Here is a 141,880-nt window from a genome sequence, read left to right as displayed (position 1 = left end):
TCTGAGATAATCTGCTGGTGTAGAAGAGGACACCTTGACGAGGACATCTCTTTGAGGTTGGACATCCAACCTTGGGAAGGCTTGCAGAAGATGGGGAGATGCTGCAGACCTTAGCACGAAAGAGGTCAGGAATCACCAGCGAGGAGCAAAAAGGGCTTTTGGGTGGTGCCTTGTCCCTTCCTGCTCAGCCAGGGACAACCACACCATGCCTGGACCCCAAGAGTGACCAACCCTGTGCTCATGGATCAGTGCAAGGATGTAATTCCCTCTGTGGGAGCTGCCACCTTACATCTCTCTGGCCAAAATAAGTCACTGGCCAAGGGTTATCTACAACGCACCACAGCAGAGATGGACTTTCAGACCCTCCAGAGAGCCCACCCTGTGTTTTTGGACTGTTGGACTGCTTAAAAATCGCTCCAGAAACTCACAATTTTGTCTCTCGGCTAGCGCTTCAACTTAATTTCTCTCTGCAGCTTTCCCAAGGGCACTGCTTAAAATCCACCCCACGTCATCCCATGGTGCTGCCCCCAGCACGACTCTCCAAATTGCCCCCCAAGCAGCCTTCCTGGCCACCTACCTGCCAGCCAGAACAGGGTACCCACAGTCTCAGCCAGCCAGCTCCTTCTCGCCATGCTGAGCTCCCCAGGACCAAGTCGTTGGGGAAAGGGGAAGCTGAACTTGGTTTCCTGCCCGTGACGCATCCCCCGGGGCATGACCCAGCGTCTTCTCGGGGAGGAGAGAGCAGAAAGGATGAGCTGGGTGGTGGTAGATGGTGGGTATTGCCGTGTTGGGTGCACACACATGGGGTGCCTTCATCCCCCACCCCAAAAAGAAGCTGCTTCGTCATGGTGTTTTCCACCATGTTTGTGGCCGCCTGTTTTTGGGTGGCTCGGGGTATGTCACAACTGTCCCCAGCGGGACACACCATCTCCCAGCAAGTTTCCAGCATCCTTGGGTGAAAAACAGCTCCCCCCAAATTTCTCCACAGCCTCAGCCCCAAGGTTCCGGTAACAATCCTGCTTTGCAGTACAAACATGCAATATCCTTTCAGTGTCACTGGGAAGAACAGTGTTTCCTAATTTCTCCTTTTTTTGGGTGTGTATCTCGGACAACAGACCGAGATGCAACACAGCTGCTGACGCGGAGGTGCTGTTTCCAAAGCCCTGGGCTTGTGAAGGAAACCTAGGGGATCTCCAGAGTTATTAGATACTTTTGCCTGCTAAAAACCAACCTTGGAGCTCCACCACCTTTGCTTGATTAAAGCCACTTTAGATGTCCACTGGGAGGAGCTCAGAGACTTGGCTAGAGCGGAGCTGAGGCTTGTAGAACCCCTGTCTGCCCAACGAGCAGTGGGAGACAGCTCTTCAGCCCAGCCTCCTCTGAGCCTGCGTGGGTGGAAAGGGGTCTACATGGTCGTGTGCGCATCTTCCCCTGGGCCAGACCCTCCCAGCCCCATGTGTCCTCCCCGTTTTCTGCACAATCATGGGGTTTATTCCCTGCCCTCCATCCCCGGGGCGTTGGATTCACCTTATTGGGATCTATCATTCCCTGGTGGGTCAAGCCGGCTCTGTGGGGCAGGCAGGGAGATGATGTCCACCAAGGAGAAACTCTGAAGCCAAAGGAGTGCACCTGCCAGAAATTCAACAGGAATAAACCCGTTTCTTCCCTTTCTCTCCTCTCCTGCGTGTTTCTTTTGCGTGTCGTTCACTTTCGGTTTCCTTTTCAAGTATATATTTGTATTTCCCTGTCTGTGATTCTCTTGTCTGGTAACCCAAGGGTAGAACATGACTTGTTGGGCAGGGCTTAGGCTGGATGCTGGGGACAACACGGGGTGAGGTCCTACAAGGCTTTCCAGTGGTCTGCATCTTTTCTAGCCGTGAACAACCTTCGGAAAATCAGGGAGAAAATGAAAATAAAAAAATCTTTAAACAGCAGAAAACAGCTACAGCTCATCCCAGTCAACGGACAACGCAAGAAATTTCCCGAGTGTTGAAAGAAAAATGCAAACAACAATAAGCCAGAACCATTTTAAAGGTAATTTTCCCTAGACGCACCCAAGCTGATTCCAGAGAGGGTGTCTGAGGGGGAGCAGAGCCGCCTCCTCAAACGCTGCATTATGAAGGGACGGCTGGTTTCCTGCCGCAGCTATTTTTTTTTAACCCAGTAAAACCACCGACAAAAGGCCAGGGCTCGTCTGTCTTCTAGAAATAGCATAACGGTGGGGTTTGCTGGCGGAGTCACGCGCCTCCAGTGTCTCAGGGCTTGAGGAGGGGTTTAGCAATGCAACTCCAAAGCCCCGGTGCTCTCGTGGTGCTTGGGGCGGGGGTGTCCCTCCTTTAGGGTTTGGGGAACCGTTGCAGCTTGGGGCTGAGCTGGGAAGGTGGAACCTGCTGGGGTGCAGGCACCTGAACGCCAATTCGTTCTCTTCTGGCTCTGTCCCTCTCTCCAGAGGATGCTGTTGACCGCATCGATCCTTGCCGTACCTGGCAGGGGGACGCGTGGTTAACCGGACTGCCCTCCCCATCAGGGATGCGGGATTTGTGGATGAGGAAGAAGCTGCTTTTGGACAATTTTGTGGGGGGGAGGGGGGGTGTCAAAGCTCCCATCCTGACCCAATTCGGGTACTGTCACTCCAAAGCCTATGCTGTGCTGACAATGCCTTCCTAAGCAGGGTGGAAACATGCAGCCTGTCGTATTCATCCCCCAGTGCAGAACACAGCCAGCGGGGGCCATGGCCATGCAAAGAGCTGGTCCAGTTTCCAGCCCTCTGCCCACAGCCACCAATTTTTTCCCTTTGCTTGGAGATTTGCAGCTGCTGCTGCTGTTTCCAGTTCTGCTTCAAGGCCAGCTCGCGCCCAGCAAAGCCTGCTGGGGACACGGGCCTGGCTGAAGGAGCGCTTGGGTTGATGTTGGGGAGCGGGAGGGAAATCTCCTTTTGAAAGAGAAGAGCCACTGCTGTGCGTGCAGAGGAGTGGTCTGGCCAAGCGGTCGCGTGGTCGACTTCTGAGGCTGCAGAGCGAGCGGGAGGCGACTACCTCGCTGCTGAGAGAGCTGATGTGGGAAAGGGAGGGCTTTTTTTAGAGCAAGGTGACCTGAGGCCCAGCCGCTGCAGCGAGGAGCAGTGTCTGGGCTGGGCTGAGATGGTGCTGAGTCTGGCTGAGCCCGTCCTCCACGGGGGGATTCACTGTCCCCTCTGGGGAAGCTCTATTGCGCAGGCAGATAAACCATCTTGTGTGACACGTGCCTGGGGAAGGGGACGGACAGAGCTTTGCATTTTTATTGTGCTGGAGTGACATGGAAATCCCGTTCCTGACGGGGCCGGCAGCTGTCATGTTGGGTGAAAAGCAGCTTTGTGCCTGCGGTGGTCTGTGAGCAGTGCAGAGAGAGAGGTGGCATTTGGGACACGGGGTGGCTCTTCACTGGGGGCCCTTCAGTGCCGGGATGCAGAGCTGTGAAATGGGTAAGGTGAGGCAAAGCATGGAGAAAAAGGGGGAAAGAACGGGAGAAATTCAGCCGGTGAATGTGTTGAAAATCCAGAAGGGCTGCCCTGCCTGCCACTGCGAGGACGTGGGGCCGTGGTGAGACAGGGTCACCCCCCTGGATCCACAAACCCACCCAGAATCGGCTTGGGGAGGAATCAAGCAAGGAGACCGGGAGATGCATGATGGACGCTCACGGGTGGGATGGTGCTTGCCCGGCAAGAGCTCAGCAGTGGGGATGGGGGCACGGTCATCTGGATGAGCCGGGTCACTGTCCCTCTAACCACCCCCCTCTCTGCCCCACGGTGCAGGTGCCAGCGTGACCGCCCAGGACATCTGCAGCTCCCCTGGTGATGGTGAGCACAGGGAGGGGTTCAGAAATGGAGGTGTGAAGGGGGTGAGGAGCAGGTTTTGTGTCCTGGCTACAAGCCCTTGGAGGAGAGACTCTTCCCTCTCTGAGCCACGTCGTCTTGCAGCCCCACATTGAGGAACACTGGCCCACAGCATCCCTGCATCCCTGCCTGCCTTCCAGGTGACCTCCCTGCTCCTCGTCTGAGCCTGGATTTATCACATACTCATCCTGGCGACACGGTTCTGGCTGGGTGCTTCATCCTGACCGGTTCCCCTGCTACCCGAATTGTCTTCTGCAAGGATGGAGTGGAGGTGTACAGCCTGAAAGCCCAACAGGGGCAGCTGAGCTACTTTGTGCTGCTGAACGTCACCCTGGGCAGCGCAGGGACGTACGCGTGTGGGTACCAGCACAGGGACGTGCGCGTGTGGGTACCAGCACAGGTACCTCCCTTTGCAGGGAGAATGCTGCCCCCGAGGGACAGGCAAACACGGCTCGTGCTCCCGCGTCTGAGCGCAGGGAAATGAAAGCAGGGACTCTGCAGGCGCAGTGTCCGCAGTGGGGGCTGAGGCAGGGCCCCCGCTCGTCACAGCCTCTCGCTGTGGGAAAGGCCCTGCTGGCCACGGAAATGCATCAGGAGCGGCCCCAGGGGCTCTGCAAGCCCCGGGCCAGGCAGCTCTTGAAGGGCTGTCCCCAGCTGAGAGGAAAGCAGACGCTTCGAGGAGAGGCTGTTGCCGCAGCGCCCCAAAGATGGTGGGGCAGGTGGGACGTGCCAGGCTGTCTCCTTCTGGCCCTGCCTTCCTGCTGCTGCTGCTGGGTGAGTCGGGGCATCTCTTTGCCTGGGGGCTGAGGCCGGGAGGGGTGCTGAGCGGGGCAGGAGAGGGCACGTCCTGGGCAGCGGGGAGGATGGGGACAGGGTGTGCGGAGCAGCCGGGCAGCAATGAGGGGCAGAGTTGCTTGGATGAGGGGAGGAAGACGATTGCTTCCTCCAGTCACGGTGCAGCTCCAAGCAAAGGGCATATTTCTCCAACATCTCTAAGGACGTGTGGGTCACAGTGTGGGACTGGGCAGATGCTGGAGAGCCTTAGGGAGGCAGGGTCACCTACCTGTTACAACAAAACCAACCAAAATGGCCTAGCAGTGATTGTAAGCCAGGAGACTGAGAAGATGCCATGTGGAGGTGCATGGGTGGGAAGCTGCTCACCCAACAAGGACTCCGCAGGGGGGGACCAGGACAGGGGCACATGGGTTAGTCCTGTCACTGTCCCTCTAACCAAACCCCTCTCTTCATCATGCTGCAGGTGCCTGTGCGACCGCCCAGGACATCTGCAGCTCCCCAGGTGAGGATGAGCACAGGGATGGGTCCCAAAAAGGAGTGGTGAAGGAGTGGGACGGGAAGGGAGAGGGGGTTGATTCCTCAGGTCTGCACCCCTGGAGCCGAGTCTCTTCCACTGCATTTTGCAGTCCCCACAAACGTAACACTAGCCTGTGGCATCCCTGTGCCATCTCTCCAGGTGACCTCCCACCTCCCGATCTCTTCTTGAACACCTCCAACGCTCAGGAGGGAGAATGGGTTTTGCTTCGCTGCTCCATTGTCGGGCAATCTCCTACTACCCGAATCGTCTTATGCAAGGATGGGGTGGAGGAGTTCAGCCTGAAAGCCCAATGGGGGCAGCTGAGCTACTCTGTGATTCTGAACGTCACCTGGAGCAGCGCGGGGATGTACTCGTGTGGGCACCAGCACAGGGACGAGAACAACCGGGTGAGGAGCTCTGCCCTCAGCACACCACGGATCCTGACTGTCACAGGTGAGACGTGCACTGGCGCATGAGCAGGCTCCACACCAGAGTACTAATGACGCCAGCTGAGGATGCGAACCCCCTCGTACCCTGTGGGGTTTCCTTGGGCAGCTGGAGTGCTCAGCCAGCCTTTGAAACTGGGACAACTCTTCCCAGTCGTGGGAGAGCAGCCTGCTCCTCTCCTGCCCCAGCATCGTGGGACGGGCAGAGTGGTGGTGCCAGATCTAATCCAGAGCCACAGCAATGCATCGATTGATTTATCACGAGGGTTGATAGATGGTGGGTCCCCACAGGTGCTTAGTCTGTGCAGCACCTGGGAGAGCTGGAGACTCTCACCCTCTCCCTTTCTCCTCCCAGGCAGCACGTCCAGCTCCCCGGCAGGGCCATCCACCCCAGGTGAGTCATTCCCTCCCCACACACCCAGTGTCCCCCAGCATCGAGCCGAGGGATGCTGGGCTGCTGGCACCAGAATATGGGGAGGTTCATCAGCTGGGATTGTGCCTGGCTCCAAGGGCATCTCCTGCTCTCTGCTTCTCCCCGTGACGTCCTCTCTTCCCCAACACCTTCTGTCTCTCCCAGATCCCTATCCCCCAGTTGTCCACACCTTCCCCACAGGCATCGTTCTGGGAGTGGTGGCCGTCTCCCTCCTCCTCCTGGCTGCAGCCAGCTACTGTGCTGTGAAGAAAGGTGAGTGACTGGGGGAAACTGAGGGTAAAAAAATGAGGTGAAACATAGAGGGGAGTTAAAATGACCCATGCTTGTTCAGCATTGCTTGTTCACCCTGAGTGAGATGTGCAGGTTCAGCCCATCATCTTCATAGAATCATAGAATCATTTAGGTTGGAAAAGACCCTTGGGATCATCGAGTCCAACCATCAACTCCACTCTACAAAGTTCTCCCCTACACCATATCCCTTAACACCACATCTAAACGAGTCTTAAACACATTCAGGGATGGTGACTCCACCACCTCCCTGGGCAGCTTATTCCAGTGTCTGACCACTCTTTCTGGGAAGAATTTTTTCCTAATGTCCAGCCTAAACCTCCCCTGCTGCAGCTTGAACCCATTCCCTCTTGGTCTATCGCTAATTACCTGTGAGAAGAGACCAGCACCAGCCTCTCTACAATGTCCTTTCAAGTAGTTGTAGGGAGCGATGAGGTCTCCCCTCAGCCTCCTCTTCCTCAAACTAAACAGTCCCAGCTCTTTCCATCGCTCCTCATAAGATTTATTCTCCAGGCCCTTCACCAGCTTCGTTGCCCTCCTCTGTGCTCGCTTCAGCACCTTGAGATCTCTCTCATATTGAGGTGCCCAGAACTGGACACAATACTCAAGGGGTGGCCTCACCAGTGCTGAGTACAGGGGGACAATCACCTCCCTCCTGCTGGTCACACTATTTCTAATACAAGCCAGGATGCCACTGGCCCTCTTGGCCACCTGGGCACACTGCTGGCTCATGTTCAGCCGCTTGTCAATTAGAACCCCCAGGTCCTTTTCTGCCAGGCAGCTCTCCAGCCACACTTCCCCAAGCCTGTAGCGATGCATGGGGTTGTTGTGGGCCAAGTGCAGGACCCAGCACTTGGCCTTGTTGAAGCTCATACTGTTAGCATTGGCCCATCGGTCCAATCTATCCAAGTCTCTCTGTAGAGCCTCCCTATCCTCATGCAGATCAACACTCTGCTTAGCTTTGTGTCATCTGCAAACTTGCTGATGATACACTGTGTCCTTATCAAGGTCATCAATAAAGATGTTAAACAGAAACGGTCCCAACACCGAGCCCTGAGGGACACCACTTGTGACCGGCCGCCAGCTGGATTTAACTCCATTGACCACCACTCTTTGAGACCGCCCACCCAGCCAGTGCTTGATCCAGAAGATCATATGCTCATCCAGGCCATGAGCCACCAGTTTTTCCATGAGAATTCTATGGGGGACAGTGTCAAATGCTTTTCAAAAGTCTAGGTAGACAATGTCCACAGCCTTTCCCTCATCCAATAATCGGGTCATCTTGTCATAGAAGGAGATCAGGTTCGTCAGGCAGGATTTGCCCTTCCTAATCCCATGCTGACTAGGCCTGATCCCCTGCTTGTCCATTATATGAGTTGTAATGGCACTCAAGATGATCTGCTCCATGACCTTCCCTGCTGCCGAGGTCGGACTGACAGGCCTATAGTTTCCTGGATCCTCCTTTCTGCCTTTTTTGTAGATGGGCACTACATTTGCTACCCCCCAGTCCATTGGGACCTCCCCAGTTAGCCATGACTTCAGGTAGATCATGGAAAGTGGCTTGGCAAGCACGGCTGCCAACTCTTTCAGCACTCTTGGATGTAACCCATCCGGTCCCACAGACTTGTGCGCATCCAAGCGGCGTAGCAGGTCGTAGATCACTTCCTCTTTCATTGCGATGACCTCGTTCAGCTTCCCCTCCCTGTCTCCCAGCTCACGAGGCTGGGTGCCCAGGGAACGGCCAGTTCCACTGCTGAAGACTGAGGCAAAGTAGGCATTGAGCACCTCAGCCTTTTCCTCATCCTTTGTGACTATGTTTCCCTCTGCATCCAGTAAGGGAGGGAGATTTTCCCTAATCCTCCTTTTGTTGTTAATGAATTTATAGAAACATTTTTTGTTGTCCTTAACAGTGTAGCCAGGTTGAGCTCTAGCTGCGCTTTGGCTCTCCTAATTTTCTCCCTGCATAGCTTCGCTACATCCTTATAGTCTTCATGAGAGACCCGCCCGCTCTTCCAGAGGTCATAGACTCTCCTTTTGTTCTCGAGGTCCAGCCAAAGGTCCCCATTTAGCCAGGCCGGTCTCCTTCCCCGCCTACTTGTTTTTCGGCACACAGGGACAGCCTCCTCCTGTGCCTTTAAGACTTCTCTTTTGAAGTATGTCCAGCCTTCCTGGGCTCCTGTATCCTTCAGGGCAGCCTCCCAAGGGACTTTGTCCAGCAGTCTTCTGAACAGGTCAAAATTTGCCCTCCAGAAGTCTAAGGTGGCAGGTTTACTAACCCCTCTCCTTGTTTCCCCAAGAATCAGAAATTCGATCATCTCATGATCACTGTGCCCTAGACGGCCACCAACCTTTACTTGCCCCACAAGTTCTTCCCTGTCCACAAGAAGCAGGTCCAGGAGGGCACCTTCCCTGGTCGGATCACTTACCAGCTGTGTGAGGAAGTTATCTTTCACACATTCCAGGAACCTCCTGGATTGTTCCCTCTCAGCTGTGTTGTATTCCCAGCAGATAGCTGGGAGGATAAAGTCCCCCACAAGAACAACGGCAAGTGATCGCGAGATTTCCCCCAGCTGCTTATAGAAAGCTTCATCCGCCTCACTGCTTTGGTTGGGAGGTCTAGAGCAGACTCCCACAGCGATATCAGCTTTATCGGTCCTTAACCTAATCCAAACGCTCTCCACCCCATCATCACTATACTTGATTTCTGAGCTCTCATAGCATTCTCTAACACACAGGGCCACTCCTCCACCTCTCCTTTCCTGTCTGTCCCTCCTGAAGAGCTTGTAGCCATCGATTGTGACACTCCAGTCGTGTGAGGCATCCCATGACCTTTCTGTGATAGCCACTATGTCGTAGTTTCCCTGGTGCATCATGGCTTCAAGCTCCCCCTGTTTGTTGCGCATGCTGCGTGCACTGGTAGAGATGCACTTCAGATGTGCTAATGATTCCAGCACCTTTTTGTGAGTGTGGGCCCCATTTCCCACCAGACCCTTCTCAGGTGCTTCCATGATTTCTAAACGTCTGTCCCTTCTCTCAAATGACATGGCAGAGTGAGAGTCCTCGCTGGTCCACCATCCTTCAAGCCCTGGCATGCCTCCCTTGGGTTTATTACTGACAGGCCCAGTTATCTCCCCCTCCCCCCTCATATCTAGTTTAAAGCCCTGTCAATGGGTCTTGCTACCTCCTCCCCCCAAATTCTTTTCCCCTTCCAGGACAGGTGCGTCAGGTGTCTCGTATAACAGCCTGTGATCAAAAAACCCAAAGCCCTGCCAGTAACACCAGTCCCGGAGCCACGAGTTGACCTGTTGCCTCTTCCTGTTAATTTCCTCATTCGTGATTGCCACTGAAGGGACAGAGGAGAACACAACTTGTGTTCCTGATCCCTGAAGCTGCTGCCCCAAGGCTCTAAAAACTCTTTTGATCAATTTTGGGCTCCTTCTACCCACTTCATCACTACCCACCTGAGATATTAAGAGGGGGTAATAGTCAGAGGAGTTTACTAGGGCTGGAAGTTTGTCCAACACGTCCCTGACCCGTGCCCCAGGGAGGCAGCAGACTTCCCTGTGAAGTGGGTCTGGACGGCATATTGGCCTCTCCGACCCCCTCAATAGAGAGTCACCCACAACAACGACCTGTCTGCTTTTCCTTTTGGAGCCAGCTGTGATGCTGGCTCCATGGCGACTTGGTCTTTCTGACATTTCTGTCCTGGGTGTATCATCCTCCTCTCCAACAGCCAGTTCCTCCTGCAGGACTCCATGCCTGTTCTGCAAAGGTAACTGGGAAGGTGGGAGAGGCCAGGAGGGGATTCTTCTGCTTCCCCGAGCAGGGACCTGTTTCCATTCCCCCTCGTCTCTGCCATCCCCTCCTATTGCCTGGTGACGAGAGGGGAGGGGGTCCTCTGACTTGTGTGGGGCCTCACCCTGTTCCCTTTCTCTCCGGGAGCGGGTCCACCAGTCACTCTCCCTCTCGCATTCTCTCATACTCCTCAACCTTTCCACTTCTTCCTTCAGCTCAGCCACCAGAATGAGCAGATCATTTACCTGTTCACATCTGACACAGGTGTTGTCTCTGCTGCCCTCCATGGCGAGTGCCAGGCTCCGGCACTCTCTGCAGCCAGAGGCCTGGACACCCGTATGTTCGCGTGGGGCCTCTGTCTGGGTGCCCACAGTTTTTTTGACAGCAACCTTCGACCGGGCAGCAACCATGGCTGGATCTCTACATGCAAGTGACACCTTGTGACTCGACGGCCAGTTGGGGTGAGCACTGGCTGCTCCGTGCTCTGTGGCCAGGGACTAGTCCTGGCCCTCCCAGAGGCTTCCTATAACCTGGTGGCTTGATCAACCGGGGCAGGTGCTGCCTCCACCCAGGCTCCCTCAGCAGCCCGTCCACCAGCTGACAGCCCTCAGCACAGGCCGAGGGCTTTTGCCAGCTTCCAAAAGCCCGCAAAAGAGCTTTTCGTCGGCCCTTTTCACTGCAGATCCCTTCCCCAGCGCAGTCTTACCTGCCCTGAAGCTGGTCTCCCATGCTTCATGGTGCAGCCCAGAGCATGGAGAGCCGGGGCTGTGCAGTAACTCTGCCTCCCCGCCTCTCCCTTTCTTTTCCTTGCAGGGGCCTGCGGAGAGAGATGCCAAAGGTGAGCAGCAATCCCTCCTGGCTGCGGGGCTGGCGGGTGATGGAGATGCCAGGGGCATCTTGGTCCTTGGCCAGGGGCAGCATGGTCGGTGTCTATGGCTGGCTTCCCCCGGGGTGGAGGTAGGAAGGGATTGGGCTGTTCCTGGGCTTGACTCCAGCCGTGGACGTGATGCAAGAACACACCATCCATGGGAATGACCCAAATGGCCCCATCACCTCCTGGTCACAGATCCCAAAACCCTTTCTCTGCTCCTCTCCAGGCAGCAGCAGCTTCCCAGCCACGAGGCTGAAGCGACCGACAACAATGAAATACAGTGTGAGTACCTCCTCCTCCGCCCGGCTGACCTACGGTCCCCTCTGTCCTTGGGGACACCTTTCATGTGGGCTGGCTGCCCCCTGGCAGCGTCAGCAGCCTTGTGCCCATCCATCAGCCATGTCACAGCCTAAGGAGCTGAACAGAGTTACGGGGACGTGCCCCATCCAATTTCACCGTCTCCATCTCCACCCCTCAGTGTGCTGCTACGCGGCACCTTTCCCAATTCCACACACAGTTCCTACAATGAATTGCCAAGAGGGATGCGCAAAAAACAACTGCCCCTGAACAAGGGCAGATTTGTCCCGGCTGCATTGCACCCCGCTTCTCCCTTGCATGCACAGCCCAGCTTCTGCCTGCAGAAGAAAGGTGACAGCAGCCCAACGCTCAAGGTGACCAACCCCTTTTGCTGGCCAGGACTTCCCTGACACACTCGGGCCCCAGGCTGCAATCCAGCCCCTCTGGGCTTGGCGGTTTCCCCGCCTGCATTCTCACTTCAGCAGGATTTCTGCTTCAAAGCAGAGTGCAGCAGCGGAGGATGCGGGTCCATTGATGGTCGCCGGTGGGGAAAACATCTCCTTGCTACCTCTGAGAGCACAGGCTGCAGCAAAGGGGCCGTGCTGTGGGTGGGGGAAGGGGGAGATCTCCCCACCCTCCGTCTGCCTCCCTATTTGCAGGGTGACTGGTTTCGCACACGGGCGCGGAGCGGCAGAGAAAGGTCTGCTGGTTGGGCAAAGAGAGACAAAATGCTGGAGGGTGGGGGAAATGCAGCCAAACACCCAGATCCCAGTTCCACATCCCCAGCTGGAAGGGCAGCTGGCTCTGCTGTGCAGAACAGGGTGAAAGTGGGGGTAAACGGGGCAGGGGATGCAGTCCTCACCCCAGGGGATCTGCTGTTCAAAGGCAGGCCGGGTCTCATCCAAACCCACAAGGGGAAGCATGGGCTCAAAATGTCATTTCTCCCTCCCCAACAGATGCCACCATCGCCCACGTTGGACATAAGAGGGTGAGTCATGGCAGAGCTTTGGTGCCACCCCAGGGAGTGGGGCCCCAGGGTTGGGATAGAGCACGTCGGGGTCTCTGCCCAGGGCTTGGGCTGGGGAGTCCCACTGGGTTGTTCCCACCATGAACCCAACTGGTACGTGGATTTCTGCGTCCACCTGCCCACACCTTGATGAATGATTCCTGCCTTAACAATTAAAATCTGGGGGCATTCCAAGAGGAAAAAGAACAATCTTGGGAAAACAACAACAAAGAAGAAATGAGGGGTCACCTAGAAACACACAGTACTGCCCCAAACTGGCTATTATTTTTGCTAATTTCTTCCAAGCCTGGTGACCCAAAGTGCACAGCTCCCGTCAGTGCTCCTATGGCCCAGGACTAGGTGCTTGTGCAGGGTTCGGAGGCAGTAGGTGAAATAACAGGGTTTAATTTTTCCTCTAAAGCCTCGCGTGCAAGAGATGAACCCCACCACGACGTATGCCACGGTGAGCTGCTCACGCAGCCAGCCCAGATAGCACTCCAGCACGACGAGGGCACAGGGAGCCTTGCCCACCTCGGCCTTTTCTCTCGGGCAGAGAGCTCCCGCGCTGGGCAAAGGGAAAATGGGGCTGGTGTGCCCAGGTTGGGCTTTCCTGGGCTTTGCTGTGACTGGGAAGGGCTGTGTGTTGGGGGCCTTGGGGATGCTCCCCCAGCTCCTCACCTTCTCCACCTTGCCCTTCCCAAACCCACTTCCACCCACCAGGCAGCTCGGGTTTTACAGCCATCCGTGCAGGCTGACAGCGGGTTTGTCCCTGTCACCACGCACCTGCCATGTGCCACCCCTTCGCTTCTCTTCACCAGTTCTTGCTGGGGAATTGCCAGCGCTCGGCTTGGGAGGGCCATGCCTGCCCACAAGCCCTGTCCATGCCAACATGTCCACACCCAACCCTTCCACCGAGCCCAGCCCTTTCCACATGCATCAGAAATGTATTCCGGCAGACTTTCACCAAAAGCAGGTCTATGTCTTGCACTTGGAATGACAATGAATGATATATAAATGCATATCGAAAACATTACCGGTGTTGTGAATGTGTACGTGAGGACCCAAGTGAAGACATCTCCTTCCCACTCTACCGTCTAACAGGTGTGTACATAAACTGCCTGATACAGCTACGGGTGTGCTCTGCTATCTACCCACACCCACCCACAGATGGATAGACGGGCCCACAGGGACACAGGCCCTGATGTGCTCACACCTCTATGTCAATAGCTCTGTGCAAGGGTGATGTGGTTTTGCTGAAATGAACAAGAAACCTCTATGAATTTCTGCCACCGGTTCCACCTCTGGCTTACACAGTCCCTTACGGAAGGGGCTTGAGCTGCCCAAAGACAGCCGTAGAGATAGAACGGGGTGGCTGTCAAGATATGAAGGGACTGTGGAGATACCCGGGGATAGAAAGGGGAGGGTCTCTTGTCTAAGCTCAGCTGAGACGTCTACCAGAGCCTCCGAGCTTCATCTTTACCCTCTCCTACTGCCTCTCCTTTCTCATCTTGGCCATGCTTTCCTTCCCTAGACCGAATCCCAGCAAAAAGTAATTTCTTGCCCTCACCATACCCAAAATGCTTCATACAATTGGGATATTAACATTCCAGGCAAGGTCATGGGGACACCCATGCTATGCGGAGCACGGTCTTGCATCAAAATGGTCACCAGTTGGTAGCTACTGGTTTGCATTCACGCTGAGGCTTTAGCTAGAATGAGTTTTGCAGATTTCCACACTGGCTCAAGCTGTACTTCTCCAGCCCATCCTTGCAGAAGACAATTCAGATAGTAGGGGACCACGTCAGGATGGATCACCGTGCCAGAACTGTATTGCCAGGATGAGCAGAATTTAAGTCAACCTGGAAGGAAGGGTCACAAGGAAGGCAGGCAGTGATGCAGAGATGTACGGGCCAACCTTAGTGTTGGTGAGGCTGCAAATGCCTGCATCCTGCTCCCCTCCTGCCTCAGCATCATGGAAACTGGAGACTGGTGGTGCCGTATGTAATCCAGAGCCATACTCCCTGGCACCCCACCAGCCGGGAGTAAAACAGCTCTCCCAGCATGCTTCCAAAAATTCCCTCCAAGACAGAGGAGCAACAACAAGTGACAGCTTCTGAACAATTCCTTTATAATTCACCTCCCACAAACCCTCTGCCAACACACGTGACTCTGCCCTGGTCACTGCAACGAGATGCCCAGTGACCCAGAAACAGACCTTGGCTACTGGCACCACCCCAGGTAATGGGAAGTGTTGGAGTGATCCAGCACCTTAACAGCATCACTCCCTGAGGCTGGAGCCATCCAAACATCCCTCCGTGTATTGCCGTGCTGCAGGGATGGACCTGGCAATGGAGACGTTGGTATCTGTGAGCAGGAGGGGCATCTGTGGGTGTTAAATGCACCTGGAAGGGTGTGAGATTCCAGGGTCCTTGATCAGAGGAGAGAGCAGGGGCTGAGCAAAAGAGAGCAGAGCGATGGGAGCACGTCCCTTGGGCATGAGACCCTCAGTGACCAGACCCAAACTGGAAGCCCGGGGGTGGTAGAAGGTAGAAGTCCCACGTCACACGTGACATGGGGACAGCAGGGAGCCCAGGGAAGTGAGGGCATCAGATGACAGTGGGGAGAGGGACGTCTCCAGAGTGGCCAGTCCCAGTGGCCGAGTGGCTGCATCTCTCCAGGATGAGGGTGATGATGGGGGCAGAAACCAGGAGGAGCAGAGTGAGGGCAGAGCACAGGATCCAGATCCAGAGGGGTATGGCTGGCCCTGGAAGAGAGGAGGCTCACGGCATCTACAAGTACTGTCCAGGAGGAAGGAGATGCCTGAGAAGTGCTCACAGGGAATCACTCACCTCCGTGTGGGAGCCCTGTTCCTGGTGAAGGGCTGCTGCCTGTCAGAGAAATGCAGACCTTGTGAGTCTCACTGTCCTGCACTGGGACCATCCCAGACACCGAGCAGAAACCCCAGCTCATGTCTGGCTTCATCAGGCTCCTGGGGAACCACCCAGCTCATGCAACTCTCCCCGGTTTCCCTGATGTCAGCTCATAGAGTTACACGGGAGACCTTGGAGCATCCCTGGCGCATCCCAGGCTCTTCCAGCAGCCCCAGCCCTGGCTTTCTGATCCTGGGCACTGCCAAGTCCCATGTCTGCAGCAGAAGTGTGAGATGGAGAGAGACAGAGACCCCCTGGGAAGGGATATCACCCTAGAGACATCTATCAGTGGAGGCAACACAGTAAGAAGAGGAAAGGCCACCAGTGCCATGCCCTGCCTGTCCCAGAACGGAGCACAGCTCATCAGCAGTGCCCACACCACTGTGCTGTGTCTCACCCGTGACAGCCAGGTACCGGGGAGCGCTGAGGGCAGAGCTCCTCACCCAGTTGCTCTCGTTCCTGTGCTGGTACCCACACGCGTACGTCCCTGCGCTGCCCAGGGTGACGTTCAGCAGCACAAAGTAGCTCAGCTGCCCCTGTTGGGCTTTCAGGCTGTACACCTCCACTCCATCCTTGCAGAAGACAACGCGGGTAGCAGGAGCCTGGCGTCCAATGGAGCAGCCAAATGGAACCTTTTCCCCCTCTTGAGCACGGAAGGTGTTCAGAAAGAGTTCAGGAGCTGGGAGGTCACCTGGAGACATGGCACAGGGAAGGTGTGTGCCAGCATTCCTGCAGTCTCTTCTACAGGGTCTCACACATGGGGAATCAACTCCCTTTCTCGCCCTACATCCACCCGCGCACACCTCCCTTTTCTGGCCCATCCCTGTGCTCACCATCACCTGGGGAGCTGCAGATGTCCTGGGCGGTCACACTGGCACCTGCAGCGTGGGGCAGAGAGGGATGTGGTTAGAGGGGCAGTGACTGGGCTCACCATGTGGCCCTGCGCAGGTTTCCACTGCCGAGTCCTTGCTTGGCAAACACCTTCCCACCCACAAGTATCCATCTTATACCTCCTTGATGTGCTGTGTAGACACAAGCCCAAGCCAGTTTGGATGGCTTTGTTTTTCCAGACGGATGCCCCTGGGTCCCTAAAGCTCTCCAGTATCTGCCCAGTCTCACGATGTGACACAGACACCCTCAGAGGTGTTGGGAAAATGCACCCGTTGCTCGGAGCTGCACCGTGGCTGGAGGAAGCAATCGTCTTCCTCCCCTCATCCAAGCAACTCTGCCCCTCATTGCTGCCCGGCTGCTCCGCACACCCTGTCCCCATCCTCCCCGCTGCCCAGGACGTGCCCTCTCCTGCCCCGCTCAGCACCCCTCCTGGCCTCAGCCCCCAGGCAATGAGATGCCCCGACTCACCCAGCAGCAGCAGCAGGAAGGCAGGGCCAGAAGGAGACAGCCTGGCACGTCCCACCTGCCCCACCATCTTTGGGGCGCTGCGGCAACAGCCTCTCCTCGAAGCGTCTGCTTTCCTCTCAGCTGGGGACAGCCCTTCAAGAGCTGCCTGGCCCGGGGCTTGCAGAGCCCCTGGGGCCGCTCCTGCTGCATTTCCGTGGCCAGCAGGGCCTTTCCCACAGCGAGAGGCTGTGACGAGCGGGGGCCCTGCCTCAGCCCCCACTGCGGACGCTGCGCCTGCAGAGTCCCTGCTTTCATTTCCCTGCGCTCAGACGCGGGAGCACGAGCCGTGTTTGCCTGTCCCTCGGGGGCAGCGTCCTCCCTGCAAAGCCCTCCTGCCCCTCGTCCCCCACCCTGCTTTGCATCGTTTGGGCCAGAGCTACCCCAGCTGCTCATGCTCTGGGCTGTGCCCCATAGCTGGACTTCCCCAGCTCCTCATGGGACCAGCAAACGGCATCACCGTAACTCAAACCCTTTTGGATCTCAGTCCAGTGAATGGAGTCATTGGTGTGTGAGGCTTCAGGCTCCATGGGGGGAACGTTGAGCCTGGGGGGCATGTTGGGGACTGCTGATGTTGAGCCCATCCTCGTTTGCCTGGAGCCAGAAAACCCTCACTCCTTTGTCCTGGGAGAGGTTTTCAACCCACTTTCCCTGCCCAACAGATGGGTGCGTGTGGGGTGCAGAGAGCCAGGCACAGCCACCCCGTGGACCTGAGCATGGGATGAGGGGCTCAGCCATCCTCAGGTGGACACTTTTCCAGGAAACATCTGCTGGGATGACGCCATCAGGGAGGGAAATTTCAGATCACTTGGCACAGGATATGGCTCTTCACTCCCACGACTTCTGGCCCCACAAGTCAGGAGGAAAGCAGCTCCCCAATTCTTTCAGAGGCTTCACATAAAGACAGAGAAGAAACAGCAGCTTCGCACTTCTGAACAAATGCTTTCTATTGCGCCTCCCACAGACTTTGGCCGACCAAGGTGCCTCTGCATGGGGCATCATAACCAGTCAGCCACTGCGCCGTGACCTAGCCTTAGCTACCATCACAACATGGCTGATGGGAACTCGTGGAGGGGTGCAGGACCTGGAGACGATAGACCTGGAGACCATGGAACAGCCCTTGGCTGCTGGCACTACCCCGGTTTACGGGAAATGAGGGCATCAGAGGGCAATGGGGACGGGGATGTCTCCAGGATGCCTGGCTCCACTGCCTCAGTGGCTCCATCTCTCCAGGATGAAGGTGATGAGGGGGCAGATGCCAGGAGGAGCAGGCTGAGGGCAGAGCACAGGATCCTGACCCCGAGGGGCATGGCTGGCCCTGGAAGAGAGGAGGGAGGGTCACAACATGGACAAGACATGTCCAGGAAGAAGGAGATACCGGGAAGGTCTCGTGAGCAATGACTGACTTCTGTGTGGGAGCACAGTCTTGGGTGAGGGGCTGCTGCCTCTCAGAGAGATGCAGACCTTGTGAGTCTCACTGTCCTGCACTGGGACCATCCCAGACACCAAGTAGAGACCCCCAGCTCATGTCTGCCTTTTTTGGAGTCCTGGGGAACCACCCAGCTCCTACAATCGTCCAGAGATTCCCTGACGTTGGCTTGTCAAGGTGGAGCCCCAGGCTCCCCCAGCAGACCCTGCCCTGGCTTTGTGTTCCTGGGCACTGCCGAGACGGATGTCAGGATAAGAGCTGCATGTTGGAGGGGAGGGAGACCTCTGGGGGGGGATCTGTCTCTAGAGCATCCCTCGGTGGAGAAGGGACGCTCAGGTGGAGGAAGTACGCCAGTGTCTGCCCTTCCTTCTCTGGCACCCAGCTCTGTCCCCAGCAGAGACACTTTATGGCAAGTGCCCTGTCCTTCTGCCCACATCATCGTGCCATGTCTCACCTGTGACAGCCAGGTGCCGGGGAGCACTGAGGGCAGAGCTCCTCACCCAGTTGCTCTCGTTCCTCCGCTAGCACCCACACACTTAGGTTCTGCACTCCCTAGGGTGATGTTCAGAAGCACGAAGCAGCTCAGCTGCCCCTCTTGGGCTTTCAAGCTGTACCTGGGGCTTCATCCTTCACCTCCTCAGTCTCTTTGACACCTGCCTAAGCCTGTTAGTATGTTATGGGCCTGGGAACAAGGAGGGCAGCAGAGCAACAGCATCTCCAAGTAGAGTTTTGGCAGGTGAAGCCATTGGAGAGCAGGCGTGATGGCCCATCCAAGTAGGTGGAGTAGGACTGTGGTGGCCAACTCTGTGTCTGCATGGAGGAGGGAGGGAGGGATTTCGCCACCAGAACAGACTGTCTTGGCCCATGGAGATGAACAGCTGCCTCTGATAAGCCACAAGGAAACGCGATGTAACAGGCTTTTAGCTGTGCATTGCACATGGGCACGTGTGTCTTCCTAGGAGAAGAGAGATGGAAATCTGGGAGGCGTCTTCCAATTGAGATGGGTCAGGAAGGAAACATGAGTGCAGGAGGACGCTCATGTCTTTCTAGGGATCTTCAGTATCCCAGACTCTCAGGACTTCCTGGTAGAGGATAGTGAATCCCACCGTGGAGGATGGGCTCAGCCAAGCTCAGCACCATCTCAGCTCAGCCCAGCCACTGCTCCTCACTGCAGCTGCTGAGCCTCGAGTCACCTTGCTCTAAAAAAAGCCCTCCCTTTCCCACATCAGCTCTCTCAGCAGCGAGGTATTCGCCTCCAGCTCGCTCTGCAGCCTCAGACCGCTTGACCACACCACTCCTCTGAGCACAGCAGTGGCTTTTCTATTTTAGTAGACCCGAGAAGGCTTTGGAGTGACAGCACCCAAATTACGGCATCTCAAGCTCCAAGGCCATGTGGACAGCTTGCGCGCATGAGATGCAGGTGAAGGTGGCTGCATCGCTCAGCCGTACCATCCCGTTTGGCTGCTCTGCTGGTGAGGGATGGCTCAGCAGGATTTGTGGTGCCTGGAGACCTCCCTGCCCTACACCAGCACCCCGGGACCTTTGCTGAAGCCTTGCATGTGACAGCTCTGCTGGGACTGATGTTCCCTGGGGCTTTAGATCTGTGGAAGAGCTCTGCCCTTGCTCTCATCCCCCTGTTCCCTGTTGTTTTTGAATAGCAGTGCTGCTATGGCATCTGGCCAGACATAACCATAGAGCTTTTCTCGTGGGCAAGGTTTTGCTCCTCTGAGTCCTTCTGCTACCCAGAAGTACCTCCAAGATGAAGGCTGGAGGCATCACCTCCAGCCCTGCCTCCACCCTCCTTCCCCCTTTCCGTGAGGGAAGACGGGCTGCCTTGTGCTTCCCAGACAAGGTGCTGCCCTCCTGCCTGCACCCCAACCCCTCTACTGAGCTCCCTGGTGCACACCAAGGGCACTTGGAGTTTCACAGTGGAGAGCAAGTTGGCTGCCCGGCCAGTGCTGGGAGGCCTCTGTGAGAGAAACTTGAGACAAGGACTCTGGTCACTGAAGTGAGACACAGAAGGGTGTGAGTCAGGGTGATGCTGTTTGACATCCAGCTATGGGGGACAGCCCAGAGCATGAGCAGCTGGGGTAGCTCTGGCCCCAACGATGCAAAGCAGGGTGGGGGACGAGGGGCAGGAGGGCTTTGCAGGGAGGACGCTGCCCCCGAGGGACAGGCAAACACGGCTCGTGCTCCCGCCTCTGAGCGCAGGGAAATGAAAGCGGGGACTCTGCAGGCGCAGCGTCCGCAGTGGGGGCTGAGGCAGGGCCCCCGCTCGTCACAGCCTCTCGCTGTGGGAAAGGCCCTGCTGGCCACGGAAATGCAGCAGGAGCGGCCCCAGGTGCTCTGCAAGCCCCGGGCCAGGCAGCTCTTGAAGGGCTGGCCCCAGCTGAGAGGAAAGCAGACGCTTCGAGGAGAGGCTGTTGCCGCAGCGCCCCAAAGATGGTGGGGCAGGTGGGACGTGCCAGGCTGTCTCCTTCTGGGGGTACTGGTGGATGAGAAGCTGGACATGAGCAAACAATGTGCCCTTGCAGCCCAGAAGACCAATTGCATCCTGGGCTGCATCAAAAGAACCGTGGCCAGCAGATCAAGAGAGGGGATTCTCCCCCTCTACTCTGCTCTCGTGAGACCCCACCTGGAGTACTGTCTGTCTCCAGCTCTGGAGCCCTCAGGACAAGAAGGACATGGACCTGTTGGAGCGGGTCCAGAGGAGGGCCACGAAGATGATCTGAGAGCTGGAGCACCTCTCCTATGAAGACAGGCTGAAAGAGCTGGGGTTGTTCAGCCTGGAGAAGAGAAGGCTCCGAGGAGACCTTAGAGCTGAAAGGGGCCTACAGGAAAGCTGGGGAGGGGCTGCTTGCAAGGGCATGTAGCGATAGGATGAGGGGCAATGGTTTAAACTAGAGCAGGGTAGGTTTAGATTAGACATTAGGAAAAAGTTCTTTACAATGAGGGTGGTGAGATGCTGGCCCAGGTTGCCCAGAGAGGTGGTGGAGGCCCCATGCCTGGAGACATTCAAGGCCAGGCTTGATGAGGCTCTGAGCAACCTGATCTAGTTGTGGATGTCCCTGCTTACTGCAGGGGGGTTGGACTAGATGGCCTTTAGAGGTCCCTTCCACCCCAACGCATTCTATGGCTCTATGATTCGATGATTCTATGATCAGTGGGCGTAGGGGATGGCAGCTCCCTCTCAGGACTCGTGCCCCACCAGCCAGGATTAAAGCAGTTGTCCCAGCGCCCTTCTGAGAATTCATACAAAGACAGAGCAGCAACACCAAGCGACAGCTTCTGAACAAATCCTTTATAATTCACCTCCCACAAACCCTCTGCCAACACACGTGCCTCTGCCCTGGTCACTGCAATGAGAAGCCCAATGACCCGGGAATCGTCCTTGGCTGCCCACACCACCTCAGGTAAAGGGAAATGTTGAGGAGATGCAGGACCTTGACAGCATCAAGCTCTGAGGCTGGAGCCATCCAACCATCCCTCCATGTACTTCCTTGCCACAGGGATGGACCTGGCAGCGGAGACATTGGTGTCTGTGAGCAGGAGGCGCATCTGTGGGTGTTAAACGCAGCTGGAAGAGTGTGAGATTCCAGGGTCCTTGATCAGAGGAGAGAGCAGGGGCTGAGCAAAAGAGAGTCGAGCGATGGGAGCACGTCCCTTGGGCATGAGACCCTCAGTGACCAGACCCAAACTGGAAGCCTGGGGGTGGTAGAAGGTAGAAGTCCCACGTCACACATGACATGGGGACAGCAGGGAGCCCAGGGAAGTGAGGGCATCAGATGACAGTGGGGAGAGGGACGTCTCCAGAGTGGCCAGTCCCAGTGGCCGAGTGGCTGCATCTCTCCAGGATGAGGGTGATGATGGGGGCAGAAACCAGGAGGAGCAGAGTGAGGGCAGAGCACAGGATCCAGATCCAGAGGGGTATGGCTGGCCCTGGAAGAGAGGAGGCTCACGGCATCTACAAGTACTGTCCAGGAGGAAGGAGATGCCTGAGAAGTGCTCACAGGGAATCACTCACCTCCGTGTGGGAGCCCTGTTCCTGGTGAGGGGCTGCTGCCTGTCAGAGAAATGCAGACCTTGTGAGTCTCACTGTCCTGCACTGGGACCATCCCAGACACCGAGCAGAAACCCCAGCTCATGTCTGGCTTCATCAGGCTCCTGGGGAACCACCCAGCTCATGCAACTCTCCCCGGTTTCCCTGATGTCAGCTCATAGAGTTACACGGGAGACCTTGGAGCATCCCTGGCGCATCCCAGGCTCTTCCAGCAGCCCCAGCCCTGGCTTTCTGATCCTGGGCACTGCCAAGTCCCATGTCTGCAGCAGAAGTGTGAGATGGAGAGAGACGGAGACCCCCTGGGAAGGGATATCACCCTAGAGACATCTATCAGTGGAGGCAACACAGTAAGAAGAGGAAAGGCCACCAGTGCCATGCCCTGCCTGTCCCAGAACAGAGCACAGCTCATCAGCAGTGCCCACACCACTGTGCTGTGTCTCACCTGGGACTGCCAGGTGCTGGGGAGCGCTGAGGGCAGAGCTCCTCACCCAGTTGCTCTCGTTCCTGTGCTGGTACCCACACGCGTACGTCCCTGCGCTGCCCAGGGTGACGTTCAGCAGCACAAAGTAGCTCAGCTGCCCCTGTTGGGCTTTCAGGCTGTACACCTCCACTCCATCCTTGCAGAAGACAATTCGGGTAGCAGGGGAACCGGTCAGGATGAAGCACCCAGCCAGAACCGTGTCGCCAGGATGAGCATGTGATAAATCCAGGCTCAGATGAGGAGCAGGGAGGTCACCTGGAAGGCAGGCAGGGATGCAGGGATGCTGTGGGCCAGTGTTCCCCAATGTGGGGCTGCAAGACAACCTGGCTCAGAGAGGGAAGAGTCTCTCCTCCAAGGGCTTGTAGCCGGGACACAAAACACAAAACCCGCTCCTCACCCCCTTCACACCTCCATTTCTGAACCCCTCCCTGTGCTCACCATCACCAGGGGAGTTGCAGATGTCCTGGGCGGTCACGCTGGCACCTGCACCGTGGGGCAGAGAGGGGGGTGGTTAGAGGGGCAGTGACCCGGCTCATCCAGATGACCATGCCGCGGTCCCCACTGCTGAGCTCTTGCCGGGCAAGCACCATCCCACCCGTGAGCATCCATCATGCATCTCCCGGTCTCCTTGCTTGATTCCTCCCCAAGCCGATTCTGGGTGGGTTTGTGGATCCAGGGGGGTGACCCTGTCTCACCCACAGCCCCACGTCCTCGCAGTGGCAGGCAGGGCAGCCCTTCTGGATTTTCAACACATTCACCGGGTGAATTTCTCCCGTTCTTTGCCCCTTTTTCTCCATGCTTTGCCTCACCTTACCCATTTCACAGCTCTGCATCCCGGCACTGAAGGGCCCCCAGTGAAGAGCCACCCAGTGTCCCAAATGCCACCTCTCTCTCTGCACTGCTCACAGACCACCACAGGCACAAAGCTGCTTTTCACCCAACGTGACAGCTGCCGGCACTGTTAGGAAAGAGATTTTCATTTCAATTCAACACGACAAGAATTACAAAGCTCTGTCCCTCCTTCCGACCCATGCCTGTGTCCCACAAGACTCTTTCTCTGGGTGTTCAATCCAGAACATGGGTGAGAATTCAGTAAAAATAAAACAAAACCAAAGCAGACGTACATCCTCCTTCTTCTGTAGCCGCATCAGGGACATGAATACGGCGTTTGGGTCTGCTAAAAGGGAACATGGAGCCAGTGGTCTGGTCAAGCTGGTCGAGTATCCTGAAAGGTGTTTTATGCACAGCTTTTGGGCAGAAAAATCAAGGTTAGACAGGTCTGTGCACAGATCTTTGCCGAATGGCATGCAATACATGTGATTTCAACCTCTCTAATTATTTAACCCAGCTCTCCACAACGCCAAGTCCCCGTGCCCCACTCCCAAAACCTGGCAGCCCCAGCCCCATCCCACAGATGTGCCCAGCTCCGACTCACCCAGCAGTAGCAAGGCGACGGTGGGTAGATCTGTCATGGGCGCCCAACTTGGTGTACCCAACGGCCCCTTCCCCATCCCTTGCTGGCCGGAGCTGGCAGACTCAGCTTTCTGAGCAGCTGAGGAAGAGGCAGAAGAGGTGTCCACTCTGGGGTTTGCTGCACCTGCGAACAGCCTGTGTGTGGTCAGAGGCGCTTCCCCACGAAGAGGAGCCTGAAAGTCTATTGGCGTTCCTCTGCCGACCCTTGCGCATTCTCTCAGGCTTTTTTTCATGCCTGTCCTGGCTCATTCTCCTGCCTCTGGGGTGCCTGACTGCCCTGAGGTCACAAGAGCCATGTTTCTATGTTAAGAGACTGGGAACTAGGAAGGCAGCAGAGCAACAGCATCTCCAAGAGGCATTTTTGCAGGTGGAGCCATTGGAGAGCAGGCGTGATGGCCCACCCACATTGGTGGAGTAGGACTATGGTGGCCAACTCTGTGTCTGCATGGAGGAGGGAGGGAGGGACTTCGCCACCAGAACGGACTGTCTTGGCCCATGGAGATGAACAACAGCCTCTGATAAGCCACAAGGAAACGCGATGTAACAGGCTTTTAGCTGCGCATTGCACATGGGCACGTGTGTCTTCCTAGGAGAAGAGAGATGGACATCTGGGAGGCGCCTTCCAATTGAGATGGGTCAGATGCTCATGACTTTTCCAGGGATACTCAGCATCCCAGACTCTGAGGACTTCCTCATAGAGGACAGAGAATCCCACCGTGGAGGACGGGCTCAGCCAGACTCAGCACCATCTCAGCCCAGCCCAGACACTGCTCCTCGCTGCAGCGGCTGGGCCTCAGGTCACCTTGCTCTAAAAAAAGCCCTCCCTTTCCCACATCAGCTCTCTCAGCAGCGAGGTATTCGCCTCCCGCTCGCTCTGCAGCCTCAGAACTCAACCACGCGACCGCTTGGCCAGGCCACTCCTCTGCACGCACAGCAGTGGCTCTTCTCTTTCAAAAGGAGATTTCCCTCCCGCTCCCCAACATCAACCCAAGCGCTCCTTCAGCCAGGCCCGTGTCCCCAGCAGGCTTTGCTGGGCGCGAGCTGGCCTTGAAGCAGAACTGGAAACAGCAGCAGCAGCTGCAAATCTCCAAGGCAGGGGTCAAAAGTAGGTGGGGGTGGGCAGAGGGCTGGAGGGCTGGAAACTGGACCAGCTCTTTGCATGGCCATGGCCCCCGCTGGCTGTGTTCTGCACTGGGGGATGAATACAACAGGCTGTAAGTTTCCTCCCTGCTTAGGAAGGCAATTTTAGTACACCCGAGGAGGCTTTGGAGTGACAGCACCCAAATTATGGCATCTCAAGCTCCAAATCAGTGTGGACGGCTTGCTCTAGTTCTTTGCGCTACAATTAAATGATTTAAAACTCGTTCCGCTGGTTCCAGGGCAGCAGAATCGGGGTGGTTAAAGCTGTTGGGTGGCCGTGAGGCGTCTCGGTCATATGTAAAGCACCCATTGCGTGTTTATTTAATTAATTGGTGTTTAGTTGCATAAATTAACGTGGCAGTTGGGAGGGAACATGGAGGGTTTGATTAATTGAAGGAAGGAAAATAGAAAGAAAGGCGTCTTGTCTCTACCAACAGTATAAAAAAGGCTGATTTGTTTTGTTTCCGGGCCACCAGATTCCTGAATGTCTCTGTTTAATTTTTGCAGAATATTCATGTCCAGTAGAAAGAAAAAATCTATATTTTGGTTCCGTTTTTCTCTTGAAAGGCCCAATCCTCAGGTCTGGGCCTCCACAAACTCCTTTCCCCAAAGCAGAAGGCGGGTGGGAACGTTCTCCTTTGGCTTCTCAAGGCTTGTATTTTTAAAAATAGACCTCAAAGTAACGTTTTGATCTGGCCCTTAACGATTCCAAAGGGAAACCGGCTGCTTTCCAAAATCAAAGATGGGCCTCCCAGTGAGGCCGGAGTCAGCGGCAGCCCTGCCAGCTGGGAGGACTGGGAGTTCTTAACCAAAAAATCCTGAGGGCTGTTTCCTTTTCAAAAAAGAAAAAGAGGTGGGATGTTGCAGCGCTGAGTGATTTTTTAATTCCATAGAAAGGGATGAGTTTTGAGCAGTTTGGCTCCGGAGGCGGGGTGAGAGAGCAAGTGCCGGGAGGCAGCGGCGCGTTCACGCCTCATCGCTGCCAAAGCGATGCCAAAACCGCAGGAATTTGGAAAATACCCGGCGTCCCAAATCCCCGCTGCGGGTCTGGATTTAAACCCACGCCGACCGCCGGAAAGGCTGGGTGTGGGGATTCCTGCTCCGCGACGTGTTGCTGTTCCTGATTGATTCTGAAATCTCCAAGTTTTGGTGCAAGAAGAGCGTTTGGTCCAGGTTCTCTGGCACCAGGACGGCTCGCCGATGCTCCAGGCCGCTCTGGCTGGCGGCGAAGGCCAGGATGGGCAGGTCCTGCCGGCTCAGCCGCCCCCGCCATTCCCCCTCCGCCCACCTCTTCTCTCCCCGGCTCTCCATCCCCCGGCCCACACGGCGGAGGAGCAGGCGAGGGGGGATGTGGGGTTTACCCGGAGTTCCCCCCAGAAGAGGCGGGTCACGGCCCCAAAATGTCTGGAAGTTGGGCGGGGGGTGCGGTGGTTAAAAAACGTTCAAACCTGCACAAAACACGGCATGCTGGGATCCAGGCCCTCAACGTGCCGCATTCAGCACTGCAGTGTTTGTTCTTCTTTTTGGAGATTTACTGAGTATTTTTGGGTTAAGTAAGTGAGTATTTATTTTAGAAATGAGAAAGCCCGCAGAGTAAGACTATGGAGTAGAGAAATTTCAGACAATATATTATCAACAAGAACTTTTAAAATTATTCCTGGGCCTTTTTTTCTGCTTTTTTCTAGCAAAATGTTTTGAAATTTGATAGGTTTGTTTTACCGTCAGAAGACTTACAAAATTGAAACAAATGCATTCACCACCTCTGTCAAAACCTTAACTGCTTCTCTCTGTTCGTTTGTCATATGCCATCAATTAACCTGAGGTGCTTGAACTACTTAGAAGAAGGTAGCATTATTCTTTCTTTAGATGCATTGAAATACACACAAAGAATGCGAAAAGGTTCATGTCAAGCAGACTGTTAAAAGTGGGTTTTGTTGTTGTTGTTGTAGTTTTACATTTGGGCTACGTCAAATACGAACCGCTAAAGGAACGTTCAAAACTTCACGTCATGAAAATTGTCCGTAGTGACTCAGAGCAGTATTTCAGATTGCCAGTGAATGTTGCTGTGATGATCGTATTCTCAGCTGTGTGTTACCTAAAGCCAGACCTTATCTGCAGTAGTGACAATTGGGAAAAAACTTTTTTCTTTTTTTTTCCCCCTGCATAGGGAACACCAATTCAAGGAAGTAAACTCAGAGTGCCAGGATATCTGTCAGGAAGGGATTCCACTCTGGAGAGGGCAGCGGCATCCTGTCAACTGCCAGAGTTCGAGCTCGGTTTGCAGGTGAGTGTCTGCACTTCAGAGCTTGACCCACCGCTTGCTTTGTTTTCCACTGGAACACTTACGGTCACGTTAGCCTGTGAGGGAGGTGCCAGAAGAGTGGGAAGGAGTGAAAGTCCCACTGGGGTCTCATCACTTCTCAAATGTCATTCCCCTGCAGTCACTGACGAGGGAGTGGCTCCCCCAGAATGGATCCTCTTTCCCCCGGAGAAGACTTGCATGGACTGGCAGCACAGACAGGGAGCTGGAGCGGCACTCCACAGCCTGGGCAATATGTGCTTCCTCAACTGCGTGCTGCAGCGCCTGACGTACACCCCCCTCTGGCCAACTACCTGCTCTCTCGTGAGCACAGCCCACAGTGTGAGTACTTTTGGGACCATCTCCTTGCAAATCTCTTGCAACGTCCCTCTGAAGAAGGTTTTCTATGCATTAAAATGTCCCGGGCTTGTTGGGATGTTGGCAGCTCGCGAGAAGAGCAGTGGAGACTGTTCTTCTAACTTCAAGATCTCCATGAGGTTTCCCCTTGCTATGGATATTTTGCTCACCTGAGAAGCTTGTTTCCCTCCTACCCTCCCTCCCTCCGTCCCTCCCTCCCTCTTCAGGTCGTCAGCAAGGTTTCTGCATGATGTGCATAATGGAGGCGCACGTGAAGCGGGTCCTGTGTTCCTCAGCCAGTGCCATCCAGCCTTGGGCTGTGGTCAGTGTCCTCAGACGTAAGGCATTTCAGGTGTTTTTATGTGTGTTCTTCCCCTCTGGTAGGAGAGAAGAAGCAAGGCGAAGCTGGAGATGGAGGTGTCTGTGGAGGTGGAGGAGGCAATGGAGATGGATCCACCAGCAGCAGGACAGGCCCATGCTCCCCATGCTCTGTCCACAGTGTGGGAAGGTCTCCTGCCACCGGGCAGGATAAATAAAGAGTTGTGTTTATGTTTGTGAGACCCAGGCTCTCTTGTCAGTTGCTCTGGCACCCGCGGCGTTTGCAGAGTTGTGGTTTCCAGTGTCTCAGGGTTGCCAAGGCTGGAGGTGGCTGGGGGTGCTGGCACAGCTTCCACGGGGGCAGGGGGTCCCTGTGCACAGAGGGAGGTGACGGCACTGGCCATCAGCGGGGTTCATGGGCTACTGGAGAGCGGTGTCCCCAGCAGCAAAGCTGTCCCCAGCAACCTGCTTGTGATCCATGCCCTGCTGTCGGAAAGGTCAAAGCACAGTGGAAAACTTGTCCTCCTTGAATCCCTGATGCAGAGGTGAGAACAGCAGCTTCAGAAACACTCTCTAGCAAGGACCGAGCTCCGCGGTGCTTGCCTTCCCACTTGTGTGCCTCTGCCTCGGTGTTGCACTGGAGATCCCCGGTTCACCAGGCATCAGGAATAAATTTGACATTAAATTTACTCTTTGCATTTCATCCATGGTTTTGTGGTTCATCCTGCGTCCTGCCTGTGTCGTCTCACCCAAAGGTGCCTGTACTCTAATGGTGCCCGTGCCCCTAACGGTCTCTGTGTGTGCAACTGTCCTGTCATCTGCAGCTCTCCAGTGCAGACACGGTGTCCTGGTTCCGGTGGGGATAGGGTTAATTTTTCCTGGTATTCCATGCCATGTGAGCCACGCCCACCCTGAGCTGCCGGGGGAGGGGGCAGGAAGTTGCTGCTTAAAAGCGGGCTGGGGCGTCCCGGGTCCGGTCCGGCCGGCGAGCGGCGGGGAGCGGCGGTTCCGTAATCGCGTTTGTATATTCCCCTATCCGTGTTGTTGTTGTTGTTTGCCTGTTCCCTTTACTGTCCTGTTAAACTGCCTTTGTCCCAACCCAAGAGTCTTGCCTTTTCTTACGATTCTTCCTGTATTAGGAAGCGGCGAGCGAGCGGCACGTGGTTCTTTGTTGCCGTCTGAGGCTAAACCACGACAGTCCTTTTTGGCGCCCAACGTGGGGCTCGAAGGGTTGAGATAACTGGTCATCATGTTGCTTGGTTTGTTCTCATGGCTGTGTTACATAAATTCCTATATGGCTTATGTACTCCCTGCGATGCTGTTTACCATGTCTGGAAGAGGGATGAGGATTATCATTCTCCTGTCCTGTGCGTTATCTGTTTATGATATGATAACATCACTGTTCAGACGGCTATTTTGGGGTGTTTATGTGGTTTTGCTGTCCTGTCCGTACATTGGACACCATCTCTCAGAATTTGTTAATAATTTCCCCAGCCCTTTTGCCTCCCTTTTCTCCTTCGGGTCAGGTATGACAGCTTTTGAGAATTTTGAATATCCTTGGGATACTCAAACCAGCGTGTTCCTAGTGCTATGTCTCCTGAATACGTTCCAGGTCTTGTTTAGGGTTAAGCGACTATTTAAGACTACCACCCGGAGATCTCCTCCGAGGCTGGATAGTCAGGGGTGGCATGGCATGTGGGAGAGCATGGGCAGGTACCTAGAGAACTACTCACCTCCAATGGTCTGGGACTTCACCCCTGAACAATTACAGGACCCTGATAAAGTGGTAGAATATTTGAAGGGAAAATGCTGTGGCTATTTTAGAGAGGCACAACTCACCGCGCTGTGCTGGGCCCTGGCCAGTATCTACCAGGCACTGCTCAGAATTATGCAGCACCCTCAAGGGGAAGAGATGGAAACCAGACCGGCAGCCCCTGCGGCTGCTGCAGCCCCTGCGTCAGCCCCTGCGGCTGCTGCAGCCCCTGTGACGGACACTGCGGCTACTGCAGCCCCTGTGACGGACACTGCGGCTACTGCAACCCCTGCGTCAGCCACTGTAGCTACTGCAATCCTTGCGACAGACACTGCGGCTACTGCAACCCCTGTGGTAGACACTGCAGTTACTCCAACCCCCATAGCAGCCACTGCCACTGAACCAGGGAACCAACCCGTGCCGGTATCAGTTGCCCCCATACAGAAGAAGAAGTACACAAAGAAATCAGTTCGCTTAGTAAGAGATGATGATGAACCAGGGCCATCACGAGAGCAGGAGGAAGAGGCAGAACCAGAGATAATTACTCGATCCCTATCCTTGAGTGAGCTGCGGGATATGCGAAAAGATTTCAGCCGACTTTCAGGCGAGCACATTGTCACCTGGCTGCTCCGGTGCTGGGATAATGGGGCCAGTAGCCTGGAATTAGAGGGTAGGGAGGCCAGGCAGCTGGGATCCCTGTCTAGGGAAGGCGGCATTGACAAGGCGATTGGGAAAAAGACCCAAGCCCTCAGCCTCTGGAAACGACTCCTGTTAGGCGTGAGGGAGAGGTACCCCTTCAGTGAGGATGTTGTATGTCAGCCAAGCAAGTGGACTACCATGGAAAGAGGTATCCAGTACCTGAGAGAATTAGTCGTGCGGGAGATGATTTATTATGACTTGGACAATGCCGACTTACCCACAGACCCTGATGAGGTGCGATGCACAAGGCCCATGTGGCGGAAGTTTGTACGGAGCGCACCATCGTCATATGCCAACTCCCTGGCAGTAATGGAATGGAAAGGTGAAGAGGGACCAACGGTGGATGAGGTAGCTGGCCGGCTCCGGCGATATGAAGAAAGTCTCTCTTCCCCCCTTGTCTCAGCTGTGGAGAAACTGTCGCGGAAGGTCCAGCAACTTGAAGAGAATATGTCCTACTCCCCACCTGCACGGGCCAGCATCTCAGCTATTAGAAGCAGGCATTTCCCCACTCAAGAGAGAGAGTACAGAGGGTACACACCACGAGGCACCCTGTGGTTCTACCTGCGGGACCACGGAGAGGACATGAGGAAGTGGGATGGACAACCTACTTCGATCCTGCGGACACGGGTACAGGAGTTGCAAGGAAGGACAACCATAAAAGGGGATCCCTCCAGGAAAAGTGCCGCCCCAGTTTCCAGTGGGCCGTTCCCCAGACAAAGCAGAAGGCCTGATCTTGCTTCTGATCCTCTTGAAGGAACTTCCAGGTCATTTATGCAAGAAGTGAGTAATGGATACTATGACCAGTATTAGGGGGCCCCTGCCTCCGGCCAGGTGGAGGAAAGGGACAACCGAGTTTATTGGATGGTGTGGATTCGATGGCCTGGCACATCAGACCCACAGGAGTATAAGGCTCTAGTGGACACGGGTGCGCAGTGTACTTTAATACCATCAAGCTGTAGAGGGGCAGAACCCATTTGTATTTCTGGGGTGACAGGGGGATCCCAAGAGTTGACTGTACTGGAGGCAGAAGTGAGCCTAACTGGGAATGAGTGGCAAAAGCATCCCATTGTGACTGGCCCAGAGGCTCCATGTATCCTTGGTATAGATTACCTCAGGAGAGGGTATTTTAAGGACCCAAAAGGGTACCGCTGGGCCTTTGGCATAGCTGCTTTGGAGACAGAGGAAGTTAAACAGTTGTCTGCCTTGCCTGGTCTCTCGGAGGACTCTTCTGTTGTGGGGTTGTTGGGGGTCAAAGAACAACAGGTGCCGATTGCTACCACAACGGTGCATCGGCGGCAGTATCGCACTAACCGAGACTCTCTGATTCCCATCCATGAGCTGATTCGTCAACTAGAGGTTCAAGGAGTGATCAGCAAGACTCGCTCACCCTTTAACAGTCCCATATGGCTGGTGCGAAAATCTAATGGAGAGTGGAGGCTAACTGTAGACTATCGTGGTCTGAATGAAGTCACGCCACGGCTGAGTGCTGCCGTGCCGGACATGCTAGAACTCCAGTATGAACTGGAGTCCAAGGCAGCCAAGTGGTATGCCACGATTGATATAGCGAATGCATTCTTCTCAATCCCTTTGGCAGCAGAGTGCAGGCCACAGTTTGCTTTCACTTGGAGGGGCGTCCAATACACCTGGAATCGACTGCCCCAGGGGTGGAAACACAGCCCCACCATTTGCCATGGACTGATCCAGACTGCACTGGAACAGGGTGAAGCTCCAGAACATCTGTAGTACATTGATGACATCATTGTATGGGGAAACACAGCAGAAGAAGTTTTTGAGAAAGGGAGTAAAATAGTCCAAATCCTTCTGAACGCTGGTTTTGCTATAAAGCGAAGTAAGGTCAAGGGACCTGCGCAGGAGATCCAGTTTTTAGGAATAAAATGGCAAGATGGACGCCGTCAGATCCCAATGGATGTGATCAACAAAATAGCAGCTATGTCTCCACCAACTAGTAAAAAGGAAACACAGGCTTTCTTAGGTATTGTGGGTTTTTGGAGAATGCATATCCCAGATTACAGTCTCATTGTAAGCCCTCTGTATCAAGTAACCCGGAAGAAGAATGATTTTAAATGGGGTCCTGAGCAACGACAAGCTTTTGAACAAATCAAACAGGAAATAGTCCATGCAGTGGCCCTGGGGCCAGTCCGGGCAGGACAAGATGTTAAAAATGTGCCCTACACCGCAGCCGGGGAGAACGGCCCTACCTGGAGCCTCTGGCAGAAAGCACCAGGGGAGACTCGAGGTCGACCCCTAGGGTTTTGGAGTCGTGGATACAGAGGATCCGAAGCCTGCTACACTCCAACAGAAAAAGAGATATTGGCAGCATATGAAGGGGTTCGAGCTGCTTCGGAAGTAGTTGGTACAGAAGCACAGCTCCTCTTAGCACCTCGACTGCCGGTGCTGGGTTGGATGTTCAAAGAAAGGGTCCCCACCACACATCATGCAACCGATGCTCCATGGAGTAAGTGGATTGCCCTGATCACGCAGCGAACTCGAATGGGAAACCCCAGTCGCCCAGGAATTCTGGAAGTGATCATGGACTGGCCAGAAGGCAAGGATTTCGGAATGTCACCAGAGGAGGAGGTGACGCGTGCAGAAGAGGCCCCACCATATAATAAACTGCCAGAAAATGAGAAGAAATATGCCCTGTTCACTGATGGGTCCTGCCGTATTGTGGGAAAGCATCGAAAGTGGAAGGCTGCTGTGTGGAGTCCTACACGACGGGTTGCAGAAGCCAGTGAGGGACAGGGTGAATCGAGCCAGTTTGCAGAGGTGAAGGCTATTCAGCTGGCTTTGGACATTGCTGGGCGAGAAAAATGGCCAGTACTTTATCTCTACACTGACTCATGGATGGTGGCAAATGCTCTGTGGGGGTGGTTACAGCAGTGGAAGCAGGGCAACTGGCAGCGCAGAGGCAAACCCATCTGGGCTGCTGAACTATGGAAAGATATTGCTGCCCGGATAGAGAATCTGGTTGTGAAAGTACGCCATGTAGATGCCCACATACCGAAGAATGGGGCCACGGAGGAACATCAGAACAACCAGCAGGTGGATCGGGCCGCTAGGATTGAAGTGGCTCAGGTGGATCTGGACTGGCAACATAAGGGTGAACTATTCATAGCTCGGTGGGCCCATGACTCCTCAGGCCATCAAGGGAGAGATGCGACATATAGATGGGCTCATGACCGAGGGGTGGACTTGACCATGGACACTATTGCACAGGTCATCCATGAATGTGAGACATGCGCTGCGATCAAACAAGCCAAGTGTTTGAAGCCTCTTTGGTATGGAGGGCGATGGCTGAAATACAAATCTGGGGAGGCCTGGCAGATTGATTATATCACACTGCCACAAACCCACCAAGGCAAGTGCCATGTGCTCACAATGGTGGAAGCAACCACTGGATGGCTGGAAACATACCCTGTGCCCCATGCCACTGCCCGGAACACTATCCTGGGCCTTGAAAAGCAAGTCCTGTGGCGACATGGTACCCCAGAGAGAATTGAGTCGGACAACGGGACTCATTTCCGAAACAGCCTCATAGACACCTGGGCCAAAGAGCATGGTATCAAGTGGGTGTATCACATCCCCTATCACGCACCAGCCTCTGGGAAGATAGAACGATACAATGGACTGTTAAAAACTACACTGAGAGCAATGGGTGGTGGGACTTTAAAACACTGGGATACACATTTAGCAAAAGCTACCTGGCTAGTTAACCCCAGGGGATCTACCAATGGGGCTGGCCCTGCCCAATCAAAACTTCCACGTACCGTAGAAGGGGATAAAGTCCCCGTAGTGCTCATGAAGAATATGCCAGGGAAGACAGTCTGGGTTAGTCCTGCCTCAGGCAAAGGCAAACCCATCCGTGGGATTGCTTTTGCCCAAGGACCTGGGTGCACTTGGTGGGTGATGCGGAAGGATGGGGAAGTCCGATGTGTACCTCATGGGGATCTGATTTTGGGCGAGAATAGCCAATGAATCAGATTGTGTGCTGTTAATTGCTAAGTAACACTGTCACTGTATGTCCTCATTGCTATAATTGCTATCAGTTGTACTACAAGTAAGGCACAGGGATGATGGGATAAGAACTGATCTCAGCAGCTGGCGCCCAGCAGTTTCCTCAAGATCTACATCTTCAGCCCACGGACTGCGTGCATGAGCCACACCAGGTGCACCAGTCACAAGCTCCGAAAAATACAGCATGCAACAGACCAGCACCACCCAGCATCTCACCTGCCCTGAGAGACTGTTCTAACAGATGGAGCCCAAAGCCGTGGATTAAAAGAACTCAACGGACACTTTGGAGGGATGGCCCATAAACTAAGGGCATTATATGTGTGTATATATATATATAACAGGGGAAAGTGGTGGCAATTCATTGGAACCTGCTGGGCATGGCATAGATGGTATGGAATAAGGGGTGGATAATGTCCTGGTTCCGGTGGGGATAGGGTTAATTTTTCCTGGTATTCCATGCCATGTGAGCCACGCCCACCCTGAGCTGCCGGGGGAGGGGGCAGGAAGTTGCTGCTTAAAAGCGGGCTGGGGCGTCCCGGGTGCGGTCCGGCCGGCGAGCGGCGGGGAGCGGCGGTTCCGTAATCGCGTTTGTATATTCCCCTATCCGTGTTGTTGTTGTTGTTTGCCTGTTCCCTTTACTGTCCTGTTAAACTGCCTTTGTCTCAACCCAAGAGTCTTGCCTTTTCTTACGATTCTTCCTGTATTAGGAAGCGGTGAGCGAGCGGCACGTGGTTCTTTGTTGCCGTCTGAGGCTAAACCACGACACACGGTTGCAGATGCAGGTCATGGAGCTGGTAGCTCTGCAGATGCAGAAAACATTGATGTTTCAGATGCCATCGCAGGCGCGATTGCAGAGCAGGACACCACTGCAGATGTAGGTACCATGGCAGATGGGGACACCGTTACAGACGCTGCTGAAAATGCAGGAGCCGTATCGGAGAGCGCTGCAGACGCAGATGCCGTTGCAGGTGCAGATAGCCTTTCAGAGACGAGTACCATGGCAGGAATGGTTGCAGAGGCAGGGAGAAGTGCAGACGCCGTTGCAGACGCCATAGGAGATGGAGACACCGTTGAAGGTACGATGACAGATGCTGATAGAATTTTGGATGCAATTAAAGGTCTTGGTATTGGTATCTCTGCCTATGTTGGTATCGGTGTCCGTAATGGTATCGCTAGCAGTACCTGCCCGTCTAAGAGTGCCAGTATCTGCATCTGTGCTGGCAGAGCCATTGGAAAAGCAAATAGCCTTGTAGACTGCTAGGCAACGCAACAGCCAACCGTGACCGAGCTTAATCTTTAGTATAGGAAATGATTATATATCAGCCAGTAGACAGATTATAGTATTGTGGGAATTGATTAATAATATGCAGGTGGTAAGAACAATACTAAGCAATATACTGCTCAGTTGTCCTTTGTACAGCCCATTACCGTGGCTGGCTTAAAACCCAGTCAGGCTGAATCAACAGTAGATAGCAGGCATAAGACAGAATAACAGATAGGGAATAAGTGATTAACTTGGATAAGGTTGGGTATTTAGAAAATAGACATAAACTAAAGCATTGTGGAATAATTACTAAATTGGCTAAAAATATAAAAGTACAGCATTGTTCGCACATTAAGGCAAAGTATAAAATCAAGAGGCTTCTGAGGTAGAGAACAGCCGCAGCTGGCAGGAAGAATACAACACCTGTGGTTCCCTGACGAGGATGCTCATGAAGCTACAGGAGGTACAGGGCGGGATGCAATTATTCTGCGGCTTTACCTTATGATGTATAGCAGATACGGGAATGGGAGGATACCATGATACAGATAAGCTGCCAATTAGCTGCCCGCTCACCACCCTGAGCCAACGTTTTGTCAACTTTTCATGACATGCTGTCCTTTGTGGGAACTTTGCTCATTATAATGTCATTATAATACCAAAACACACCTCCATCCTGAAGGCTAACGCTTCCAAGGTGCAACCAGTCCTTCTTGAGTCTGCGCCCTGAATTTCTTGTAAACTCTACCTTTAATTGTGAAGCGAGAGAATTTTACACCAATCATAGTAAAAGTACGTATCACTAAAGTCACTCAAACTCCACCTTGAAGATAACAAATAGTATAAAAGTAGCCCGAGAGAGGGGGAATACCCAGGGAAGACACCATCGCGAAGAATTCCATCGCTGATTTCTGGGATTAATCGACAGGCTGAGCCTTTCTTCCCCCCCATAGGGACGCCTTTGGGTAAGACTTGGATCATACCGAGCTCTTTCTCGGGAAACTTAGAAATTTCTCTAGAGAATCTCTTTCCTACATTTATAGCCAGGCTGTATCGTTTATAACTTTGTCGCGTGTTTTGTATACTTTCATTTGCACGTGCTTTGCAGACAGTGTATTTATCACCAGCAATCCTAAGAACCTGTATACCTGTTGTGTAAATAAACTGCACTGTTTCAGTAGCTGGTCGTTTCGGTTTCTCACTGAACGCGACTAAAGACTGGAGAGTGGCCGTGCTAGTTCAGGAGCACGACTAGACTGAAGGTGCAGTCCACTACCAGTGTATCCAAATCGTAATAGTTTAATACATATTAAACACGACTGGACTGATAGTGCTGAATTGGGCATCACTCCGAATTTAAACCTAGCTGCACCTGGCCTCCCACCTCGGCGAGGAGTGTTAGAACGCAAGGGGGTTTATCTTCTGCCAAAACCACTTTGCCCCTTTCATGCAACAAGCCAGTAATTAATAGAATGTCTTAAGTTTCTAAGAATCCTACAGGTAAAGACCGTTTAAAGAAGAGAAGAGACTGTGGTGACCAGAGACCGCCCCGGTGAGCTGCAACCTCAAAAGGAGAACTGGAACGAGACGATGAAGAATCACCTGAGGCAGAGGAACGGTATGGACTTTTGAAGTTACTAAAGACTAGAGAGCTGAAAAGCTGTAAGGGAACACCCAGACCCTCTTGGAAAGAAATACCAATTATGTAATCTTTGTTTTAACTGTATATAAACGAGATTATTCCTTGTCAGTCTTTGCCACTCACTGAGGAGATGGCCCAACTCTGAGTCGTCAATAACGCAAACCTAGAGGTACCCACCGAGCAGTGAAATTCTTTAAGAGATTTTGGCGACCCAGATGGGACTCTAGGACACAAGAGAGGACAAGCCAGATATTCCTCTGGACAGACCCGCTTCCAGCACTCGAATTGCTGGCAAATCAGGCGAGTTCACCTAAGAGGCTTGGGCACGGGTAATTCCAGACAGAATTAGACTGGGATACTCTTGTGTTTAAACTTGCAATTTATGATATAGCGTAGAAGTAAAGATGGGGTCAACAGTCAGCGTTGAAAGGGGGACAGCCCTTGCTGAGGTTCTAGAGAACTGGAAAAAGATCTCCTTGGCACAGGTGTTATGGAAGCAAAAATTGATCACATTGTGCCAGGAGGAACGGCCATTCCTGACAAGAGCTGGAGGAGGAGGACCATTGGATTTATGGCCTCCTAAAGGGACTTTTAAACCCCATACGTTAAAATTTTTGAGGGTAATCTTAGAAGATTCAGGAAGTCAAGATATCGATTATTGGTATATTTGGTATAATTGGGCTCAACAAAGGAGGAAGACCCCCTTTCCAAAAACCGAGGGAAATCTCAAATTCGGCGAAACTGATGTGCCTGCCAGAAATGCTGGGCTGTACCCTATGCGTTTGGAATACATCCCAAACCCAAGGGCAGGTCCTGGTGCACCTGCCCAAGTCCCTGCGGTTACACGGGCTTTGGAAACAAGGTGATTTAGTAGCCTGGCAGTCTAAAATGCCTTGGCTGCGGGATGATGCTGAAAACTGTGCTCAATTATTATCAGGAGTTGTTACCGATTATACCCCCAATTGGAATGACACACGAACTCTGCTGCGAGAATTATTTCAAGCAGAGGAGAGAGAAAAAATTCTCCAAAAAGACAGAGAAATTGCCCAGAGAGGTCGGTCAAGGCTTAAATCCCTGAACTGAACAAGATCTCGAGTGGAATTTAACAACTACTGAAGGGACGAGAGCTCATGGGGCTGCTACCCAACAGGTACTAGAAGCAGTCCGACAAGCAGGTGAAAAAGTCACTAATTGGTCAAAAGTCCTAGAATGTAGACAAAAACCTGAGGAACATCCAAGTGATTATTGGAGTCGATTGAAAGGTACTTTATTAAAATACAGGGGCATGAATGGTGAGAATTTCCAAGAGCCATTAGCTACTAGTGTTTGTGTAGATCAGTCTGCTCCAGATATAAACAAGTATTTTAAAAAGCCTATGCCCGGTTGGCAGGGTGAAACATTAACCAAAATTCTAAATATTGCAGCTTTTGTTTTTGATGGAAGAGATGAGGAGAAGCAAAGACGAGAAGAAGAAAGGTTAAAATTTGAAAGAGAACGTGACCGAAAGGAGAAAGAAAGAGAAATTGGACTGTTGGCTGCGGCAATTACTCAAACGTATAACCCCAGGGGAAGAGGTTGGGGATTGCCCAGGGGAAGGGTGAGAGGGGGAGGACTGAGAGGTAGAGCCCCTCCTATCTCTCCATATGCCAACTCCCTACAATGTTTTTATTGTGGAAATTTAGGTCGCCTATTTGTAGGAGATTGCCCACTGAGACCTGTAGCGGGACTTGGAGGACCTCCACCTGCCAGACCTCCTCGACCTCATCCACAGTGAAAGATGATGCTCAGCTTCTCTGGGAACTAAAAGTACAATGGGATCCGTCGGAATCAAGGTAGACGAACGCGGTCAGATTTCTGCCAAGATAAAGGGTATTCCTGTTAATTTCTTAGTAGACACAGGAGCTACTCTGTCTATTACATTTCCAAATTCCCCAGGTTTCAAATGACGTGGTTATGATCAGGGGAGTGTTGGGGGCAGAAACAAAGTTTCTATCTACCCCTTTACCTCTAATATTAAGTGGAAAATTAGTATGGGGTAGACTCATGATCTCCCCTGATTCTCCTGTTTCCCCATGGGGACGAGATTTGTTGCAGGAACTTGGTACGCTTGTTACCTTGACTCCAACGGGAATTCAAAGGATAGTGATGAATTCTCAAGTAGCTCAACTGGATAATCAGGAGCAAAATAATTTAGATAACATACCACTTGCACTGGCTGCAGTTCCCACAGAATTATGGAGCACATCAGGAGACGAACTAGGATTGTTAAGATCGGCTGAACCAGTAGTAATTGAAACAAAAGGAGGGACTCCCCCTTTGATCGCACAGTACCCGATTGTAAATGAAGCTGTCCCTAGTGTTGAGAAACAAATTGTGCATTTCCTAGAGAAAGGAATTCTGAAAGAATGCCGTAGCCCTTATAATACCCCTTTTTGACCTGTAAGTAAAAACAGATTAGAGAAGGGTGGAGATCCGGAATACAGATTCGTTCAGGATTTACAAGCTGTGAATGAACACGTGATCGCTCCCCATCCTGTGGTACCTGATCCTAGCCTAATTTTAACACAGATACCAATTTGGGCACAATACTTTACAGTGCTCGATCTTACGGGAGCCTTTTTCAGTATTCCAATAGCAGAAGAAAGCCAATTAATTTTTGCCTTTACTTGGCAAGGGAAACAGTTAACTTGGACTAGATTACCTCGGGGGTTTACTAGCTCCCCCAGATTTTTTTCTCAGATTTTAAGAAATGATCTACAAGATTTGGTTTTTCCCGGCAAATCTGTTTTGGTACAATACGTTGATGATTTGTTATCGGCAAGTAAATGCAAAGATGATTGTATAAGAGATGCTGAATATTTGTGTATTCAACTTGTAAAAAAAGGACATCGTGCCCTGCGGTGGCAGCTGTCGTGCGGGGCACCATTTCTGCTACACAGGAAGGAAGAGCGACTTCCTTCCTAACAAGGGAAAATTGTACCCTGGGGATGACAAACTTTCATGTCAGTGCTACTGGCAGCCAAGGTTTTGGGGGAGAAGGTCTCCTGAGGGGCTGGGCTCGATCTGGTTCTGCATACTCTTGGGTCGGTAGTTTCCTGCCTGTGCTTTTGTGAAGACACCGTGCAGCTCATCTCCAGATACCGATGCCTTTCTTGGCAGGCCAGCGATGGGCTGTGGTACCAGATGGACGATTCGTCTGTGGTTCTGCACCGCACTGCAGAACAAGGCTGCACGAATAGAAAACTTCACACTTTGCAAGTAAGCAGGTGCTAAACTGATGAGTGCCATGGAAATCTACAACATCAAACCAAAATACGGTCTTTTCCTTTTTCTCCTGTAAAGTTGTTGATAGGGACTCTGCTGATCACCATCTTAAACTTCTCACATGACTAGGGTAAGATCACAAAATGGGTGTGGGTGGAGTGGACCTTGGGAGGTCTCTGGTCCAACCTCCTGCCCAAAGGCGGGTCAGCCCTGGGGTCAGACCAGGTGCTCAGGGCTTTGTTCAGCTGGGGCCTAAAACCCTCCAAGCATGGAGACAGCAACGTGCCCCACTGCCAGACTGTCCTCCTGCGGGCGAGGTGGCCCCTGGTCTCCAGCCTGAACTCCCTCGTTCTAGCTGATGCTGTGCACTTGCTAAATGTCACACTGGTGGCCCATTGTGACATCACCGTGTCGTGAACGGTGATGTCACGTGGTGCATTGTGACCTCACATCCCTGGCTGCTTATATTCGAGCACAGGCAGAGCCCGGTCCAGCCTGTCTCGTGCCTAGACTCCTGCCGAGCGTGCCTGCGAGGTGTGGAGTGCCGAGTGGCACTGCTTGGAGAGATCCCGTGGGCTAGGGCTCTGGAAGGCAAAGGGGCTCAAGAAAGCTGGTTGATATTCAAAGACCACTTCCTCCAAGCTCAGGATCGGTGCATCCCTAAGAGAAAGAAATCGGCCAAGGGACGCAGGAGACCTGCATGGTTGAGCAGGGAGCTTCAGAAAAAGCTCAAGTGGAAGAAGGAAGTTTATAATAAGTGGAAGAAGGGACTGACCCCTTGGGAGGATTACAAGAATGCCACCAGAGCGTGCAGGGATGAAACAAGGAAAGCCAAGGCCGCCTTGGAATTAGACCTGGCTAGGGACATCAAGCACAACAAAAAGAGCTTCTACAAGTATATTGGAAGCAAAAGGAAGACCAGAGAAGTTGTAGGCCCACTGCTGAATGAGGCAGGAGTCATGGTGACGGAGGATGTGGAGAAGGCAGAGTTACTGAATGCCTTCTTTGCTTCGGTCTTTTCTGCTCGGCCCAGCCCTCAGGAGTCCCAGGCATTGAATAAAGTAACAGGGAAAGAAGACGACTTCCCTTGGGTTGAGGAGGAGCGAGTGAGGGACCAATTAGATCATCTAGATATTCACAAGTCCATGGGCCCTGATGGGATGCACCCGAGAGTGCTGAGGGAGCTGGCAGAAGTCATTGCTGGGCCGCTCTCCATCATCTTTGAAAAGTCCTGGAGAACAGGCGAGGTGCCTGGGGACTGGAGGAAAGCCAATGTCACTCCAGTCTTCAAGAAAGGCAAGAAGGAGGAGCCGGGGAACTACAGGCCGGTCAGCCTCACCTCCATCCCTGGAAAGATGATGGAACAGCTCATTCTGGGTGTCATCTCAAGGCACGTGGAGGAAAGGAAAGCTATCAGAAGTACTCAGCATGGATTCACCAAGGGGAAATCATGTCTGACTAATCTGATAGCCTTCTACGATGGCATGACTAGATGGATAGATGAGGGGAGGGCGGTAGATGTGGTCTACCTTGACTTAAGCAAGGCGTTTGACACGGTCTCCCACAGCATCCTCATAGGGAAGCTTAGGAAGTGTGGGTTAGATGAATGGACAGTGGGGTGGATAGAAAACTGGTTGAAAGATAGAGCTCAGAGGGTTGTGATTAGGGGCACAGAGTCTAGTTGGAGACCAGTGACGAGTGGTGTTCCCCAGGGGTCAGTACTGGGTCCAGTCCTCTTCAACATATTCATCAATGACCTGGATGAGGGGATAGAGTGCGCCCTCAGCAAGTTTGCTGATGACACCAAGCTGGGTGGGGTGGCTGACACACCGGAAGGCTGTGCCGCCATACAGAGAGACCTGGACAGGTTGGAGAGTTGGGCAGAGAGGAACCTTATGAAGTTCAACCAGGGCAAGTGTAGGGTGCTGCACCTGGGAAGGAACAACCCCATGCACCAGTACAGGTTGGGTGCTGACCTGCTGGAGAGCAGCTCTGTGGAAAGAGACCTGGGAGTCCTGGTGGACAACAGGATGACCATGAGTCAGCAATGTGCCCTTGTGGCCAAGAAGGCCAATGGCATCCTGGGATGCATCAAGAAGAGCGTGGCCAGCAGGTCGAGGGAGGTCATCCTCCCCCTCTACTCTGCCTTGGTGAGGCCGCACCTGGAGTACTGTGTCCAGTTCTGGGCTCCCCGGTTCAAGAGGGACAGGGAACTGCTGGAAAGGGTGCAGCAGAGGGCTACAAAGATGATTGGGGGACTGGAACACCTCTCTTATGAGGAAAGGCTGAGGGATTTGGGTCTCTTCAGTCTGGAAAAAAGACGGCTGAGGGGTGACCTTATCAACGCTTATAAATACTTAAAGGGTGGGTGTCAGGAGGATGGGGCCAGGCTCTTTTCAGTGGTGCCCGGGGACAGGACAAGAGGCAATGGGCACAAACTTGAACATAGGAAGTTCCACCTAAACATGAGGAGGAACTTCTTTACCCTGAGGGTGACAGAGCACTGGAACAGGCTGCCCAGAGAGGTGGTGGAGTCTCCAACTCTGGAGACATTCAAAACCCGCCTGGACATGTTCCTGTGTAACCTGCTCTAGGTGACCCTGCTCTGGCAGGGGGGTTGGACTAGATGATCTCCAGAGGTCCCTTCCAACCCTATGATTCTATGATTCTATGATTCTATGAGTGAGGCTTCTTCTGGTGCCAGGTGGTACTTTTGGGGGGCTGCCGTTGGCAGCTCTCAGTGCCCATCCCAGAGCCCTTCCTTGTGTTTCCCTGGCCCCGCCTGGTTCAGGCGGCCGGGCACCGCGAGACGCGCTCGCAGCAGCGGAGGTGAGGTGTGGGGGAAACGTGCCCCCAGGGTAGCCTCTCTCCATTCCGCAGCGCGCAACAGCCTTTGGCAGCGCTGTTGCCAGCGACAGTGAGGGGGAGCAGCTCCTCGTCCTCAGCGCTCCCCAACCCACCGCGGAGCACAAAGATGGCCACGGAGACAGAGTGGAGCTGCACCATCTGCTGCGACACTCAAGATGGCATCGCTTATGTGCTGCCCTGTCTCCACCAGTTCTGCGTGGGCTGTATCCTGCGATGGGCAAGAACATCATTAACTTGCCCACTCTGTAGAGGACAGATAGGGGAGGTCAGGTTTTCTGTGCGGAGACACGATGACTATCTGTGGTGTGTCATCATGTCCCCCGAAGAGTCACCACAGGACAGCAACCAGGCAGGCAGAGCTCCCCCCGGCCTGGCCAACAGCAGCAGCCATCGTCCCGCGGCGTCTCCTCCACCCCCTTCACAGGGGACGCCGCTGTGGGAAGAGCAGGGGGCTGCAAGGCCAGAGGGCAGGGCTACAGTGGGTAGCCTCCTGCCTGAGATTTGGGCGGAACTTTTCCAGAGAAACAGGCATCTCCTCGACCCCGTGCTGCCCTGTCTGCGCTGGGAGCTGGAGGCACTGTTTCAGGAACAGTGGTGGCTGGCAGCAGGAGCAGAAAGCCAGATCCTGCAGGCCCTGTGCTTCTGCGGGCTGGAGGAGGAGGCCATGGTCCAGCAGATTCAGGCTGGCCTACAGGAACATGCGGCGCCACTGGTCCATGGCCTCATCGATGTCATCGTGCAGCAGTGCAGCGAGGAGGCCCAAAGGATGCTGCGCACCCTTGCTGCTGGGGAGGAGGAGGACAACGGCCATGCGGCCAGCCCCAGCCCCACCAGCCCCAGCCCCAGCCCCAACAGCTCCAGCCCCACCAGCTCCAGCCCCACGAGCTCCAGCAGCTCCCCAGAGGAGACTCCTGCCCCACAGCTGGCCTCCTCCAGCAGCCCTCCAGCGGCCTCCGGCGTGGAGGAGCACCCCAGCATACCACAAGCCGCTCTGCGCAGGGCTCCCGGCTGCCCCCCACCTGCCCCCATCCCTGCGGAGCAGGAGCAGAGCCAGGAGGAGCCAGGGGAGGCGACGGTGGCAGGTCCCTCTGCCCAGGGCGGCAGCCGCAGCCCCTCCGCTCCCAGCAGGAACCACTTGCCCGGGGGGCCCTGGCACCCCCAAAAGAGGAAGGACCCCAGCCCTCCAGACTCCCCCCAGCCCTGCAAGAGGCCACACTATCAGCGCCACTAGCGGGGCTCCAGCAACCCTCCCTTCCACAAAAAGGAAATAAACTCATTTCCACAACACAATCTCTGTGTGCTGCTTTCTGCCCCTTCTCCTGCTGCCTCTCCCTGTCCCCACTGCGGGTGGCACCAGCCTGCTGGGGGGCACGGCCATGGGCCCCCACAGTCCCCAGGCCACATCGCCGGTGCCTCCTCCCACAGCAAATCCTGCTGCAGCTGCGCACCCGCAGCGCACCCGGTGCCGAGGGAGAGCGGGCAGCAGGGGAAGCTGCTTTGGCCGCAGGTCCCATGCCCTCAGCCTCCATCCAGGCCCTCTCTCTGCCCAGCTGCCGGCACTTCTGCTCTGGTTTCTCTCCACTCTGACATCAGCCAGGCCAACCCCGCTACGGGGAGGGCTGTCAAGGAGGCACGGACAATGGGCAGAGTTCAAGGAAGAGTTCACTTGGAAGAGTTCAGGGCCAGGTTGGACGGGGTTGGGACCAACCTGATCTACTGGAAAGTCTCCTGGCCAATGGCGGGGGGTTGGACTAGATGGACCTTCAAAGGTCCCTTCCAACCTCAAACCATTCCATGAGTTAATGATGGGAAGGGTTCAAGGTCGGGTTGGATGGGGCTTGGAGCATCCTGGTCTGGTTGAAGATCTCCCTGTTCATTGAAGGGGGAAGGGGGGGTTGGACTCGATGGACCTTTAAAGGTGTCTTCCATCCCAAACCATTCTGGGATTCTGTGATTTTCCAAGCCAACAAGAGCCCACTCCCCAGCCCCGAACGCTCATCGTTCATCACCACCCAGCAGCGGTGAGGGCAGCGCCCAGAGGGGTGAGATGGGGGCTGCTGGGACCCCCAATTTCACTGGGATGGATCTTCTCCAGAACTTCAGGAGAACCCCAGCATGGCCTGGGCACATGGGGGCAGCCGTGTGTCAGCTGAGGTTGCCGGCTCAGAGGGTTTCCTCACCTGAGCTGCCGGTGGCTGTGCCAAGAGACACGTGGCTCATGGCGGTTGAAGCAGGATGCGACCCCAAACCCATCGTGTGCTCAGGTAGACCTCTCTCCTTGTGTCCTTCCAGGCAGCAGTCGGCGATGACAGGGGTCGACTCTGCCAAAGAGCGGGCCGTGACCGGCCAACAAAAGGGCAAACGTGTGTGCAAAGGCCGAGCAGCAAAGAAGAACCCAGAGCAGGCAGCAAAAACCCTGAGCTCTAGAGGAGGAGAAGGAGGGGAAGGAGGAGGACAAGGAGGAGGGGAAGGAGGAGGACAAGGAGGAGGACAAGGAGGAAAAGAAGGAGGAGGAGGAGGAGAAGGAGCAGGAGGAGAAACAGTGGAGAAAATCCTTGCGGAAGGCGCAGTGATGAAGAAGGTGAAGGTCAAGCCAGGAAGCAAAGCCTTGACCTTCGTAACACCCGTGTCAGCGAGCTCTGAGGCCAGCCTGGGTGAGGAGCCCACCGAGGGGCTCGGACAGCCGCCACTGAGACCAAAAAAGAAAAAAAAAGCAAGGTGGAGTCCTTAGGAATCCTGGACAGTGCTGGAACACCCTAAATACCTCTGAGTTTGGCCCAACCAATGGCCGAGGTGACCAGCTCAACACCACCCCGGTGCTGGAGAAGTGCACCCTGGGCTGGGGAGACCCTGTTTGGAATCATTAGGAAAGAGTTGAATAAAAACATAGGAGAGACGTTGCAGAAGAGCGTCAACTTTTTTAATTGCTCACAACTGGGATGGGGAAGAAGGGTTTTACAGTTGGCCATGGCTCTGAGATCAGCCCAGCCTGGTCCTGGAAGCAGGGGGCCACCTGAGGGACCTTTTCCATGGCCACTACAGAAAGGAACCTCATTCTGGGGGCAAGAGTGAACAAGCGGGCACTTGGAGCCATGTGGTGAAGATGTGGGTGTCCCTGGAGGAGGAAGCAGAGGATGAGAGGCCTGGAGGGCACCTACCTGCAGGGGCAGTGGAGACCACCCGAGCTTCCACCCAGGGCCAGAAGGGACCAGGGAAGGAGACAGAGCAAGGCTGAGCGCCTTGTTGAACCTCATGAGGTTGGCACAGAGCCACTTCTCCAGCCTGCCCAGGTCCCTTGGGATGGTGTCCCCTCCCTCTGGCATGTCATGGCTCCACTCATCCCGGTGTCATAAGGTGGTCCTTATTCCAACAGCTGACTGTTTTCCATTATTCTCCTGCCCAGCACCACCATTAGAAGACCGGCTTCATCTGCCTGAAAGCCTCCCCACAGGGACTAGCAGGTCACTATGAGGTTCCCAAGGCCACCTTTTCTGCAGCTTGAACAAGGCCCTTTCACTCAAGTTCTCCTCCCAGGCAAGTGCCCCAGCCCCTGAGCATCCAAAGGACTCTCCACTGAACTCGTTCCCACTTACACCCATCTTCCTTGCTCTGGTGACTTCTCTCTGCTCTGACCAGTAGCCCAGCAGCCACCCAGCTGCTCCCTCCCTGTTGGAGGCCCAACAATTAACACCGTAGCGTACAGGTGCTCTAACGAGTGGTGAGCCGGGGGAGACAATTGTGCGCCTCACTCTTTTGGCAAGGCTCCTCTTCCTATGCTCCGGGACACTGCTGGCCGACTTTGCTACCACTTTGCATGGTGGGACCATGATTTGCCTTCTGTCCCCCAGCACCACCAGGGCCTTCTCTGCAGAGCTACTCCCCAGCCAGGAAGTCCACAGGCCCTGCAGCCGCAGGCTGCCAGGCTAGGCCAGGTGCAGCATCTGGCCTTTGTCCTTCTTGTACCTCAGGAAGCTCCTGACAGGACAGTCACCCCACCTGTCAGGTTTCCCCTCAGTGGCATCCCTAAGACATAGGAATGGTCCTCCCCATTTAGTGCCATCGACAAACGCCGGGAGAGTTGCCTCCTCCGGGTCATGGATGCAGGTGTTAAACTGCACAGAGCCCAGCAGAATCCCCTCTGCAGCCCCACAACGCCCCAGTATGTCCCAGTGGCCTCAAGGTAGGGGATGAGCCCTTCACCACTGCTCTCTCAGCCTGATCATGCAACTGCTGTTTTACCCACCTGTTTCTCTGCCCATCCAGGCTGTAATATCCCAACTTGGGTAAAAGAATATTGAGGGAGATCATGCAACGAGTTTTGCTGAAGCTGAACCACACTGTCACAGAATGGTAGGGGCTGGAAGGGGCTGCTAGAGATCATCTATAGTACAACCTCCCTGACAAAAAGTAGGTTCACCTGCAGGAGGTTGCACAGGATCGTGTCCAGGCGGGTTTGGAAGATCTCCAGAGAAGGAGACTCCATCACCTCTCTGGGCAGCCTGTTCCAGCGCTGTCACCATCAAGGTAAAGAAGTTTTTCCTTATGTTCAGATGGAACTTCCCCTGGTCCAGTTTGTTCCCATTGCCCCTTGTCCTGTCACTGGGCACCACTGACAAGAGTCTGGCCCCATCCTCCTGACACCCACCCTTTAACTATTTATAAGCATCTTTTTACCAGACTGAAAAGACCCAAGTCCCTCAGCCTTTTCGCATACGACAGGTCTTCCAGTCTCCTGGTCATCTTTGCAGCCCTTTGCTGTCCCCTCTCCAGTAGTTCGTTCTTGAACCAGGGAGCCCAGAACTGGACACAGCACTCCAGGTGCGGCCTCAGCAGGGCAGAGTAGAGGGGGAGGATGACCTCCCTCCACCTGCTGGTCACACTCTTCTTGATGCATCCCAGGATGCCCTCGGCCGCCTAGGCCACAAGGGCACATTGCTGGCTCATGGTCATCCTGTTCTCCACCAGGACTCCCAGGTCTCTCCACAGAGCTGCTCTCCAGCAGGTCAGCCCCAACCTGTCCTGGTGCACGGGGTTATTCCTCCCCAGGTGCAGCACCCTACACTTGCCCTGGTTGAACTTCATAAGGTTCCTCTTTGCCCAACTCTCCAGCCTGTCCAGGGCTCGCTGGATTGTGGCAAGGCCTTCTGGCGTGTCAGCCACCCCTCCCAGCTTTGTGTCATCATCAAACTCGCTGAGGGTGCACTCTATCCCTTCATCCAGGTCGCTGATGAAGATATTGAACAGGACTGGACCCAACACTGACCCCTGGGGAACACCACTCCTCACTGCCCTCCAACTAGACTCTGTGCCCCTAAATCACGACCCTCTGAGCTCTGTCTTTCAACCAGATTTCAATCCACCCCACTGTCCATCCATCTAACCCACACTTCCTAAGCTTCCCTATGAGGATGCTGTGGGAGACGGTGTCGAAAGCCTCGCTGAAGTCAAGGTAGACACCGTCCACTGCCCTCCCCTCATCTGTCCATCCAGTCATGCCATCACAGAAGGCTATCGGGTTAGTCACACAGGATTTCCCCTTGGTGAATCCGTGTTGACTACTGCCCATAGCATTTTTTTCCTCCACATGCCTTGAGATGACACCCAGAATGAGCCGTTCCATCATCTTTCCAGGGATGGAGGTGAGGCTGACTGGCCTGTAGTTCCCTGGGTCCTCCTTCTTGCCCTTTTTAAAGACTGGAGGGATACTGGCTTTCCTCCAGTCCTCAGGCACCTCACCTGTTCTCTGGGACCTTTCAAAGATGATGGAGAGCGGCCCAGCAATGACTTCCGCCAGCTCCCTCAGCACTCTCGGATGCATCCCATCAGCTCCCATGGACTTGCGGATATCCAGCTTACTTCATCGATCTCTGACTTAATTCTCCTCAACCAAGGGGAAGTCCTCCTTCGTCTAGACTTTCCCTGTCACTTCCAAAGTCTGGGACTCCTCAGGGCTGGCCTGAGCAGTAAAGACCGAAGCAAAGAAGGCATTCAGTAACTCCGCCTTCTCTGCATCCTCTGTCCCCATGGCTCCTGTCTCATTCAACAGCGGGCCCGCATTTTCTCTAGTTCCCCTTTTGCCTCCAATACACTTGAAGGAACTTTTCCTGTTGGCCTTGACCTCCCTTGCCAGGTTTAGTTCCAAGGAGGCCTTGGCTTCCCTCATCAGTCCCAGCTGTTAAGAGCGGCTAGATGTTTGGGGCCATATAGACAAAAACAAGGCCACTTGGCACATGGAAAACGTGCACCTCCTGCCAACGCCTCCCCACATTGCATCAGTTCCAAAGATTCAATGTCCTACCAATCTTTTCAAAACTAAACCCGTTGATATGTTATTTTTCACACGCGTTAGCTACCAGCAAGCTTTTAGTGGTAGCTTTTTCCTGTCACTAATCTTTGCTAATGTTCAGCTAGAAACTGGAAATCTCCTCACATGGGGACAGTTTACTGAAAATGTTTTATTGTCATCAAAAAGTGACATAAGAGGGCTGTAATGCTTCTGCAAATCATTCCGCTGATATTTTATAACTGATACCAGCTGCTTCTGCCAGGCAACTAAACAAACCTTCAACTAGGACAATTTTCACAGTATAGAAAACTCCACCTAAACTAATGAACGGTGGCTAAAAATAAGATGCCCCAGTAAACCTTTCGTGTTGCATGGTCACAACTAACAACTCTGTACAAAATACTCACTTTTACAAAGCTCTGATGTGAAAATGAAATAATCAAGCAGCAAAATTGGAAGTGCAGCACAGGCTCTTTTGTGTCATTATTTGCAACGCCCACATTCGTTTACATTTTAGGAAAAATAGTACAGATCACTTGGGAATTCAGTCTTTTCTAAATTATCTGTCATTCTGTGTAGTGAGGGATTGCACTTTTTGGTCCTCTTTCTCTTTGCTCTTCTTCATTTTTTTCTTCTTGTGCTTGTGGTTTTGCCTCTTTCCCAATTCCATGTTGTTTCCAATGTGTTTCTTATGCTTCTTGTGCTGCTGCTTCTCTTTTTTCTTTTTCTTTTTCTTGCTGCCTTGATTCGCTGCTGAGCTGGCACTGCCCCTGTGGCTTCGAGTCTGACTCTCAGAAGGGCTTTGACCTCGGCTGCGGCTAACACGGCGACTGCTTAGACTTTGACTTCCCCTTGCTTCAGACTTCAGCTTCACAACGTCTTCAGCTGGGGCTGGGATATCACTACTGTGCTCCTCCATTGCCTCAACGACACTTGCTTTTGTATCTGGCTCTTCTTCTGTCTTTCTAACGGCACTTCCTCCAGTAGAACTACTGCTAAGAGGAAAAAAGCGTACATCAATAATGGCTGGGATACATGATCTTTTGTAACATTTTATAAAAGAGCTTTTCTTTCAATTCTCTGTCTTCAGCATTTCTTTAAATGATGTTCAATTAGGGGAACAGCCAAGAGAATGAACGAGTCCACTAGCCAACATGAGGAGCAATCAATTAATTTAGTGTCTTCCTACTCTACATTTAATTAACAAAGACACAGGATTATCGGATTGGGGTCTGTCTGAGCTGCTAATTCCTTCACATCCCACTTCTACCAATGGTAGATGAATTAGATACGTGTTCCCATTTCAACGTGGAAGCAAGCAATTACGGAGAGGTACACACAACCCAAATTTTATCCTCAAGTCCCATGTTCTTCTTTAGAAAAAATGACGTTTTAGAAACTTTTTAGAATATCAAGACACTGTCTAAGCCTACAGCAATGTCTTCAATGTTTTGAGTTTGCTTTGTCGTGCTTCTTTAGGTGCTGAAATGTAAGGAACAGCAGCCCCACACGAGATCACTTTCCTGTTTTTCACATGTCGCACAATGCAATATAGAAGACTCATCTCCAAGGTAAGAGCCGAAGGAGTTGGCACTGAGCTGGAAGCAGTGCAGCTGTGTCACCGTGGCACTGTGCTCAAAGCTAAAATCAGTACAGTATATTGGCAACCAAGCTGCTATTTCTGCAAGGTACAATTTCATGTCATACTGACAAAGGTAGATCATTACAGCACCTTGCATTTTTTAATGTCAAAGTATTGCACGGTATAGACATGTCTGTTATCCTTGCCTTTAGCAGTAAGCTGGATGGGAAGGAAGACATGGGGAGGACTCCTCAAAAAGTCATCACATAATGAATAAGAAGAGGGGGGAAAAAGTCCCAGAGGAAGGGTCAAACACGTCAGCAATGAATAAACCTTATGAGCTTTCTGCGCAGTACAGACTGTTTGTTTTCTTTAACAAAGTTTGATTCTGACCCAAGGACCATTTAACAGGAAAAGTCACGGATTATTCACTCACGTAGCACGGATGTAGCTGTTCCTTTCATTAGTTACCATAAATAATTTGATATTTTTGCGGTGCAGGGAGGAGGAAAGAAAGAATAGGAAAAGAAATGATGAGGTACCTCGTGTCATTTACAAGAGTTGAACTAGATCCATCAGCTGCTGTTACTTTTCTTCTCACTTCTCCCTTTGCGTTTTCTTGTTCAACTTTGCTGCTGCTCGTCTCAGGTTTCTCAGCAGGTTCTTTTGCAGGTGGCACATTTTCTCCACTCACAATCGTTTTGCCAGTTTCTTGGTTAAGTTCAGTCTTTTTTGCGGGGTTGCTAAGAAAAGCAGATTTATCCCCTTCTGGAGGTCGCTCTCCTTTTTCACCATCAGCCTCAGTCTTCCCCTTCAGCCATGTTTTCGATTCATCAGTTTCTGGTTTAGAGGCCTTTATGTAGGTGGCTTCATGATTTTTATCAACCTTTTAATCTGCTTTTCTTTTCCGTATTTCAGGTTTTGCATCAGAATAGTATCTTGGGTATGGGGGTGACCTTGACTTTGAACAGTGATAACGATGGGACCTTGATCTAGAACCTTACGACTCTTCCCTTTGCCTCTTCTTGGACAGGGTGGCGATCGCGAGTAGGAACGAGAATGGGAACGTCTAAATGATCGAGAGTAGGAGCAAGAGTGGGAAAAACCCGATCTTGACTTGGAGTAGGTATATGAACTTCTGGAGTAAGAAGAAGCACCACAGGGAGACTTGGACCTTAAAACATAACACCCAAAAAAAAAAAGTTGTTAATTCAAAACAGTCACTCTCCCCAGTCTTTTTCCTCCCAAATTTGATTTATTTTTTTTCCCCCCTCTCCATATGCTTATGGCAAAGCTTTTTTCAGCTGCTGACCTAACGCTACTGTGAACTGAAGAACTTGGTAACATGTAGAAGTTTCTGCTTACAAGACAGAACACCTGCTGCCTTGTTAGTGTAAAAACACACCGGAAGGGGAAGTCTATTTCCGCTCACTTCTACCACGTGAGCTACCGTAGCTATTGATTGACGTAAGGTCATGTATACTGGCCTATACTGGTAGGTGAGCACACACATTTTCACTACCCAGAAACCACGTGCAGCGCAAACCACTTTTGTTGCAGCAAGATCCAAAAAAGTGCAAGTCTTTATGGCTACAGTGCAGCATCAAACATCAAGAAATCACGATTTAGCCTGATGCCGGGAAAGCTTAATTTTAAAATGCCAGCTTAGTCGATTTAACCTCACTGCTTATTTGGCAAGGATGCAAAATGCTCCTCGTACTGCAATCTTACATACAGGACTATTCAATCAACACCTGGAGACGGATCTCCTAACAAAATTTTGCCCACGCCTTTAGCTCTAACCAAGGGTAGTGACCACATTTCAAGAAAAATCATACCTAAAAGCTTCTAAACCCAGCCTCTAGTAATACGACTCAATGCCATTCCTCTAGGAAAGAGACTGACAGCATTGCTACTAAAGAGCTATTCAGACACCTGCCCAAGTCATCTTTCGGGACAGAAAACATCAGCTACCCTGAGGTTTTTCTTCACAAGCTTTTCTTTTCTTATTTTTTAAAGCAGCGTTTCACATTATCCCGCATATGTTCATCAGCATCATTCCTCCCCTCAAAGTCCCTCACAAGTTTTAGATTTCCTTACGAACAAGCCTGATCTTTTAATTCCTAAGAAAAATTTAACAGTGTCAACAAAATACTAGCGAAAGCCACCAGTTTGCAATCCAGGTTAAAAACTCTCCATAGGAGACAGACAAAAGAGGAAACGAAGACAATTTCCCTCATATATCTCCTCCAAAGTGCTTTGAGGTAATGGTTGCAATCAGACCAGGGAGACGCAGAAAGTCCAGCAACTGCTCCTATTCGGTCTCGAGCCCTCTCGGGTTGTCAGGAGGTGAAGGACGTCATTGCAGCTAAACTTTACTAAATGAGACTCTTGTTCCTTAACAACAACTGCCAAATTATACCTATCAGTCAACTGCAACCTCTGCCATATATTTGAGCCAGTAAGCTACATATGAAACTCCTGTCACTGCTAATGCCTCAAACCATCCAATCCATCGAATGACCGAGGGGTGGAGCGGAACTCCTCCTGGTTCTTCTAGACAATCTGCTTCTCCATTATGGACATGTCAAGCACTTACCTGGAAAATGAACGCCTACGCTCCTTTTGCATCTTTTGTATTCCATCAACTCAACCACCTGATTCTTTAATTGTATTTCATTTTTAGATGTACTTATGGTTTCCTCAAAAAGTGTTAATTTTTCAGAGTCCTCTTTTCAATCATGTACTGGAGTTTTACTTTAAATCATCCTAGTGCCATCACATATGCCTTTTGTCAAAGACAATTAAAATCAAGCCATTTAAAAACTAATTAGAATCATTGAATCTTAGAATGCGTTGGGGTGGAAGGGACCTCTAAAGGCCATCTAGTCCAACCCCCTGCAGTGAGCCGGGACATCCACAACTAGATCAGGTTGCTCAGAGCCTCATCAAGCCTGGCCTTGAATGTCTCCAGGGATGGGGCCTCCACCACCTCTCTGGGCAACCTGGGCCAGCGTCTCACCACCCTCATTGTAAAGAACTTCTTCCTAATGTCTAATCTAAACCTACCCTGCTCTAGTTTAAACCATTGCCCCTCGTCCTATCGCTACATGCCCTTGCAAACAGCCCCTCCCCACCTTCCCTGTAGGCCCCCTTCAGGGACTGGAAGGCCACGATAAGGTCTCCCAATTACCACTTGTATTCTCCACAGCTATCTGGGGACACTTACCTCATTATAAATCAGCTGTTAGATAAGTTACGTGCTACGGCCTCATTTAACAGGTTACAAGTAGTAATATACTGAATTTCTGTAGAATACTTACAGGTCCCAGCCTGGTCTGCCACCCCCTGAGTGAGGGGTACTGGCTCTCGTTGGATGACCTTTCAGAGTGGGGAGAGGAAAAAGAAAAAAATCCCGTTCAGTTTATCTGATGATAATTTCTTAAAAGAAATTCTAAAGGTTTAGTTACTTACCAGTTGTGGGCACTGATTGCCCTTGGGGGCCCAGAAGACTTGGTAATGCTGGTTGTCTTAGTACAGGAATCTGACAGCCCTTGTGAATAAATGCAAACAGTTGGAAAATAAGCTCTACTAAAATACAGGACTCACTGCGTATGTTGAAATAAAATTTACCTTCTCTTCCAACAAACTGCTGGCTGACAGAGAGGAAGAGCTAGAAAGCTCAGCAGCAGTCACCAGAGCAGCAGGAGGTACAACAGTATCAGCATCGCTACAAAAACCGTGAATTTTTATTATTCAAACAGTGTTTTGATGTGCTACTGGGAATATAAAGTCCAAGGTGAGAAAAGGCTGACTACTGTAAATGGAAACAAATAAAGAAAAAATAATCTTCACCAGATTTACCAATCTGAAGTTGGGCGATTCCAAATGAAGCGCTGAAGAGAAGTCTATGTGGAATACCGGCATTCAAAGAGACAGCTCACTGGAAACAGAACTTATTAAGCTGGCTGCACATGGGAGGATTAGAGTACGTATAACCCACATGCTGAACCTCAGTTTTGGAAGATGCAAGAATGGAAATTCTATTAGGAAACGGCTGTGTGCTAGTTCAGAGGCTGCCTTAGAGGTTCTTTTGAATTGTGAGCCTCTGTATTCAATGGTACGGCGGAGCCTGACAGTCTCCAGGACAGAGTGGCTGTTTGCATTCAAGGCATCGAGTTGAAAGAAGATAAACCCTAAACTAGAGTTAAGATTGTTCATGTGTTTTCGTATTAATTCACTGGGTTGCAAAGTTAGACTGTCATGTTTGTAAATACTTCAAATTTAGTGTTTCAATGTTTGTTATCCAATCTGCATGCATCACCGACTACCCCGTGTACTACTGAGGATGGCTCTGACTTATCGTACCATCGATGACTGAAATACTGTAGAAAAAAGTAACATGAAAACACCTGATCAATGTTACCTCTAGCTGGTTTTACACTTTTCATGACAACACGAGATCCTCAGTACTAAACAGAAATGAATGCACTCAAGAAGGTCTGACATAACTGAATGGTTACTTTAGGAATTCCCAGCCACTTAAAATCAAAGGGCTCCTGGGGAAGAAAGGTCTTTATTTTCAGAAGAAAGAACTGTCTCCTCTGCAGTAGGCCCTGTCTTCTCTAACCTTTGTACTCTTTCAAGACGAGTAATTTCATTGCACAGCACTACGTCTTTGCACCAAGTGCAATCACTAGTGCTTTCCCGGCCAAAGTCACACGTTATTGAGCCAAAAATGCAAGCGATTCCATAGCCAAACATGGCATTACAACAGTTTCAGAGGGCCACATCTGCTATTATGCCACACAGAGACATTGGTATAAACTTATAAACAACTGGGCACATTTTCACAATTCACAGTTTGCGTTCAAACAAATTAGATTGCATTCTCCACTGTACATATACTACAATTTATGAAATTGTGCAGCATTCAAAGAATGGTTCTGTGACTACCGTCACTAGAAATTCAAAAATAATGATGCAATTGTCCACGTTACAGAAACGCTTCTATTTCGGTTGTTCAAAACCCCCCTTAAATGTCCACAGCTTACAGACAAATCAAGTCTTCCATAAAAATTGTTTTTGTTTCCAACGCAAAATTAACAAAACTTATTAAAAACAGTAGACAGCGAAAGTGCTTCTTCTCTGGGTCCTGAAGAAGACCAATACTACAACATCATCTTGAGGCTGATAAGGTACTCTGCTTTTATCTTCCAAAACGGGAACTACTCTTTACAGGATGGTATCAAAATATACACACATTTTAAAGTTAAAATAAATACTTTAAATTAGTAGAAATTTTATTAAAGTCTTGTTCAAATTACAAGTGCTATCCAGATATAGATGACAGTATAAGATTTAAAAGTACAAAGAAAATGCTTTTTTATTTTTTAAGTATTTGACGAGAATATTGATATACCTTAGTAAGCTGGGCCACAGAAATAGATGCAGAAGAGTCACCAGTCTGTTCACAAGAAAAGAAACACATAGTCGAGTTCTACAATCAAAACACAGCAATAGCTAACCTCTACTGTAGTCCCAAAGCCTGCACTATAGCCTCTGACTGTCACTGAAAGCGGCATTTCCAACCCACTGGAACTTGTATTTGTTCAAAGCAAAGCCCAGGCCTACGACAGCTTAAGAGTGTGGTTAATGAGGTTAATGAGAAGAAACTACAATTACCAAACCCATTTGAGATCAACTTACTGCTCCGGAATATCTCAGAGAGGGACCCTGCTCAAATGCTCACGACTGCTTAAAAGTCAAAGGGGTAAGGAAGCTGTCAATTTTCAGCTAAAAAGCATGCAGAAAATTTATTTAAGTTTATTCAAGAAGGAAGCATCACTACAGGAAACTTACCTTCGGTGTAGTTTGAAAATTAATCAGTTCATGTCTCATCATTTATAAATGCACACGGTTACACTTTGATGAAGACAGCAGGTGCCTGTCAAAATAAAGCACCAGCATATCAGCCCCGAAACGTGAACTCTGCCTCTCCTGTCAATACGTTTCAAAATGCCAAACTCACCAGACCCCACAAAACCCAAATAAAAACACCAGTCCAAAACATCAGCCATAAAAGTAACCCACCACCTAGTCTAGAAAAAAATTTACTGCTCCAATTATTGAAATAAAGGTGTTTACCAGGACAGAGCAGTCTACAGAAACAGAGAAAACTGACTTCTTGTATTTTATTAGACCACAAGCCATACTACCCAAATCAGTTTGGGAAGTGTGAGAAATTACTCTAGTCTGCCAATGAGTCGCTTTTTGTAAAATATAAAAGCTTACAATGTGTAAGCCAAGGTGTGCTGGCTTTGTGGAGCTCCCCCCAGCCCCCACCTCTGCGCAGACACGAAATAAACACCTGTCTCCACTCCGTGTGTGGCTCAGCTCTTCGCACACCCAGGTTTGGGCCAACAGCTCCATGCTCCATCTGCCACTCTTTTTCCCATGCGCAAAACAGGCCCGTGCTCTCTCACGGCAGGCACAATCACCACCGTTTTGCAGTTTTTCAGAGAGCAGGAAGGTGCTCTGTTGGAGTCTAGCATTAAACAGTCCTGTACTGACCAGGAACTGAAACACAACGCTTCATAAACTATTAAGTAGCTCTTGTATTTTTTTAGGAAGCAGTTATTATATGGCCTGCAGGCAACAGTCTGATTTCTTAAAGGTGGTGATAGCACTCCTTTCTACTAAAGTTATCAAAAGCAGGCGATAGGTAGCTCATCTACTATTTAGTACACTTGCCCAACAGCCATCTTCCTCTTCCAATGATCCTACATTCTCGTGACTTTTTTTTTTCCCTTTAGATTCCTACTGAAGTATTTCCTGCCAGTCCCTCAAATCAATCAAGCAGAAACAACATCTCCATGAAACTTGTACACAGCCCTAAGGTAATACTGCAGAAGAACTGGGGGGGGGAAATCCAAACCCAACCAGCCAACCCAACCCTCAAAAACCAAGAACTGACAGTAAACTTATTAACTCCCATTTCAAACACAGGACTAGACAGAAACTAACATGAAGCACGTGGGAAAGGGCACCAAAAATAGGAGGAAAAGGCTAGTCTCACTGCTGGAACGTTACGTGTAAATTACAGTGGTTTCCTAAAATCCGATTGTTTGGCTGAACTAAACATTCAGCCAGGAAGGATCACAGTTGTGCCCGACGGTGCTAGAACGATGGGTCTGGCGCTGCATTTCTGCAGCCTCTAAGGACAAGCCCTAACTAGAAATCCTCACGGTTACCGAAATAGTAATACTAAACCAAAAAGGAGGCACTTTCTTGCCTTGGCTGTAGTAACGGTAGGACAGCAGCGCAAATTTGGACGTATAGAATGACAGCTGATATAAGAGCAAGACAAGGAAGAAATACTCCAAGTAAAACCCTTTGTGCATCCTGTTCAAAAAAATCATGACTAATTTTAATTTTGCTGCTTTACTGTTCAACAGTAATTGGCAAGCTTTTTGGTGATTTATTCCTCCCACACTAAGATCCAGGTTCCTCTTTGAAATACGTGCAGAAATACATGTATTTAAAAAACCAAACCAAAACAAAAAGCCCACGCTTTGAACCAAGAGCGAGTTAGCTTTAAGAATAAAGTTAATTGTGTCTCCAACACCAGAAGCACCCGAGGCTGCAGTGCTTTTACAGGGAGAGAGACAGAGAGAGGATTTGTAAAGAGCGATGCAAGGCTTCCACCCTCCCCACGGCTACCCACAACCCAAATCAGGTCCAGGCACCGCAAACTAGAAGGGAACGTTCCTGCTTCGTCTTTCATTTACTTTAAGTAGTTCTAGCTAACACCGAGGCTTCCCTCCCACCCCAGGATTTTTCCTTTTCTTGGAGACATCTGTGCTAGCTGATGGCAAGATGCTGCTTAGAAACGTGACACAGACACGCCAGGGAACACGCGAGGCGAAAAGAACGTTAACCTTCTTTTGGAACGTGTGATCTGCGTTTATGCACGAGGTAGTAAACAACAAGAAAAATACCCTTTTCAAGAAATAAAAACTTGTCTGAATTAGATGAAATACTATAAACATGGTTTACATAAATGCATAAAATTAACTACTTTGGTCACTGGGCCAGTAAACTAACTCAAACTCACAATGAGAGGCATTCACGCATTCATGGCCAAAAAGGAATTCGAACCACTCGGTGACGGAATTACAGGTGTCAGATTAAGACGTAGTGTTTTTAGACCTACATACAAAAAGTTTACAATTGAACCAAAAATCAGTCGTCCGACAAAGACACAACAAAAATGTCAGCAGCAGAGTCTTTAGAAGAGTGTTTCTTTGTGGAAGCCCAAGCACTGTGCTCACACGGCTACCATATTTAGCCACTAAATGTGTTACATATGCTGTGTTGATTCAAAATAGTAGTAGAAATGTCACCTGACAGCAGTTTCTAGAATTTTGTTCAATTGAGGAGTCCCGTGACAAAAGAAAAGAGAGGCCTTGATTGCCAGAATTTGTTTTAAGATGATCTTGAAAATGCTGCAATATTTTAGGAACTATTTATTACGTTTGAAAACTTGCTGAGATTCCACACACTCATTGATCCGTATTGCAGAGGCAATTCAAAGGCTGCTGTGGAATTCGCGTACAAAGAGAAAGGCTTGCGCTTCCTGACACTGCTAGGCCACCACCAGGCTCACAATTACAGCCACACAGCTCCCGAAGGCGAGGAAGTACAAGGAAACACTTTCAATGGCCACCCAATGGTTTCTTTATCCACTTACCTCGAAGAACACACTACAAGGTGAGTAACACATTTTTGAAGGCCTCTCCACCCTTACAGCATACGTTCCCAAACTTCAGCCACTCTGCCAGTGGCTTCTGCAATGTTTCCAGCTGGAGGAGCAGAAAGCTCATCTGCCTGGTGAATTGTCAATGCTAGAACAGCAGTGCCGTTCTTCCCTTATCCCCACGTACAGGTATTTACCTGATCTTTGAAGCTAGCAGCATCTATCCTCTTATTTTGGGGCAGCATTACAATACCAGGAGAGGGTGCCATCCAATCAGAAACGGAGGACGTGTGGACAACGCAGCACTAAACATACATATTTTAATTCACCCCCAGTGTTTAGAAGCACAACTCTGTGGCCTCCAGAATTACTAGGGGGTACCTGAAAGCACTGCAACAACTACGGCAGTCATAGGCCCAAAGTTGACATGCAGAGCCACACAAATTCAGGGGGTTTTGCTTGCAGACACTTCACGAGGACCAGGATGAACCCATGAGTACCAAGGGAACCCCATGTCCCAACAGGACTAAAAATGTCAGCCTGCTTTGGGTTACAATAAATACATTAAAATCTAGCCCACGACAACAAAAATTAACAGCAGCTTTAACAAGAAAGATACAAGTTGAAAGCCCCTGTAAGCTAATATAAATTTAAAAAGTTAACACACCAAAACCCCTAACACCTAATGCCACCAGTGCTCAGGACTGAGGGAACACAGATGAGACCCTGCCATTTTGTCTATTTCTTGGAGCTTCTTCCACCAACAACCACACTTCTCAGCCTCTCAGTGCTTTACATTTGAATGGAACCCAAACTGGCAGTGCTAGAATTTGCATCACAGAACTTTTGGCCTTTTTTGAGCTTGCTTTCACAAGTAGGGCAGAATTGGCTCAACCTAAAGTGGTATCTCCCCTCTGACGCTAATCATCTCCTTTGAATTAAATGTGAAGGGACGTGAATTCTTTCAATTCCCTTTTTGCAGAGCAGAGAGACTCAAACAAAACTACATACGAAGACAGCCTCTAAAAGCCTTTAGAAAACAATGTGTGCCTGAAGCTACCCATGCTTTGCCTTGGCTTACACCATGTCAGTCTTTTGAAACGGAGGAAAGCCTTCTGACCTTTTACATACGACCCAAAAAAACCTGCCCTTACTACCTGAGACACTCGGACTGAGCAAGCTTAAAATGCAAAGACCTTCCCATCAGAATGGTTTTCTATTGTACTTACACCAGCTGGATATGACTAACTGTTTTAAAGCACTACCAGCAGCCATTCCCTGTAATCTGCCTACAGTTTCAAACGCTAAAAGCCCTTACCTTTGCAGAACGATGGTCTGAAAACCAAAGATACTGGATAGCAAGCCGAGCTCTGTCAGGGAGCGTTTGCTCACGGATCAGACACAAAATAGGAATAGTTCACAATTTAGGCATCGTTTTTCAGTATATTCTTCCTATGGGCATGACTTCCTTTGGAGTTGGCGGGAGTTTGTTTTGAAGACATCGCATCGCAGCATTACTAAAACCGTCAAGTGCACGCTGTAACACTTGAACTCAAGCAAGTTTTGAGCTGCACAGACAGTCTCAGAAGAGCACTCTTCTTCCTTAAAACTGTTCACCTCAGAGCAGTTCAGAGTCCCATTTTTGGTTTTATACTTTTTTGTCTTTTGCCTGACAAGCAGAATAGCACATTCTCCAAGGGGTTTGAGACAGAATGTTACAGGGCAGGAAAGAGGACTCAAGAAACCCGAGTTCTGGAGTTTACCGTTCTACCACGATATTGTGAGAACGTCTATGATAAGAAATTCAGATCAAATTAAAAGGAGGCAAGTCTAAATGCACTATGCTTGAGTACGGGCTTTTTGAAGGGAATTCTGCCCTTACAGAACACGCCTCTAGAGTAAGCGTGGAAGAGGACATCCCCCCACCCCCTTTGTAAAATAGGTCCCAACCATCCCTTTGCCTTCCTGGCATCTTTAGAAGGGTGGGTGTCAGGAGGATGGGGCCAGGGTCTTTTCAGTGGTGCCCGGGGACAGGACAAGAGGCAATGGGCACAAACTTGAACATAGGAAGTTCCACCTAAACATGAGGAGGAACTTCTTTACCCTGAGGGTGGCAGAGCACTGGAACAGGCTGCCCAGAGAGGTGGTGGAGTCTCCAACTCTGGAGACATTCAAAACCCGCCTGGACATGTTCCTGTGTAACCTGCTCTAGGTGACCCTGCTCTGGCAGGGGGGTTGGACTAGATGATCTCCAGAGGTCCCTTCCAACCCTATGATTCTATGATTCTATGATTCTATGATCATCTCCTATTTTTCCACTGATCTTTAAAATCCTGTTTACTTTTACCTCATATTAGCTTTGCTTCTATTACTAGATTTCCATTGTGAAAAGTAACAGTCACTGAACTGTAAAAGCTTGGAATACGCAGAAAAATCTGAACAAGCAGGCCATCTTCACTCAAGCTTCACTTTGTTCTTTCCAAGATCATTTCTACATTTTGTCAGGACTGCTGCACACACAAGGGTATAAAATGCAATACTGTATGTCCACATATAGGAATTCCAAACATCCCACTTAGGCAAAAAATCCTGGTCTGGTTTTTTTTCCCTTTTTCTTCTGAAGGTGAGTTTAAGCATCTGCATCTGACGAGTAACAACTGGAAGTCACGGTTATGCATATAAACCCAAAAGTTGGCATTCATAAATATTACACCAAAACGTATTCTCTAGCTGTGCTCTGAAAACCACTGGGGTATTTTTGTGTTTTCGCATGGAAAACACCCTTGCCTTCACTAAGTATCTGTGCCACTAATGTACCAAGTTTAAAAGATTACACTCGTTTTACAAAGGTCAAAGTGCAACACAACCTACCTAGAGGAGGATCGTGTCACGGCCAAACAAGAGTGATGCTCTTTGAAGTAGGAAAGTTATTCCTTCTTTAACCTCCCCTTTCGGCAACCCCACATTTAAGGGAACCTACTGAAGCACATGCTTTTTTCTCACTGCCCTGAGGCCCTGCACCCCCACGCACCTTCTTCGGTCTGGGCGTTGCTGATCTGCAGGTCACAGTTGGCCGCCTTCAGCTTCTCACGGCCCATGATCCGGCACGTGAGGTCAAGAGGGAGAAGAGGAGGCCGTCGAAGGTGACTGTATCGTAGTTCAGCTTGGAGAAGAACTTACAATGGACAGAAGATATAGTCGGGGCCAGGCAGTGCCTGCTACGCAATGGCGTCTACCACAGCAGATGGCGTCACGGCCTCCACACCGCGTCAGGGCCCACGGCGGCATGGGGAAGGGCCCACTGAGGGGCCGGGGCCAGCAGTGCAGGCTGAGGGCGAGCGGGCCGGCAGTGCTCAGAGGCTGTGGTGCTCTGCCATGGCCAGGCCCCGCAGCCTCAGGCAGACTCGGCTGGGGGAGGCCTCAGGAAGGCCCCGGCTCCCAGCCCCACAAGGTCTCCGGCCTGCAGCTGTCAGCGATGGAGCTGGGCTGTGGCGGCGGGGCCAGCCCGGCTCCTCCTGGCAGCCCGGGCAGTGGGTGGGCGAGAGGGAGCAGCCCCCGTGGCCCGGCTCGGCCTCCCCTCCCTCTCTGGCAGCAGACAAAACCAGCATCTTATGAAACACAACAAATTTATTCCATGAACTGGGTGCGGAGAGCACAGCCCCGCAGCTCGGGCCATCGCTCCTCCTCAGGAACAGAACAGAGGGGAAAACTCTGGGTGACAAAGGCTGCAGCAGGTGTGCAGGGTGCGGCACCTGCAGAAATGCCCGGCTCCTGCAGCCTTGGCCCCGGGGCTGCAGCTCGGGGCTGGCACCGGCTGGGGCTTTGCTGGGAAAAACCAGGCGAGAGTCACCCTGACGCCCCACACACGTACCTCATGCCGGGATCTGCCAACCCGTCCCTCTGCCCAGTGCCGCCACGGGATGCAGAAAGCAGCGCTGCTGGCCCTGGTGTGGTCCTGAACCATGTCTCAGCAGACGAGTCCTTAACCAGCATCTCTTGCCCTCCATCTCTTGCCCGCTCCTCACCAGCACTTCTCCTCCCTCCCCTCCCTGACCAGCTCCCCCCTGCTCTCCCCGGCCCTCTGGCCCTTCCCGCCCCTCTCCCCCCACCCCGCCACCCTCTCCCCCCACCCTGCCACCCTCTCCCAACCTTCTCTCCCTCCCTGACCGCCTCCTCCCGGCCCCAGCCGTGCTCCAGGGCCTGGCCCTGGGCGAGGGCAGCCCCGGGGAGGCGGCCATGGTTCCCGCGGGGTCAGAGGGCAGGAGGGGGCGCCCCGGGGCACGCTGGGAGTTGTGGACCCGGCACGGGGCTCCCGGCGGCCATCTTGTGTCGGCTGAGGGGAGGCTGGCACAGGCCGACAGGACAGATCTGCAGAGCCGGGAGCTGCGGTGAGTCCTGGGCCCATGGGCTCCTGTCAGCCCTCTTCTGCCTCCCTGTTCCTCCCTGCCCTTCCCCTTTCCCTCTGGGTCCTGTTTTTCGCCTCCCTGTACCTCCCTTCCTCTCTCCTGCTGTGCTCTGCTCCCTGTCCGCCCTTTCTCTTCTCTCCAAGTCCCTCTCTCTCTCTGTCATCCTTCCTCTCCCTCTACTTTCCCCGTCGCCCTTCTTTCCTGCTCCCTGGGCCTCTTGGTTTCTCTCTCTCTCTTCTGCACAGAGGCCCCAGGCTGAGTGTGCAGCTCGCACTGTGCAGTGAGGTCAAACCCATGTGGCTACTGGACAGACCTCTCTCTCCCTGCTGAGCACAGAGTAACTAGGTTTGGGGTTTTTTTAGCTGCCTCAATTAAGCGACTCCAGTTAGATAGGATGAACCCCGGCTTCAAAGTTTTACTCTGTTTTTTTTTTGTTTAGTTGGTGCAATGAGGAATTTTGGGGGCTGCCTGCACACCTTTTCCGTCCTTACCTCTAATACTGATGGGTATCTTTTGTCTTCCTAGAAACCAGAACAACTCCGAGCAGAGCTGGAAGCCGAGCAGGAAGCAAGGCTGGCAGCAGGTCAAGTAGCCGCCGAGGCAGTGACGCGTCTCTGCAACCTGGGTAAAACAGGCCTATCCCTGTGACATTAGTTAACAGTAACGAATACCTCATGCCTTTTTCTTTCAAAAAGAAAAAGAGAATACTAAAAAGCCAAAAGACACAATTACGCATTTTGAGCTAACCAAACAAACACTAAAGGATGTATGGCAGAACTACAGTGCCAGCAGGTTGAGGGAGGGGATCCTTCTGCTCTGCTCAGGAAGAGGACTTGGAAGGACAGGTTCAAACCTGTAACTCTGGGTGCCAGGCACTGAAAGAGAGAACAAGCCCTTCTTTTTATAGCTCGTGAAAAATAAAATAAAATTCATTTCTGTTATCTAAAAGGAGATCAAAATTCTGGACGCTGTCAAGGAGCTTAGACTAGGAAAAGATTTGGAAAAGCTGTATTCATAAAGAGCTATTCCAGCGTCAGAATCTAGGTCTAAACAGAGAGCCAGTCTGATTAGCTGTTCTGTATCCTCAGTGTCAACATCGAAGTCTAAAGAGATGTGCCTCTGTTTAGCAGCTCTTCTGTAGAAGCGTAAACAGCCAATTTGTGTTCTCTGAGGAGAGATCTGGCTGTGAATAGATACAGAAGGGGCAACGTCTGCGCCGTAGGTGGTTCCTAAAAGGCAAAGAAAGCCTGTTTCTATCTCTGAGGATTCTGTGATTTTTTTATTAGGTAAAGGAGTTCAGGCTAGGAAAAGGCTGTGGAAAGATTTCTTTAGAAAGAGCTATTCAGGCCTCAAAATCCACGTGTAGCCAGACGGCGAGTGGAGGGCACTCGCCTGCTGTACGGCTGCACTGCGCATGCGCGGGCACCCCCCCACACACCCCCAAGTACTCGCTCCCATTGATGGGAGCTCCCATTGATGGGATCGCCACGGCGCCCTCCCATTGGTCGGATCACTGCGCGCCCTCCAATTGGTCGGATTGTCTCAGCAGGGGCACAGTGGAGTGGGGATTGACGGCAGTCACGGGCCAATGGAGCGGCGCTGCCTAAGGAGGAAGGGGCGGGCGGCGGGGCAGCGGCGGCCAATGGGTGCACGTTGTGGCTGGGGCGGGGCGCTCCGGCAGCTGAGGGGGCCGGGGGAAAATGGCGGCCGCCTGGAAATGAATGCGGGGCGGTGTGGGGGGAAAGCGGGGCTCGGCAGACGGGTGGTGGGTCGGGCCAGGCCCGCGGGGCTGCCGTGAGCACGTGGTGAGGCAGCTGGAGCACGTCAAGGCGAGTGGGCGGCCCCGAGGGGTGAGGGCACGGGGGGCTTGTGGGGGGGGCATTGTCGGGTGGGAGGGGGGCGGCTGGGCCCGGCTGCCCGCGGGGTGCCTATGTCCTGGGGGGTTTGGGGTGCTGTGGGGTGGCTGCGCTCCCTCAGTGTTGCCCGGGGGGCTGCAGAGGAGGTGAGGAAGCAGAGAAGGGGAGCCGGTTTGGGGCCTGACAGGGAGAGTGGGACTCCTGCTGGCGGGGCTGGCAAAGGGGCTGGTGGGGCTGGGTTGGGGGCTGAGAAAGGGAGGGAGTTGTGTGGCTTTGGGCTGAGGAAGAGGGCTCGAGGTGAAATCCGTGCCAGGCCCCTTCTCTCTGCACAGAGGGTCCGTGCCGGCCCTGCTGCCAAGGGCAGAGGTGGGGTGGGGGTCCCCCAGCTCCTCCCCCTTGGCTGGGTGTGACCGCCAGGCTCATTTCTCTGCTCTTCTTTTCCCAGGGTCACCTTCTGCAGCACGGCAAGAAAATCCTGCACGGCTGATTCCGCTCGCTGCGCAGTAATGGCACGCCTGGGGTGAGACGCGTTTGGAGTTCAGGGACACTACAGGTGCTCCCCACCAAAGCCGCAGAAAAGACAAATTTGCTGCCAGTGCAGAAAAGCTGACGAGGAGTTTTGCGCTCGTTTTTGTGCAGATCTTTAGTCGTTTGAGGGCCAGAGCCCTCCAAGAGAAGCGTTCTGAAAAAAGGTATTTTTATTAATACTAAAGTGAGCAGCGTAGAGTAACGTGAGGAATTAAGTGCATGCTTTTTATTAGCATTGACAGCTCTAGATTGGCCACAAACAGCACTTCAGAAGCTCTCGCGTCCAGAGCGCTCTGAAAACCATTGACTGATTAATCCAGCGCCAAAGGCTGAGAAATCATTTCAGGAGCTCAAGTACTGGAATGTTTAATAACGTGAGATGGAGCCTTTCGCTTGGCTTCTGGGCCAGGCTAGCGCCCAGGTCAGCGATAATCCGAAGGGGAACGGCTCACTGCAGTGGAAATAATTGGTGCGAGTGGAAATAATTATCGTCTCGTCACCCGTGGGAGGGAAAAGGGAGATCAAGAGTCCACCTAAACGAACCTTGCGCTGTTAAGAGATCGTTCTCTAGGGGGGTCAGCGCCAAAATTGTGTTTTGGGGAAGCTCGTCTTACTAAGCAACGTGCTGCGGCCGGTTTGGGGACTAAATATCTCCAAAGTTTGGGGTTGATTAAGTGCTTTTTGGTTATTCGTTGGATATCTTGGGGTTGTTTTTTTTCCCTATATACCACCTTTTACCGCTAAACAAACTGCAGAGTTTTCCCAAGTAGGCACGAAATGGCATATCGAGCGCTGAGGGTGATGACATTATATTTTTTAAAAAGCGGTTCAACTTCCTCCCATTAATTTTCCACCCCTTTATCTCCACTTTCCCCACTTTTCAGCTTGCCCCCCGCCAAAGAACTGCGGTCAGGTAGTTTTATACCAAACAAGGTCGCCACCGGGCGTTTTCATGGGGAGCGATGGCGCAAAGCAAGGAAGGAGCAGTAGGTAAAGGGAAACGGAATCCTTGAGCACTTGTTATTTAATGGGAATTCTCGTTATTTTCTTTAACGGAGAAACGATTCGGAAGGGACTTGGGATGTGAAGGACTTGGAGGCCAGAAAATACACCCCGTGCCCTCAATCGTGCCCAGAAACCATTGCCAGAGGATGCAGGAGATGGAAACCTTCCCTCCAAACCCGAGATGCCTTCAGGGGCACGTCACAGTGGCTGCGCCGGCTGATTCCCATCTTGGTACCATCCACGACAACAAATTTGCCAGCAGGGAAGGAGCTGGGTGGCGATTTTAGCGATTTTTGAGTGTATTTAGCAAAAATCCCCTGCTGGAATGGCTTCTGTGAGCCACCGGTCACCAGTTTAGCAGCTGAGCATCACAACTCCCTTAAATCCCCCCAATTCTATTCAAATAACACGGCAGGAATGGGCTTGGTGGTAATTAACACCATTGGTAACAGACTTGGTAAAGGTTCCAGGGGCCTGTTGGTGGAATTTATGGGAAATACGTAACTGTTAATCACTTTGGAGTTGCAGTTTAAGTTCCTCCTAAACCCATGACCTGATTTGATTGTGCGACATTGTTTGGGGTAAAAACTTAATCTAAGCATTAAAAACGTGCAATTCAAAATACTTGAGGATGGCAAGGAAGGCTAAAGGATGGTCTTGGCGGAATGATTTTCCTCTCGGGTATTTTTTTTGATACCTTCCGGGCAGAATGGCCAGGGCTTTTGGGGGTTTTGGCTGATGAAAGACTAAAATGCACGCCCAGCTGTCGGAAGAAGATGAAACTCTGGGAAAAGGGGGGACGAGGGAACCACCGTTGAGGAGTCGGCGTGTGGTTGGTGCAAGGCCCCTGCTGCATAGGCCCTTGCAGTTGACATTGACCTTCTCCCAGTGGCTCGGCCAGTCCTTAGCGGTGGGTTTTTTGAGCCAAAGTTGGCCAGAAATGTGCTGAAATGCCCGGTGAAGTGCTGTCATGGAGCGTTGCCGGCCTTCCACTTTCTGCACAACATTCCGAAGCACTTGGTGCTCAGCGGTGGTGGCTCTTGCAGCTGGCTGTTCTTCTCGGAATGAACCTCACCACTTGGGACAGGTTTTGAGGAGGAAAAAAGCCCCAATTTTCTTGCCCAATGAGGCCCAAGAGGACTCTAGGGATAGGCAAGGAAGGAGAGGCAGGGGTGTGGCTCTGTGCATTAGGGAATGTTTTGATTGTATAGAGCTAGATTCCAGTGCTGGTAAAGTCAAGTGTTTATGGGTAAGGTTGAAGGGGAAGGGAAATAAGAGAGATGTTGTGCTGGGAGTATGCTATAGACCACCCGACCAGGATGAGGACACAGACGAAGTATTCTATAAATGGCTGGCTGAAGTCTCGCAATCGCCAGCCCTTGTTCTGGTTGGGGACTTCAACCTGCCGGGTATCTGCTGGAAATATAACACAGCAGAGAGCAGGCAGGCTAGGAGGTTCCTCGAGTGCATGGAGGATAAGTTCCTGACACAACTGGTAGGTGAGCCTACCAGGGGAAGAGCCTTGCTAGACCTACTGCTCACAAACAGAGAAGGACTAGTGGGAGATGTGGTGGTCGGAGGTCGTCTTGGGTTTAGTGGTCATGAAATGGTCAAGTTTTCAATTCGTAGCAATGTAAGGAGGGGGGTTAGCAAAACCTCCACCTTGGACTTCCGAAGGACGGACTTTGGCTTGTTCAGGACACTGGTTGAGAGAGTCCCTTGGGAGATAGTCCTGAAGGGCAAAGGGGTCCAGGAAGGCTGGAAGCTCTTCAAGAAGAAATCTTAAAGGCCCAGGAGCAGGCTGTCCCCAAGTGTCACAAGTTTAAAGGGTGGGGAAAATGGCCAGTCTGGATGAATAAGGAATTTCTGATGGGACTTAGGAATAAAAGGAGGGTTTACCACCTTTGGAAGAAGGGAGAGGCAACTCAGGAGAAGTACAGAGACCTCGATAGGTTATACAGAGAGAAAATTAGGAAGGCAAAAGCCCAGCTGGAGCTCAACTTGGCCACTAACATTAAGGACAACAAAAAAAGCTTTTATAAATACATCAACAAAAAGAGTGCCAGGGAGAATGCAGGGGGGAAAGTTGCAACCAAGGACGAGGAGAAGGCTGAGATACTGAATGCCTTCTTTTCCTCCACCTTCAATAGTCAGACCAGCTATCCCCAGGGTGTTCAGCCTCCTGAGCTGGAAGATAAGGATGGAGAGCAGAAGAACCCACCCATAATCCAGGAGGAAGTAGTCAATGATCTGCTTCTGCACCTAGATGCGCATAAGTCTATGGGGCCAGATGGGATTCACACAAGAGTACTCAGGGAGCTGGTGGGAGAGCTCACCAAGCCCCTCTCCATCATTTATCAACAATCTTGGTTAGCAGGGGAGGTATCAGATGGCTGGAGAGTGGCTAATGTGACGCCCATCTACAAGAAGGGTCGGAAGGAGGTGATGCCTCCTGCCTTCATCTTGGAGGTACTTCTGGGTAGTGGAAGGACTCAGAGAAGAAAAACCTTGCTCATGGGAAAAGCCCTCTCGTTATGTCTTGCCATATGCCATAGCAGCACTGCTATTCAAAAACAAGAGGGAACAGGGGGATGAGAGCAAGGGCAGAGCTCTTCCACAGATCTAAAGCCCCAGGGAACATCAGTCCCAGCAGAGCTGTCACATGCAAGGCTTCAGCAAAGGTCCCGGGGTGCTGGTGTAGGGCAGGGAGGTCTCCAGGCACCACAAATCCTGCTGAACCATCCCTCACCAGCAGAGCAGCCAAACGGGATGGTACGGCTGAGCGATGCAGCCACCTTCACCTGCATCTCATGCGCGCAAGCTGTCCACACGGGCTTGGAGCTTGAGATGCCGTAATTTGGGTGCTGTCACTCCAAAGCCTCCTCGGGTGTACTAAAATAGAAAAGCCACTGCTGTGCTCAGAGGAGTGGTGTGGCCAAACGGTCTGAGGCTGCAGAGCGAGCTGGAGGCGAATACCTCGCTGCTGAGAGCTGATGTGGGAAAGGGAGGGCTTTTTTTAGAGCAAGGTGACTCGAGGCTCAGCAGCTGCAGCGAGGAGCAGTGTCTGGGCTGAGCTGAGATGGTGCTGAGCCTGGCTTGAGCTACAGTGCAGCTCTGAGCAAAGTGCACGTTTTTCCAAAAGCTCTGAGGGTTTTGGATCGCAACATGAGACTGGGCAGAGGCTGGAGTGCTTTAGGGAGGCAGGGGCATCCACCTGCACCAGTAAAACCACCCAAAACAAGCTTGGGGTGCTCTCAAGGAGACAACAGAGGTGCTTGCTCAGTGAGGATTCTACAGTGGGGACCTGGGCAGGTGCATGAGCCCAGTCACTGCCCCTCCAACCAAACCCCTCTCTGCCCCACGATGCAGGTGCCAGTGTGACCACCCAGGACATCTGCAGCTCCCCAGGTGATGGTGAGCACAGGGATGGGTGCAGAAAATGGAGTGGTGCAAGGGGTGGCACTGAGAAAGGAGAGGAGTTTTGTGTACATGAGTACCCAGGTGAAGACATCTCCTTCCCACTCTGTACCGTCTAACAGGTGTGTACATAAACTGCGTGATACAGCTACGGGTGTGCTCTGCTATCTACCCACACCCACCCACAGATGGATAGACGGGCCCACAGAGACACAGGCCCTGATGTGCTCACACCTCTATGTCAATAGCTCTGTGCAAGGGTGATGTGGTTTTGCTGAAATGAACAAGAAACCTCTATGAATTTCTGCCACCGGTTCCACCTCTGGCTTACACAGTCCCTTACGGAAGGGGCTTGAGCTGCCCAAAGACAGCCGTAGAGATAGAACGGGGTGGCTGTCGAGATATGAAGGGACTGTGGAGATACCTGGGGATAGAAAGGGGAGGGTCTCTTGTCTGAGCTCGGCTGAGACGTCTACCAGAGCCTCCGAGCTTCATCTTCACCCTCTCCTTTCTCAGGTCGAAATCCCAGCAAGAAGTCATTTCTTGCCCTCACCATACACAAGTGGTGAGTACAATTGCAAATTAAAATAGCAGGCAAGGTCATGGGGAAGCCTGTGCAAGATCACAGCCTTGCCTCAAAATGGTCACCAGTTGGTAGCTACTGGTTTGCATTCACGCTGAGGCTTTAGCTAGAATGAGTTTTGCGGATTTCCACGCTGGCTGGGGTTTGATGTCCCCATGTCAGCCCCATGCACTACGTTTTGGTCACAACCCCTGGAGACAGACGGACAGACAGCTGCTCTCGTTGAGCATTTCACCCGACACCTCTCCTGGGAGACAAAGAAGACAAACGAGAAGCACCTTTCTCTTTGCAGTATAACTTCATACTTTTATTACAGCTCACAGATCTTCCATGCTTTCCCCATTTGTCTCTGCCTCTCTCAGAGAACATGTGTGGACGCCTCCCCTGCCTGCACAACGGGATCTCCACCAAGCTGGCACCAGGGTGTTTGAGTTGAAGGGGTCTTGGGGTCTTCTGACGTCTATCCAAGCAAATTTTTCCTCCAGAAGAGCCAAAGACCCGAATTTGTGAGAAACAGGAGAACTGCAACCCATGAAGGAGCCATCCTGAGCCCTTCCAGGATTGTCCAGCAAACGTCCAGAGATCCTGATGGAGGGGAGAGAGAGCGAGCAAGGATCCACGTGAATGCCATGTCTTGTGTTGCATAACTCATTAGCTGGCTGCACCATCTTTCCCTTTCTCATAAGCTGGCCTACAGTGAAGCTCCGGAGCAGTTTGGTCTGGAGACCTTCAAAATAGAAAACAAAGCAGCCTCACCCTCCTGGTGTCCCATCGTGGCCACAGAGCCCTCCGCCAGCCTGGCACAGAGGAATGAGGACAACGACAGGCACAGCAGAGCCATGGGAAAATGCCAGCCTCATGGGGGTTGTCCTCCCCTGAAAACGGGACATCTTGGCCCCGAAGAAGAGCTGGCACAGCCTGAAAGACTCTGCGAGAGCTGAGCTTACCTCAACTCTGTCCAGTTCCTCAATGTTGACATCTGCAGGGGGAACCTGAGTTAGTGTCCAACCATCAGCAGGATATTGGAGACATCAGAAGAAAAAAAGGCTTGGAATGGAGGAGCCCCAGGTATCAACAGCAGATATTGGGATGGAATGGGGGCTATTTCTTATAAAGATGATTTATTGAGATTGAATTTATTTGGAAGGTAAAGAATTAAGGACGTTCAATCTAGGACCAGCTCTGCATTGTACGTGAGGACACTGAAGAAGAACAGTGCGCCCAGTGCCAGGAGGGGGAGGGTGCAGGGGCAGTTGTCACTCACAGTAATGCCCGTTGTCAGCAGAAGAGTCCTCAGCACTATCAGCACCACTGAGTGGTGTGGAGAGAGCAGGGAGAAAAGGCGTTGAGGGTGTGTGGCCCCACGGCCGTCCCACAGCAATGGGGCCTTTTGGGTCATTCCCATGGATGGTGTGTTCTTGCATCACGTCCACGGCTGGGGTCAAGCCCAGGGACAGCCCTGCTCCTCCCTCTTCCCACGCTGCGGGAAGCCAGCCATAGACACCGACCATGCTGCCCCTGGCCAAGGACCAAGATGCCCCTGGCATCTCCATCACCCGCCAGCCCCGCAGCCAGGAGGGATTGCTGCTCACCTTTGGCATCTCTCTCCGCAGGCCCCTGCAAGGAAAAGAAAGGGAGAGGCGGGGAGGCAGAGTTACTGCACAGCCCCGGCTCTCCATGCTCTGGGCTGCACCATGAAGACGATGGGCTGAACCTCCACACCTCACTCGGGGAGGGACATTTCCAGACCAGCCAATGCAACCCTGAGTGCCATTTCCCAGCCTGGCTTCTGCCAAGCTCTCAAAAGTTGTGGACAGCCAAACTATAATGGGCCATGCCTGCTCTGCTCAGGCCAAACCAGGGAATCCCTTCTTGTTCTTAGAGGGCTGGGAGCAAGTGTCTCCCTGGGGCAGGGATGTATTTGCTATCTCCCTCTCAACTCTGGTATCCCAGCGCAATCACTGTGGAGGAAGCGTCTTCCCCATCTCAGCTCCTTTGCTCCCCCCAGGTGACAATGGAATGGCCAGAGAGGCTCAGCTTCCCATAGAACGGAGGTAAGGAGGTGGCCATCCTTCACTGGCATGGGTCAGACAGCAGCCGCCCCGCATCAGGGTGTGATTTTGGCCTCATGGTTTACCCTCAGTTTCCCCCAGTCACTCACCTTTCTTCACAGCACAGTAGCTGGCTGCAGCCAGGAGGAGGAGGGAGACGGCCACCACTCCCAGAACGATGCCTGTGGGGAAGGTGTGGACAAGTGGGGGATGGGGATCTGGGAGAGATAGAAGGTGTTGGGGAAGAGAGGACGTCACGGGGAGAAGCAGAGAGCAGGAGATGCCCTTAGAGACAGGCACAATCCCAGCTAAACAACCTCCCTGTGTCCTGGTACTGGCAGCCCAGCATCCCTCAGACCGATGGTGCCGATGGCCCTGCCGGGGAGCTGGACCCACTGCCCGGGAGGGGAAAGGGAGAGGGGGAGAGTCTCCAGCTCTCCCAGGTGCTGCACAGACTAAGCACTTGTGGGGACCCCCTGATCCACCATCATCCCCATCTTCCCAACTGCCCAGGGACACGCTATGGGACATGGCAGGGTCCCCACCCTCCCCTGCTGTCTTTGGAGCCCAGGAGCAGAGCCGGCCTGTGCCCCTGCGCCACGTCTCACCTGTGACAGTCAGGTTCCAGGGAGTACTGAGGGCAGAGTTCCTCACCCAGTTGACCTCAATCTTGTGCTGGTACCCACACGTGTATGTTCCCACTCTCCCCATCATCATGATCAAGAGCACGGAGTAGCTCAGCTGCCCCTGTTGGGCTTCCAGGCTGAACTCCTCCACCCCATCCTTGCAGAAGACAATTCGGGTAGCAGGAGAGTGCCCATCAATAGAGCAGTGGAGCAAAACCCCTTCTCCCTCCCGAGCGTTGGAGGTGTTCAGGAGGAGATCAGGAGGTGGGAGGTCACCTGGAGAGATGGCACAGGGATGCCCCCGGCCAGCGATATGATTGTTAGGGCTGCGAAACACCTTGGACTGGGAGGGGAAGTGCCTCCTCTCCAGGTGTTCACACATGGGGAAACCCCCCTCTCGCATCCCGTCTCCACCCCCTGCACACCTCCCCTGTCAGGACAGATTGTGTGCTCACCCTTACCTGGGGAGCTGCAGGTGTCCTGGGAGGTTTGCACAGGACCTGCACCGTGGGCAAGAGAGGGGATTTGTTAGAGGGGCACGAACTGGGTTCATCCAGATGCCCCTGCCCAAGACACCACTAGTGAGCCGTTGCTGGGCAGGTCCTTTCCCACCCATGAGTCTCTGTTCTGCATCTCTTCAGTCTCATCGCTTAAACACCCAAGCTGGTTTAAAATGGGTTTGGTGTTCCAGGTGGTGGCCTCAGTTACCTAAAGCACTCCATCGTCTGCTCAATGTCACAATGTGACACAGACACCCTCAGAGGTGTTGAGAAAATGCACCCGTTGCTCAGAGCTGCACCGTGGCTGGAGGAAGCAATCGTCTTCCTCCCCTCATGCAAGCAACTCTGCCCCTCATTGCTGCCCGGCTGCTCCGTGCACCCTGTCCCCATCCTCCCCGCTGCCCAGGACGTGCCCTCTCCTGCCCCGCTCAGCACCCCTCCCGGCCTCAGCCCCCACGCAGAGAGATGCCCCGACTCACCCAGCAGCAGCAGCAGGAAGGCAGGGCCAGAAGGAGACAGCCTGGCACGTCCCACCTGCCCCACCATCTTTGGGGCGCTGCGGCAACAGCCTCTCCTCGAAGCGTCTGCTTTCCTCTCAGCTGGGGCCAGCCCTTCAAGAGCTGCCTGGCCCGGGGCTTGCAGAGCCCCTGGGGCCGCTCCTGCTGCATTTCCGTGGCCAGCAGGGCCTTTCCCACAGCGAGAGGCTGTGGCGAGCGGGGGCCCTGCCTCAGCCCCCACTGCAGACGCTGCGCCTGCAGAGTCCCTGCTTTCATTTCCCTGCGCTCAGACGCGGGAGCACGAGCCGTGTTTGCCTGTCCCTTGGGGGCAGCGTTCTCCCTGCAAAGGGAGGTACCTGTGCTGGTACCCACACGCGTACGTCCCTGTGCTGGTACCCACACGCGTACGTCCCTGCACTGCCCAGGGTTACGTTCAGCAGCACAAAGTAGCTCAGCTGCCCCTGTTGGACTTTCAGGCTCTACTCCTCCACCCCATCCTTGCAGAAGACAATTCGGGTAGCAGGGGAACCGGTCAGGATGAAGCACCCAGCCAGAACCATGTCGCCAGGATGAGCATGTGATAAATCCAGGCTCAGACGAGGAGCAGGGAGGTCACGTGGAAGGCAGGCAGGGATGCAGGGATGCTGTGGGCCAGTGTTCCTGAATGTGGGGCTGCAAGACGACCTGGCTCAGAGAGGGAAGAGTCTCTCCTCCAAGGGCTTGTAGCCAGGACACAAAACCTGCTCCTCACCCCCTTCACACCTCCATTTCTGAACCCCTCCCTGTGCTCACCATCACCAGGGGAGCTGCAGATGTCCTGGGCGGTCACGCTGGCACCTGCACCGTGGGGCAGAGAGGGGGGTGGTTAGAGGGGCAGTGACCCGGCTCATCCAGATGACTGTGCCCCCATCCCCACTGCTGAGCTCTTGCTGGGCAAGCACCATCCCACCCGTGAGCGTCCATCATGCATCTCCCAGTCTCCTTGCTTGATTCCTCCCCAAGCCGATTTTGGGTGGGTTTGTGGATCCAGGGGGGTGACCCTGTCTCACCACGGCCCCACGTCCTCGCAGTGGCAGGCAGGGCAGCCCTTCTGGATTTTCAACACATTCACCGGCTGAATTTCTCCCATTCTTTGCCCCTTTTTCTCCATGCTTTGCCTCACCTTACTCATTTCACAGCTCTGCATCCCGGCACTGAAGGGCCCCCAGTGAAGAGCCACCCAGTGTCCCAAATGCCACCTCTCTCTCTGCACTGCTCACAGACCACCGCAGGCACAAAGCTGCTTTTCACCCAACGTGACAGCTGCTGTCACCGTCAGGAACGGGATTTTCATGTCACTCCAGCACAATAAAAACGCAAAGCTCTGTCCATCCCCCTCCCCAGGCACGTGTCACACAAGACGGTTTATCTGCCTGCGCAATAGAGCTTCCCCAGAGAGGACAGTGAATCCCACCGTGGAGGACGGGCTCAGCCAGACTCAGCACCATCTCAGCGCAGCCCAGACACTGCTCCTCGCTGCAGCGGCTGGGCCTCAGGTCACCTTGCTCTAAAAAAAGCCCTCCCTTTCCCACATCAGCTCTCTCAGCAGCGAGGTATTCGCCTCCCGCTCGCTCTGCAGCCTCAGAACTCAACCACGCGACCGCTTGGCCAGACCACTCCTCTGCGCGCACAGCAGTGGCTCTTCTCTTTCGAAAGGAGATTTCCCTCCCGCTCCCCAACATCAACCCAAGCGCTCCTTCAGCCAGGCCCGTGTCCCCAGCAGGCTTTGCTGGGCGCGAGCTGGCCTTGAAGCAGAACTGGAAACAGCAGCAGCAGCTGCAAATCTCCAAGGCAGGGGTCAAAAGTAGGTGGGGGTGGGCAGAGGGCTGGAGGGCTGGAAACTGGACCAGCTCTTTGCATGGCCATGGCCCCCGCTGGCTGTGTTCTGCACTGGGGGATGAATACGACAGGCTGTAAGTTTCCTCCCTGCTTAGGAAGGCAATTTTAGTACACCCGAGGGGGCTTTGGAGTGACAGCACCCAAATTATGGCATCTCAAGCTCCAAGCCCTTGTGGACAGCTTGCGTGGACGAGATGCAGGTGAAGGTGGCTGCATCGCTCAGCCGTACCATCCCGTTTGGCTGCTCTGCTGGTGAGGGATGGCTCAGCAGGATTTGCTGACGGGGTCCCCTGCTATCTGAATTGTCTTCTGCAAGGATGGGCTGGAGAAGTACAGCTTGAGCCAGTGTGGAAATCTGCAAAACTCATTCTAGCTAAAGCCTCAGCGTGAATGCAAACCATTAGCTACCAACTGGTGACCATTTTGATGCAAGACCGTGCTCCGCATAGCGTGGGTGTCCCCATGACCTTGCCTGGAATGTTAATATCCCAATTGTATGAAGCATTTTGGGTATGGTGAGGGCAAGAAATTACTTTTTGCTGGGCTTTGGTCTAGGGAAGGAAAGCATGGCCAAGATGAGAAGGGAGAGGCAGTAGGAGAGGGTAAAGATGAAGCTCGGAGGCTCTGGTAGACGTCTCAGCTGATCTCAGACAAGAGACCCTCCCCTTTCTATCCCCGGGTATCTCCACAGTCCCTTCATATCTCGACAGCCACCCCGTTCTACCTCTACGGCTGTCTTTGGGCAGCTCAAACCCCTTCCGTAAGGGACTGTGTAAGCCAGAGGTGGAACAGGTGGCAGAAATTCATAGAGGTTTCTTGTTCATTTCAGCAAAACCACATCACCCTTGCACAGAGCTATTGACATAGAGGTGTGAGCACATCAGGGCCTGTGTCCCTGTGGGCCCGTCTATCCATCTGTGGGTGGGTGTGGGTAGATAGCAGAGCACACCCGTAGCTGTATCAGGCAGTTTATGTACACACCGGTTAGACGGTACAGAGTGGGAAGGAGATGTCTTCACTTGGGTCCTCACGTACACATTCACAACACCGGTAATGTTTTCGATATGCATTTATATATCATTCATTGTCATTCCAAGTGCAAGACATAGACCTGCTTTTGGTGAAAGTTTGCCGGAATACAATTCTGATGTGTGTGGAAAGGGCTGGGCTTGGTGGAAGGGTTGGGTGTGGACATGTTGGCATGGACAGGGCTTGTGGGCAGGCATGGCCCTCCAAGGCGAGCGCTGGCAATTCCCCAGCAAGAACTGGTGAAGAGAAACGAAGGGGTGGCACACGGCAGGTGCGTGGTGACGGGGACAGACCCGCTGTCAGCCTGCAGGGATGGCTGTAAAACCCGAGCTGCCTGGTGGGTGGAAGTGGGTTTGGGAAGGGCAAGGTGGAGAAGGTGAGGAGCTGGGGGAGCATCCCCAAGGCCCCCAACACACAGCCCTTCCCCGTCATAGCAAAGCCCAGGAAAGCCCAACCTGGGCACACCAGCCCCATTTTCCCTTTGCCCAGCGCGGGAGCTCTCTGCCCGAGAGAAAAGGCCGAGGTGGGCAAGGCTCCCTGTGCCCTCGTCGTGCTGGAGCGCTATCTGGGCTGGCTGCGTGAGCAGCTCACCGTGGCATACGTCGTGGTGGGGTTCATCTCTTGCACACGAGGCTTTAGAGGAAAAATTAAACCCTGTTATTTCACCTGCTGCCTCCGAACCCTGCACAAGCACCTAGTCCTGGGCCATAGGAGCGCTGATGGGAGCTGTGCACTTTGGGTCACCAGGCTTGGAAGAAATTAGCAAAAATAATAGCCAGTTTGGGGCAGTACTGTGTGTTTCTAGGTGACCCCTCATTTCTTCTTTGTTGTTGTTTTCCCAAGATTGTTCTTTTTCCTCTTGGAATGCCCCCAGATTTTAATTGTTAAGGCAGGAACCATTCATCAAGGTGTGGGCAGGTGGACACAGAAATCCACGTACCAGTTGGGTTCATGGTGGGAACAACCCAGTGGGACTCCCCAGCCCAAGCCCTGGGCAGAGACCCCGACGTGCTCTACCCCAACCCTGGGGCCCCACTCCCTGGGGTGGCACCAAAGCTCTGCCATGACTCACCCTCTTATGTCCAACGTGGGCGATGGTGGCATCTGTTGGGGAGGGAGAAATGACATTTTTAGCCCATGCTTCCCCTTGTGGGTTTGGATGAGACCCAGCCTGCCTTTGAACAGCAGATCCCCTGGGGTGAGGACTGAATCCCCTGCCCCGTTTACCCCCACTTTCACCCTGTTCTGCACAGCAGAGCCAGCTGTCCTTGCAGCTGGGGATGTGGAACTGGGATCTGGGTGTTTGGCTGCATTTCCCCCACCCTCCAGCCTTTTCTCTCTCTTTGCCCAACCAGCAGACCTTTCTCTGCCGCTCCGCGCCCATGTGCGAAACCAAAGTCACCCTGCAAATAGGGAGGCAGACGGAGGGTGGGGAGATCTCCCCCTTCCCCCACCCACAGCACGGCCCCTTTGCTGCAGCCTGTGCTCTCAGAGGTAGCAAGGAGATGTTTTCCCCACCGGCAACCATCAATGGATCCGCATCCTCCGCTGCTGCACTCTGCTTTGAAGCAGAAATCCTGCTGAAGTGAGAATGCAGGCGGGGAAACCGCCAAGCCCAGAGGGGCTGGATTGCAGCCTGGGGCCCGAGTGTGTCAGGAAAGTCCTGGCCAGCAAAAGGGGTTGGTCACCTTGAGCGCTGGGCTGCTGTCACCTTTCTTCTGCAGGCAGAAGCTGTGCTGTGCGTGCAAGGGAGAAGCGGGGTGCAATGCAGCCGGGACAAATCTGCCCTTGTTCACGGGCAGTTGTTTTTTGCGCATCCCTCTTGGCAATTCATTGTAGGAACTGTGTGTGGAATTGGGAAAGGTGCCGCGTAGCAGCACACTGAGGGGTGGAGATGGAGACGGTGAAATTGGATGGGGCACATCCCTGTAACTCTGTTCAGCTCCTTAGGCTGTGACATGGCTGATTGATGGGCACAAGGCTGCTGACGCTGCCAGGGGGCAGCCAGCCCACATGAAAGGTGTCCCCAAGGACAGAGGGGACCGTAGGTCAGCCGGGCGGAGGAGGAGGTACTCACACTGTATTTCATTGTTGTCGTTTGCTTCAGCCTCGTGGCTGGGAAGCTGCTGCTGCCTGGAGAGGAGCAGAGAAAGGGTTTTGGGATCTGTGACCAGGAGGTGATGGGGCCATTTGGGTCATTCCCATGGATGGTGTGTTCTTGCATCACGTCCACGGCTGGAGTCAAGCCCAGGAACAGCCCAACCCCTTCCTACCTCAACCCCGGGGGAAGCCACCCATAAACACCAACCATGCTGCCCCTGGCCAAGGACCAAGATGCCCCTGGCATCTCCATCACCCGCCAGCCCCGCAGCCAGGAGGGATTGCTGCTCACCTTTGGCATCTCTCTCTGCAGGCCCCTGCAAGGAAAAGAAAGGGAGAGGCGGGGAGGCAGAATTACTGCACAGCCCCGGCTCTCCATGCTCTGGGCTGCACCATGAAGACGATGGGCTGAACCTCCACACCTCACTCGGGGAGGGACATTTCCAGACCAGCCAATGCAACCCTGAGTGCCATTTCCCAGCCTGGCTTCTGCCAAGCTCTCAAAAGTTGTGGACAGCCAAACTGTAATGGGCCGTGCCTGCTCCGCTCAGGCCAAACAAGGGAATCCCTTCTTGTTCTTAGAGGGCTGGGAGCAAGTGTCTCCCTGGGGCAGGGATGTATTTGCTATCTCCCTCCCCACATTGGTATCCGAGCAAACTCACAATGCAGGAAAAGTCTGCCCCATCTCAGCTCCTTTGTTCCCCCCAGGAAAGGCCCAAGAGGCTCAGCCTCCTGTGAAACGGGGCTAAGGAGGTGGCCATCCTTCACTGGCATGGGTCAGACAGCAGCCGCCCCGCATCAGGGTGTGATTTTGGCCTCATGGTTTACCCTCAGTTTCCCCCAGTCACTCACCTTTCTTCACAGCACAGTAGCTGGCTGCAGCCAGGAGGAGGAGGGAGACGGCCACCACTCCCAGAACGATGCCTGTGGGGAAGGTGTGGACAACTGGGGGATGGGGATCTGGGAGAGACAGAAGGAGTTAGGGAAGAGAGGACGTCACGGGGAGAAGCAGAGAGCAGGAGATGCCCTCAGAGCCAGGCACAATCCCAGCTGATGAACCTCCCCATATTCTGGTGCCAGCAGCCCAACATCCCTCGGCTCAATGCTGGGGGACACTGGGTGTGTGGGGAGGGAATGACTCACCTGGGGTGGATGGCCCTGCCGGGGAGCTGGACGTGCTGCCTGGGAGGAGAAAGGGAGAGGGTGAGAGTCTCCAGCTCTCCCAGGTGCTGCACAGACTAAGCACCTGTGGGGACCCACCATCTATCAACCCTCGTGATAAATCAATCGATGCATTGCTGTGGCTCTGGATTAGATCTGGCACCACCACTCTGCCCGTCCCACGATGCTGGGGCAGGACAGGAGCTGGATTCTCTGCTTTGACTGGGAGGAGTTGCCCTGGTGGCAAAGTCCTTGGGCTGAACAGCAGCCTGACTATGAGCGTCCAAACGGCCCAGGGACACACCATGGGGCCCAGCAGGTTCCCCACCCTCAATTGGATTTTTTCGTTCCCCAAAATGGCACCTCGCAATGCTCAGTGCCACCTCTCACCTGTGACAGCCAGGTACCGGGGAGCGCTGAGGGCAGAGCTCCTCACCCAGTTGCTCTCATTCCTGTGTTGGTATCCACACGTGTACGTCCCTGCACTCTTCAAGCTGATTTTTAGGAGAACGGAGTAGCTGAGCTGTGCCCGTTGGGCTTTCAGGCTGTACACCTCCACCCCATCCTTGCAGAAGACAATTCGGGTAGCAGGGGATCCCGTCAGCATGGAGCACTGCACCAGAACTGTGTCTCCAGGCTGAGCAGAAAGCAAGTCGAGGGTCAGATGAGGAGCCGGGAGATCACCTGGAAGGAAGGCAGTGATGTAGGGATGCTACAGGCAAGAGGTTTTGATGGTGGGGAAGCAAAATGCTTTGGAGAGGGAAGGGGAAAAGTCTCTCCGCCAAGGGTTAGTATCCTGGGACCAAAACTCCTCTCCTTTCTCAGTGCCACCCCTTGCACCACTCCATTTTCTGCACCCATCCCTGTGCTCACCATCACCTGGGGAGTTGGAGTTGCAGATGTCCTGGGTGGTCACACTGGCACCTGCAGCGTGGGACAGAGAGGGGTTTGGTTGGAGGGGCAGTGACTGGGCTCATGCACCTGTCCCAGCCCAGGTCCCCACTACTGAGTCCTTTGCTGGGCAAGCACCTTCCCACCCACGAGTCTCCATCCTGCACCTCCTTTGTCTCCTTCTTGACATCACCCCAAGCTGATTTTGGGTGGTTCTGCTGTTCCAGGTGGATGCCCCTGACTTCCAAAAGCACTCCAGCCTCTGCCCAATCTCATGGTGTGATCCGTAAACCCTCAGAGGTGTTGGGAAAATGCACCCGTTGCTCAGAGCTGCACCGTGGCTGGAGGAAGCAATCGTCTTCCTCCCCTCATCCAAGCAACTCTGCCCCTCATTGCTGCCCGGCTGCTCCGCACACCCTGTCCCCATCCTCCCCGCTGCCCAGGATGTGCCCTCTCCTGCCCCGCTCAGCACCCCTCCCGGCCTCAGCCCCCAGGCAGAGAGATGCCCCGACTCACCCAGCAGCAGCAGCAGGAAGGCAGGGCCAGAAGGAGACAGCGTGGCACGTCCCACCTGCCCCACCATCTTTGGGGCGCTGCGGCAACAGCCTCTCCTCGAAGCGTCTGCTTTCCTCTCAGCTGGGGCCAGCCCTTCAAGAGCTGCCTGGCCCGGGGCTTGCAGAGCCCCTGGGGCCGCTCCTGCTGCATTTCCGTGGCCAGCAGGGCCTTTCCCACAGTGAGAGGCTGTGACGAGCGGGGGCCCTGCCTCAGCCCCCACTGCGGACGCTGCGCCTGCAGAGTCCCCGCTTTCATTTCCCTGCGCTCAGACGCGGGAGCACGAGCCGTGTTTGCCTGTCCCTTGGGGGCAGCGTCCTCCCTGCAAAGCCCTCCTGCCCCTCGTCCCCCACCCTGCTTTGCATCGTTGGGGCCAGAGCTACCCCAGCTGCTCATGCTCTGGGCTGTGCCCCATAGCTGGACTTGCCCAGCTCCTCATGGGACCAGCAAACGGCATCACCGTAACTCAAACCCTTTTGGATCTCAGTCCAGTGAATGGAGTCATTGGTGTGTGAGGCTTGAGGCTCCATGGGGGGAACGTTGAGCCTGGGGGGCATGTTGGGGACTGCTGATGTTGAGCCCATCCTTGTTTGCCTGGAGCCAGAAAACCCTCACTCCTTTGTCCTGGGAGGGGTTTTCAACCCACTTTCCCTGCCCAACAGATGGGTGCGTGTGGGGTGCAGAGAGCCAGGCACAGCCACCCCTTGGACCTGAGCATGGGATGAGGGGCTCAGCCATCCTCAGGTGGACACTTTTCCAGGACACATCTGCTGGGATGATGCCATCAGGGAGGGAAATTTCAGATCACTTGGCACAGGATATGGCTCTTCACTCCCACGACTTCTGGCCCCACAAGTCAGGAGGAAAGCAGCTCCCCAATTCTTTCAGAGGCTTCACGCAAAGACAGAGAAGAAACAGCAACCTCCCACTTCTGAACAATTGCTTCTTATCTCGCCTCCCACAGACCTTCTGCCTCTTCTGCAGACCAAAGCACCTCTGCATGGGGCGTCTTAACCAGTTAGTCGCTACCTAGTGTCCGACCCTTTTCTGCAACCACACTATGGCTGATGAGAACTGTTAGAGGGGTGCAGGACCTGGAGAACATCTTTGACCATGGAACAGCCCTTGGCTGTTGGCACTACCCCGGTTTACGGGAAATGAGGGCATCAGAGGGCAATGGGGACGGGGATGTCTCCAGGATGCCCGGCTCCACTGCCTCAGTGGCTCCATCTCTCCAGGATGAAGGTGATGATGGGGGCAGATGCCAGGAGGAGCAGGCTGAGGGCAGAGCAGAAACCCCAGCTGTCTGCATTTTTTTGGACTCCTGGGGAACCACCCAGCTCCTACAAACGTCCAAAGATTCACAGAATCACAAAATCACAGACTTGCTCAGCCCAGCCCAGCCACTGCTCCTCGCTGCAGCGGCTGGGCCTCAGGTCACCTTGCTCTAAAAAAAGCCCTCCCTTTCCCACATCAGCTCTCTCAGCAGCGAGGTATTCGCCTCCCGCTCGCTCTGCAGCCTCAGAACTCAACCACGCGACCGCTTGGCCAGACCACTCCTCTGCACGCACAGCAGTGGCTCTTCTCTTTCAAAAGGAGATTTCCCTCCCGCTCCCCAACATCAACCCAAGCGCTCCTTCAGCCAGGCCCGTGTCCCCAGCAGGCTTTGCTGGGCGCGAGCTGGCCTTGAAGCAGAACTGGAAACAGCAGCAGCAGCTGCAAATCTCCAAGGCAGGGGTCAAAAGTAGGTGGGGGTGGGCAGAGGGCTGGAGGGCTGGAAACTGGACCAGCTCTTTGCATGGCCATGGCCCCCGCTGGCTGTGTTCTGCACTGGGGGATGAATACAACAGGCTGTAAGTTTCCTCCCTGCTTAGGAAGGCAATTTTAGTACACCCGAGGGGGCTTTGGAGTGACAGCACCCAAATTATGGCATCTCAAGCTCCAAGCCCTTGTGGACAGCTTGCGTGGACGAGATGCAGGTGAAGGTGGCTGCATCGCTCAGCCGTACCATCCCGTTTGGCTGCTCTGCTGGTGAGGGATGGCTCAGCAGGATTTGCTGACGGGGTCCCCTGCTATCTGAATTGTCTTCTGCAAGGATGGGCTGGAGAAGTACAGCTTGAGCCAGTGTGGAAATCTGCAAAACTCATTCTAGCTAAAGCCTCAGCGTGAATGCAAACCATTAGCTACCAACTGGTGACCATTTTGATGCAAGACCGTGCTCCGCATAGCGTGGGTGTCCCCATGACCTTGCCTGGAATGTTAATATCCCAATTGTATGAAGCATTTTGGGTATGGTGAGGGCAAGAAATTACTTTTTGCTGGGATTCGGTCTAGGGAAGGAAAGCATGGCCAAGATGAGAAGGGAGAGGCAGTAGGAGAGGGTAAAGATGAAGCTCGGAGGCTCTGGTAGACGTCTCAGCTGAGCTCAGACAAGAGACCCTCTCCTTTCTATCCCCGGGTATCTCCACAGTCCCTTCATATCTCGACAGCCACCCCGTTCTATCTCTACGGCTGTCTTTGGGCAGCTCAAGCCCCTTCCGTAAGGGACTGTGTAAGCCAGAGGTGGAACCAGTGGCAGAAATTCATAGAGGTTTCTTGTTCATTTCAGCAAAACCACATCACCCTTGCACAGAGCTATTGACATAGAGGTGTGAGCACATCAGGGCCTGTGTCCCTGTGGGCCCGTCTATCCATCTGTGGGTGGGTGTGGGTAGATAGCAGAGCACACCCGTAGCTGTATCAGGCAGTTTATGTACGCACCGGTTAGACGGTACAGAGTGGGAAGGAGATGTCTTCACTTGGGTCCTCACGTACACATTCACAACACCGGTAATGTTTTCGATATGCATTTATATATCATTCATTGTCATTCCAAGTGCAAGACATAGACCTGCTTTTGGTGAAAGTCTGCCGGAATACATTTCTGATGCATGTGGAAAGGGCTGGGCTCGGTGGAAGGGCTGGGTGTGGACATGTTGGCATGGACAGGGCTTGTGGGCAGGCATGGCCCTCCCAAGCCGAGCGCTGGCAATTCCCCAGCAAGAACTGGTGAAGAGAAGCGAAGGGGTGGCACACGGCAGGTGCGTGGTGACAGGGACAAACCTGCTGTCAGCCTGCAGGGATGGCTGTAAAACCCGAGCTGCCTGGTGGGTGGAAGTGGGTTTGGGAAGGGCAAGGCGGAGAAGGTGGTCAGGTGAGGAGCTGGGGGAGCCAACAACAAGGCCCCCAACACACAACCCTTCCCCGTCACAGCAAAGCCCAGGAAAGCCCAACCTGGGCACACCAGCCCCATTTTCCCTTTGCCCAGCGCGGGAGCTCTCTGCCCGAGAGAAAAGGCCGAGGTGGGCAAGGCTCCCTGTGCCCTCGTCGTGCTGGAGCGCTATCTGGGCTGGCTGCGTGAGCAGCTCACCGTGGCATACGTCGTGGTGGGGTTCATCTCTTGCACGCGAGGCTTTAGAGGAAAAATTAAACCCTGTTATTTCACCTGCTGCCTCCGAACCCTGCACAAGCACCTAGTCCTGGGCCATAGGAGCACTGATGGGAGCTGTGCACTTTGGGTCACCAGGCTTGGAAGAAATTAGCAAAAATAATAGCCAGTTTGGGGCAGTACTGTGTGTTTCTAGGTGACCCCTCATTTCTTCTTTGTTGTTGTTTTCCCAAGATTGTTCTTTTTCCTCTTGGAATGCCCCCAGATTTTAATTGTTAAGGCAGGAACCATTCATCAAGGTGTGGGCAGGTGGACACAGAAATCCACGTACCAGTTGGGTTCATGGTGGGAACAACCCAGTGGGACTCCCCAGCCCAAGCCCTGGGCAGAGACCCCGACGTGCTCTACCCCAACCCTGGGGCCCCACTCCCTGGGGTGGCACCAAAGCTCTGCCATGACTCACCCTCTTATGTCCAACGTGGGCGATGGTGGCATCTGTTGGGGAGGGAGAAATGACATTTTGAGCCCATGCTTCCCCTTGTGGGTTTGGATGAGACCCAGCCTGCCTTTGAACAGCAGATCCCCTGGGGTGAGGACTGAATCCCCTGCCCCGTTCACCCCCACTTTCACCCTGTTCTGCACAGCAGAGCCAGCTGTTCTTGCAGCTGGGGATGTGGAACTGGGATCTGGGTGTTTGGCTGCATTTCCCCCACCCTCCAGCTATTGTCTCTCTTTGCCCAACCAGCAGACCTTTCTCTGCCGCTCCGCGCCCGTGTGCGAAACCAAAGTCACCCTGCAAATAGGGAGGCAGACGGAGGGTGGGGAGATCTCCCCCTTCCCCCACCCACAGCACGGCCCCTTTGCTGCAGCCTGTGCTCTCAGAGGTAGCAAGGAGATGTTTTCCCCACCGGCGACCATCAATGGACCCGCATCCTCCGCTGCTGCACTCTGCTTTGAAGCAGAAATCCTGCTGAAGTGAGAATGCAGGTGGGGAAAGCCGCCAAGCCCAGAGGGGCTGGATTGCAGCCTGGGGCCCGAGTGTGTCAGGGAAGTCCTGGCCAGCAAAAGGGATTGGTCACCTTGAGCGCTGGGCTGCTGTCACCTTTCTTCTGCAGGCAGAAGCTGTGCTGTGCGTACAAGGGAGAAGCGGGGTGCAATGCAGCCGGGACAAATCTGCCCTTGTTCAGGGGCAGTTGTTTTTTGCGCATCCCTCTTGGCAATTCATTGTAGGAACTGTGTGTGGAATTGGGAAAGGTGCCGCGTAGCAGCACACTGAGGGGTGGAGATGGAGACGGTGAAATTGGATGGGGCACATCCCTGTAACTCTGTTCAGCTCCTTAGGCTGTGACATGGCTGATTGATGGGCACAAGGCTGCTGACGCTGCCAGGGGGCAGCCAGCCCACATGAAAGGTGTCCCCAAGGACAGAGGGGACCGTAGGTCAGCCGGGCGGAGGAGGAGGTACTCACACTGTATTTCATTGTTGTCGGTCGCTTCAGCCTCGTGGCTGGGAAGCTGCTGCTGCCTGGAGAGGAGCAGAGAAAGGGTTTTGGGATCTGTGACCAGGAGGTGATGGGGCCATTTGGGTCATTCCCATGGATGGTGTGTTCTTGCATCACGTCCACGGCTGGAGTCAAGCCCAGGAACAGCCCAATCCCTTCCTACCTCCACCCCGGGGGAAGCCACCCATAGACACCGACAATGCTGCCCCTGGCCAAGGACCAAGATGCCCCTGGCATCTCCATCACCCGCCAGCCCCACAGCCAGGAGGGATTGCTGCTCACCTTTGGCATCTCTCTCTGCAGGCCCCTGCAAGGAAAAGAAAGGGAGAGGCGGGGAGGCAGAGTTACTGCACAGCCCCGGCTCTCCATGCTCTGGGCTGCACCATGAAGACGATGGGCTGAACCTCCACACCTCACTCGGGGAGGGACATTTCCAGACCAGCCAATGCAACCCTGAGTGCCATTTCCCAGCCTGGCTTCTGCCAAGCTCTCAAAAGCTGTGGACAGCCAAACTGTAATGGGCCATGCCTGCTCCGCTCAGGCCAAACCAGGGAATCCCTTCTTGTTCTTAGAGGGCTGGGAGCAAGTGTCTCCCTGGGGCAGGGATGTATTTGCTATCTCCCTCTCAACTCTGGTATCCCAGCGCAATCACTGTGGAGGAAGCGTCTTCCCCATCTCAGCTCCTTTGCTCCCCCCAGGTGACAATGGAATGGCCAGAGAGGCTCAGCTTCCCATAGAACGGAGGTAAGGAGGTGGCCATCCTTCACTGGCATGGGTCAGACAGCAGCCATCCCGCATCAGGGTGTGATTTTGGCCTCATGGTTTACCCTCAGTTTCCCCCAGTCACTCACCTTTCTTCACAGCACAGTAGCTGGCTGCAGCCAGGAGGAGGAGGGAGACGGCCACCACTCCCACAATGATGCCTGTGGGGAAGGTGTGGACAACTGGGGGATGGGGATCTGGGAGAGACAGAAGGAGTTAGGGAAGAGAGGACGTCACGGGGAGAAGCAGAGAGCAGGAGATGCCCTCAGAGCCAGGCACAATCCCAGCTGATGAACCTCCCCATATTCTGGTGCCAGCAGCCCAACATCCCTCAGCTCGATGCTGGGGGACACTGGGCACTGGGTGTGTGGGGAGGGAATGACTCACCTGGGGTGGATGGCCCTGCCGGGGAGCTGGACGTGCTGCCTGGGAGGAGAAAGGGAGAGGGTGAGAGTCTCCAGCTCTCCCAGGTGCTGCACAGACTAAGCACCTGTGGGAACCCACCCTCTATCAACCCTCGTGATAAATGAATCGATGCATTGCTGTGGCTCTGGATTAGATCTGGCACCACCACTCTGCCCGTCCCACGATGCTGGGGCAGGACAGGAGCTGGATTCTCTGCTTTGACTGGGAGGAGTTGCCCTGGTGGCAAAGTCCTTGGGCTGAACAGCAGCCTATGAGCGTCCAAACGGCCCAGGGACACACCATGGGGCCCAGCAGGTTCCCCACCCTCAATTGGATTTTTTCGTTCCCCAAAATGGCACCTCGCAATGCTCAGTGCCACCTCTCACCTGTGACAGCCAGGTACCGGGGAGCGCTGAGGGCAGAGCTCCTCACCCAGTTGCTCTCATTCCTGTGTTGGTATCCACACGTGTACGTCCCTGCACTCTTCAAGCTGATTTTTAGGAGAACGGAGTAGCTGAGCTGTCCCTGTTGGGCTTTCCGGCTGTACACCTCCACCCCATCCTTGCAGAAGACAATTCGGGTAGCAGGGGATCCCGTCAGCATGGAGCACTGCACCAGAACTGTGTCTCCAGGCTGAGCAGAAAGCAAGTCGAGGGTCAGATGAGGAGCCGGGAGATCACCTGGAAGGAAGGCAGTGATGTAGGGGTGCTACAGGCAAGAGGTTTTGATGGTGGGGAAGAAAAATGCTTTGGAGAGGGAAGGGGAGGGGAAAAGTCTCTCCGCCAAGGGTTAGTATCCTGGGACCAAAATTCCTCTCCTTTCTCAGTGCCACCCCTTGCACCACTCCATTTTCTGCACCCATCCCTGTGCTCACCATCACCTGGGGAGTTGCAGATGTCCTGGGTAGTCACACTGGCACCTGCAGCGTGGGACAGAGAGGGGTTTGGTTGGAGGGGCAGTGACTGGGCTCATGCACCTGTCCCAGCCCAGGTCCCCACTACTGAGTCCTTTGCTGGGCAAGCACCTTCCCACCCACGAGTCTCCATCCTGCACCTCCTTTGTCTCCTTCTTGACATCACCCCAAGCTGATTTTGGGTGGTTCTGCTGTTCCAGGTGGATGCCCCTGACTTCCAAAAGCACTCCAGCCTCTGCCCAATCTCATGGTGTGATCCGTAAACCCTCAGAGGTGTTGGGAAAATGCACCCGTTGCTCAGAGCTGCACCGTGGCTGGAGGAAGCAATCGTCTTCCTCCCCTCATCCAAGCAACTCTGCCCCTCATTGCTGCCCGGCTGCTCCGCACACCCTGTCCCCATCCTCCCCGCTGCCCAGGACGTGCCCTTTCCTGCCCCGCTCAGCACCCCTCCCGGCCTCAGCCCCCAGGCAGAGAGATGCCCCGACTCACCCAGCAGCAGCAGCAGGAAGGCAGGGCCAGAAGGAGACAGCGTGGCACGTCCCACCTGCCCCACCATCTTTGGGGCGCTGCGGCAACAGCCTCTCCTCGAAGCGTCTGCTTTTCTCTCAGCTGGGGACAGCCCTTCAAGAGCTGCCTGGCCTGGGGCCTGCAGAGCCCCTGGGGCCGCTCCTGATGCATTTCCGTGGCCAGCAGGGCCTTTCCCACAGCGAGAGGCTGTGACGAGCGGGGGCCCTGCCTCAGCCCCCACTGCGGACGCTGAGCCTGCAGAGTCCCCGCTTTCATTTCCCTGCGCTCAGACGCGGGAGCACGAGCCGTGTTTGCCTGTCCCTCGGGGGCAGCGTCCTCCCTGCAAAGCCCTCCTGCCCCTCGTCCCCCACCCTGCTTTGCATCGTTGGGGCCAGAGCTACCCCAGCTGCTCATGCTCTGGGCTGTGCCCCATAGCTGGACTTGCCCAGCTCCTCATGGGACCAGCAAACGGCATCACCGTAACTCAAACCCTTTTGGATCTCAGTCCAGTGAATGGAGTCATTGGTGTGTGAGGCTTGACGCTCCATGGTGGGAACGTTGAGCCTGGGGGGCATGTTGGGGACTGCTGATGTTGAGCCCATCCTCGTTTGCCTGGAGCCAGAAAACCCTCACTCCTTTGTCCTGGGAGGGGTTTTCAACCCACTTTCCCTGCCCAACAGATGGGTGCGTGTGGGGTGCAGAGAGCCAGGCACAGCCACCCCTTGGACCTGAGCATGGGATGAGGGGCTCAGCCATCCTCAGGTGGACACTTTTGCAGGACACATCTGCTGGGATGACGCCATCAGGGAGGGAAATTTCAGATCACTTGGCACAGGATATGGCTCTTCACTCCCACGACTTCTGGCCCCGCAAGTCATGAGGAAAGCAGCTCCCCAGTTCTTTCAGAGATTTATGAAAGACAGGGGAGACACAGCAACCTCCCACTTCTGAACAATTGCTTCTTATCTCGCCTCCCACAGACCATCTGCCTCTTCTGCAGACCAAAGCGCCTCTGCATGGGGCGTCTTAACTAGTTAGTCGCTACCTAGTGTCCGACCCTTTCCTGCAACCACGCTATGGCTGATGAGAACTTTGGAGGGGTGCAGGACCTGGAGAACATCTTTGACCATAGAACAGCCCTTGGCTGCTGGCACTACCCCAGTTTACGGGAAATGAGGGCATCAGAGGGCAATGGGGATGGGGATGTCTCCAGGATGCCCGGCTCCACTGCCTCAGTGGCTCCATCTCTCCAGGATGAAGGTGATGATGGGGGCAGATGCCAGGAGGAGCAGGCTGAGGGCAGAGCAGAAACCCCAGCTGTCTGCATTTTTTTGGACTCCTGGGGAACCACCCAGCTCCTACAAACGTCCAAAGATTCACAGAATCACAAAATCACAGACCTGCTCAGCCCAGCCCAGCCACTGCTCCTCGCTGCAGCGGCTGGGCCTCGGGTCACCTTGCTCTAAAAAAAGCCCTCCCTTTCCCACATCAGCTCTCTCAGCAGCGAGGTATTCGCCTCCCGCTCGCTCTGCAGCCTCAGAACTCAACCACGCGACCGCTTGGCCAGACCACTCCTCTGCGCGCACAGCAGTGGCTCTTCTCTTTCGAAAGGAGATTTCCCTCCCGCTCCCCAACATCAACCCAAGCGCTCCTTCAGCCAGGCCCGTGTCCCCAGCAGGCTTTGCTGGGCGCGAGCTGGCCTTGAAGCAGAACTGGAAACAGCAGCAGCAGCTGCAAATCTCCAAGCAAAGGGAAAAAATTGGTGGCTGTGGGCAGAGGGCTGGAGGGCTGGAAACTGGACCAGCTCTTTGCATGGCCATGGCCCCCGCTGGCTGTGTTCTGCACTGGGGGATGAATACGACAGGCTGTAAGTTTCCTCCCTGCTTAGGAAGGCAATTTTAGTACACCCGAGGGGGCTTTGGAGTGACAGCACCCAAATTATGGCATCTCAAGCTCCAAGCCCTTGTGGACAGCTTGCGTGGATGAGATGCAGGTGAAGGTGGCTGCATCGCTCAGCCGTACCATCCCGTTTGGCTGCTCTGCTGGTGAGGGATGGCTCAGCAGGATTTGTGGTGCCTGGAGACCTCCCTGCCCTACGCCAGCACCCCGGGACCTTTGCTGAAGCCTTGCATGTGACAGCTCTGCTGGGACTGATGTTCCCTGGGGCTTTAGATCCTTGGTAGAGCTCCCCCCTTGCTCTCATCCCCCTGTTGCTTGTTTTTGTGAATAAGAGTACTGCTATGGCATCTGGCCAGGCAGAATGACAGTGGGTTTTCCTCATGGCAAGGTTTTGCTGCTCTGAATCCAACAATGTGCACATGTACCTCCCAGATGAAGACAGGAGGCATCACCTCCAGCCCTGCCTCACAGCCTCTGGTTGTAAGACTGGCTCCCACCCTCCTTCCCCTTTCCTGACGTGGAGCCGTGCTGCCTTGTGGAAGCTCAGCCATCCCCAGCAATTTCCAGGACGCTAATCCCAGGGTGTTGCTGTCAGGGAGGGAAACCCTTGGATCAGTCAGCGTAGGGGAAGGCGTCTCCCTCCCAGGACACGTGGCCACGTATGACAGGAGCAAAGGAGCTCTCTCAGACCTTTTCAGAGGCTTCACACAAAGACAGAGGAGCAACATCGACCACCTGCTACTGAACAAACCCTTTATATCTCGCCTCCCAAAGAACTTCTGCTAACCAAGTTGGCTCTGCATGGAGCTCTGTAAATAGCCAACTGGTCCCCAGGTACCTACCCTTGCCTGCTGGTGCCACCCTGGCTGATGGGAAGCGCTGGAGAGATTGAGGACCTGGAGAGCATGGCTGTCTGAGGCTGCACTAGGGACAGCAGAGAGCCCAGGGCCATGAGGGCATCCCAGGACAACGGGGATGCTGACGTCTCCAGGCTGGCTGCAGACATGTCCCATGCCTGCAGCAGAGGTGGATGCTGGAGGGAGAGCAGGAACTCTTGGGAGAGGTGTCTCCGTGGAATATCCAGGGGCAGAGACCACACAATCAAATCGGGGGAGGACATGGGGACCATACTCCTTGGCACACACTTCCATCATCAGCAGAGACATGTGGTGGAGAGACCCTGTTCCTTTTGCCAACACTGCCAGACCATGTCTCTTCCATGACAGGCAGGTGCTGAGAAGCACTGAGAGCAGAGCTCCTCTCCCAGTCGCTCTCGTTCCTGTGCTGGTACCCGCACACGTGCATCCCTGTGCTCCCCGGGGTGACCTTCATCAGCACGGAGTAGCTCAGCTTTCCCCGTTCAGCTTTCAGACTTTGCTCCTCCATCCCAACTTTGTAGATGACACAAGGTGAACACATGGGCCACAAACTCCCTCTCACTTCCCATCTCCACCCACACACACCTCCCTTGTCTGGCCCATCCTCTGCTCACCATCACCTGGGGAGCTGCAGATGTCCTGGGTGGTCACAACAACACCTGCACCTAGGGGAAGAGAGGGGTTTGGCTCTCTTCCTGTGCTGTGGGGACAGCAACCAGCTCACCCACGTGCCCTTTCCCAGGTGCCACTGCTGAGTCCTGGCTGGTCGAGCACCTTTTCACACGTGCATCTCCATCCTACATCTTCTTAATCTGCTCTCTTGACAGAACCCTGAGCTCATTTTGGGTGGGTTTGTTGCTGCAGGTGGATGTCCCTGGCTTCAAAAAGGGCTCCAGCATCTGCCCAGTCCCACCCTATGACCCAAACCCCTTCAGAGGTGCTGTAAAAATTTGCCCTTTGCTCAGAGCTGCGCCTGTGCTGGGGGCAGGAGAGGAGCAGGACGACGAGGTGCCCCGGTAGCAAAGGCTGGGCTGAACTGCAGGCTGACCCTCAGCATCCCCGTCGTCCGGGAACAGGTCATGGGGCACAGCAGGGTGTTTTAACGGAGAAAGTTCTGGGCGTCTTTTGAAGGCTCTCCAAGCAAATATTTCGTCCAGAAGATCTAAATCCCTGAATTGGTGGGAAACAGGAGAAATACATTGCATGAAGGAGCCATGCTGAACCCCTCCAGGAATGCCCAGGAGATGTCCAGAGATCCTGATGGAGGGGAGAGAGAGCCAGCAAGGGTCCACGCGAATGCCCTCATTGTGACTCACTCAGAAGTTGGCTGCATCACCTCTCCCTTTCTCCCAAGTTGGCATACAGTGAAGCTTCGGAGCAGTTTGGTCTGGAGACCTTCAAAACGCCAAAGACAGCAGCCTCACCCTCCTGGTGCCCATCACGGCCACAGACCCTTGGGTCAGCCTGGCACCGTGGAAGGAGAGGAATGACAGGCACAGCAGTGCCATGGGGAAATCCCAGCCTCAAGGGGGTTGGGCATTTCCCTGCCCTGGAAACAGCATATCTTGGACCCGAAGCAGAGCTTGCAGAGCCTGAAAGCCTCTGCAAGAGCTGGACTCACCTCAGCTCTGCCCAGTCCATCGCTGTTGGCATCTGGAGGGAGAAACTCATTTAGTGTCCAACCACCAGCGTGATGTTAGAGACATAAAAACGACGACTGGAAGTGAGGAGGCCAAGATTTTAAGAGGAGATATCAGGATGGGAATGGGACTATTAATTGAGAACAGAATTTACTGAGATTTAATCTATTGGGAATCTAAAGAATATTTACTAAGATCACCGAGAATAAGACCAGATCTGCCTTGCAAGCAAGGACGCTGAAGCAAAAGGACTTTGTGCCCAGTGCCAGGAGTGGATGGGTACAGGGGGGATTGGCACTTCCATTAACTCTAGTTGTCAGCAGAAGAGTCCTCAGCGCTACCAGCATCAGCGAGCCATGTGCAGAGAGCAGGGAGAAAAGGTGTTGGAGGTCTGTGGCTCCACTGCCATCCCGCAGTAATGGGGCTTTTGGGTCATTCCCATGGATAATGTTTTCTTCATGCCTGGGCACAGTCCAGAGCATAAGCAGCTGGGGTAGCTCTGGCCCCGACGATGCAAAGCAGGGTGGGGGACAAGGGGCAGGAGGGCTTTGCAGGGAGGATGCTGCCCCTGAGGGACTCTGACCCTGGGGCTGGCCAGCCCGGGGATGTCCTTTTCTCCATCGTCATCTGATGCCCTCACTGCCCTGGGCTCCGTGCTGTCTGTATGTCATAAATGAGGCAGGACTTACACCTCCCGCAGGCTCCCAGTTGGGGTCTGGCCACTCAGGGAATCATGCCCAAGGGACGTGCTCCCATCGCTCTGCTCTCTTTTGCTCAGCCCCTGCTCTCTTCTCTGATCAAGGACCCTGGAATCTCACACCCTTCCAGCTGCGTTTAACACCCACAGATGCGCCTCCTGCTCACAGACACCAATGTCTCCGCTGCCAGGTCCATCCCTGTGGCAAGGAAGTACATGGAGGGATGGTTGGATGGCTCCAGCCTCAGAGCTTGATGCTGTCAAGGTCCTGCATCTCCTCAACATTTCCCTTTACCTGAGGTGGTGTGGGCAGCCAAGGACGATTCCCGGGTCATTGGGCATCTCATTGCAGTGACCAGGGCAGAGGCACGTGTGTTGGCAGAGGGTTTGTGGGAGGTGAATTATAAAGGATTATTCAGAAGTTGTCACTTGATGTTGCTGCTCTGTCTTGGAGGGTGTTTTTGAAAGCATGCCAGGAGAGCTGTTTTATCCTGGCTGGTGGGGCCACGAGTCCTGAGAGGGAGCTGCCATCCCCTATGCCCACTGATCCCAGGGTTTCCCTACATCCTGCCGTCATGCCACCAGTAGTTGCTTGGAAAAGCGCCAAGCTGTGGATGGCTAAACCCATCTCCCCATGCTCAGGTCCAAGGGGCAGCCAGGCCGGAAACTCTGAACCACACCCATCTTTGGGGTAGGACAACTGGGCTGAAAACCTCTACCATGAAACAGGAGTGGCAGTGTCTAGAAGCCATAGAGATGGCAATGGGGTTTTGGGGTCAGCAGCCCCTGATAGGCAACCCAAGCTCAACCTTCTCCCTGCAGCATCTCACGGCTCCCACACCAACGCCTCCCAGCACTGGCTAAGGAGCAAGCTTGCTCCCGAGCGTGAAACTCCCAGTGCTGGAGTCTGGGCCCTTGGTGTACACCAGGGAGCTCAAGGGCAAGGTCGGAGTGCAGAAAGGAGGAGAGAAACTTGACTGGGAAGCACAAGGCAGCACTGCGCCATGGTCAGGAAAGGAGGAAGGAGGGTGGGAGCCAACGTCACAACGAGAGCCTCAGAGGCAGGCTTCATCTATCTTCACATGGGCAAAAGTTTTGCTGTGACCACCCAGGACAGCTGCATCTCCCAGGTGATGGACAGCAGAGGATGGGTCAGACAAGGGAGGAGTGTGGGAGTTGAGATGGGAAGGTAGAGGGGGTTTGTTCCCCATCTGTTCAGTTTGCATCATCTCCGGGCTTGCATGGAGGAGCAGAGTCTGAAAGCTGAATGGGGAAAGCTGAGCTGCTTTGTGCTGCTGCAAGTCAGCCTGGGGAACAAGGGCATGTACCTGTGCAGAGGAACGCGAGCAACTGGGAGAGGAGCTCTGCCCTCAGTGCTCCTCAGCACCCGGCTTTCACAAGGGAGAAATGGTCTGGCAGTGTGGGCAGAAGTGGCCAAGCCTGGCTCTCAGCAGCCCACACCCATCCATCTGTGGGGCAGAGGAACTGGGCTGCAAATGTCACCCACGAGACAAGAGTGGGAGTGTTCAGCTGCGGGTAGATGGGAATGGGGTATCGGCATCAGCAGCCCCTGACATGTGCCCTAAGCTCAACCTTCCCCCGTAGAGTTCCAAGCCTCCCACACCAACGCCTCCCAACACTGGCTTTGGGGCAAAGTTTCTCCCTGATGTGAGACTCCCAAAGCAGGATTCTGGGCCCTTGGTGTGCACCAGGGAGCTCAGGGGCAAGGATGGGGTGCGGGCAGGACAGGAGCACCATGGCTGGGAAGCACAAGGCAGCACGGCTCCATGTCAGGAAAGGGGAAGGAGGTTGGCAGCCAATCTTACAACCAGAGGCTGTGAGGCAGGGCTGGAGGTGATGCCTCCTGCCTTCATCTTAGGGGTACATGTGCACATTGGGGGGACTCAGAGGAGAAAAACCTTGCCCACGAGAAAAGCCATTGTCATTCTGCCTGGCCATATGCCATAGCAGCACTGCTATTCAAAAACAACAGGCAACAGGGGGATGAGAGCAAGGGCAGAGCTCTTCCACAGATCTAAAGCCCCAGGGAACATCAGTCCCAGCAGAGCTGTCACATGCAAGGCTTCAGCAAAGGTCCCGGGGTGCTGGTGTAGGGCAGGGAGGTCTCCAGGCACAACAAATCCTGCTGAGCCATCCCTCACCAGCAGAGCAGCCAAACGGGATGGTACGGCTGAGCGATGCAGCCACCTTCACCTGCATCTCATCCGCGCAAGCTGTCCACACGGGCTTGGAGCTTGAGATGCCGTAATTTGGGTGCTGTCACTCCAAAGCCTCCTCGGGTGTACTAAAATAGAAAAGCCACAGCTGTGCTCAGAGGAGTGGTGTGGCCAAACGGTCTGAGGCTGCAGAGCGAGCAGGAGGCGAATACCTCGCTGCTGAGAGCTGATGTGGGAAAGGGAGGGCTTTTTTTAGAGCAAGGTGACTCGAGGCTCAGCAGCTGCAGCGAGGAGCAGTGTCTGGGCTGAGCTGAGATGGTGCTGAGCCTGGCTGAGCCCATCCTCCACGGTGGGATTCACTGTCCTCTACCAGGAAGTCCTCAGAGTCTGGGATGCTGAAGACTCCTGGAAGACATGAGCGTCCTCCTGCACTTGTTTCCTTCCTGACCCATCTCAATTGGAAGGCGCCTCCCAGATTTCCATCTCTGTTGTCCTAGGAAGACACACGTGCCCATGTGCAATGCGCAGCTAAAAGCCTGTTACATCGCGTTTCCTTGTGGCTTATCAGAGGCAGCTTTTCATCTCCATGGGCCAAGACAGTCAGTCCTGGTGGTGAAATCCCTCCCTCCCTCCTCCATGCAGACACAGAGTTGGCCACCACAGTCCTACTCCACCTACTTGGATGGGCCATCACGCCTGCTCTCCAATGGCTTCACCTGCCAAAACTCTACTTGGAGATGCTGTTGCTTTGCTGCCCTCATGTTCCCAGGCCCTTAACTTGCACACAGGCTTAGGCAGGTGTCAAGGAGACTGAGGAGGTGAAGGATGAAGCCCCACAGGTGGGAAGATGCTCACTCAGCAAAGACTCAGCAGTGGGGACCTGGCAGGGGCGTCTGGATGAGATGGGTCACACCCTCTAACCAAAACCCTCTCTTCCCCACACTGCAGGTTCCAGTGTTATGAGGCAGGACAACTGAAGCTCCCCAGGTGATGGTGAGCACAGGGATGTGTACAGAAAAGGGAGATGTGTGGGGTGGAGATGAGAAAGGATAGGGCTTGTTTTCCCTGGCTACAAATCCTTGGAGGAGAGACTCTTCCCTCTCTGAGACAGGGCATTTGCAGCCACACCGACACTAAGGCTGGCCCGTACATCCCTGCACCACTGCTTCCTTCCAGGTGACCTCCCGGCTCCTCATGTGAGCCTTGACTTAAATTCTGCTTAGCCTGGCAACAGTTCTGGTGCAGTGCTCCATCCTGACGGGGTCCCCTGCTATCTGAATTGTCTTCTGCAAGGATGGGGTGGAGGAGTACAGCCTGAAAGCCCAAGAGGGGCAGCTGCGCTGCTTCGTGCTTCTGAACGTCACCCTAGGGAGTGCAGAACCTAAGCGTGTGGGTGCTGGCAGAGGAATAAGAGCAACTGGGTGAGAAGTTCTGCCCTCAGTGCTCCCCAGCACCTGGCTGTCACAGGTGAGACATGGCACGATGATGTGGGCAGAAGGGCAGGGCACTTGCCATAAAGTGTCTCTGCTGGGGACAGAGCTGGGTGCCAGAGAAGGAAGGGCAGGCCCTGGCGTACTTCCTCCACCTGAGCGTCCCTTCTCCACCGAGGGATGCTCTAGAGACAGATCCCCTCCCAGAGGTCTCCCTCCCCTCCAACATGCACCTCTTATCCTGACATCCGTCTCGGCAGTGCCCAGGAACACAAAGCCAGGGCAGGATCTGCTGGGGGAGCCTGGGGCTCCACCTTGACAAGCCAACGTCAGGGAATCTCTGGACATTTGTAGGAGCTGGGTGGTTCCCCAGGAGTCCAAAAAAATGCAGACAGCTCGGGTTTCTGCTCAGTATCTGGGATGGTCCCAGTGCAGGACAGTGAGACTCACAAGGTCTGCATCTCTCTGAGAGGCAGCAGCCCCTCACCCAAGACTGTGCTCCCACACAGAGGTCAGTCATTGCTCACGAGACCTTCCCACTATCTCCTTCTTCCTGGACATGTCTTGTCCATGTTGGGACCCTCCCTCCTCTCTTCCAGGGCCAGCCATGCCCCTCGGGGTCAGGATCCTGTGCTCTGCCCTCAGCCTGCTCCTCCTGGCATCTGCCCCCATCATCACCTTCATCCTGGAGAGGTGGAGCCACTGAGGCAGTGGAGCCAGGCATCCTGGAGACATCCCCATCCCCATTGCCCTCTGATGCCCTCATTTCCCGTAAACCGGGGTAGTGCCAGCAGCCAAGGGCTGTTCCATGGTCTCCAGGTCTATGGTCTCCAGGTCCTGCACCCCTCCACGAGTTCCCATCAGCCATGTTGTGATGGTAGCTAAGGCTAGGTCACGGCGCAATGGCTGACTGGTTATGATGCCCCATGCAGAGGCACCTTGGTCGGCCAAAGTCTGTGGGAGGCGCAATAGAAAGCATTTGTTCAGAAGTGCGAAGCTGCTGGTTCTTCTCTGTCTTTATGTGAAGCCTCTGAAAGAATTGGGGAGCTGCTTTCCTCCTGACTTGTGGGGCCAGAAGTCGTGGGAGTGAAGAGCCATCCCCTGTGCCAAGTGATCTGAAATTTCCCTCCCTGATGGCGTCATCCCAGCAGATGTGTCCTGCAAAAGTGTCCACCTGAGGATGGCTGAGCCCCTCATCCCATGCTCAGGTCCACGGGGTGGCTGTGCCTGGCTCTCTGCACCCCACACGCACCCATCTGCTGGGCAGGGAAAGTGGGTTGAAAACCTCTCCCAGGACAAAGGAGTGAGGGTTTTCTGGCTCCAGGCAAACAAGGATGGGCTCAACATCAGCAGTCCCCAACATGCCCCCCAGGCTCAACGTTCCCCCCATGGAGCCTCAAGCCTCACACCCCAATGACTCCATTCACTGGACTGAGATCCAAAAGGGTTTGAGTTGTGGTGATGCTGTTTGCTGGTCCCATGAGGAGCTGGGCAAGTCCAGCTATGGGGCACAGCCCAGAGCATGAGCAGCTGGGGTAGCTCTGGCCCCAACGATGCAAAGCAGGGTGGGGGACGAGGGGCAGGAGGGCTTTGCAGGGAGGACGCTGCCCCCGAGGGACAGGCAAACACGGCTCGTGCTCCCGCGTCTGAGCGCAGGGAAATGAAAGCGGGGACTCTGCAGGCGCAGCGTCCGCAGTGGGGGCTGAGGCAGGGCCCCCGCTCGTCACAGCCTCTCACTGTGGGAAAGGCCCTGCTGGCCACGGAAATGCAGCAGGAGCGGCCCCAGGGGCTCTGCAAGCCCCGGGCCAGGCAGCTCTTGAAGGGCTGTCCCCAGCTGAGAGGAAAGCAGACGCTTCGAGGAGAGGCTGTTGCCGCAGCGCCCCAAAGATGGTGGGGCAGGTGGGACGTGCCACGCTGTCTCCTTCTGGCCCTGCCTTCCTGCTGCTGCTGCTGGGTGAGTCGGGGCATCTCTCTGCCTGGGGGCTGAGGCCGGGAGGGGTGCTGAGCGGGGCAGGAGAGGGCACGTCCTGGGCAGCGAGGAGGATGGGGACAGGGTGTGCGGAGCAGCCGGGCAGCAATGAGGGGCAGAGTTGCTTGGATGAGGGGAGGAAGACGATTGCTTCCTCCAGCCACGGTGCAGCTCTGAGCAACGGCTGCATTTTCCCAACACCTCTGAGGGTGTCTGTGTCACATCGTGAGACTGGGCAGATACTGGAGAGCTTTAGGGACCCAGGGGCATCCGTCTGGAAAAACAAAGCCATCCAAACTGGCTTGGGCTTGTGTCTACAGAGCACATCAAGGAGGTATAAGATGGATACTTGTGGGTGGGAAGGAGTTTGCCAAGCAAGGACTCAGCAGTGGAAACCTGAGCAGGGCCACATGGTGAGCCCAGTCACTGCCCCTCTAACCACATCCCTCTCTGCCCCACGCTGCAGGTGCCAGTGTGACCGCCCAGGACATCTGCAGCTCCCCAGGTGATGGTGAGCACAGGGATGGGCCAGAAAAGGGAGGTGTGCGCGGGTGGATGTAGGGCGAGAAAGGGGGTTGATTCCCCATGTGTGAAACCCTGCAGAAGAGACTGCAGGAATGCTGGCACACACCTTCCCTGTGCCATGTCTCCAGGTGACCTCCCGGCTCCTGAACTCTTTCTGAACACCTTCCGTGCTCAAGAGGGGGAAAAGGTTCCATTTGGCTGCTCCATTGGACGCCAGGCTCCTGCTACCCGCGTTGTCTTCTGCAAGGATGGAGTGGAGGTGTACAGCCTGAAAGCCCAACAGGGGCAGCTCAGCTACTTTGTGCTGCTGAACATCACCCGAAGGAGTGCGGGGATGTACTCATGTGGGTACCAGCACAGGAACGAGAACAACCGGGTGAGGAGCTCTGCCCTCAGTGCCTCCCAGCACCTGGCTGTCACAGGTGAGACACAGCACAGTCGTGTGAGCAGAAGGGACAGGGCACTTGCCACCATGTGCGGCATGTGGGCTCACCACGTGAGCTCTGCCCTCAGCACATCACGGAACCTGACTGTCACAGGTGAGACGTGCAGCACTGGTGCACGAGCAGGCTCCACTCCATAGTCCTTGTGACTCCAATTGAGGATGGGAACCCCCTCGTGCCCCATGGTGTTTCCTTGGGCAGTTGGGATGCTCAGCCCAGCCTTTGCAACTGGGGCAACTCTTCCCAGTCATGGGAGAGCATCCAGCTCCTCTCCAGTCATTCCCTCCCTGCACACCCCGTGTCCCCCAGCATGGGGCCAAGTTATGCTGGGCTGCTGGCACCAGGATATGGGGAGGATAATCAATCGGGATGGTGCCTGGCTCTGAGGGCATCTCCTGCTCTCTGCTTCTCCCCGTGACGTCCTCTCTTCCCTAACTCCTTCTGTCTCTCCCAGATCCCCATCCCCCAGTTGTCCACACCTTCCCCACAGGCATCGTTCTGGGAGTGGTGGCCGTCTCCCTCCTCCTCCTGGCTGCAGCCAGCTACTGTGCTATGAAGAAAGGTGAGTGACTGGGGGAAACTGAGGGTAAACCATGAGGCCAAATTCACACCCTGATGCGGGGCGGCTGCTGTCTGACCCATGCCAGTGAAGGATGGCCACCTCCTTAGCCCTGTTTCACAGGAGGCTGAGCCTCTTTGGCCTTTCCTGGAGGGAGCAAAGGAGCTGAGATGGGGCAGACTTTTCCTGCATTGTGAGTTTGCTCGGATACCAATGTGGGGAGGGAGATAGCAAATACATCCCTGCCCCAGGGAGACACTTGCTCCCAGCCCTCTAAGAACAAGAAGGGATTCCCTGGTTTGGCCTGAGCGGAGCAGGCATGGCCCATTACAGTTTGGCTGTCCACAGCTTTTGAGAGCTTGGCAGAAGCCAGTCTGGGAAATGGCACTCAGGGTTGCATTGGATGGTCTGGAAATGTCCCTCCCCGAGTGAGGTGTGGAGGTTCAGCCCATCGTCTTCATGGTGCAGCCCAGAGCATGGAGAGCCGGGGCTGTGCAGTAACTCTGCCTCCCCGCCTCTCCCTTTCTTTTCCTTGCAGGGGCCTGCGGAGAGAGATGCCAAAGGTGAGCAGCAATCCCTCCTGGCTGTGGGGCTGGCGGGTGATGGAGATGCCAGGGGCATCTTGGTCCTTGGCCAGGGGCAGCATGGTCGGTGTCTATGGGTGGCTTCCCCCGGGGTGGAGGTAGGAAGGGATTGGGCTGTTCCTGGGCTTGACTCCAGCCGTGGACGTGATGCAAGAACACAGCATCCATGGGAATGACCAAATGGCCCCATCACCTCCTGGTCACAGATCCCAAAACCCTTTCTCTGCTCCTCTCCAGGCAGCAGCAGCTTCCCAGCCACAAGGCTGAAGCGACCGACAACAATGAAATACAGTGTGAGTACCTCCTTCTCCACCCGGCTGACCTACGGTCCCCTCTGTCCTTGGGGACACCTTTCATGTGGGCTGGCTGCCCCCTGGCAGTGTCAGCAGCCTTGTGCCCATCAATCAGCCATGTCACAGCCTAAGGAGCTGAACAGAGTTACAGGGACGTGCCCCATCCAATTTCACCGTCTCCATCTCCACCCCTTAGTGTGCTGCTACGCGGCACCTTTCCCAATTCCACACACAGTTCCTACAATGAATTGCCAAGAGGGATGCGCAAAAAACAACTGCCCGTGAACAAGGGCAGATTTGTCCCGGCTGCATTGCACCCCGCTTCTCCCTTGCATGCACAGCCCAGCTTCTGCCTGCAGAAGAAAGGTGACAGCAGCCCAACGCTCAAGGTGACCAACCCCTTTTGCTGGCCAGGACTTCCCTGACACACTCGGGCCCCAGGCTGCAATCCAGCCCCTCTGGGCTTGGCGGCTTTCCCCGCCTGCATTCTCACTTCAGCAGGATTTCTGCTTCAAAGCAGAGTGCAGCAGCGGAGGATGCGGGTCCATTGATGGTCGCCGGTGGGGAAAACATCTCCTTGCTACCTCTGAGAGCACAGGCTGCAGCAAAGGGGCCGTGCTGTGGGTGGGGGAAGGGGGAGATCTCCCCACCCTCCGTCTGCCTCCCTATTTGCAGGGTGACTGGTTTCGCACACGGGCGCGGAGCGGCAGAGAAAGGTCTGCTGGTTGGGCAAAGAGAGACAAAATGCTGGAGGGTGGGGGAAATGCAGCCAAACACCCAGATCCCAGTTCCACATCCCCAGCTGCAAGGACAGCTGGCTCTGCTGTGCAGAACAGGGTGAAAGTGGGGGTAAACGGGGCAGGGGATTCAGTCCTCACCCCAGGGGATCTGCTGTTCAAAGGCAGGCTGGGTCTCATCCAAACCCACAAGGGGAAGCATGGGCTAAAAATGTCATTTCTCCCTCCCCAACAGATGCCACCATCGCCCACGTTGGACATAAGAGGGTGAGTCATGGCAGAGCTTTGGTGCCACCCCAGGGAGTGGGGCCCCAGGGTTGGGGTAGAGCACGTCGGGGTCTCTGCCCAGGGCTTGGGCTGGGGAGTCCCACTGGGTTGTTCCCACCATGAACCCAACTGGTACGTGGATTTCTGTGTCCACCTGCCCACACCTTGATGAATGGTTCCTGCCTTAACAATTAAAATCTGGGGGCATTCCAAGAGGAAAAAGAACAATCTTGGGAAAACAACAACAAAGAAGAAATGAGGGGTCACCTAGAAACACACAGTACTGCCCCAAACTGGCTATTATTTTTGCTAATTTCTTCCAAGCCTGGTGACCCAAAGTGCACAGCTCCCATCAGTGCTCCTATGGCCCAGGACTAGGTGCTTGTGCAGGGTTCGGAGGCAGCAGGTGAAATAACAGGGTTTAATTTTTCCTCTAAAGCCTCGCGTGCAAGAGATGAACCCCACCACGACGTATGCCACGGTGAGCTTCTCACGCAGCCAGCCCAGATAGCGCTCCAGCACGACGAGGGCACAGGGAGCCTTGCCCACCTCGGCCTTTTCTCTCGGGCAGAGAGCTCCCACGCTGGGCAAAGGGAAAATGGGGCTGGTGTGCCCAGGTTGGGCTTTCCTGGGCTTTGCTGTGACGGGGAAGGGCTGTGTGTTGGGGGCCTTGGGGATGCTCCCCCAGCTCCTCACCTGACCACCTTGTCCACCTTGCCCTTCCCAAACCCACTTCCACCCACTAGGCAGCTCGGGTTTTACAGCCATCCGTGCAGGCTGACAGCGGGTTTGTCCCCGTCACCACGCACCTGCCGTGTGCCACCCCTTCGCTTCTCTTCACCAGTTCTTGCTGGGGAATTGCCAGCGCTCGGCTTGGGAGGGCCATGCCTGCCCACAAGCCCTGTCCATGCCAACATGTCCACACCCAACCCTTCCACCAAGCCCAGCCCTTTCCACACACATCGTAAATGTATTCCGGCAGACTTTCACCAAAAGCAGGTCTATGTCTTGCACTTGGAATGACAATGAATGATATATAAATGCATATCGAAAACATTACCGGTGTTGTGAATGTGTACGTGAGGACCCAGGTGAAGACATCTCCTTCCCACTCTGTACCGTCTAACCGGTGCGTACATAAACTGCCTGATACAGCTACGGGTGTGCTCTGCTATCTACCCACACCCACCCACAGATGGATAGACGGGCCCACAGAGACACAGGCCCTGATGTGCTCACACCTCTATGTCAATAGCTCTGTGCAAGGGTGATGTGGTTTTGCTGAAATGAACAATAAACCTCTATGAATTTCTGCCACTGGTTCCGCCTCTGGCTTACACAGTCCCTTACGGAAGGGGCTTGAGCTGCCCAAAGACAGCCGTAGAGGTAGAACGGGGTGGCTGTCGAGATATGAAGGGACTGTGGAGATACCTGGGGATAGAAAGGGGAGGGTCTCTTGTCTGAGCTCGGCTGAGACGTCTACCAGAGCCTCCGAGCTTCATCTTCACCCTCTCCTACTGCCTCTCCTTTCTCAGGTCGAAATCCCAGCAAGAAGTCATTTCTTGCCCTCACCCTACACAAGTGGTGAGTACAATTGCAAATTAAAATAGCAGGCAAGGTCATGGGAAAGCCTGTGCAAGATCACAGCCTTGCCTCAAAATGGTCACCAGTTGGTAGCTACTGGTTTGCATTCACGCTGAGGCTTTAGCTAGAATGAGTTTTGCGGATTTCCACGCTGGCTGGGGTTTGATGTCCCCATGTCAGCCCCATGCACTACGTTTTGGTCGCAACCCCTGGAGACAGACGGACAGACAGCTGCTCTCGTTGAGCATTTCACCCGACACCTCTCCTGGGAGACAAAGAAGACAAACAAGAGAAGCACCTTTCTCTTTGGAGTATAACTTCAAGCTTTTATTTACAGCTAACAGATCTTCCATGCTTTCCCCATTTGTCTCTGCCTCTCTCAGAGAACATGTGTGGACACCTCCCCTGCCTGCACAACGGGATCTCCACCAAGCTGGCACCAGGGTGTTTGAGTTGAAGGGGTCTTGGGTTCCACTCACATGGACATACTGGAGAGAGTGCAGGGAAGGACGACTGAGAGGATGAAGGGGTTAGAGCATCTCTCACGTGCGGAAAGGTTGAGAGAGTTGAGACTGTTCATCCTGGAGCAGCGGCAGCTCAGGGTGGATCTTATCTATGTATATAAATACCTGATGGCAAAGGGGATGGAGCCAGGCTCTTCTCAGTGATGTTAGTGACAGGACAAGAGGCAATGGACAACACCTGAAACACAGGATGGTTCCTCTGATCATCAGGAAACCCTTTTTCACTGTGAGGGTGACAAGCACTGACACACATTGCCCAGGGAGGTTGTGCACTCTCCATCCTTAGAGATACTCAAAAGTCATCTGGACAAGGTCCTGGGCAACTGGCTCTAGCTGGCCCTACTTGAGCAGTGAGGTTGGACCAGATGACCTCCAGAGGTCCCTTTAAACATCAAGCAGTCTACGGCGTCAGAACAACCTGAGTTGCTCATGCCCCAGGCTGTGCCCCGTAGCTGGATGTGCCCAGTTCCTGTGGCGCATCATCCTCTCCCAAACCCTTTGGGACCCCTCTCCTTGCCCACACGTGCTCAGAGGTAAAGTGGCCTCTTCCCAAACGGAATTGTCATTTCTGGTGCAGTGGTTTGAGGCCTGAGCCCATGCGCCAGCAAATGCCTCCACGGAGCGCAGTGTCACCTAGTCACCTCCTGCCATTGAGGGCTTGGTGCCTCCTCAGCTGCACGGTCGCCATGCCACGTTCCTTGCTGTGCAGAGGTCACCTACAGCGGGCGTGAGCTTTGCAGAGGAGGTGTTCGGAGTTGACAAGTCTGAAAATTGTGGATAAGCCCTATTTTTTTCAGATTAACCATGACTGAGCATTGCTTGCATTTAAAGGTGATTTTACCTGATGAGGCACCACCAAAACCTCCAGCCCCTCTGGAGACCTGTTGCTGCAGCCCTGTCAGGTTGGGGTTGGAGTCCAGGTCTGGAGACTGCCAATGCTGAGACCCCATCCCCATCTGCCCTGCAGCTGGACACCGCTGTGCCTAATATCCCTGCTCAGGTCTGTCTCCTCGCGTGAGGGGGTTCAGTCCAGCACACCTCTGCTCCACAGAGGGGTGGGTGTGGGGTGCAGAGGGCCAGGAACAGCCACCTCTTAGACCTGACTATGGACAGGTGGGCTCAGCCATCCTCAGCTTGGTACTTTTCCAGGGCACATCTGCCGGGACGATGGCAGCAGAGAAGGAAACGCTTGGATCACTGGGCAGAAGGCATGAAAGCTCCCTTGCAGGACACGTGGCACCACCAGTCAGGAGTAAAACAGCTCTCCCAGCTCTCTTCAGGGGGGTCACTCAAAGACAGAGGAGAAGCATCAGCATCCCACTTCTGAGTAAACCCTTTATAACTCACCTCCCGCGGACCCTCTGCTGACCAAGTTGCCTCTACAAGGGACACTGTAATCAGCCGTCTGGTGCCCAGGGACGTACCCTTGCCTGCCGGCATATCAAGCCTGCCTTTTTCTATGGGCAACATTTTGCTCCTCCGAGTCCTCCAGCTGCCCATCTGGACCTCCAAGATGAAGGGAGGAGGCTGGTTATTGAGAAGGAGAGGAGGCTCTGTTGTGTCACCCTGTTGAGTGGTTTAGTGTACGTAAGCGGAGACAGGGCTTTGCTGCAGATCTTGCATAGCCTGGAGCTGCAGATCATGCCCACATGTGTCACAGGTGGGACGTGAGAGTCCAGGTCTGCAGGAGCACTCTGTGGTGATTGCAGTGGTGAAAGCCATTCTTGGTGCAGCCTGCTTCCATCCTTGGAGCACGAAAGGGACACAGTGCAGAGCCCAGTTGCAAATGAGTCATTGCACGGCATAGATGAACAGAAAGAAAAAGTGGTGGTGTAAACCAGAGTGCAGACAATGTTCAAAACAACTACAGTCAAAACTTAAAAGCAGTTACGAGAGCTTTCATCAGAAGCAGCCTTGACTTTTTATACCTTCAGCTAGTGCAGAGATCTCCCATCTGATAACTAATCTTATGCGTCCGTTTTAGAGCACTTCCTCATGTGTTGTGATACTGTACATTCTTTACTGCAAGGCAAAATAACTACTTACTAATAGTCTGAGTTCAGAGGTCAGGAATATTCATGGTTAGTAATTGTTACTGTGACTTTTAACAACTATATTAACATTAGAGTAGGCTTCCCTAGTCTGTCTGCAAGACATCTCAGGATGGATGAGCAAATCCCGTTTCATATCCTGGGTATATGAGCACACCGTGACTTTATTTTTCTTTCTCTAGGCATCTCTCATTGCATCCCACTCAGTTTCCCATTTTATTAAAAAACTTAATTTTCAGATTTGAGCACTATCTGCACTCCTCCTCTAATTTGTTTAATTGTATACCTCTCTGGTTTTGGGTCTCGGTCTGTAGAAGTACAACTGGAACTTGGTTTCAGCTCTCATAGTCTTGACAAGCTTTATGACATGACGCTGATTATGGCAATAATGCAATGGCAAGAAGCAAAGGCTTCTCATTTTTATTTGCATTCTCCCCTTTATCCTATAGCAACAAGGAAAAAAACAAACCTAAACCCCATTGAAACACAAAATAATTTAGGTTGGAAGGGACATCTACTCCAAAGTCCTGATCAAAGCAGGTATAGGTAGATGAGGATGCTTGAGCCTTGCACTTTCAAGGATGGAATTTCCTCGGCTTGTTCTCAGATTTGATCACCCTCATGGTAAAAAGCTACCAAAAAAAATTTTCCTTACATTTAATCAGAATTTCTCATGTAGTACCTTGTGCCTGCTGCCTCTTACCCAATCAAGGTGCCCCTTCAAGAAGATTTCTCAGGGATAGAAAAATGTAGGAAGGACCTTGATCTCCAAACTTGTCCTTGAGTCTTACAGACATTGTTACCCATGGAAGTGGTGGAGTCTCCATCCTTGAAAATATTCAAAATCTGTCTGGACAAGGTCCTGGGCAATGGGCTCCAGGTGGCCCTCCTTGAGCCACCTGCTTGAGGGTGGACAAGGTGACTTCTGGAGGTCCCTTCCAACCTCAGCTAGTCTGTGCTTCCAAGATCATGTACAGAGCACGTGCCATCTGAAACCATAGGTTTCAAAGTCTATAAAGTCAAATTGTAGCTGCATATGTACCCAATTACTGCGTGTTTCAATTTTCACTTCCTCTGCTGTTTAATCATTTGCAAATGCGGTGACAGTGTATAAGATGAGCTGTGTGATGTAGAGGCACAGAAGACTTCCTTAGTCCTCTGAGCTGGTGAAGTATTGACCACACAACAAGATGTTTGTCAGAAAACAATTCCTGAGTTTTTGGAAAAGCCATTATAATATTGTGGCTGTATCATTTTATTCCATGATTCTGATTGTGCTTGAAGAAATAATGGAGATTGAATTTAAATGTCCTCAGAGGTTTTCATTAAAGCTTGGGTATGTTCTTTCCTACTTTTTGTGTCCAGCATTTATTATACTTGTCCTGAGCGTGACCTCCAATCCTGCCTGCATTACCTGCACTTGCTGCATTGGGAAATGCTCATGGTGCCGGACAACTGAGATAATTTTTAGGATATTGCTCCCTCCTCTGATCTGGTGTGTGATCCTACTGTGTGATGGCAGATACATAGACTGTGTGGCTTCAGGAAATGAAAGAAACAGCAAGCAAAATGCAAACCAAAGCACAGCAGCAGAATTCCTCAGTGAATCCTACATGATATCTCAGGTAAGAGTCCTAGGAATCTAGGATTTTAGGTATTTTAATATCACTTATTTTGTGTGTGTGAATAACCTGGAATGTATAGCAATATGGAAACCATTTCATCTGGAGAATTAAGTGTTAAGTTGCAATTCTGATTTTTATTTGATATGTTTACTACATTTGCATTACCTTTTTTTATTTTCTGTTTCCTGTTTTTAATTAATACATATTGATACAAGTTTGTAATTAGCATGTTCTTTCTGAGGCTAAAACCTGAACTTTGAAATTTGAACATGTTACTCCATGGTCATTCTGGAAGTTCACACGTGTGCTTTGCATCTGGCTCTTAAAGCAAGTTTTATGAAGAGAAATAAGATTGTGTACTGTTTGAGAGAGAGACCAATATTCCTTCTTTCAGTGAGTTTATTTCTTACCATCGGTTGTCATCTAGCCATGGAGGAGCAAAGAATGTATTTTACAAGAAGAACTGTGTGGCTTAATAATAATGCAAGGTTTTTAATACGGTAAATTTCTCCTCTCACTCAGGTGCAAAATATTTTTAGGAACCTCAAATCCAGTGACATAAGTAGTTTTAATATTTTCTCTTCCAGATTGCAGGGCTGGCTGTTCTTGCTGTTGTCAGCCTTCTTTATGGCCTGTACCGCGTGTGCCACTTCTGGTTGTGCCGTAACAATGAAGAACATTGGAAAGAGGACCTGGGGAGCCTGTTAGAGAAAGAAGTAAGGAAACATATTAAAGAAATGAAGAAAGAGGGTGCAAAGGACTTGATGGAAAAGAAAGTGAAACCTTCTCTCCAGAAAATCAGTACTGATTTCTGGAAAAATATAGATTACAGAAATACAGCAAAAAAAATAAAGAAAGTTGTAGAGTCTGTCATTACAGATACAAGGGAGAGACAACAAGCAGTTAAACAAGGTGAGCATCTTCTTGAAGAGACCACAACAGAACCGACTTCAGAAACTACAAATTAGTTCTGCAAGATGTGGGCAGCTACTATTATCCCTCTTCCTATTTCTTTGTCCTCATTTTGTTGCTCTTTCACCTCTCTTTTTTCACCACGGTGTCAGTTTCTGGTCCCAGTTTTCCTATATCTGTACCCCACACTGGTAGTTCTAATCCTGTTACCTAGACAATCGCAACTACTCCGGCAATGTCATTGCATAAAGCAAGGAAGAAATAAGGAAAGAAGGAGGAAACATCTTCAGGTCTTAAAGGGCAGAAAAAATGTGAGCTGGTACTTCCTAAACATTGTGCTGGTTTGCACTGTTTCTGCTTGCAAAGAATTAATTAGTCCCTAATTGCAATAAAACTTTCTAAGCACAAGCCAAGTGTCGGTGTCTGTATCACCATCAAAGGGTAAACACACGCTCCATTCATCCTCAAGTGAATTAGCTTTCTGGGAGGTAAGGTAGCCAGGTTTCTTGAAGGAAAAAAGCAAGGCTGACCTGTTGCTCAAAAGAGGGGAAATAGGGAATGAGCATTAACCAGCAACACGCACACTTGGCCTTTGGGTTCGGATTTTGAAACTCAATGCCACTGTGTTTTTTCTACCTCAGAGGAGCTCTGCTCCCTTCATTGCGAGCCAGGAATTTGGAGGCTGCTGCTGTTCTTTCAAAATTTATTCATGTTTATGAAGTTCTACAGGATAGTGGGGGGACGATGAAATTCCCCACCTGTTTTTTGCAAAGACAGTCCATGGGTGAGGATCAATGAGATCCTTGGCCATGCATGGCCATGGCTGTAGTGGAGCTTGAGACAGAAACACCTATAACATACCTCAGACAGGGATCCAGGCTTGAGCTTAAATGGAACTCCTGGAACCTAAATGGAGCTCCCAAAGCTAAAATGGAGTTCCAAGGTATGTGGATTGAGGCCCCAACCTAGGAAAGTTGCTCACTACTCAGTTGTCAACTAGTCCTCAATCCTGCGGGATCAGAGACCACAGAAAACAAAAGACACAGAGACCAGTGACAACATTTTAGAGAGAGCCAGCATGCCCAAGCTCAAGCTTTAGCTGCACTTCCCCAGGCACTTCTAGTCCTATCTTATTTACCAGAATGACTAAAATCTGGAACCTGTCACAAAAGCGAGGAACACTGAACAGCAAAGATCAGGGCATGCTTTTTACCTAAAGCCTAAATGGAAAGAGAGGCTCCTGTGGGACACACAGATGTTTCCCTTGAGGGAGGACCTGATACTTGTACCTCTCTGGCTGGGACCCATCCCTACTTCTGTACTTTGTCTTTCTTGAACATGCAAGCTACACAAGCACTCTTTTGGGGCAGAAATCTGCCAAAAAGACAAAAGAAGAGCAGACAGGGTTTGAGCACTCTTTAGCAACCTGCCGTTGGAGAACAAGTTGGGCTTGGGGGCATTACTACTCCTCTTGCACTTTGTGCTGCTGAGGATGCTGAAGCCAGAACTACCAGACTGAGACTTGCTTCTCAAAGGTAGATGGCTGTTGTATGGGCGAACCCCCAGAAAACCTGGGATCCTTTGTTCTTATCCTTTTAGAGAACGCCCTAACTACATCATCAAACCTTTCCTGGGGCAGAAAGGAGCGAAGGGGGCATAACTCATAGAAACCATGAGAAGAAAAGTGGGAGCCAACAAGAGGAAAAAAGGTGTGAAGATTGAAATCTCAGGCATGGATTAAGGATACACTGGAGAGACCAGCAGATCAGAGGGTCCCCAGAAGCACTCACAGATGTCCAGAGGACCAGAAGTGCTCTCCTTGTAGTTGTCTGAGATGAGATCCCACTGTCTCTGGGATCTCTTCCGTTAAACTTTGCCCTCTTGGTGATGTGGGTGGACAGCTTGACCAGGGCTAAAGACTTCCTGCAACTAGTTGTGGCATGGATGGGGATACACAGAAGGAAGCAGGAGCTGGAAGTGAGGAGAGGGTACTCAGAGAGTATTCAGAGGGCACGGGATGGTTTAGAGGTAAGATTCACACCAGACCTGGTGGAAGCTGAATGACAGGCCACTTGCTTGGATATGTTTTGCGTGAAGATATTTTGGCTTTACCTAATCCGACTAATGCACCATTTCTAATAATAAAGAGACTTTCCAGGCTGGCTCTTGGACAGCCAGCTCATCTACTGTGCCTGCTTGTCACAGAAAGAGAAGTCCCAAGGACTCCTGAGCAAGCAGAAGATTCTGGTGCCGTGTCCTGGTTCTCACCCAGCACCACATCCCTGTTTTCATCAACTGTTCTCACTCCTCTCTTCCTCTGCAGCCTCCGAGGTGCCTGTAGAGCTACCAGTTGCTCTGTTAATAAGACTAATGGTGGATGGCTGAGAGCGATATCCACTGGGTGCAAAAGGTGAGAGCAGAGAAGGAGGGAAAATTGCTCCCGCTCATTTTTTCACACCAGGGAAATACTTCAAAATAGCAGCCTTTGGATAATATCTAAACACTGTTCCTTGTCATGTCCTTGATCAGAGCAGAGTCTCCTGGACATGGTGAGCAGCAAGTTTCTTTTCTCCCGTACTCTGCTCCTGTCATTTGAACCCAGAGACTCAGAAACTAGTTTTGCACTAGAAGTAACACAGTAAGGGTGCTTTCGGTTTCTCTGAAAGCAGTCTGTGGTCTGTTGGTTACAGGCACTTGCTGTGGCTTCATTCTTTCTCACACTGTCAGTAGCTACCGGGGCATGACCTTCAGCACAGTGAGCTATGCTACAGAGAGACTGCCAGGGTCGGATGAAGACCCTGCAGAAATATTCTGCCACTTCATGCTGTCTGTGATACCTTGCTCAGCCTCCAAATACCGATCTGGAGAGGCCCAGGTCACTATGAGGATGTGTGTCATATCTGCTTGACCTGCATAGGTGTCTAAATTCAGATGTCATGAGTCCTGGTTTGAGGTAAAACAGAACCATTTTTTTTTTCAGTAATTTTACTTCTCAGCTAAGCCTCTTCTAACTGAAATTAATGGCATATTTTTCAGACCCAGTGTCCACCTCTAGCAGATAAGATCTGACGTTTATTGTGAATACCAAGGAATGGTGTGCAGAGGCACTCCTGCTTATACTTATTGCTATAACAACCAAGCTCATCTCACTTTGTTATGCACCAAGTTGGAGGGTCAGAAGTGGAAGAGCATAAAGGGGTCGCATTTGTGGGGAGAAGCAGACAGGACAGGTGACCCAAAACCGACCAACGGGCTATTCCATCCCATCTGCACCATGCTCAGGATAAAAGCTGAGGGATCAAAGGTTCAGCTTCTTTCTGCAATGGACAGCATCCAAGGAGGACTCTGTTAATCTGCCTTTGATCCCAACCCGGGTTTTCCTGAATCCAGTTCTTGAATCCAGTTCCCGTCTGTCACTGACTCCAGTCTGGGACTTTCCCAGTACCTGCCAGTGATGTGACTGTCATCCTGGGAGCAATATACGTTCTTATATTAAATGTATAAATTTCATTATTTTATTATTAATATGATTATAGTTTCTTTTTATTATTTTATTATTATTTGCTTAAAGTAGTTTAGTTTCTTTTCAACTCATAAGTCTATGTCCCTCTCTGTCCTGGTTCCGGTGGGGATAGGGTTAACTTTTCCTGGTATTCCATGCCATGTGAGCCACGCCCACCCTGAGCTGCCGGGGGAGGGGGCAGGAAGTTGCTGCTTAAAAGCGGGCTGGGGCGTCCCGGGTCCGGCCGGTCGGGGAGCGGCGGGGAGCGGCGGTTCCGTAATCGCGTTTGTATATTCCCCTATCCGTGTTGTTGTTGTTGTTGTTGTTGTTGTTGTTGTTGTTGTTGTTGTTGTTGTTGTTGTTGTTTGCATGTTCCCTTTGCTGTTCTGTTAAACTGCCTTTGTCCCAACCCAAGAGTCTTGCCTTTTCTTACGATCCTTCCTGTATTAGGAAGGCACGTGCGAGCGGCACGTGGTTCTTTGTTGCCATCTGAGGCTAAACCACGACAGTCCTTTTTGAACGGCCCTACCTGGAGCCTCTGGCAGAAAGCACCAGGGGAGACTCGAGGTCGACCCCTAGGGTTTTGGAGTCGTGGATACAGAGGATCCGAAGCCCGCTACACTCCAACAGAAAAAGAGATATTGGCAGCATATGAAGGGGTTCGAGCTGCTTCGGAAGTAGTTGGTACAGAAGCACAGCTCCTCTTAGCACCTCGACTGCCGGTGCTGGGTTGGATGTTCAAAGAAAGGGTCCCCACCACACATCATGCAACCGATGCTACATGGAGTAAGTGGATTGCCCTGATCACGCAGCGAACTCGAATGGGAAACCCCAGTCGCCCAGGAATTCTGGAAGTGATCATGGACTGGCCAGAAGGCAAGGATTTCGGAATGTCACCAGAGGAGGAGGTGACGCGTGCAGAAGAGCCCCCACCATATAATAAACTGCCAGAAAATGGGAAGAAATATGCCCTGTTCACTGATGGGTCCTGCCGTATTGTGGGAAAGCATCGAAAGTGGAAGGCTGCTGTGTGGAGTCCTACACGACAAGTTGCAGAAGCCAGTGAGGGACAGGGTGAATCGAGCCAGTTTGCAGAGGTGAAGGCTATTCAGCTGGCTTTGGACATTGCTGGGCGAGAAAAATGGCCAGTACTTTATCTCTACACTGACTCATGGATGGTGGCAAATGCTCTGTGGGGGTGGTTACAGCAGTGGAAGCAGGGCAACTGGCAGCGCAGAGGCAAACCCATCTGGGCTGCTGAACTGTGGAAAGATATTGCTGCCCGGATAGAGAATCTGGTTGTGAAAGTACGCCATGTAGATGCCCATGTACCGAAGAATCGGGCCACGGAGGAACATCAGAACAACCAGCAGGTGGATCGGGCCGCTAGGATTGAAGTGGCTCAGGTGGATCTGGACTGGCAACATAAGGGTGAACTATTCATAGCTCGGTGGGCCCATGACTCCTCAGGCCATCAAGGGAGAGATGCGACATATAGATGGGCTCGTGACCGAGGGGTGGACTTGACCATGGACACTATTGCACAGGTCATCCATGAATGTGAGACATGCGCTGCGATCAAACAAGCCAAGCGTTTGAAGCCTCTTTGGTATGGAGGGCGATGGCTGAAATACAAATCTGGGGAGGCCTGGCAGATTGATTATATCACACTGCCACAAACCCGTCAAGGCAAGCGCTATGTGCTCACAATGGTGGAAGCAACCACTGGATGGCTGGAAACATACCCTGTGCCCCATGCCACTGCCCGGAACACTATCCTGGGCCTTGAAAAGCAAGTCCTGTGGCGACATGGTACCCCAGAGAGAATTGAGTCGGACAACGGGACTCATTTCCGAAACAGCCTCATAGACACCTGGGCCAAAGAGCATGGTATCGAGTGGGTGTATCACATCCCCTGTCACGCACCAGCCTCTGGGAAGATAGAACGATACAATGGACTGTTAAAAACTACACTGAGAGCAATGGGTGGTGGGACTTTAAAACACTGGGATACACATTTAGCAAAAGCTACCTGGCTAGTTAACACCAGGGGATCTAACAATCGGGCTGGCCCTGCCCAATCAAAACTTCCACGTACTGTAGAAGGGGATAAAGTCCCCGTAGTGCACATGAAGAATATGCTAGGGAAGACAGTCTGGGTTAGTCCTGCCTCAGGCAAAGGCAAACCCATCCGTGGGATTGCTTTTGCCCAAGGACCTGGGTGCACTTGGTGGGTGATGCGGAAGGATGGGGAAGTCCGATGTGTACCTCATGGGGATCTGATTTTGGGCGAGAATAGCCAATGAATCAGATTGTGTGCTGTTAATTGATGAGTAACACTGTCACTATATGTCCTCATTGCTATAATTGATATCAGTTGTACTACAAGTAAGGCACAGGGATGATGGGATAAGAACTGATCTCAGCAGCTGGCACCCAGCAGTTTCCTCAAGATCTACATCTTCAGCCCACGGACTGCGTGCATGAGCCACACCAGGTGCACCAGTCACAAGCTCCGAAAAATACAGCATGCAACAGACCAGCACCACCCAGCATCTCACCTGCCCTGAGAGACTGTTCTAACAGATGAAGCCCAAAGCCGTGGATTAAAAGAACTCAACGGACACTTTGGAGGGATGGCCCATAAACTAAGGGCATTATATGTGTGTGTATATATATATATATAACAGGGGAAAGTGGTGGCAATGCATTGGAACCTGCTGGGCATGGCATAGATGGTATGGAATAAGGGGTGGATAATGTCCTGGTTCCGGTGGGGATAGGGTTAACTTTTCCTGGTATTCCATGCCATGTGAGCCACGCCCACCCTGAGCTGCCGGGGGAGGGGGCAGGAAGTTGCTGCTTAAAAGCGGGCTGGGGCGTCCCGGGTCCGGCCGGTTGGCGAGCGGCGGGGAGCGGCGGTTCCGTAATCGCGTTTGTATATTCCCCTATCCGTGTTGTTGTTGTTGTTGTTGTTGTTGTTTGCATGTTCCCTTTGCTGTTCTGTTAAACTGCCTTTGTCCCAACCCAAGAGTCTTGCCTTTTCTTACGATCCTTCCTGTATTAGGAAGGCACGTGCGAGCGGCACGTGGTTCTTTGTTGCCATCTGAGGCTAAACCACGACACTCTCATTTTCTTTCTTCTCCTCTGAAGGGAGATGTTCTCCCTTCTCTGAAGGGGAGAGAGGTTAAAGAGAGTAACCGTTGTTTGTTTCAGTGGCCAGACCAGCCCAAACCATGGCATCGTGATATGGCAATATGCAGGCAACTTTATCATGTACTATATCCCCGACTAAATTAGAGTTGAAAAACCTGTCTTCAACATAGGCAACCTACCCTAAAAGATCCAGTCCTGTACAATGAGGTTTCTAATGGCACTTGGGTTGCCTGTGGACATCCAAGAGAAATGCCTAGGTCTGATAGGCATGTCACAAGGCTTACAGAAGACATGCAATTTTCTGCAGCAGCTAAACATTGTGCTTGAAGCAGAAAAAGCTCTAAAGCAAGGACAGGGGAGTGAAAAGATCTTGGCCAAGCCAAACAGCACAGGATTTTTCAGCTTTGTATTAATAATGCAGAGAGAGTGGATGTCCACTGCAGGCAGTAAGGAGTGTCTGCTGCATAAAACGGGAGCCTTCTGCTCTGCAAAGCACTTGGGATCACAATGAAGTTGGTCTTGAGGAAGTGGAAGGAATCACTGTTCCAGTTGCACCTCTTCTTCTGGCTTTTTAGGGGAGCTGTGAAATGTGAGGCTTTCAGAAAGGAAGGGCAGAGTTGTATGTGGGTCATCTGTAACGCTAAAGGATCTGGTGCTTTCTTAGCTAAGGACATCGCATACTGGGTGCAAGTGCCTGGGGCAGAGAAGAGGAGGAGGGCAACGTTTGTTGCTCACCATCGCCAGGAAGCTCTGCTCTGAGAAAGGAGATGGCAAGGAAGAGTGTTTAGGTATTACTTGAAGGCTGATGTCTTGAAAGATTTCCCTTTCACATACTCATGACCAATGGTTCAGTAACTTCCAGCAAACCCTTCCACTGTTGTCCTTTGATTCCTAGCAACCCAAGCATGAGGACTGACAAGGAGAGCAAGGCTGAGCAAAGTTCATACCAAATGGAGCTGCATGCCTCAAGGACCCTTGCCACAAGGACCTGAGCCTGCCTGTTCCTCTGTCCTGACACGACAAAACGGGGACACCAGCTGGAGTTTCAGGCACACATGATTGAAGAGGGAGATTTCTAGAGGAGTGGGAAAGGCAGAAGACAAGCTGATAACTGGTGCAGGGTCGAGATGTGAGGGTGGTGCACAGAGAAGGAACCACCCAAAGCAGCGGCGCAACTACTTGGTGTGGCCATGACAGAGCTCCAGGAGTGCCTGTGTGCAGAGAAGCACTCACAATGTTCTGCATTTCTTTAGTCATGTCTTCATCTTCCATCAGATTTTGGAAAAAGTTTTGGAGTTGAGAGGCTAGTTCTCCCTGCAGTTTTTCCTGCACTATCTCATCCTTCTCTGCTTTAGTAAAGTTTTCTACTTCTTGCTCTTCATGTGTTTCATCTCATAACTTTTTAGAAATACAGTTTTCATTATGACTGCACCAACATGAAAAAATGGTGTAAATGAAATAAATGCTGATAATTAACAAGGTGGAAAACAATGCAAAAACCTAAAAAGGAAGCAGTTGTAAGTGGTCATTTATGATGGAATTCTTTAAAATTTCATTGCACTAACTGAAAGATAGGGGAACTTTTAAAATTTCCCTATGACTGAGATCTATTTACAAACTTAGATGTACTCAGTTATCTTTGTCATGATGGGATTTTGTAATTTAAATCCATCCTCATGCTGATTTAAATCCATCCTTAACATATGAGCAATTCAGTCATTTTCTCTGGTATTTACCTAAAAAATAATATTTGGAAACTCTTTTTTTCAGAGTAAATAACAAGATTTGAGAACTGAAGCAGGAGAGGTTCTGGCTGTATTGAAGGAAAAAGTTTATGAGGCCAAACAAGCAGGAACAGAACTCTGGGAAGCATTTAGCCAGTGAAACTGTGCAGTCACTGCTAGGGAGAGAGGTAGAAGAAAAGTCACACCTTGGTCTTTTGGCTGTATCTTTCCATTCTGTGGGTTCGTTGTTTGTGCACCACACGATTGAAAAAAACACACCGTAACTTGACAGGGCTCTATGAGATGTGTTTTACTCAAAGCGAAACCAGAGACAAACAAGCTCGTTCCCTTTCAGGAAGCACTGCTTGCAAGCTACGGAGCAGAGCGCATCCTCTCTTCTGTGGTTTTCCTCCCCCCACACACACCTCCTGCAGAAACACAGCGAAGAAGACAGGAAACACCTGCAAGATAGAATCATAGAACCATAGAATCTGAGTGGTTGGAAAGGACCTTTGAGATCATCGAGTCCAACCATACACACACAAAAAAACCACCCTACAATCTCTGACACTAGAACATGCCCTGAAGTGCCAAATCTAGACATTTCTTAATTACCTCTAGGGATGGTGACTCCACCACCTCCCTGGGCAGGCTGTTCCAGTGCCTGACCACTCTTTCAGTAAAGTCATTCTTCCTAATATCTAATCTAAACCTCCCCTGCCGCAACTTCAGACCATTTCCTCTGGTCCTGTCATTATTCACTTGGGAGAAGAGGCCAGCACCCACCTCTCTCCACCCTCCTTTCAGGTAGTTGTAGAGGGCAATGAGGTCTCCTCTCAGCCTCCTCTTCTCCAAGCTAAACGTGCCCAGCTCCCTCAGCCTCTCCTCATATGACTTGGTCTCCAGACCCCTCACCAGCCTGGTAGCTCTTCTCTGGACACGGTCCAGCACCTCAATGTCCCTCTTGTACAGAGGGGCCCAGAACTGAACACAGCACTCGAGGTGAGGCCTCACCAGTGCTGAGTACAGAGGCACGATGACTTCCCTACTCCTGCTGGCCACGCTATTCCTGATACAAGCCAGAATGCTATTGGCCTTCTTGGCCACCTGGGCACACTGCTGGCTCATGTTAAGCTGGCCGTCCACCAGCACCCCCAGGCCACTCTTCCCCAGGCCTGTAGCGTTGCTTGGGGTTTTTGTGACCAAAATGCAGGACCCAGAACTAGGCCTTATTAAACCTCATACAGTTGGCCTTGGTCCATCAATCCAGCCTGTCCCGGTCCCTCTGTAGAGCCTTCCTACCCTCCAGCGGATCAACACTCCCACCTAGTTTGGTGTCATCTGCAAACTTACTGAGGGTGCAGTCAATCCCCTCATCCAGATCATTGATAAAGCTATTAAACAAAACTGGCCCCAAAACTGAGCCCTGAGGGACACCACTGGTGACCAGCCGCCAAGAGGATTTCACCCCATTAATCACAACTCTCTGGGCACGGCCATCCAGCCAGTTTTTAACCCAGCGAAGAGTACACTTGTCTATGCCATGATTCGCCAGCTTCTCCAGGAGAATGCTGTGGGGGACGGTGTCAAAGGCCTTACCAAAGTCCAGATAGACAACGTCCACAGCCTTCCCCGCATCCAGAAGGCGGGTCACATGGTCACAGAACAGAGATCAGGTTGGTTAAGCAGAACCTCCCTTTCCTAAACCCATGTTGGCTTGCCCCGATCCCTTGGCTGCCCTGCACTTGCTGTGAGAGTACACTCAAGATGAACCTCTCCATGATCTTTCCTGGTACCGAGGTCAGGCTGACAGGCCTGTAGTTCCCTGGATCCTCCTTCTGACCCTTCTTGTAGATGGGCGTCACATTAGCCACCCTCCAGTCATCTGGTACCTCCCCTGTTGACCAAGATTGTTGATAAATGATGGAGAGGGGCTTGGTGAGCAATCCCGCCAGCTCCCTGAGTAGTCCTGGGTGAATCCCATCCGGCCCCATAGACTTATGCGCGTCTAGGTGCAGAAGCAGATCATTGACTACTTCCTCCTGGATTATGGGTGGGTTGTTCTTCTCTCCATCCTTATCTTCCAGCTCAAGAGGCTGAACCCCCTGGGGATAGCTGGTCTGACTATTGAAGGTGGAGGAAAAGAAGGCATTCAGTATCTCAGCCTTCTCCTCATCCTTGGTTGCAATCTGAGGTGCTGGAAGACATCAGCAAATCCCTATCATCCCTAGGAGTTAGGTCTGCTCTCAGTTTGGAAAGATGAGGGTGAAAGTGATGAACCGACTGGACGTGGGAATTCAGTATCTCCGGATTACAGCAAATACAGAGATAGAGACACCTTCCTCGCTTGTTCAGGCTGACAGGAACACCCAAGCAAAGGATACCTCTTGAAGACCGAATATTTTTCTCTGTAATTTTCTGAAACCATAGAGTCTGATAGTAGCTGCACGGGCTGCAGCTCTTCACAAACTTCTCCAATGTGTGTCCTTCCTACGGGCTGCAGTTCTTCAAGAACTGCTCCATGGGCTACAGTCTTGAGGAATGGACTGCTCCAGCATGCGTCCCCCATGAGCTGCAGTTCCTGCCAGAAAACCTGCTGTGGCATGGGCTTCTCTTCACAGGCCACAGGTCCTGCCAGGAGCCTGCTCCAGCACACGCTGTCCATGGGCTGCAGCTTCCTTCGGCGCCTTTCCACCTGCCCCGACCTGGGGTCCTCCATGGTCTGCTGCGTGGCTCTGTGCTCCACCATGGTCCTCCATGGGCTGCAGGGGAACAACCTGGGTCACGATGGTCTTCTCCATGGGCTGCAGGGGAATCTCTGCTCTGGCACCTGGAGCACCTCCTTCCCCTCCTTCTTCACTGACCTCAGTGTCTGCAGGGCTGTTTCTCTCACATTTTGCTCACTCCTCTCTCTCAAAGCTACTGTGCAGTGTTTTTTTTTCCCCTTTCTTGAATACATTCTCACAGAGACACCACCAGCATCACTGATAAGCTCAGCTTTGGACCATGGTTTGGAGCTGGCTGGATCTGGCCCTGACTGACATGGGAGCAGCTCCTGATGTCTTCTCACAGAGGCCACGTTCTGCTACAAAACCTTGCCACATAAACCCAATACAGCTAGCTACTTGAAAAATAGTTTTGCATATGCATCTGTCAATCTGAGATGCTGGAAGACATCAGCAAATCCCCATCATCCCTAGGAGCTAGGTCTGCTTTCATCAAAGATGAGGGTGGAATCATATGCCAACTGGATATGGGTCCACTTTGACCTGAGGAGCTTTGGCTCACACATTAACAAAATCATCATAGCAAGAAATTTGTGTCAGTGTAAAACCCCTATGCGTCAATTTGCCGCTGAATCTCTCACCCTCCTTGAAATCTTCCCAGCGTGGCCTAAAATGTGGTCTTAGTGGGGCCAGAGCACATTCTGGAAGAGAAGTGTCATTTCATTAGAACAAGAAGTTTCTTACAACGACTGCCTTAAGCTCAGTTTATTTAATTTTTCCCTATGACTGGCAAAATTGACCAGCTAGAGGCTCAGTACAGAGACAACGGAGAACCATGGTACTTGCTTTAGTGGTGAATTTCACATGTAAATTGGCAAAAGGTCTCTGCTAAGCAGCTCACAGAAAATTTGAGCTGAGCAAGTTATTTTCTGTTATTTTCAGTTGCTAACAAGCTGGATTAAAAAAAGGTAAAGTCCTCGTGCCTTGGTGCTCAGCACCAGTCACTGAATCTCTTCCCCCAGATTTAATACCCACCTTTTCCAACAGGATCTTCTTTGTGAAAATTTAAGAACTTCTCCTGCTTTTAGTACATGTCACTGTAGATGGGCCGTTTCAGCTGCCCTTCATCCCATGTTGCGCCTGACACAAAACATTTACTACATTGTTCTTGCAAGTAAACAGCATGCAAAAAGCAGGCAAAAGCTACTTAAATCAGCTACTTATTTTATAAAAATATTTGAATATCAATTACCATATTTCCAATGTCCATTTAAAGTCTAATTCAATAATCATCAGTGTGACTATGCTCCATATTGTGTCTGCTCTGCTTTTGGGCTGATTGTGCTACCTCAGCTAATGATTAAATCATTTCCAAATATATCTGCTGTTTAGCAACGTGGAATAAAAGGCCTGTAAAAGACAAAGGGCATGGACAGCAATTCTGCTCATCCAAAGGGAAGTTTCCAAGGGCTTGATTTGATTCTCTAAATGTGCCTTCTAGCATGCCTTAGGATATCTCTACTGTCACTAGAGGTTTGCAGGCGAGCAGCTGAGTCAAGCCCCTGGTGCCCTTATCATGAGCTCAGTACCACCACAGAAGATCAGGGTTAGGATTAAAGCACCTTAACTTTTTCCCTTTTAGGTTAAACCGCACTTGCTCAACAGATTTATTTTTCAGGATTCTTTTCCTCTCCCATGATGCTCCCGTGTCAGCTGTGCACTGGGACGGAGGAAAGACTCCAGTCATTGCTAGTTGCAGCAGAATGACTTTTCACCTGAAAAACTAAAATTATTCCAGCTCAGCTATGATCAGAGCTGTTTAGCACCCCGTGGTGTTCAGTCCCTCCACTTGAGAGAGCATAATCTGATCTCACAGTTTATAGAAGTTGCACCGATGAGAAAATAAGCCATGCGAACCACAACTCTTCCAACGATCCAAGCTCTTACAGCTGTGGTTCATTGTCACAGCCATATAACTTCCCTTCCGAGGACACTTGCTGTAAAATCTCTAAGAACAGAGCAGGACGTTCATTGATGGCCTGAGCAGCCAGATAAATCCATCATCCCTCTCGCAAACCTCCCACCAAGTGGTACCCTGGTTTCACCTAGCGGCTGCATGTCTCTCAAAGGGGTACAGCCAGAAGAAACCAAGGAGTCTGTCCATCCTTCCCGTGTGTCTCCAGATGTCCCATGCTGCACAGCATGTGGGGAAGGACAGTTCAGAGATGTGGGACACATAAAAATCCAAATAATCTCCCTAGGAGACTGCTTCATGGTGGTTTCATTGTCAGCATTTGTAGCTGTGTCTGCACTGTGCTTGGCAGAACTGGGCTTGGCTGCTGATATGAGGACGTGCACTTGCATTTATGCTGCAGAGAAATAGCAACTTCCTTTTTTTTGTGCTCCTCCAGGCACCTCACGGGAAGAACGTGAATCCTCAAAGGAGGAACGTCAGGGGAAAAAGCGAGCACTGCATTTTCGGGGATCAGGGATCTCTATTAAGGCTGGCTCATACATCAGAAAGCACCAGCCAAATGCATGCAAAGGACATGGGGAGCCCCAAACACCTGCCACTACCTTTCATAGAAACTTTGGTATACGGGAGCCTAAGGCAATCTGAGCAAAAAAGGATTTGGGTCCCCCTTCATCAGCATTTTAAATGTTACCCACAGCTCCCAGACGGTGAAAGTCAGCACAACCACTGAGCACTCGGCACCACAAGGAAAACCACTGTTTCCTATTTGATTGTCAATTTAATGAAGACACACATGGAGTAGAAACTTGCGGGAGTGGTGAAACCATGGAAATGGGTAGCTGCAGAAGCTGTGAGTGCATCTCCTTGGTCCAGGTTGATTGTTCCTGATGGCTCCCCTGGGGAGGGGGTGGAGCACGTGGCATTGCAAATATCATGCACACGTGTCCTTCTTGGTCTTGGTGGATTTCCCAGTCCACACTTGTCTGACTCTCACTGTCAGGGTTTGGATGGAGCCAAGCAGGGCTGCCACTGCCTGGCTCTGCTGCTCTGGTGCTCTCTCCCTTCTCATGAATCTCATGGAATCCATGAGAGTTAGTGCAGCTCAGGTCTGGTTTTCTCTATTGTCAATATCCGGCTGTGCTCGGGAAGTCCCAGTCTGTGTTGTGGTTGATGGTGAGGGGTTTCCCCCTCTCACCTGCTGCACCAAGGCCTGGCCTGAGGAATGGGTACAGCTTTGTTGACCCTTCGATGCCTTTGATGGAGATGTCCAGGATACAATCATCAGTCACAATGTTGTAGAAGGAGAGGGTGCTCAGCTCTAAGTTCAAGTCCAGCCCAACCACTCGTAGTTGGCTTTTCTGCGATGACAGTATCTTGGCATTGACATCCTCAGGCCAGTACTTCCCGTTCACCCTTCTCAGCAACCAGACCCCATCCTCAGGGAGGTCCTTCCAGCTCCTCTCTTTCAGTGTCCCCCTCACGGTCTCCGTCAGCACCCCCAGCTCCCAGTCCAGCCCATCTCCTACATGCACCTCCCAGTAACAGCGCCCAGAGGCAAAGCCCTCCCTCCCCACCACGATGGGGAGCTGGCCCCCCATGACGGGCTGCTGAGCAGATGGCTTGTGCTGGACTATTCTCCGGTCAGAGGACACAGCAAGCTCAGAGTGTTTCTGTGCTACATCCAGGGTGATGGGCACTGGGGAGAGAGAGGAGGAGCCACTAGTCACTACTGGGCAAGAGGGCCAGGAGATGAGATCCTCATGAGAAGAGGGACCAGGTGCCTCTTAGAGAAAGCACTGGAAGGAGAGCTCCTGCTGCCAGCTCAGCCTGGGGACTAAACGTGGCTTCTAGCCCAAGGGTGATGCCACTTTCCTGGCAGAGAAAGGAGGAAAGCTTCCTTCCCAGGTCTGTGGCTCCCAGGTCTGTAGGTCTGCACTGTGAGACCTCGACCATGGGTGTAATTAGACTAGACCCAAGGGAGCATCCAGCCCATGTCCATATGGCCATGCTCAGCAGAGAGCCATGTTTTGGCCAGCTTGTTCCAGAAGGAACAAAGGAGACTTGCTGCCAGTGTCTATACCTTTCCTTTGCTTCCAGCCCTCCTGTCTCATTCCACCTCCACAAACTTACCCATGTGGCTTCGAGCTCTTCTGAACTCTGTTAAAAAAGAAAACTCAAATCAAAAGCAAACACACTGTGTTCAAGGCCAAAACACCCACGCTGCGTCCACGTCTCTCCCACACGGATGGTGCAGTACCCCCCTGCACCTGAAGGACTGTAGCCCACAAGGAATGGAGAAAGCCTTGTGACCTGGCACTGGCTGGGTCTGGACGAGTGAGGACTGCTGTGTGGACATGGCGCAGCTGAGGCCTGCCATGTAGGGAGGACAGTGGTGTGAGACAAAAGGGGAGCTCCTTGTTGAAAGTCAAAGCTGGGCACGGCTTTTCCACATGTATGTGCTGCTCTCACCTCCAGAATATGCACCGCATGCCCCCAGCTGCACCACGGGGAAATCACAAAGCTTAGAGACGAGCTCCCTGACCCTGCAGTACTCACTCTGCTATGGGAGAAGCTGGGTCACAGTTTGTGCCCATCTGGAATCCCTGATCTCTCCTCCAGCAGGAGATCACCCAAGTTCCCCATGGGGATGGGGCAGACGGTCACGCTTGGACTCTGCTTTGCTGGGACTGTGGGGTCAAGGGAACACGCTGCCCCCAACCACAGACAGACTTGTATACAGAGAGGCAGAGGACAGGAAGGTGCCTTGACTTACCTAGTGCACTGCTTAGTGCATCTGAAAGAGAAACAGGGAGTGTTATGGGCTGCTGTTTGTCCAGTGAGAGGGCACTGCCACTGCTGGATACAGAGAGGTACCCAGGGAGGAGAATAGTGACCACAGAGCAGGATAACTGGTCGCCATCTCTCACTAACTCCTGGCTCCAGCATCAGCGACATCTCTGCATTTCCAGGGGCAGTGCAGTTCTGCCTCTTTTCCACAATGGCAACACCCTTTCCATTTTCCACTGTAAATGGTCTCTTACCGCATCGAACCTTCAGGTCATTCTCTTCTGCAACAGAAAGAGGAGAAAAACATCTTTGCTTTCCCTGTTGAGGGTTTGAAGAAGGAATTTCAGATGTCCCTGCGTCAGCTCTGCATGGGAGCGTGGCAGGGCTTGAAGGGACTGCGGAGTGATTTCCCTCCTGAGCATTGCTCCCTGGGGGTGCCAGATCAGCCCATGCCCTCTCCATTTGTGTGAGGTGAGCGCTGGTGAAGGCTGCAGGTGTGGATTTGGGTCTGCAGACACCTTGTACTCAATTTCCCTATTGTGACCTGGTTATGGGAATGAAAAAGAGGATGTGAAGGGCAGGGCACCCACGTGGTGGGCAAGAGTGATGAAGAGGAGATGCCTGGGGTGGGAGGAAGGTTACATGACGATGGCTACATGTGCTTGGGAAAACCCAAATGCAACTTCCTCAATGCAGAAAGATTCATTTTACTGTACCTGCAAGCAGCAAGCGTTTCTCAGTTTCTGCACAGCAAGGGAAAAAGACAAGAGTTAGTCAGTGAGTAATGGCTTGGCACCCACAACACGCCCCACAGAACTTCTGGAGGATCACAGCTGCTGGGAGGTAAGTGGTCATGGCCCTGACTGAGATCTGCCTGCAGGTTGCTCCATCTGTTTGTCTTGCAGATGGACTGCTGATGGGGTTGTTCTTAAATCCTCACCTGACGCCCACCCTGTGTCTTCCATCCCACACTAATGGAAGGAGGTGGTGGGTTCCCACCATGATTTGGATGTGGTGAACTACCATGTCCTTCCCTGAACAGTTGGGTTCCTGGGAAAATGCACTGAGCTCTCCCGAGGGTCGTGCTCCCGCTGCTTGTGATAGACAAAGGGATGAGAGCAGAGGGGATTTGAAGCCACGTCATGGGAAAGTCTCCATGGGAAGGGATTGTCATCTTCCTCTGCTGGAGGTCAGAGAGCCAAAGGGGCTCTTAGGAATGTGGCTTTTTTCACATCTTGATAAACTCTTCATCTGAGGTAAGAGGATGAGTATCTTAGCTTTGCTCTGTGAGTGCAAGGAGAGCTCTCAGCATCTGAAGGGGGAAGGTGCTTGTGAGTGGGCAACAAAGGGGGTACTCAGAGAAAGAGATCTGCCTTACCATGCGCCTGCAAAGCCTTTTCTTTTTTCTTAGAAGCCCTCTGCTTTGCTGTAATGTTCAAAGAAGCAAGTGAAATAAGTACTGAAGCAGAAAGAAAATATCTGGAAGGGGAAACTGATGTCATATGTGATTGGATGGGAAAAAGCATCTGAATTCAGCTGGGGCATGTCATGGCAAGTTGTGCAGTCAAGGGGAGGATGTGAACACATCATGCTGGGATGGGGCAGAAGGTAAGAAGAGCTTGTATTTGGCTCAGCCCTGTTGCATTTTATGGAGAAGATGAGCTCTTTGACCAGGTTTTGGCACTCTATCGATGTCCATATTGTATCATCAGTTTAGTTACTCAGTTGTGTAAAGAATTTTGGGCTCTTTGAATCTCGGCATTCATGTTACATCATGTTGCATTCATGTTAAGCAATCTCCATTCCCCACCTTGAACCCTGTCTGCTCTGAACCCTCGAGGGTGATGGGATTGGATGAGGGCAGCTGAGACAGAGGCCACCTTGCACAGTAGTGGGACTGTCACCACGTTGATAGCTGAGTGCAGACCTCCCACAGGTCTCGTGTCATATCTCCCCACCCTCCATCGATATGCCCACACCCACAGGTGCCAAGCATGATGTGGAAGGAGGTCTGAGCTCTTTTGTCCTGTTCAGGGACTGTGTGTCTTTCATGGGCAGGTTTCAGTGAGGCAGATAAGAATGTCGTCTTACCTCTAAATGCCAGAGAAGCACCAGCAGCCAATGTGAGGAGAAATAAAGTGAATAGTATCCAGAAGGCAGGGAGCCATGGAGACACACGTGGAAAAACAGCACCTGTGAAAAGAAAATATTGCACAGTCTCTGCAGGGAAAATGGCTTCTCCAGTTCTCTCATTACTACAGCCTGGAGTGTAAGGGATCCTGTGTCCTCCTGCAGTTGCTGCAAGCATTCCTCCCACAGGAAGGCATGTTGCTACACCTGGGAATGAATCAGAGCCACAGCTTCCCCCTTAGCTGGTAGGGGCCCTACAAGCTGCTTGGTTCACACGAGCAGACCCCAGGGCAAGTATGAGATGCTCATGGCGCACCTGAGAGTGTGATGGAAAAATCTTCCCCTTTCTGCATCAGATTGTTCTGGATTTGGCAACCAATTTCTCCCATTTCCTCTCCTGAGACTACGACACGACTCAGCACACTGAAAAATTGCTCGTTGTCCTGGTGTACTGCAGTGTCTGGAGACAGATGTTGCATGTTCTTTGTGACCCACTGGACAATGGGTTTAGGGAACCATCCTTGCGATCTGCACACCAGCTCTACCCCTTGCCCTTGGTCTCCTAGCACATCGATGGACACAGCCCCAGAGCCTAGAAGAAGAGAGAAGGTGAGGGAGAGACTTACTGTAAAGAGAGTACCTTCATGAAAGCAGCTCCGTGCTGGAGACACAGATCCACCTGGGAAGCCAGAACTTGGCCACAAAGCCTGAGGGTTTCTCTCAGGAGCTGTGCAACAGCTGTAGGATGCAGCTCTCCACAGGGGGAGCTGAATATCCTCTATCCCAGGCACAGCAGTGACTCTGTACAGGAAGGAGGTAGTAGTGCATGGCCACCGCATGCAGGGAAGCACTGTCCTGTGGCGCCCCTTGCATGAGCCTCAGGACCATGGCAGGGCAGAGCTGGAGTGGTGCTGCACCATGGGTACCTGTGAAGACGACACATCCCCCCAGCCGTCACCTCCTCACACACCCTCTCTGCACAGTCAGGCCCTGAAATTCCCACCTGCAATGCTGAGCGTGGTGGTGATATCTCTTGCGCCTCTGTTGGATATCACAATGCAGCTGTACTTGCCATTGTCAGCTGGCTGGACACTCTTCAGCAACAGAGACATGTTCCCAATGGTAAACCCATCCCTCAGAAGGGTTGTGCGGCCCTGGTACTTCTCCCCTGGCTCGTCTCCAGCCAATTTTGTATATTTATGTACACTCTCTGTTTTCCAATCAATGATTTTCACCCACTGCACTTCAATGATGTCCAGTGGCTCCGTGGAGGTGATGTGGCAGGGCAATGTCACATCCTGGCCAACAACTCCCATGATGTCCAGATGAGGTGTGACTTGGAGCTTTCCTGGAAGGACCGAAGCTTTGTGAGTGCATGGCCTAAAAAACTCTATGTGTTAATGGGCCTGGATGGCAAGGCTAGAGAGGCATCTCCTCCCCCACTTTCAGGGGTGCCAGTTTCTATTAGTCACTAGGGAGGATTTTCTTTTGATAGCATGGGACAGTGGGGAAGACATGCAGCGTGACAAACAACGGAGGGGAAACCATGTGTTTTCTTGGACTCTGCAGCAAGCTTATGACTGGAGTCATAAGAAGTAGCAGTGAGGGATTTTTTGGTTTAAACTGGGTTTTCTTGGGAAGCCCTGAAAATGCTGCAATTTTTGAAAAAGGGATGTGTTTGTATGGAAAGTTTTTAATCTTTTCTTCTTTTTTTTTTTTTTTTTCCTGCAGAGTAGCGGCAAACAAAAGGTGGACAAAGCTAAGGGGAGAAACCAAGAAAGTCTGTCGGGTGGGGAGGGAGCAGAAAGTGGGCAGGAAGAGGTCTTACCTGCGATGTGAAGGGCCAGGAGGAGAACCCTGGTGAGCAGGAGCCCTCCATTCTCCTGCATGCTTGTGATGGTTAAACAGCTCACTAGAAAGAATGCAGAAGGGAAAAGATGGTTGCCTGTGTGGGTAAACGATGGGGCTCAGAACACACCACACTGCTTTGGAGTGGTGAGTGCCTGTCCTCACTCTGGCACGCTGCCTCCCCTTGTGATGAGGGCAGACATATATGCCAGTGGCATCATACACGTTCCATTGTCTATCTCCCTCAAAAACAGACCCCTACCACTGGTCAACTGAAGAAGTTGTTGAACCAACGAGGTCTCAGCTGGCCACATTGTTAGCTTGGACACCTGTGGATCTGGAGGCATGAATCTACTTCAGTCTCTACAGCAACAGGCTCAAAGGCCTTGAGGCCTTTTTGATTGGCACCTGCTCCAAAATAACCCTTTTGTCAAATTTAAGACAGGGTGGTCCTAAGGACCTTTGAATGCAACAGACTGCACTGTGGTGTCAGAATGGTCCTCCAAGCAGTGGCCACAAAACTTGGCCTCATCCACATGATGGGGCTAGGAGGGATGCTGTCAGGGACCTGTGACACCCATCATCTCAGTCTGTGCCTGTTCCTCCCCTCTGAAACAATTCTTATCCTGAGGCTACTTGAAGGCAGTCAAGAAGAATTCAACTCAACAGTGGAGAGAAACGCTGTCTGGGAAGTGCCCTGCTTCCCCCATTGCTTGCAAAGTAGATCTGGATGGCCAGTGAAGGTGAGTTCATGAGTACGGGAAGTCTGGTTTGCGGCAGGTGACTGTTGCCTGGGATATTCACTGTCAATGTTGCCAAGTCAAGTCTCTCATCCCAGCAGGTACAGGAAGTCACTGCCTTAAGACACCATCTTAATGCTGTGCAAGGAAGCGTTTGGAGAAGCCCAAATCGGTATGGGCAAACCATGAGCGTTTCAAGCATCAGTACTGGTGGCTAGATTTCATCAGCCTTCTGTTATCCCCAGAACACTGAGCCCAAGGGGTTCCCTAGACTCAGTGTCCCCTCCAGAGAGGGAATGCAGCCCTAGTCTCCTGCTCTGCAATCTCCCCTTCAAAGTCCTGCTGGAAAAGCAAGCCAGCTCCATACATCCAAGACAACAGAAAAGCCCCTTGGTGAAACAAAGCCTAGCCCAGCTGGCCAGTTAATACCTCATTTTTTCCCCCAAGATGACCATTCTCTGTCACCTTTATTTTCCTCTCTGACCTCTACTGGGAACAGCCGTGCTGCTGATACCCCCGGTTCCTTGCTGCTTGCACCTGAGGAGATGTGAGGGTAAAGGAAAGCCTGCTTGCCCCGTTATGCACAGCTCAGATGAAGGAAACAGCAGTTCCCTTCCTCTGTGACAGCAGCACTGGGTCTCCTGGGTGTTTGGAAGAGAAAGAGTTAAGAGACATGCTTACCTGCCTTGATAAATGAAGGTGAACAATGCAAAAGGGTCTTCTTCCGTGCCACAGAATTAAATACAGGTTCTGACTCCTGTAGGAGCGGAGTGGGTCCCACACCTTCAGAAATGAAGCACCAAATTGTACAGAAGGAAAATTAAAGCAACAACTGTAGATCCTGTCTTTCTTCTTCATGGGGAATGTATGATGAAAGAGTGCTGTAGGTGATTAGATGTAAAATGGCTCTTGGATGGTTGTCTGAAAGAGGTTCAAGACAACAGCCGACCCTTTTGAATATCTGTTGCTTAGTGTCAAAAGCAAATCTCAGTTCAAAGTGAAAACTGGATTTTACCTGTTGTCAGGCAGGAAAGATCTTCACATCCTCCGTCTATGGAAGAAAAATGTTTGAACTCTGAACAGTGCAACTGAAAGGAGAAATAGTGTATCAAAGATTAACTCGGGGTGGAGCTCTGCCTGAGGATCACCCATGGAATGAGGACAGACCGTGTTTATGGCAACCAGCTCCTCCTGGGTGTTGAAATGGCACCAGTACAGGATGGGAGAGCTCCTCACAGAGAAATTAGGCGTCTCATGCTTTGAGAAGAATGGAAATTCTCCCCAGCTGTATCCAAAAAGAAATCAGCTCAAGAGATACAAAGTAAGACCAACCCAACTGGCTAGCAGGTCTTGAACCACTGAGCTTCCAGAAAGGTCTCTGCAGAAACTGTTGCAATTCTGTGTGCTGCTTCCCTGAGGTGTCCCATCTCTTTCCCTGGGACACAGTCGTAATTGTCAGCCGTGCCAAATTCAGCTCAATGTGTGAGGACACTGAACATGCCAAGGACAATGTCCCTCTCAAGACTCACACCGACTCAATCTCAGTTTCATAGAAGAAGGAAGGGATGTGGTAGTTTTCTCTCCACTAATTTGATTGGCACCACGTTAGACATCTAAGTCTGAAGAAAACACCGGCGCCTTCTCTTGCGGTCAATGGAGAGGAAGAACGTCACTGCAGAAGTAGAGCCATTGCCAGACACTCTGTTCTTAGGAGAAATCTGTGGTTTGAAGCAGTGCTGTTTCTCTGCTGGAGCACATGACATCTTTAGTGGCTGATGGTGACGGAGAAGATTGAATTCATCCCAATGCAGTCATGGCTACAGGCTGTTGGAAGTGTGCGAGTACTGCACATCTGCTGTGGATTGCCTCCAGCTAGTTGGCTTTTATGAAAACATGGGCCTCACCATCTGTGGTGGGTTGACCATGGACAGGTGCCAGACGTCCACCCTCCTGAGTTCTCACTCCCTCTCCTCAAAGTGATAGGAGGATTAAAAAAGATGAAAAAGCTCATGGGTCAAGATAAAGACAGGATCATTTACCAGTTACCATCACGGGCAAAACAAGCTCAACTTGGGGAAAATTAATTTTATTGCCAATTATAATAGATTTGTGTGACAGGAAACAAAGACAACTCCTACCTTCCACTGCTGCTTTTCCCAGACTCACCTTTACACTGTCACCCCCAACTCCTACCCAGTCTTCCCCACTGAGTAGCACCGGGGTAAGGGGAATGGGGGGTTGTGGTCAGTCCATAACAGTTCTCAGCTGCTTTTTCCTCCTTATGCTTTTCCTCTGCTCCAGTATGGGTCCTCTTCATGGGCTGCAGTCCTCAGAATAAACCTGCTTCAGCGTGGGGTCCTCCATGGGCAAAGGAAATATTTATTTGTTCCACCGTGGGGTCCTCCATGGGCTTCAGTGTAGATTTCTGCTTGGGCATGGTCCTGTTCACAGGATGCAGAGAAAATACCTGGTCCTGGTCCTTCCCCTGTTGTATTCTCACCCCTGCAACCCTCCTCTCCCTGCTTTCACTGAAAAAACCTTACCATGTGGTAAGCCAATACAGCCTGGCTGTTCAGACAGTTTCCACCTCAATGAGTGGTCCACCTCACAGCCCACTTATCTAACCTGTATTTTGTCATCTTATCTATGGAAATGTTATTAGAGACATTGTCATGAAGTACGGTTTGATGTATTAAAGCTGTAAACTAATTGAAGTAGGGGCTTAATATATTAGAACTGTAAATTAGAGTAGGAGCTTAATTTAGGAGACTAGGCACCTTAAGGCTGTACAAAGAGCAGATGCAACAGTTGTAGTGCTAAATGTCAGAACTTACCTCTTATTTTTTAAGAAAGAATCCTTTAGGACAATATAACCTTGTAGTACAAGCTTATCTCTCAAAACAAGGGACCCAGGATTACGGAGGTATGCAGAGACTAGTCAAAACTAACACTTTTGATGTGCCAGCAAGAATAAAGGAGTAGAGGCCTGCAGTTCACCAGAAGGTCACAATGATGAAGAGGAGTGGAGGAAGTAAACGACCACCAGACGTCTCTGAAGACCACTGAGAGACTCTAGTGCGCATGCGGGAGTGGGCAGTAACCTGTAATAATGAGTTAATGACTAGGTAATCATTTATAGGAAAACTAGTGAATATGTATACATAGTATGTATTTAAACTGTGCATCTAAATCAGTCGGCGTGCACATTAGGTGGAGCCATCCCCTGTGCGCCTGGCACTGCAATAAAGGATACCTGCCTAATAGTCACCGAGGCTATTGAGTCTTAACTTCGATATTTCACTGCATCAGTCAAAAACCTAATAAAGTCGAGAGAAACAACATCCATCGCTCTACCACCATCCACCAAGCCGGTCATTGTAGAAGGCTATCAGAATGGTCGAGCATGTTTTGCCCTTTGTAGATTCACACTGACTGTTCCAAATCGCCTTCTTGTCCTTCAAGTGTTTGGAAGTGGTTTCCAGGAGGATTTTCTCCATCACCTTCCCAGGCACTGCAGTGCAGTTGCCTGATCTGTAGTTACCTGAATCTTCCTCTTGCCCTTCTTGAAGTCATGAATGGCATTTGCTCTCTCCCACTCTTTAGGAACTTTGCCCAGTCACCGTGACTTTTCAAAGGCAACAAAAAGTGGCCTTGCAATGATATCAGCCAGCTCCCCCAGCATTTGTGGGGGCAACCTGTGGACTTAGGTGTGTCAAATTTGTTTAACGCTCCCTAACATTGTCCTCCTCCACCTCGGGTAAGACTTTCCCTCTTCCTTCCTCCCTTTGCTCCTTCATGGAGAGAATTGCCTTTTAATGTCCCCATTTCCCGTCTCCCCCAAACCTTCCCAATATCATATAATTATTAGGGCAGCTACAAATACTTCTGTCAAAATATCTCAAGGAAGAAACAGCTGTGAGAAGCGATACCAAGAGGCAAGTCCAGTGAAAATCCAAGAACACTTAACTCCAAAGACATGACCATAGGTAAAATTACTTCCATTTCAAGCTGATTTCTCTGAATGGTGTCTCTCAAGTCCCAGGGAAAACATGCCTCATTCCCAAAGTAACTTGACAACAAAGCACCAGTCTTACAGAAAAATATTACATGATCTTCAGGCAGAGCCACATCCCGAGTTAATCTTTAATATTTCATTCTTCATTTCGATTTCACTGTTCAAAGGTAATCCCTTGATGAACTGATCAAAGATCATCTTTGATCCAGAGACTGAAGATGTGGAGCTCTTTCTTACGTGACAACAGGTAAACCCCAGCTTTAATTCTGAAATAAGCTTCACTTTTGGTGCTAAGGAGTGGACATTCAGCACATCATGTGGTTGTCTTAAACCTCTCTGTAACAGTGAAGCTTCATTTATTCCTAATTGCCTTCAACAGAAAAATATATCCCTCATATGGAAGATGAGACATGACCTTCAGGCAGAGAACTGACTGTCGGGCAGAGAAACGCTGAATTTGAAGTTTAGTACCTGATTCTTCTTGTCATTGTTCTTCCCTTCTGCAGGGGAAGTTAAGTTTCTCTGGCAAGGAAGAAAACCTTATCTGTTCCATATCACTGCTCGCCATCATTCATTATGACAGGTAAGCATGTCTCTTTTAATTTTTTCACTTCTGAACAAGCCGTGAATGCAGTGCTGCTGTCAGGGTGGATAGGAACCACTCTCTTTCCTTCATCCAAGCTGTGCACACAGGGGTCAGAAGGGTCTTCTCATCCCCCGTGTCTCCTCAGGTGCAGGCAGGAAGGAACTGGGGCCATCAGCAGCATGGCTGTTCCTGGTAGGGCTCAGAGGGGAAATTAAAAGTGAGAGAGAATGATCATCTGGGGGAAAAAGCTGTGATATCAATTGGATACCTGGGTTCAGTTTTTGTTTTACCAAGGATTTTTCAGTTGTTTTTGGTGTACAGAGCTGGCTATGTTTTCCCAGTACGACTTTGATGGGGAGGCTGCAGAGCAGGAGACAAGGGCTGTATTCCCTCTCTGAAAAAGTGTTGGGTCCAGGGATCCCCTTGGGGCAGTGTCTTGGGGCAAAGTAAGGCCGATAAAGTGTACCCACTTGAAAGTCTCTCCTTTTGAAAGCTGAAAAAGTATGAAACTATTATAGCAACTCAGGATTACGATAATTATCATAGCACCCAGGCGGTTAGTTGCCTCTGCAGAAATGTTAACAAGTTTAAAATTTCCTGATTAGTACCTTGAATGATTGAAGTTGTCAACATCAGGTCATTGTGACATCATCTTTTTTTAGCACTTAAATCATTTATAATTCTAGCACTTTTGATGATCTTCGTGGATTTCCTACATATTGTGCAGTGTCAATGTTAACCCAACTACATTTTCTACCCTTCCAGTGTAACAATGATTATTGATCTTTGTTAAAGTATGTAGCAGTAGGTCTGTTTAGCAGCGCTAACCATGGAGCACAAGGGGACTGAGAAACCTTGGCTTTTTTTTTTTTTTTTCCCTAACGGCATATTTTCACGTCTTCTTTTGAAAAGCATTCAACTTGTTTGGGAATGTCGTTTTGGTCTCTGAAGTAGTAAGTGACTACAAGACAGCAAGGTTTCTTTTGGGCCCTCCTTGGATGACAGGAAAATTTTTTAGAAGTTAGACATTTAAACAGAATAACATTTGTCATCAGAAATAGAAGTCTTGCTAAATGGGGTGTCTAAGGTCTCAGCATGTTCTGGCTGGAGCTCATCTGTCCAGATGTTCCTGTCTGTGTCTGATCCTACTTTCTGCTCTCTGTTGTATCCAGCCGCATCACTACAGGTCATCTCAGGCTTGGGAAGAAGTTGAAAGCAGGTCGGAGGGATGGAACTCCCCTGAATTCCCAATGGGCCTGTAAGATTTAAGAGAGTCAACTCATCCAGGAGATGTCTAAGCACAGGTGTCTTGTGACATTTTGAATTTCTAAGCCTCCAGCTGCTGGTCCAGAAGGGAACAGGTTTCTACAAGTCCTGTGTCATATCTGCCTTGCTTCCCTCCAAATGCCCGTTTTAGTATCCCAACCTAAATATATCATAGAATCATAGAATCTTCTGGGTTGGAAGGGACCTTTTAGACCATTGAGACCAACCATAAACCGAACACTGCCAAAATCACCATTAAACTATATCCCTCAGCACCATGTCTACCCATCTTTTAAATACCTCCAGGGATGTCAATTCCACCACTTCCCTGGGCAGCCTGTTCCAATGTTTGATAACCCTTTCTGTGAAGAAGCTTTTCCTAATATCCCATCTAAACCTCCCCTGGTGCAACATGAGGCCATTTCCTCTTGTCCTATCGCCTGTTACTTGGGAAAAGAGACTGATCCCCACCTCCTTACACCCTCCTTTCAGGCAGTGGTAGAGAGTGATAAGGTCTCCCCTCAGTCTTCTCTTCTCCAGACTGAACAACCCAGTTCCCTCAGATGCTCCTCATAAGACTTGTTCTCCAGACCCCTCACCAGCTTGGTTGCCTTTTTCTGGTCTCACTCCGGAATCTCTATATCTTTCTTGTAGTGAGGGGCCCAAAACTGAACACAGTATTTGAGGTGAATATCTGAATATCTGAAACAGCCCTAGAGCAACCCCCTAATCTCTAAGAAAGATTAATCCCTTTCCCATATTAGATCTCCAAATTAATGTCCCCAACAAAATTTCGTACTTCCTCATGTGATAATTACCAGCAAAGCGCCAATTTAGTGCATGTCCAAACCCATGAAAACTCCTGGAGAGTAGAAAGAGCAGAATTTAACATGACAGTTGATAAAATTTAGTGCCAGTTGCAGTGTCATTCAATGCCTTGACCTGCCTGCGTAGTTTATGGAGATGTGGGTGATGCAGTCAATGGCTACATCTCACGTTAAGACCTGTGGCTTCTGAACGACGTGAGACCTAACAGTTGCACATAGTGCAATATCAAAGATAAGTGGAGACAAATCCCACCTGTACCTCTCTGTACCTAGTTGGGTGAAATACCTCCAGGAATCGGGTGTCTCTTTAGCAAGTGAAGAGGGAGAATTTATGAATAAAACCAGATGAATTGAATCCTTCCCCTGTCACTCCACTTGTACTTACCCAAGTTGGCCAAAGAGGGCAGCTGCCTTCCCAGCACTAGAATTAATCCAGAATCAGGCAGACTGACCATCTGACTTGCCACACCATTCTAACAGCGTCCAATTGAGTAACATCAGATGTAGCTGTGAGACCTGTAGGCCACTTTCTCTGGGATGTGGGGAAGTATCCAGACACTGCAGTGCAGGGTGATTAACTGCTGCTTGGAAGTCATCAGGTTGCCTTACCTTCCTTGCTGCTCACTAAATGTGGAATATTGAACACTAATAAAGTAATAAAGATATCACACCAAAAGTGTTGCTATGGGGACTGAGTTAAGAAAAGCCAACCACGTACTGGAAATATCAAAGTCTACAAAGAGCACCAGAGACAAAGAAGGTCAAGTTTTTTGGCGTAGTGCAGAAAAACCGACGCTGGTGTGGCTCCCTAAATTATATCAGGTTTGTGTCAGAACCGATGCCCTGTCACTTTGCAGTCTGATGGTTCTCAGGGAGCAGTATCTTCAGGATAGCAAACAGGACAGTTTCCCCATCCTCCACACCCAAGTACAAGGGCAGGTAAGCAGTTTCTTCCTCCTTTTGCTCCCATCTCAGAGCATGAGCAGAGAGACTCATGTAACACAGACCAGAGATTTAAGCTGGTGTGTTAATTAAGGTGTCCATCAAATTTTGCAGCAAGTGGTGAGGGCTGAGTTGAACTTTTCTCTCTTGCTTACCCCATCACGACTTCCTGGGAGCATGTTAAACTACAAGAAATTCCTAGGACCTTCAATGTTAATTGAGATCTCTGGAAAAGAACAGGTTTTTGTGATATTTAAAGTCAACTGCTTGAGCGCTTTGCACCTTCAGAAGGTGCAGCTGATGGCCATTTGAGAGATATCGGATGGATTTAGGACAGGATTTCCCTTCTTTGCATACTTCCCTTCTGTGCCTGTTTCAGGTCAGCTGCATGACTGTCCCACATGTGTGACAGCAGGTATGGACCAGAGGAGGTGGCTTTTCTTCGCTGTGGCACTGCTGACAGCCATCCCTCTCTCAGGTAACTCTTTCATATCTTATTCTGCTCATTTCTGAGAAATTCAAGTCTGCAGATGATAAAAAGTGCTCAAGCTGAGGGTCATGATCTTCTGAGAAGTCCTCATTTTAACTCCAAAAGAGCCAGAGCTGCCCTGACTCTCTGCTGTTGCGGAATCTGCCCCTTTCCAGCCTAAGTTTCTATTCTTTGGTGGAGATGGGGAAGCCCCAACCCAACACAGCTCTGCCATATCTACCCCTGCCACAGTGCCAATAACATTTCCCTGCCTTCATGGGCAGTTTGCATTGGCACAGCTGCCCCACTGCTCATGACACAGGGTTGGGAAGGGTCAAGGCAGGCTGGGAAGATGGATGAAATGTCTCTGTACCTTCTTTTAAGCTTTTTTTCCCCCTTTTCTCCAAAATAATTCCATCCTATACCAGTTCTGTCATCCTAGTTTCTCCCTCTGTCCTATCACTTTGGGCTTTCCAATTTCCCCAGTCCTCGTTTTGCCACAAGGAAAAGAAAAAAAGGAGAAAGTGACTGAATGCTTCAAACCAAAATGAATTTATATATCTGTAATAAAAACTAAAGAGACTTTGATAGAAACTAAAGAATGCATATTAACTATTTTCATGAAATCATTAATTATGCTTTCCTATGTTTTTTTCCAAACTGAAAAGTTTACCTAATTTTTTTCATTGTGTGACATCTTTCTGTTGTGATCTATTGTCTCACGGTTTGAAGGTGCTTCAACAGAAGGGACCAATGTCATTAGTGAATATTTGCAACTTTCAGCTGTTCCCCATTCTCTGCAATGGGGATAAATGTTTGTCTCAGTCCTCTGTGTCCTTCACACTAGTACTTTCTCTGACTGATTTCAGGCAGATGCTCACTCAAGTTTGGTTTCCACAGAAAATTTTGAGGTCACCTCTCCCAAGAACATAATGGGAGTTGTCGGCCAGGACACAATCCTTCCTTGCCACATCTCTTCCACAAAGCCACTGGAGAACATTGAAGTGCGATGGAAGAAAATCACAGATGGGTATATAGAGGATATCCACATATACGGGCAGTTTGGTGACAAACCAACACAGAAATACCTTGGGCGGACATCAGTGCCAACAGACGGATTTGCCACTGGCAATGTGTCCCTAACACTGAAGAATGTCCAGCCAGCAGATGAAGGAACATACAGCTGCTTCGTGAAGTCCTTGGACTGGGGTGCTGATACGGCCACCATGCTCAGCATTGCAGGTTGGAGATTTCATGGTCTAGGCAGTGTAGTGGTGAATTTTTTACAGAGAGAAAAAAATTGTCTGAAAGAGCACTGTCCCCCAGCTGATGCCCCACTCATATCACCCAACACATCACCTCCCCACTCACATCAGCCAGTGTGCTACATGGCACCTTGCTTTTTGGTCAGATGTGATACTTTAATTCTAAGTCACTGAGACATCTCTA

At 52.2% G+C, this 141,880-nt stretch overlaps 3 protein-coding genes and 1 long non-coding RNA gene across 7 annotated transcripts in view; 2 read left to right on the top strand and 2 right to left on the bottom strand.

Annotated features, from left to right (window-relative positions):
* LOC141735063 (uncharacterized) overlaps positions 1-717 on the bottom strand; it is a 3,494-nt gene extending 2,777 nt beyond the window's left edge. Inside the window, exons 1-2 of one of the 4 annotated variants that reach the window (XM_074567504.1) lie at positions 578-703; positions 1-11 (exon numbers count right to left, since the gene is read on the bottom strand). The exon at positions 1-11 is cut by the window's left edge and continues 65 nt beyond it. Coding sequence is in view for 3 of the 4 variants with exons in the window: in XM_074567501.1 (XP_074423602.1) it covers positions 1-109; positions 578-632 (164 nt within the window). In the remaining variant the exon portion in view is untranslated. Of the gene's footprint in view, positions 110-577 lie in introns of all 4 variants that reach the window. The other 3 variants (XM_074567501.1, XM_074567502.1, XM_074567503.1) reach the window with 3 other exon arrangements.
* Positions 718-50,562: 49,845 nt separating this feature from the next.
* LOC141735045 (uncharacterized) lies at positions 50,563-63,447 on the bottom strand. The gene is made up of 3 exons (XM_074567470.1): positions 63,381-63,447; positions 52,134-52,431; positions 50,563-51,004 (listed from the first exon to the last, which is right to left on the bottom strand). The coding sequence occupies exons 1-3, from the start codon at positions 63,445-63,447 to the stop codon at positions 50,569-50,571; spliced, it is 801 nt and encodes a 266-aa protein (XP_074423571.1). The 3' UTR covers positions 50,563-50,568.
* Positions 63,448-66,447: 3,000 nt separating this feature from the next.
* LOC141735078 (uncharacterized) lies at positions 66,448-112,145 on the top strand. Its single transcript, XR_012584634.1, has 4 exons — positions 66,448-66,605; positions 67,057-67,303; positions 110,567-110,826; positions 111,414-112,145. It is a non-coding gene; the product is annotated as an uncharacterized LOC141735078 (long non-coding RNA).
* A 29,218-nt stretch (positions 112,146-141,363) lies between these two features.
* The window catches only part of LOC141735043 (butyrophilin subfamily 3 member A3-like), a 6,521-nt gene continuing 6,004 nt past the window's right edge, over positions 141,364-141,880 (top strand). The window contains exon 1 of the mRNA XM_074567469.1: positions 141,364-141,673. Coding sequence (XP_074423570.1) covers positions 141,364-141,673 — 310 coding nt within the window. The remainder of the gene's footprint in view (positions 141,674-141,880) is intronic.

Source organism: Larus michahellis, chromosome 28 (assembly GCF_964199755.1).
Source record: "Larus michahellis chromosome 28, bLarMic1.1, whole genome shotgun sequence".
NCBI classification, from domain to species: Eukaryota; Metazoa; Chordata; class Aves; order Charadriiformes; family Laridae; genus Larus; species Larus michahellis.
The sequence above is the reverse complement of the archived record's forward strand: the minus strand, read 5'-3'. Positions and strand labels throughout refer to the sequence as shown.

Coding starts and splice junctions, on each gene's coding strand:
- LOC141735045 (XM_074567470.1), bottom strand. CDS start 63,447: ATGGGCCGTGAGAAGCTGAAGGCGGCCAACTGTGACCTGCAGATCAGC. Junction 52,432..63,380: donor CAACGCCCAGACCGAAGAAG/GTGCGTGGGGGT, acceptor CCTCTAAACCAG/AAACTGATGAATCGAAAACA. Junction 51,005..52,133: donor ACTCTTGTAAATGACACGAG/GTACCTCATCAT, acceptor TTTTCCTCTTAG/CAGTAGTTCTACTGGAGGAA.